Source organism: Polyodon spathula, chromosome 28 (assembly GCF_017654505.1).
Source record: "Polyodon spathula isolate WHYD16114869_AA chromosome 28, ASM1765450v1, whole genome shotgun sequence".
Classification (NCBI taxonomy): domain Eukaryota; kingdom Metazoa; phylum Chordata; class Actinopteri; order Acipenseriformes; family Polyodontidae; genus Polyodon; species Polyodon spathula.
The window spans coordinates 7,345,933-7,490,111 of record NC_054561.1 but is presented as its reverse complement, the minus strand read 5'-3'; the positions used below and the strand labels follow the sequence as shown (position 1 = coordinate 7,490,111).

The window sequence follows — 144,179 nt, the reverse complement described above, 5'->3', positions numbered from 1 at the left end:
AGCCCAGCACTCTAACCACTGAGCTACTCAAACCCACTACCTTCCACACTGCAGCCCAGCACTCTAACCACCGAGCTACTCAAACCCACTGCCTTCCACACTGCAGCCCAGCACTCTAACCACTGAGCTACTCAAACCCACTGCCTTCCACACTGCAACCCAGCACTCTAACCACTGAGCTACTCAAACCCACTGCCTTCCACACTGCAGCCCAGCACTCTAACCACTGAGCTACTCAAACCCACTGCCTTCCACACTGCAGCCCAGCACTCTAACCACTGAGCTACTCAAACCCACTACCTTCCACACTGCAACCCAGCACTCTAACCACTGAGCTACTCAAACCCACTACCTTCCACACTGCAACCCAGCACTCTAACCACTGAGCTAGTCAATCCAACTGCCATGCACACTGCAGCCCAGCACTCTAACCACTGAGCTACTCAAACCCACTGCCATGCACACTGCAGCCTAGCGCTTTCTATAACTCCTGAGCTACTCAAACCTACTGACTTCCACATTACAGCCCAGGGCTTTCTCTAGCAACTGTATGGCTAGTGCCAATTAGTTTGTGCTCCTAATAAATAATGATCGAAGCAGGAACAGCAAAAACACACACAGTGAATAAGATATTAAACAGGTAAGAAATGAAACATTTCAAACATGTGGTATAAAGTTCTCATATTTGATTCAAAGACATTGTGTGCGTCCAAATTTAACAGTGTATTATAATACGTTAATAGTTTATATTATTATAGGAAAAAATAGGGTTTTGGGAAAGTACAATTGTACTTTTTATATTGTGGAGAAGTGTACTACAGGTGTAATTTTCACTCTTGAAAACAATAAATCCACAAGGCTTTTGCAAGTAAAATTAAATCCATCAATCAATCAATCTTTATTTTATATAGCACCTTTCATAGAGGACCATCATCACAAAGCACTTTACAAGATAATGAGGAACAATGCATAATACATTAAATACAGTGAAAGTCCTTATCGGTGTTGATCAGCTAACACAAAATGGTCTCAATGCAACTCAGCTAATGTGACAGAAAACAGAGGGAATACAAATAAAAAAAACAATATGACAGAGTACTGGATCACTCACTAGCTCTCCTATCTCATCAATACCAAGCCTTGTGCTCTATCCGCTATTTAGCAAATGAGCTTAATATCAAATATTAGCTCTTAAAGGCTCAGGCTGTGCATTAGACAGAGGCTCATTACAATATGGATGCAGCATGGTGCTGAGTGAACCAGTTATCATTGCATACAGAACAAGCATCCAACTTCTTGAAACCAGATTCCCTGCAGCACTGCAATACACTGCAATACACTACATCTCCTTAGTCTAGAGTTGGGAGCAGCATTATATTCAATGAATATAAGAGCAACTGGATCTCAAATCCAGACAGTCCATGTTCCACAGGTGAAGCTGGATGTTGGCTGTCAGAATTGCCCTTCTGATGGAAGTGACTGACTCATGATGCCCTTAATTGATCCCTTATTGAGGTCAATTACTCCCAGGTGGCTGACATTGCCTGACTCCCCTCACTGTGAAGTGATCAGCACCACTGCAATCTGTAGGATGTGTGTCAAGACTCTTCAGAGAGGAACTGTTGGCTGCATCAGCCTTGCATTTTCTTTTTTCCTGGACAACCATTACAAAAGCTCTCCATATTAAAACAAGCCTAGAAAAGTGTAATAAAGCATAGTGAAAGCTATTTGATGTGGTGAGTGTACGCATACTCAAACACAAAATTGCATATAGGCATTATTTTACATTGTGTATATGCATACCCATACACAATCCAAATTCCATACACATACTCATACACATAATATGTTTTAATTGCATATAGATTGCACATTTGCTTAAGCAAGTTTTGGACAGAAGGTTTTATTGAGCAACCAGAATACACAGACAGAATAGAATGAAAATCCAAAGATAAATCTGATGTAATCTGAGGTAATAATCAACGAGATCTAAAGAACCAATAAGATAATGCCATGTAGTGGAGCTGGATTACTGAGAACTAGTATCTACTGTAGCACTGGGCACAAACATTTCTACAAGCCACTAGAGAGAAGACAAAGTAAATGATCGAATAGCAATGGGAGAAAATACTGAAGAAACTCGGAACAAGACTGTTGTTGGTGAGGAGGAAGGCCAAGAAGACGATGGACCACCTGAAAGTGATGTTTGGCAATTTTTTGGCTATGATGCCGTATCTGGTCATAGTGGATGCAATATCTGCAGGCATGTGGTAAAGTAAATCATTTTTTTATATTTCTGTAGATGGGTGAATTTGCACCCGACATTTCCAGAGGATCTGATTTAATTCCAAGCCCTAGAGGAGTTATTCTTACATGTGGTCCATTACTTTGTTTTCATAAATGCATGTATTTGCATGATTATTGGTATTAAATTTTGCAAAAGTGGTACAATTAGAAATGTCAAGCTATACACAAACACGTACTCTTAATCAATCATGAGTGTGACATTTTGAAATACACAAGCACGCAATCTGCATTTTCATAGTCACCGCATCTCTAGTGAAAGCATGGTAAAGCAGATAGAGGTCTGGGAAAGCATATTAAAAGACATGGCATGCCATGGTAAACTATAGTATATGGGAGAAGCATGGAAACTGCTAAATTACAGTTAGGAAACACAGGTAATGGAACTGAAGTACAAAAAAAAAAAGTCACATGACCCCAATATGGCAGCCCATAGGTCACAGGTCAAGGGTGTCATTAGATTTTACTCGAGGAGTTTTCATAACACTGACAAACACTGACAGAATTATATCTAGAAGGTTTGAAGGATTTTTCATCAAAGTGAATAATAATTCTGTAGTTTCAACGCATGAAAACACTTAAACTTTCATTTTGGGGTTTGAACGTAGTCTTGTATTATTATTATTATTATTATTATTTATTATTATTATTATTATTATTATTATTATTAGCTGTGTGGTTAAAGAAATGGGCTTGTAACGAGGAGGTCCCTGGTTCAAATCCTGGTTCAGTCACTGACTCACTGCATGACCCTGACCCAGTCACTTAACCTCCTTGTGCTCTGCCTTTTGTGTGAAACGTTGTTGTAAGTGACTCTGCAGCTGATGCATAATTCACACACCCTAGTCTTGTATCTTGTAAAGCACTTTGTGATGACGGTCCACTATGAAAGGCGCTATATAAAGATTATTATTATAGTATTCATCATAATCATAAATTGTAATTGGTGTTTTCTTACTTTTTAAAAATAAATAACAATTTGAAATAAAAAAGGCATAGGAATAATACTGTCTTATGTTGTTTGTTTCTCATTTTGTAACATTTCAGGTTGTTTTTCCTTTAAAAAAATAGGAGTGAATTTAAGATCTAGAATGTAGACGCAAAGGTTTTGGCTAATTGATGCCTTCATCATGGTTCTAAACCTGCAGTTTAGCAATGGGGACTTTTTTTAATGCAAGATTCATATTTGAGTTGCACTGTGATTAAAACACTTGACAGTTTGTTTTTCTCTACTGCTGGTTCTAAATATCCAGGATTAATAATATAATATACTCACATTTTCTTGCAGATCTATGTTTCTATCTCTTCCCTTGAATTTAGTTGGATGATTATATATCTTCTTCAAGCATTAAATGCTGTTCGAACCAAATTGAGGAAGAAGAGGAAATGCATCTCGTTTAAAAAAAAACCTAAAACAATTAAGCATGCATCTGTCTCCGTTCGAGTTGCTGTTTCAAGTGATTATTTCTGCCGGCCCCTTAGTAGTAAATAATGTGGTTTGAGACTTGCTTCCCCCCTCGATTACATTGAGTTTCATAGGCAGGCGGGGGATAATGCAGTATCTGGCTCCAAATTGATATTGTTTCTCTAATTTTAAGGAGGAAGGGTATCATCTAAGTATCAAAATCTGGCAAGTGTTGGATTCTGTCAGTTTTTCCTGCCTGTCCGAGCGTCAAACACACTTTTTACATTTGCTTCCAGAACTGAGAGCCACTAGGCTCGGCCTTGGACAGATCTGCTGTCCTGCCCTTGAGTTTGTGTGCCTGTCCCAGCAGCAGGGCTGAGTGTGAGGGGCTGAGGGGGTGTTTGTGTGCCTGTCCCAGCAGCAGGGCTGCAGTGTGTGAGGGGCTGAGGGGGTGTTTGTGTACCTGTCCTAGCAGCAGGGCTGAGTGTGAGAGGCTGAGGAGGTCTTTGTATCCCTTGTGGGTGATGAAGCATGGAGATTGTGAATGATACCTTGTTGCCAGCTCAGCTCAGACAGCAGTAATGCTTTTTGTTTCTTCCTGTGCTCTCATTCAATTGCTCACTCACTCACTCACTCACTCACTCACTCACTCACTCACTCACTCACTCACTCACTCACTCACTCACTCACTCACTCACTATCCTTTCAACTCAGATAAAGCTTCAGGAATATAAGCTGCTTGAATATACACCCTCACTCCCCACCCCCAAGCAAACTATTGGCCTTTTGTCCTGCAGCCAAAAAACTTAAAGATCGTTCCTTTAGCCTAACCAGATATAGTTCATCTTTGTTATAGATTGTGCTTCAAACTACACATTATATTCTCTGGAACCACCTTAAAACATTGTCATGGTGAATCCGGAGCCCTGAGCTCACATCACCCCAGTGTCTCCCCACTTCCACCATAGCAGATACCCCAGTTTATGGGATCACTATTGGGTTCAAGGGACTTTTTTTTTTTTACGGTGTCTCATTTTGGAATCTACTGTTTCTTGCGTTCAGTTCAATGCATGCTGTTAAGCAGATGCAGAGCTTGATGCATGAAAGTAATTCTCCAAAGTTAAGTGTTACATTAAGTGTCTCCAATTGATGTGCATTTACAATAGTAGTTACATAGTAAATGCATGTGTACTTGCACATAATTACAAAGTTATTATGCATAGTTACAGTGTACTTAATGTGTACATTTTATGCATGATATAATCCTAACCCCGCTAACCCTAACTCTAACCTTTTTCTGATGCAATTGTGTACTTATATCGTGCAAAAAGATTTACACATTAAGTACATTGTAGCTATGTATAATAACATGGCAATGCTGTGTAAGTGCACATGCATTTACACACATGTAACAACTATGTAAATGCTGAGTAATTAGAGACACTTCATGTAAATTGCTACCCCTCCTTCTATCTATATTTTCATTTTTTTTATCCTATTATATTTATTCTGTATAAGTCTCTGTTACTGTTTCTGCTGAGAAAATTATTTATCAGCTGTACTAACGCCCTTTTTAACCATCGGGCAGTTTCTGAAAAGACTCCTAAAAGATGAAGTTGGTTTTTGAAATGTCGCTTTGCAACTATAGCAACTGTATTAGTAAATGGAAACTCTCTGTACAAACTCATAGTTACAGAGGGAACTGATTCAGAAGCTCACTTAGTGCTCTGTTGAAGTAATGACTTATGCGGCTGCAGTCTATTGTCATTCTCCCAAAAATCACTTGTAAATGCTTATTATGGCGAATAAGGGGAAAAAGAATGTCAGATTTAAAATAAAAGGAAAGATAAATGTAACCCTATTTATATGGAAGCTGGCAGTGTGTTCCAGGAAGTTCTTAAATTGACTTGGTGTCTCAGGAAGAGAATAGGCTGTTAATATGTTTTTTGAAAAAGAAACAAGGAGCCTTGCCAAAAAAACAATTACAAATAAATATGAGTAATGCAAATCCTGTCTGCAGTGTGGTGATGCAACTTTGACAGATCGTGGATAGCTGGAATAATGGGCTAGCTGTCTGGGCCCAAGGCTAGTAAAAGACGTTTTGTCTCAATTAACAAAATAAATAAATAATCAATTATCAAATAAATAAATAAATACATTATATATACTTTGCCTTTATTAGTCTTTCTGATTGAAACTGACATTGCCCTGGTGTGGGGTGTGTTCTCCTGGTATACCCTGGTGTGGGGCGTGTTCTCCTGGTATGCCCTGGTGTGGGGTGTATTCTACTGGTCCCTTGATTACTCTGTCAGGCAGAACAAATACTGTATAAGCTGCATCTTCCACAAAATAAGGCTGCCCTTGTGTCCTGATAGTGACGGTATCTTTCAAGACGATAATGCACCCATCCAACAGAAGTTTTTGAGACGCACGACAGGCAACCACCATAATTCCTGGACCTCAATCCAATTGAGCAAGTTCAGGATGACCTTGAAGAACACATTAGTCTTAACAATTCCAATTCCAATTGCACTAATTCCTTAACATATTAAAGATCGAATGGACCGCTTCCAGACTCTTGTGGAGTCTATGCCACATCAAGGCTATGATCAGGGCAAACAGTGGCCATACCCGAAATTAGGTACAGGTCCTAATAAAGTAGCAGGACAGTGTTTGTACGTGTACATGAGCACTAACCAGATTACTCGCTAGAGCTGCACAAACCAATTATTCGAGTGCTTGGGTTGAGCTCTCCGTAGGTGAGGGTTATTAGTGTGGGTCAGGCTAATTTAATATTCAAAGTAAAGCGAATGGAGAAACAGCTGCTTTGGTTTGTGTGGAGCGCTGTTCTCCACAAATCTGAATAAAATCAACAATCATCTCAACTCAGCTGTTTCTTTACTCGTTTTACTTTGAAGAATAATGCATTAGTTAAAAGAGCTGTGTTAATTCAGATGTGTACCAAGTTCTTTTTAATCTACTCCTAATCAAGGTAACAAATGACCAGCGCACTGTAGCTGTGATCTTAATTAATCACACCTTAGCTTAATCAGAAGAATCCCACAGACCAGACTCTCGAACTAATTAAGCCAAAGTAAATCCTGAAATGGGATGCACTAAAGAGAAAACTACTAAAGGCTGGGTTTAAGAATATTCCTTTGCTACAAGTTAAGGAGATTTTAAGTGATGGGCTTGCTATCAGTGTGCACCATGCTGGGTATTTTATGCCGAAAAGAAAATCTGTCTGGCCAACTCTGTTAAACAAGTGAAAATAACAAAAGGACAATGATAAACCAGGTGGCTGCAAGAATGAAATACAATTAATGCAATTAAGATCAGCGATAAGCAATTAACAGAATTTGTCACGTCTGTTTGAAATAAAAACAAAGCAAAACAGAATCCGGCTCAGTCATGATATGAAGGTAAAAACAAGCAACATTATTTTGTAATTAACAGCTTTTTCTGAGTTTCATTTTTCGTACTGTGGATCCACAGCAAGGCTACCAGACCTATAGCGCAGGAGGACAACACAGATTGGGAGACTCTCTGCAGAACCACAGGTGCCCTATTGGCTGTGTGGTGAGCCCTGGATTCCCCTGATGACCTAAGCCCTCCCTACCCAGGCAGTGCTTGGCCAATTGAGTGATGTCCCCTAGGAACTCCCAATCATGGTTGGCTGTGACATAGCCTGGACTCGAACCTGTGATCCCCAGACTGTAGAGTACATCCTGCACTCCATGTGGAGCGCCTTTACTGGATTGGCCACTCAGGAGGCCCTGCTTTTTTTTAGTTTAATTAGGAATCAGAATCAGCTCAAAATAAGTTTAACGGGACGTCACGTGATACAAAATAAAACCTGAAAACTTATCTTCAAATGTCTGAAGAAATTGAAAAAGACTCCCAGTCAAAACATTTGTCACTGGATTTATTAGATTTCTTTTAGTAATTCTAAATGTAGTAAATGGTAAAGTCTCAGTTGAGCCCTTGCTCTCCCACCCTCTGATGGCAGTGTGAAATGGATGGGCAAATACAATTAGTCCCTGGTGTAAAGGCCTCGCTATTCCATCTGTGTTTTCCCAGCTCCCTGCTGATTTTCTAGAGTCGCTATTGATCAGAGGATTCAGTCAGGGCTGACTATTGCCCCTGCCAAGGGTTTAGCTAACACATTACAGGGGTCAGCTCACTGGGAATAGGTCACTGCGGCCTACAGGCACAGCATGCAAAATATCACATAGTAAACGTAATGTTGATAACACCGAAAAATGTCTGTCCAGTCAAAAATTCTTTATTATCAGCTATAAGTGTTACATAACTTCATGTTTTTTTTTTTTTTTTTTTTAAAACCCAGAATTCTTAAACATATTTGACATTGTAGGGTTGAGTTTTGGGGGTACACATGCTTCCTAATGCCTGCTAATCGATAGGAAGACATACATCAAATGGGTCACTCTACCACTGAACTCTCCAGTTGTGATTGAATAGTTTTAGTGCCGTAATGTTTGTAACAATGACTATTGTTAAGTGACTAACATTAACACCTTTTAAAAGAAGTTAAAGCACAGGCTATAGATTACTAGTACAGAAATGTACTGACAACCGTAAAAATACAATAGAACTTTACATTGTCTCTAATTACTGTGTATTTACATAGTAGTTACATAGTAAATACATGTGTACTTACACACAATTGCAATGTTATTATGCATAGTTAGAATGTACTTAATGTGTAAATCTTTTTGCACAATATATGTATATGTAAGTATCAGAAAAGTGTTAGGGTTAGGGATTGGGTTAGGCTTAGAGTTAGGATAAGGTTAGGGATTGGGTTAGGCTTAGAGTTAGGATAAGGCTGGGATTGGGTTAGGTTTACAGTTAGGATAAGGTTAGGGATTGGGTTAGGCTTAGAGTTAGGATAAGGCTGGGATTGGGTTAGGCTTACAGTTAGGGTTAAGGTTAGGGATTGTGTTAGGTTTAAGCCAAGGGTTATTTCATGCAAAAAGATTTACACGTTACACTACAGCTACAAGGGCTCGTGGTTGCTGTGAATCAGAGCACACATGGAGTGTGAAGTGTCCAGGAAAGCACGTTTTCTGTTCAATAAATCTTGATCAGGACTTTTCTCATTGCTGGGTTCAATGACAGTGTGTGCAACTCGATACATCGACCAGGCTGCTGAACTGATTTGGAGGCACAGTGTGAATCCCCTGCCTCTGAACCTGTCTCCCCTTGGCTGCACTCCTCTGACAATGAGTCCCCCCTCTGACAACTGTGACTGGAAAGATCCCGCCACGGAATTGAATCATCTGCCCAGGGCCGTGTCTAATGATTACGTTTGTTGGACTTCTTTTTCAACGCCCTTCTGGTGTGGAAACCTTCCTTTTCAGTATATTTTTTTATCAAAAAAAATGAGGATGTTATGGGATTGTGATTGTTGTCCACCTGTCCGTCTGTCTGTCATGCTCCTCATGATGAACATGAATTTACGTATTTAATATGTTACCAGATATCATTTTATAAAGCGTCTCCTTTACCACTGTACCTGTTAGAATACACAGCTGGTCAGATTTGTGGAATTACCTCATAATGTAAAACCCATTCAATATAACACAGACAGTAGCGACTGACTATGTAAACCCCCTATTCAGGGTTCAGACCACCTCTCTGTTTGTTGCACCAACGATCGATCTATCTTGTTCCTGCAGAAGAGTGTTCATTACACTAACACTGGCTCCAGGAGAGACTGCAGTAGGTCCAGACCCCCCCACCTCTAGTGGACGTCCTTATTAAAATCTATCAATAGTTCTGTGACAAATTGTGACAATGGGCTGTGTGACCACGATGACACTGGTGGTGACGTCAGACCCAGAAGAACACAAAAACCAAAACAAGCTTTTGCTGGCGGGTGAAAACTGAGCTGTGGCGCTCAGTATATTTATTAAATGATTAACAGAAAATAAAAGGTGTAAACAAAACCAAACACAAACAAAAAGACGCTTTGGCCGCACAAATAAACAAGTATCATGCTGGCTTTTCGCCAGCACATATAGCAATTGTTTACACTTACTACTTTTTTTTTTTCACAGACTTGCGTCTCTCCTCTAGCACCCACCCTCCCAATGAGCCTGGAGTGTGTCTTTTTACAATCTGTGGCTGGAGCCTTAATTACCTAATTTGATATAATAATTACCTTAAGGCTCCAGCCACATTCCCACTAGGGTATTAGGGAAGGGGTTTTAACCCAATCCCCATCAACTACACAATATAAAGAGCGGCTTCTTGCCGGTCTCAAAACAGTAAATAAGACGGACAGTGCTCGACCGCCCGCACATAAACTATATAATAATAACAAAACAATCAAAGGGGTGGGACACTTCGCGCCACGGGCTGTAATGCACAAATTTATATATATATATATATATATATATATATATATATTATATATATATATATATATATAGCCTGCTACTATGGTGACATCCTCCTCCATTGTTCCAAATGATACCAATTCCATATTCTAGAGCAATCACAATGGTGACTAACATTTTATTTGTAATAATGTGACACACTTACAGTGTACTATAACAACATCTGTGAGCAGTGTATCATTGCCTTTAATGACTCTTGTTTGGCACATAGGACGAGAATTGACTCTTAATTATGCTAAACAATTTACTGAGTGGGGACACATTGTGGCTCTTCTCTTACTCTTCTTGTTGAAAAAGCTGAATGGTAGATCTCTCAATGCTTGTTGTATAAAAATATACTAAGCAGTGGCTCCACTCTAACCCCTGGCTTACTGGCTTTTACAGAAGGCTCTACAAACACCGACAATATGACAACTGTCAATCGCACGTGTTTGAAGAAAAGAAATAAACACTGTCGCTGTTAAAATCATTTGTTCAACGGTTGACAGAAAATCCTAGCGCTGAATTGAAAGGAGCACTGGTAATTAGAATGTGTGTTACCACCGGTGATGGAGAGGCCAATGTAATAAGGGCAATCTTAAACACCTCATAAATTCTGAGATAAAACAAGCAGGCTAAATATTAAATATTTCGGCTAATGCCTTGAGTGTTTAATCATTGCTTTACTGGAGTGTTCTTGATGAGAGTTTACATTAATAAAGAGACCCAGCAGGGATGGGCTGACAGTGACACCCCACCAGATGGTACTGACCACACAGCCATGGACCATATGCTGCATATTGACCCAACGCTGGCCATCTAACAGATCATCTTTAACATCTCCAGTGAAAACTCAATGGGTAGAGTTACCAAGGGGGTCAAGGTTAAACCCCCAGCTCCAAGTTGAATCATATAGAACCATAACTCTGAGGATCCTACTCTGTCGTTCAAGAGCAGACACAAGGAGGTTCCACAAGTTAACAAGCTTAAACATATTTGACATTGTAGGCTTGATGGCATACATGCTCTTAAATGTCTGCTACCCATTCCCCCACACCCCGGAACCATGAAACTAGCATTGAATGACTGTATTACAGGTAAGAACAGCTCAGTACACCGAAGAAGGCACGACACTAACCAAAACGTCTATTTATTTAGTTTCCTTTAGTTTTAGTCCAGTGCATTTTACAGTTATGGAATATTTAATTTTTTTTAGTTGAAACATGTAAAAACAACGTGGCATACAAATGATCAGATGGCCAGACAAACCTTCATATAGTCCCTAAACCGTATTTCCCTTATAATACCAATTTTCATCATGATGTAATAAGCGGGTTTCCAGATATAAGACAGACTGACACCCCATATAACCCTGCATAATGTTAATACCAGGTTTCATCTCAACTGGATACATGTTTTACCAAATGCATTCAAAAATATAAAGTCTGATATATGTAAGTGTGACCAATTTCACTATATCCTTGTCTCGCAGGGTATCTCATGTTAGCATGAAGTCAGACTCAAGATCTATATACTGCTGCGAGGGGGGTGGCGGTGGGGGGTTGGGGCTTGGGTTTGGGGTTCCCCCTTCCTCGAGAACACTGAATTATTAAAATGACATTTTGAATCAATAAAAGAAAACAACGTTAGTTAATTTAAAATGATATAATTTGCAACTTGAATTAAGAAGCCATCAATGGATGCAATGTGGGCCTTGATACAATCACACATTGATCATGACAAACTTCAGTTTTTTACAGGGTCACTTGAGTGGTGTGTTTAATTACGTTAAACTGACTTCACCAGAAAATTGTGTAATATCAAGAATATACTTTCTTAAACAATGAGCAGGATCAAGTAAAACTAGAAAAGGGATTCCCTTTGTATATTAAATAGAGATATATGAAAATATGAAGCTTCTGATCTTTCATTTGTATGATAAGTAGGATAAGCTTATTAAGGCTGGGTTCTAGTTTTGAGTCCAGCAATGCATCCTTATTTATTCAGGGTGTGTCTATTTTATCCAGAAAATTGTTTAATTAGTTTACCATTGATGTGGTTATTCCTTGATGTTGTGGGATATAAATAAATGATTCCGTGCCGAATAAGTGAAAGGTGGAGGTAAAAGAGAACAAAAGACAGAATGCTTCATTTCACTTTCTGACACCTATTTGTTTTTAGAAAACCAAAACCAAACAACGTTGTGAATGAATTCAAAAGCGCTGAAGCACAGATGTTCTTCGTTTCTTTTCAAACATTCACATGAAATGTTCTGTTTTAAAAAAAAAAAAGAAAAAAGCCTGAATACTGAAGTAAACAGCAGTTTCTTCGTTTTGAAGAGTGTAAAAATCATGCATTGATTAAAATTATTATAATGTTTTGAAGTACATGTATTATAGATGAGGGGTCCTCATTCAAAAACGGGGACCCTTATGCGCTGATCGTGTCCATCCTTCTGTCTGTCAGTAATAAATGTGCTGTGTTGGATTGCATTGTTCTACATGTGTTTTATATCCAAGTCTAATTGAAGATGGATACATAGCTGATGTATCTCTTTTCATTTAGAATAATATTCTAAATTGGCTGAAGTAGAGGTTGACTATTTAATCTATATCATCTGAGGCACTTAAGCCGAATTTCACTAAAGCAAGGATACTGCCAGATGATTCTCCTTGAGCTTTCTAGTGAGTTAGTGTTTTATCATTTAACCTATAGCACCCCATCCAGTCAGTGAAGCTGTATGGAGTTTTAAATCATTAAGTAAGCACCCTGCATTAACTTTATTGTTTAAAGATCTAACTTGTTTTGTGAAATAAACATTCAAGTCCAGGCCAGGTTTTTTTTTTCTGTATGCTGAATCAAACCTGCTCTGCTGTGTGACATTGGGTTAGCATTAAGTGCACAAGCAATTCAATCGGTATTGTTTGGAGCTTCTCAATTGGAAGGGTAGTCACTTTCCTGATATAAACTGAGCAGGTCAGGTGTGATTGATGGTTGTCTTATGGTGACAGTCTGTCAGTCCCTGCAATATAGATCTGGAACCCTCTGTGAAAAGCACAGGTTTCTCCTCCCCACTGTCCGCCACTGTCTCCTCCCCACTGTCCGCCTCTGTCTCTTTGATTCATGGCTGGCTTTTTGTGGATGGCTTTTCAATAGCGGAGGTCCATTTAAGCCTTTTGTGAATTCTGCACTGTGTTCTAATCGAGCACTAACTACACAAAAATGATTACCTTACCTACTACCAGACAGCTAGGCTGTTTACCAGTTAAACAAAACACACACCAAGGTTCACACACAGTACCTTTTTGACGGTTGCACACACTCACTACCGGGCTCTTCACACTACAGCCTCAAGCACACTGGCTGCTTTCTTTAAATACCCTGCACCTGGCTCTAATCTACAATTAACACCAGGTGCAGGGGATAACTAATAATAAAACAATTAAACACCAAAATGTGCAGTCTTTTGGCAGGGAAAACTTATCCCCTTCCCTATCATATATACTGACTATATAGGATATATACGCTATATATATATATATATATATATATATATATATATATATATATATATATATATATATATATATATAGTGGCTCTCAAAAGTATTCACCCCCCCTTGGACTTTTCAACATTTTATTGTGTTACAGCATGGAATCAAAATGGATTTAATTAGGAGTTTTTGCCACTGATCAACACAAAAAAGTCCATAATGTCAAAGTGAAAAATAAAATCTACAAATTGTTATAAATTAATTACAAATACAAAACCAAAAATAATTGATTGCATAATATTTACCGCCTTGAATCAATATTTAGTAGAGGCACCTTTGTCAGCAATTACAGCAATGAGTCCTTTTGAATAAGTCTCTACCAACTTTGCACATCTGGGCACTGCAATTTTTGCCCATTCTTTGCAAAATTGCTCAAGCTCTGTCAAGTTGGATGGGGACCTTTGGAGAACAGCAATTTTCAAATCTTTCCACATATTCTCATTTGGTTTGAGGTTCGGGCTTTGACTGGGTCCCTCCAGCACATTGACCTTTTTGTTTTTAAGCCACTCCAGTGTGGCTTTGGCTGTATGTTTGGGGTCATTGTCCTGCTCGCAGAGAAGCATCCCCATAGCATGATGCTGCCACCACCATGCTTCATGGTATGGATGGTGTTCTCAGGATGATGTGCGGTGTTAGGCTTGCACCAAATATACTTTTGAGAGCCACTATATATATATATATATATATATATATATATATATATATATATATATATATATATATTAGTTAAAGGGCAGAAGGCACACTGGGTAAATGTCTGTTTTGTGGCAGAAAGGGGGTTAAATTCCTCCCTGCCAAGAATACATGTGTAAATGTGTGTTATTGTTAATTGTATTGCTTAATTGTTAATTGTTTGGCAGTTGGTGATTATTGTAAATCAGTGCCAGCTGTCTGTACCTGTTTCTGTGGGGAATAGAAACCCTCACAGCTAATTAATTCAGGGCTGCTGAGCTGAAGGAAGCAGGAAGCTGTGTGCCCTGCTGCCGAGTAGTCAAAGTGAGCACTCTGTGTGTGCCGATGTGTCTATAGTGCTTGCAGTCAGAGCCGTTCCTGTTTATGTGTAGTTATCGCTCCATAAGGAGTTAGGCTTTTGTTTGTTTTTGTTTATTTTGAAATTAAAATTGTGCGTCAAAGCCACACACATACATGCACACAAAAATAAGCTTTTGGAAGCTATTGCACCCGCCAAGTGAAATGACCAGAGAAGTGCAACACTATCTGAGATCATAGCTTGCAGGCTGAGATTACTTCACCTAGTCTAGAACCACATATCATTGTTCTGGAATAAAACAAATATATTTACTGTAACATGTGCTGTTTTCAAGACCTGCAGAACGAATGGAAGTGCACCCAGGCACAATTTAGAGAATGTTTCTATTAGCTACAAACACTGTGACGGAATTAGACAATTAGACAATTAGGAAATTATTTAAGACCTGGAAAACCAACAAGTGTACAGAAAAGGCACTAGCCAAAACCTTTGTCTTTGTATAGTTTTAGCTTAATATTTTTAATTAGGGATGTGCATATTTTTTACAATATACACAGACAAGTAAACGTATGAACTGCTGTATTTTTTAAATACATGTTTTTTAATTTATTTATTTTTTGCTGCAGATAACCATTAAGAAAGAATAACCTTTAATATAGTGCTTTCAGAAATACTATGAGAAATGTTGGAAATTCAATGACAAATTACAAAAATAAGTCTTAAGTCTTCAAATCAAAGGTCTTTTTAGTATCTCTAAATGTACCACTGTTAAATATTTTATAGTTATGAAGGGGATATCTAGTGCTGTGTTTGATTAATTTGGTGGCCAGAATATAAAGAGGCCAGAGCTAAAATATAGGTAAGAAAATGGATTGTAAAGCCTTAGTTAGCTTTCCTAAATATAAATCCATAACTTATAACACTGCGTAAAAAAAATAAAAAATGAAGAAATATATTAGTCTGGTTCTCAAACATTTCAACAACTCCTTTAAAAAAAAAATCCTCCTGCCTCCAGAAAGATAACATTTCTTGCTTCTGGTACTTCCATTTGATGTCTCTGCTTAGGAGCAGAAATGAGTGACACTAAACTATTCCGCATCTATGAATACAAAATGTATCTCCCCCTTGCCTGGATTTCCAGTGCATTTCATCCCAGCCATGTGTGCAAAGGGCCCTAGGCTGCCTCTTTGCAGTTCACTGGGCTTCTTTGATTGCTTTTATTGAGCAACTGAGGGATGAATAGACAGGCAGCAGGCAGGCCGTCAGCCCTTGATGATGCATCACTTGCATCCCACCCCCCTTCTTCACTAATTATCAGCAAAACAGTGACACTTTTGTATTGGGGGAGACCAGCAGGGGTATAACAGTTAAAAAGCAGCATTGGTTCCAGAGGGATGATGGTCTGAGGGTCAGAGGGACTGGGTGAGAGGTAGTGTGACTTAGTGGTTTGAGCTGAGGACTAAAAAGGCAAGCTGCTCCTGTCCAGGAAAGCTGGAATCAGAGACAGTCTGTCGTGTTCTGCAGAGGAGTCCGGTTTGATGGAACCCTTTTCCATCTCTCTGTTATCTCAAGTGTCATGACTGGACTTTGATGAGACCCATTTCCAGGCACGCTGCTCTAGTCAAGATTAATATATGTCTTTATTAAAGTCAGTTGGGAGGGGTGTTCTATCAGTACACATTTAGGGGAATCTGGAGAGTATGTACTGTCTTTGTCTCTGTCTCTGTCTCTCTTTTTCTCTCTTTCTTTTCTCTCCCTCTCTTGCTTTCTTTCTCTCTATCTCTCTCTCTCTCGCTCATTATAACCTTGTGAAATTCAGGAGGCTTGGTTATGGTTCCCTACCATCTAATAACCAGTCTCCCTTTCTCTGGCTCTGTCTCCCTTTTTAATACCAATGGCACTTATTTGTTTGTGTTTCTTCTGCAATCCTCTATCGCCACTAGACTATGTCCCTCCTAGTAAATATATGAAACTATTTCAATTACAAATTACAAATCAAAACTAAGGCAGATAACAATCAAGTAATGCATCTAGTTCTGTGAAATTCCTTGACCTGCTATATGACCCATTTCCTTTTAAATGTTATGTTATCAAGAAAGTATTTTCTGTTCCATCTTCGAGAGTCACGGTATATTGGAACATATAGCTGTGATGTCTTGTAATTGGAGCAAGCATGACCAGTCTATACAGGAGCAAACTCTATGAGAAAGCTAGGATCACCTCACCTATAACATTGCTTGCATACCATTCTGCTTATGACACTTTCAAAACAAAAGCTATAGATCTGTTCATAAATACGTAGATAAAAAGAGGAACAAAATATACTTTCTTCTTGTTCTTCCTGCTCTCCCCATCGAAGAGGCCAAATAGATCAATGCAGAGAGATCTTCATGAAACACAGGGTACTTGCAGGGATTGAGATGCTCCAGGGAGTTTAGTGTCTCTATTTACTGTGTATTTACATAGTAGTTACTTAGTAAATACATGTGCACTTACAAACAAATTACAATGCTATTGTGCATGGTTACAATGTATTTAATGTGTAAATCTTTTTGCATGATATATGTAGGTACACAATTGTATCAGAAAAGGATTCTGGTTAGAGTTATATCATGCAAAAAGATTTACACATTAAGTACATTGTAACTATGCATAATAACATTGTAATTATGTATAAGTACACATGTATTTACTATATAACCACTACAGTATGTAAATACACAGTCATTGAGACGATTAATGTAAAGTGTTTTTATATACTGTTTCCATGTTTTTTTTATAGTGTTTATGGGAGTTAATGGTGGCAGGGTCCACACTGTCACATAAGTTTTGAAATTTGGGAATTCAGCATGGCCTCATGGTCCAGATATTAGTCTGTCCTGGGTTAAACATTTCCCATAATAAATGCATGGAAAATTGCAATGAAGCATAGTGAAAGCAAGGTAATCCACAGGTAAGAATTGTAAAGCACAGATGGGTATGGAAAAGCACATAAAAAAAACCATGGCAAAACATGGTAAACTATTATATATGTACTGTATATAAAAAGAAAAGGAAAACTGCAAAATTACAATGCACCGTTTTATCCCAACTGTAACAAAGCAATGAATACAAAAAAGTGCTATCTTTCATATGTGCAAAAACGACAAGAAGAGAATAAAAAGGACCAATATTCATTTTGCTCCAGCAGTAGTTTCTATTGCAATGAAAATGGGGGGGGGTCAGATTACCCTCATTTTACAAGTTGTAGATATTGCATCTTTATATGGCTGTTTTTGTACATGTGAAATATCTCTGCTGAGTTTAGCATACACCTGACAGTAAGATCTCATTGACTTTTATATCATGCTGCTATTTTACCAAATCCTTTTATGAACACTTCTGTGAAATTGATGAGAAGCAGACCGGTATGCTTAAGAGAGGACAGTCCTGTCACTCAGAAGCAGACCGGTATGCTTGAGAGAGGACAGTCTGGGTGCTCAGAAGCAGACCGGTATGCTTGAGAGAGGACCGTCCCGTTGCTCAGAAGCAGACCGGAATGCTTGAGAGAGGACCGTCCCGTTGCTCAGAAGCAGACCGGTATACTTCAGAGAGGACAGTCCTGTCACTCAGAAGCAGACCGGAATGCTTGAGAGAGGACCGTCCTGTTGCTCAGAAGCAGACCGGTATGCTTCAGAGAGGACAGTCCTGTCACTCAGAAGCAGACCGGAATGCTTGAGAGAGGACCGTCCCGTTGCTCAGAAGCAGACCGGTATGCTTGAGAGAGGACAGTTCTGTCACTCAGAAGCAGACCGGTATGCTTGAGAGAGGACAGCCCGGGTGCTCAGAAGCAGACCGGTATGCTTGAGAGAGGACAGCCCGGGTGCTCAGAAGCAGACCGGTATGCTTGAGAGAGGATAGTCCCGTTGCTCAGAAACAGGTTAATATGCTTGAGAGAGGAAAGTCCTCTTCTCAGCGAGTTGTTTAGTAATCCGGGTCAGGGCAGGCCTGTCTCCTAGCAGGGGGTAGATGGTTCAGGATGCTCTTTCTTCCACGCAGGAATGCAGCGTTTCCGCCGGCCACCTGCTTCTCTCGTCATGCAGGCAGGAGGCCGGAGTTCTGGCTCACTACACCAGGACCACTGGATTAGTGTTCGTGAACACACTGGGGTAAAAGGAGCGTTTTATTTTTTAATCAGATAGCGCCAGTATATTTGGAAAGATAATAAGCGTTCAGGCATAGCAATTAGCAGATACTGTGTGTTTTTTTGTTTAGTTTTGTTTATACTGTATTAAGATTCTTTCACCTGACATCAGGATCAGCTTCACAATTCTACAGCTCTGGCCAAAGGTTTTGCATCATCCTATGAAACAGTTTGCGTCATAAAGTCGAATGAAACGTGCTGCATAACATTACGTTAACATAATGAATTACACAATGTTTTCTAGTTTTATATATACATAACAAAGAACTGACAAAAATTAAAAAATGTGACATTTTCAAAATCTAACTTTAAATACTGTGCTACTATTATTGCTTCTTGTAGATTTTTTTGTGGCCAGTCAGTGCAGGTTTCACTGTATATTTTTCATTGAATACAATGCAAGATAAAAAAAAGAGAAAGGTTTCACTCAGTACATATATAGCCTCCACCATGTTTACATGCATCTCTAGCTGAATCTGTACCATCCTGGCTGCACATGGTGGCCCAACACCCTATAGACAACACTGCTGTACAAATCCTGCGACTGCAGGTGAGACGGTGACCAGAGAGCAATGGGGATCACGTTTACTGGTCTCTTACTGGATTCCCAGCAGGTATACAAATCCCCAGCTTGGTTTACACCAATTCGATAAATCTATGGAGAGTAGAGAACAATCCTTTGAAATGTACAGTAAAGGGAATTCAATTGACTTCATTTTTTTTCCTTAGATCAGCATGGCCAGCTTGTCAACCTGCACTAATGTGATCTCATCTCATCTTTCCTGATATGTCATTCCTTACCCATTTAATATCCTATTAGGGAAAGTGAAATGGGCTTCAGCTATAGGTGGCAGTGCACAGTGCAACGCTAATATGCTTCCCCACCTCACCTCCCCACAACAAAGGAGTCTTTTCAGAAGCATCTGTTACTGGGATAGCATGCCTGGTAAATAATGATCTCAGAAGAAACAGCAATAGCGCTCCAAAAACAAAACAGAGTATATATATAATGTCCATTTAACATATGGTTAATTTCATTAAGGGCATTGATACCGCATGTTATCCCATTAAACAGCCCACAGCCATCTGGTACAGTGCAGGGCCTGTTTGACTGTGGGGTTCATTGAATGAAGATGTCCTGTGTTTGACTATGGGGTTCATTGAATGAAGAGGTCCTGTGTTTGGCTGTGCTGTTCATTGATCTGCTCTGGGTTCCTGTATTTGTCTGATGATGTGTGTGTTTTTATGGGGTTCGTCAGCGGGGGAATGCGAAGGCATCTCAACATGAGGCTGCCTTCCTCACATACAAATACAACAAGCTTTCAGCCCCCAGAACTGTGCCATATCATCTGGAACTCAATGAAACACACAATGACAGTGACTATATGAATATTGTTTGTCTGCCTTTCATTGACTATATGCAACAAATGTGCAGTTTTATATATTGCAAACATATATACTTTTTTATTTTAAAACATGACATCTGTTATTTCATAATGTTAAAGAAAGTTATCTGTTTGTTTGCTTCGTCTTCCAGGAAATCTCTTACACTTTTACTCCCTAGGCCATGTCAGCAGTTTTTTTTTCAAGGTCTAGCATCTTACTAGCTGCAAAGCATGCCAATCTTTACAGGAAGCAGCTGATTGGTTACTAACAGGAAAGGCCCTAAAGGGGTGGGGACAATCTCACTTTCTGATGGGAGTCTGCAATCAAGGCTTGCAAACAAAGATTTCTTTAACCTAGTGTAGTACCGGACATCAAGTTTTAAATGAAAATTCATGCTGGCTTCATTATTTAAAAAACTGCACATTTAGACCTAATTAATGAAAGATGTGCACGGCATGTTAAAATGTATGGCTGTAATCACCAAGTTTGAGATTTTAGTCGATTTTACACCTTCTCCTCTCAGGTCTGTTATTATCACGTTTCTCTAAATCTGCTCCATTTACATTCAGCTCATGTGGCAGTGTGACCTTTCAACTCGACCAGCCCACCTACTCTGCGTGTATATATACAGAGTTGAAAGGTCAGGTTGTTACATGATTTCAGTGGAAGAAGGAAAGCTGTTCAGACCCCAACACTTTCTCCAGACAAGTTCAAAGCCAGGTGAAAACAGAAAAATGATAATAACTCAACTTTAGAACAGCAGAGCCGAGCAACAACTTGCTAACGCAGAGCTACTAGGTGGGATAATCTTATCCCAACAAACGAGAACCATACATTATTCACTGTAAAGAAAGCAATGTTGCCTATGACCATCTTACCTAATGTAAACCATTGAATGGCTGTCCATAGTGGCCCTGCAGCCAGTGTTTTGGTGGGTGAACTGGACCATTGCTATTTAAGAGAGTTTGTAGTTCATGTAATAACATTATCACCCACCAGCCCTGTGAAAGCATCGTGTTTAGACAGGAATTAAAAGGGCAGGTATCCTGGTGAGAATTTTACAGAAAGAGAATGATATTCAGGTCACGTGCGTCTCATGGAATGTTGTCTTTGTCCCATTCCTTTATCAGACAGCGCAAGCACGCTCTCCTAGGCCGGGCTTTCAGCACACTAACAAACAGGTAGCCATGACAACCGGCCCTTCAGTTTCAAAGGCCTTGCTGTCCTGACAACGCTGCCAAGACCTGTGAGGAGAGATGCTGTTCCTAATTGTGCCTGTCTAATCGGGACTCAAATGCACATTCGTACCACAAGGAGGATACTTCCTTTTTTTAACCACATTTTGATTCCAATTAGCTAGCTTACAGCAGAGGTGCAAATTTGGCGCTATTGCACTAGATTCTAGCAGCAGGATACCTCTTATAGCACCAGCAACATTAAATTCTGGCGCCAGTAGACATGCTTCATTTTTTTTTTTTTACATATATTTTATTATTCATTAGCAACCATAGGTGATGATGATAGCTATTGTGTCTGGGACAGTCACATGACCCACCCACACTCTTCCACATGCACAGGAGAGAAGGTTCATGTTGTGTGTTGGAAGTTGTGAGGTGGTGTTGATTAGGGTGGGGTTTGATCATTTAGCACCAGTAGGATCTCTGGTGCTAAACTTTCAAAACAGTTTAGCACCAATTTTCAAAACAATTTGCACCCCTGTTTCACTTTGCAGTTAGGTTCTTTCAGACATTCCCTCTAAAATCTGTTTTTCTCCTGGTCAGAGCTGGAAGTTTGCTGGTTTTCAGTTTGTCATGCTGGTTAAAGAGAGGGCTAGGATGGTTCAGGAAAAATACAAACAATTCAAAATCCATTTACTGGAAAAATCTCAATCGATTTTTGTCTACACTCCTAAATTAATCTAATTGCTTTGAATCTTTGCCAGGGTCACACTGATAAACAAATTCCTTTGCCACTGAAATAAACATTGAAAATTAGTGCTATCAGTAGAAAGTTATTGAACATAACATATATAAACAGTATGGGTAACACGTTACATTGGGTTGCTAAGTAGTTACTTAGTAAACACGTGTTTGCTTACACATAATTACAGTGTTATTATGCATAGTTACAATGTATTTAATGTGTAAATCTTTTTGCACAATATATGCAAGTTCACGATTGTATATGAAAAGGGTTAGGTTAGGGTTAGGGTTGGTAGTTAGGGTTAGAGTTGGGTTTAGAGTTAGGGCTAGGTTTAGGGATAGGGTTAGGATTAGGGTTATACCATGCAAAAAGAATGTACACATTCAATACATTGCAACTATGCATAACAACATTGTAATTATGTGTAATACAGCCATGTTTATTCACAATATGAAAAGCGACATACATACATGTTCGACAGGAAGTGCAAGACAATCCAAAAGCACGGCTTGCAAACAGAGATATCTTTAACCTAGTGTAGTACCAGATATCTCGTTTTTAAATAAAAATACACGTTTGCTAAAGCATGTGTTTCTTTCAAATCTGCATTGGAGACCTATATAATGAATGGCTATGCATGGTGCAGAAAATGAATGGAACTATTTTGTCAGCTGCAATTACTGGAACAAAGGAAACTTTTTTAAGGAAAAGTAAGTTGGTCAGAAGCAATAAATGTTATGCAGTGTGCAAGGCCCAGAGAAATACTAGACAGAAATCCTCACTTAACTGGAAACTAATGAAGTCAGCAGTGAGATAGTGAGTGAAGGGGACTATAGTTAGAGAATGTGCAGTGGGTTTAAGCACTGACAATGCTAAAGCAGCTCATAGTGGAGTGTGTTTCTTTCATTTAAACGTTTTCAGCACTAATCTCCTTCTATTCATTTCTTCCTAGTTAGCGCTTTGCCCATTGACAGAAAAAAGGAAAATGCTGGAAGATGTTTTAGTTTGAAAGCGGGGTCAGGTGAAGTCCCTTGGTTTATGTTTTCATTTAGCTTGGGTTTGTATTTTTATATAAAGCTTTTTTTTTTTCTTTTTTTTTTTAGGTAGGATAGCTAGGTCTGAGGTATTAGGTACGATATTTATCTAATTTGTCTCATCTTTCCTTATAAAAGTTTACCACTGTATTTTTGCAGTTTTACCATACTTTTCCCATGGTTATGCTGTGCATTTACCATCGTTTATCCTGGTTTGCCATGTTTATTAATAAGCTTTACTATACCTCACTGTTCTTTACTATGCTTTCACTATGCTTTCTTATACTTTGCTCTGTTTTTACTATGGTAAACTTTTACAAGGAATACCGTATGGGATTTGCTGGAATAATATCTTGGTATTAGCTATCCTGTACGTACCTTCACCACTAAGAGAAGGCCATGCCTTTATTCAGGATATGTTTTATAGCGCTCCTGACTGGCCTTAATAACGGTTTGTGTATGACTATCAGATTACCACTGTTTTTTTTTCTAAACATTTCTCTAGCCATTGAAAATCCTTCAATAGCCAGATGAATAATAAAGCAGATATTGTGGAGACATTTCTCTCTCTCTTTTTTTTTTTTAATTAATAAAAAATGTGTTCCTGTTTCCGTGCTATTTAAATGAGACACGTATTAAATTTATGAAGAGATGTCCAGAAAGACACTAGAGTTTAGTACCCTGGCCTGCTCCTCAGTGAGGACGCAGTAGATAACTGTATGATTTCAAGATGAACTGAGTTTCAAATGACATTTTGCACTGGTGTTTATTTTGCTCTGAGCACAGATGCCTTTGTTCTGTCATTGTCAGTCTGTTAATAAATACGCTTAAGCAATCAAACAATGAATAAGGACCAGATTTGTTTTCTTCTTTTAATGCCCATTCAGACTTTTATAAAATAAGAAAATATGCATTTTTATCAATATTGAAAAGATTTATTTTAAATGTGTAATTTGTGAAAATAGGAAATATGATGGCATATATACAGAGAGAGTTACCTGATTGTCCAATTGTGGCGAAACTTGTTTAATGAAGTCGACATTATAATTTCAGAAAACTAACAAAAATGTGTGCCTGTGATATTGGAACCAGACCAGCACAGCATCTGAAAACCATTCCTTGAGCTGATGGATTGGATGAAGAGAAAATCAGCAGAACTCAGGGCTGATGACTCATTGGATAACTGTAACATTTAAAGATAATCCCCTTTAAATGACATTTTGAGAACTGGTTGTGCACCAGCGGCGAGGAGTTTCTAAGGACCTCCTTTTCGCTTCTCTTTTGTTACTGCTATTGGACCAAAAATGTTTCCTAAAACCAGCTAGAATAAAGGGATCAGCCACAAAAAGGTGTGATAGCTACAAAAGCAGTCATGTTATAAAAATATTGCAGCTACCTTTAGGGTTACCAGGCATCCCTGGAAAACTTGGATTGTCGCAGTTTACAGCCTTCATTTTTTTGTCCCAGTCAGAAACAGTAAAATTGTTATTGCACCCCAATTTTGTATTCTCATTTTTTATAAGTACTGTAACAGTGTGCTCATCATGTTGGCAGCACACCACAATGTAATATACTAAATAAAATAAAGCATACGGCACTGCATGTATCTAGAGAACCTCTGGTTAGAAAACTTATTTAGCATAAGGTAATAAGTGTAATCTGTGAGTACATGGTGGCTTTCTGATTGTCATACTTTTACTTATACAGAGATAATATATAAAGTGATACCTGCTTGTCTAATTCTGATGAAACTTGTAATTAACCTGCTTTAGTTAATGAGTCTATAACAATATGTGGTGAATGGGGTCTGTCTGTCAGACTTTTACATATATATATATATATATAGAGAGAGAGAGAGAGAGAGAGAGAGAGAGAGAGAGAGAGAGAGAGAGAGAGAGAGAGAGAGAGAGAGAGAGAGAGAGAGAGAGAGAGAGAGAGAGAGAGAGAGAGAGAGAGAGAGATATCTGCATGTCTAATTCTGATGAAAAGTGTAATCTTCCACACATGGTATTAAGAATTAATGCATGCATCTGTCAGACGTTAACATTTGTGCATACAGTGGACGATGGCTATGCACCAATTTTCTTCTATGGTGGTGGTGACACTAATCGTTGTTAGAAGCGCTGTGTGAGGCTCCGATCTGCAGCACTATACTCTTGTGTGTTTTTGGATGTAGTACATTTACTGACACTTACCGCAAGCCTATTAGGTGGGGGTTGGAATGTCAGGGGAGTACGGTACCAGCGAATCAGGAGTATGTAGTGGTCGTTAAGAGGCGGGACAATGCTGGTGTCGCAGTTCAGTCCAAAAATGTGACGTAGATGTTTTTCTGCACCAAAAATTACCTCAGAATATCAGTTTGATTTCTGTAAAAACCAAAATATATCCTACTCGGTTGTTTTTTTTCCCCTCACTGTAACTTGCTTGTTTGAAATTTCTCTGCAAGAAAACTTGAAACTTAATCTTCTCATAGATAGTAAGCACTTTTTTTTTATTTGAAGGGGATCGAGTAATTAAAATTCAACTGAAAACAAAACAACACAACCACCTGTAGAAGGACTGCTGTTCTGTACGGAGTTTATCTTGCATGTTTTTTTCAAAACAGTACCGTAAAATAAAATGTGCTTACTATGTGTGTGTACGTTAGTTTGTAATTTATTTGCCAGATTGAGGCTCCCGTCTCTTCGGGGGCGTTACATGTAGATTGTCAGTGTTGCGCGTTTATTTGTTTACTGTGTGTTTTTTTAGCAGGGAAAAATAATCCCTTAATGTTTCTTTATTGATAGTGGCTTTTATTCGAGTCGGCCTCTATTATAAAGCTGATATATGGCTGGTGTCAATACCAGGGCGGCGCCAAATTGAAGTGATACGATATATATATATATATATATATATATATATATATATATATATATATATATATATATATATATATATATATATATATATGATCATAGATGACCAAAAACAGACAGCAGTAATTTCACATCTCTAAAAACAACATTATACATCCAATCTGTGATCAGAAACATTTACAGTTCGATAATTCTATAATGACTATATACTATGACAATAAAATAGTATTACAATAAAAAATAAAAACATTATTAACTTAAATGAAACTAACATTCACGTCCACACACTGCTACTATCATAGCCAGCTTGATGATATAAGAAGGAAAAATAAGGATATAGAGAGAACTGACAAATGAAAAGAAACATATAAAAGCAAATGAAGAATTAGAAACATTTAAAATACACAACTAACTAGCTAATAAAATAAGAACACATAAAACATCCCAAAAATAGCCAGTGTCCTTTCCCGATGTTCACAACTGCTACACACGCTGCCGCTCACACTGGCAGGGAAGAGGAATCTGTAGCAATCCTTTATTTGGAGGCAGCAGAAACAGGTGTGTGATCGATGCAGGTGAAAACAACAAAGCCCACTGATGCGCTATGATGCGCAGAAACACTTGCAATGATGTTGTTATTGTTTAAATGAAAATTGAAACAAAATAAAACAAACATAAACTAAATAATAATAAAACAAAACACTATTTTGCCGAGAGCTCCTTATCCCACAGCACTGCAGTATGCTGATAGTTCCTGAACTGTTTCAGTGTGCTGTCTGTAGTCTGCTCATCCATACATTCATGAATGATGGCCTTTCTATATGGGGAGCTGCCAATGGTTTTCATGAATGGTGCCCATTATACATTGTGTTTTGGAAATGAACCAGGAAACAATCCAGGATGGGAAACGATCTGATAGCACCGAAATCCCACAGGAAAAGGGAGGATCCTAATATCCCAGTGATAAGCCTTCAGACAGCTGGCCCATTGCGACAAAGTCTGCTCGACCGGGTCTTAAGGGTAAGAGTGCTCTAAGATCAAGACCTGAGGAATTGTTACTCATGATCTTTTGGCTTGCTTTTTTCATATGCAGATTTTTCAAGTACAAGACTCTACTGGAGCTGCTTCTTTTTTGGCTTTGTTAGTTTCTGCACTTCTTGTCAATCTAACTTCAACAGTTTAGTGGTATGAGGTCAGGATCATTCAAATAATGTTGCCAGACCATGGGAGTGAAGATCTGTAGGGTAGATAAATGATGTAATAATGTCTCACTTTAGCCCTCAGTAGACATAAGCGTACAAATCTCAAAGCAAACCCCTCAAGGTCCCTAAAAGTCTCACCTGGTAAAGGCATGACCCCTTAGTGTAAAGGGTGAGTCGTATAGTCAGGGGAAGTGTAGGTTTGCAACCTGACTGTTGACGATCTTCGCTGGAGATTCCACAGGGATCTTTTCTCCTCACTGGCCAGGCGCCAATTGAACTCAATGCAGACACCTGCAGGGCTAGCCTTTGTGCTCCAGGAAGCTGCAGCATCCATTGTGTGTAAAGAGCAATTGGCTTGGGGGTCAGAGGATGCCCACTGACATTCTCTTGCATTGCCGTGGGGAATTGCTGCAGTGAGGGGACATAATTGGACAATTTAAATTGGGGAGAAAAACATAAAATAATTGGGCACACTGAAAAACAAACACCATATAATTTGGCCCAATTCAACATGATTGGCAGCGCTTGCGAGAGAGCACAATAATAGACGGTGAGAAGCTCACTCACTAACCTGTGCTGTTGTCCCTCATTCTTCACAAGCACTGCAAAAAGGGTGCATGCATGTCCTGTATAAGTTGCTCACAGAGGTTTCGAAATCGCAAAGGGTTGTAGTTTTTACATCCCCTACTGCACACATTTGTGCTTAAAGTGTAGCATGCAGGCAGGGATAATGAGATTAGGGATGCTGCTGCAGTTGACTCATCAGGACGTGTGCACATCTGCTGAGCCCAAATTGATCTAAGAAACCTGTACTCCCTCTGCAGAGTTAAAAGCCTCTCTCAGAAATACTGGAATTATAAATGTGTCACTAGAATTATACTCAGAGAGGGGTGGGGTGGGGAGCAAGGGAATCTGGATGAAGAGACCTAGAGCAAGTAGAAATGTTATTACAGCAGGCTCTGCAGAAAATCAGTGTACAGATAATAACAGGAGTGCTATCATATATAGCAAATCATGCATGGCAATAGCAATGTTAATCAAATAAGAGAACAGATTAACCTATACTCAAATTACGCTGTAGTGTATGCATATATATATATATATATATATATATATATATATATATATATATATATATATATATATATATATATATATATAGACTGCGTGTAAATTGGGAAATTAGCCCAATACTGCGATAATTTCAATATTCTTAATAAGTAAAAATAAATTATTTCATAATCGTTAATTGTATTTCATACAAAAAAAAAACCACATTAACGAAACTGTACAGCTCTGCTGTGTGCCTGCGTGTACTATTCACAATGCATATAGTGCTGTGCAGTGATTATATCATGGGACTATATGCAATCTAGGGGGGAAATTAAAAGACTATGCACTAAACAAGAAAATGGATGTCTAAAAGTCTAAAAATGTGTCTGCAGCAGATCGTTAAAGCAGGGAAGCCTAAATAGTAGACATGCACCTGACGTACTAGAACTGAAAGCTGTCCTTACAGATACTCTTTACCTACAGGCTGTTAATTGCAACATTGTTTCACAAGCTATTGTAAAGTGCTTGATTAACTTTGATGTTGATTTTAATTATGTTAATGTATTTATCTCTTTATTTGCTGTTTTAAAAAAATAATAATCTGCGATTTTTACAGGGCCTTAATAATAGTTGCAAGATTTTCTGGTAAACTAACAAAACCACTAACCTCAGTGGATGTTATATTATGCACTTGCTAATGCTTTGTTCTTTACTGCCTGGGACTGAAGCTTTTTTATGTCTGTGATCCATATTGCATCATTTTGTGTTCTACGTTACATGGATGTTTGAATGTCAATTAAAATGATCATTAACAACATTGAGATTTAATTATTATCACTTGCATATGATTTCTGTCATATCTAAAATATGGCTTGGTATAGCTCCTAACGCAGGTCAGATTAACCAATCTGTCAATAACACCATTCAATGTAATATGTATGTCCTTTAATCTGGCCCTGCAAGAGAAGATAGCCTTATGCTGTAAAACCAGTCCAATCCAGTGTTGTTTAGTACCAGAAAATTGTGCCGGATTAGACAGAGTTCAATTTAATACAAGGTTGCCAACTTGCCTATTTCAAACTGTCCGATTACATAGGTATTGCTTGACCACCTTAAATCAACCATTCTTCATTCAACAGCGCTTTGCTGCACTTACTAAACACAATCCGAGGCTTCATAGATAACCTGCAGCTGCAAGCAAAGTGAATATCATGGTCTTTCTGGGCCATAAGGGTGCTCATGTTTAATATTGAATCAGAGAATACAAGCTCACTGCATGATTTTTCTTATCTAGGTCTTTGTTGGAGAATTGTGTCGAATGGGCACAGACGATATGATTGACATCCAACTTGAACAGAAAAGTTTAGTAATATAAAATGCAACCCTTTCTAAAAGCTGTTGACGTCTGTTAACTTTAGTTGCACCTACTGGCCACTACAGACCCAGAAAGCCTGCATAGACCTTTTTAAAGGGTCAGTGCTTATTGAATTCAAACCAAACTGCTGTTGCAATATTCAATCCAAATATGAATTAGTATCCAAGCTCAACTCTTATCAAGTTTTGAATTTATATAGCTCCCCTCTTTTATTCTAACTTGTCTGTTTTGTACTTGTTAATTGCTCTCGTCATTTCAGAAATATAGGGAAATACATTAAAATTAGTGGCAGTTCATATAAATAGGAGGTCAGTTCCCAATCACAAGAATAAGTGGGCTTTCTCATGAATATCTGATTGCTTTACTGGAATCCGGTATGAAATCATATTTAAACAGTGTTTGAATTCCTGCTGCTAATTGTAAAGTGTTTCCAAATATGGCTATGAACGGCGAGCATCGTCAATTATTGTCATTATTTTAAATGCGTTTCCCTCTGGGAGGGGAGTCCTGACTGCAGTACAAACACAGCTGGAGATCATAGCTGTCTGGCTTTAAACCATCTGCACAGGTCCTGCAGGATCTTTCAGATACCCAGTTATCAATCACATAACGGCTTCTTCATTTTTCGGTATTTTCTTTTGAGGAACGCACAAAATATTGTAATAAATCTCTCACATGGAGTGTTTGTTTTGAGCTGATTCAGATTCTTCTCTGAAACATCATGAGACCTTTTAATTGTCGGTTTTAATGCGATGACAGGAAAATATTTGCAGGGCAACAATAGAAAAGAGAATGAGATGGGCAGAAAGCATCTCTGCAGACTTTCAAATGTAACCTTTGCATATTCATTTAGTTTTGGTAACTTCACTACAAAAAACACATCACTGCGCCCGAGAAGGTACAAAGAAGGGCAGCTAGGTTGATCCTAGGACTGAATGAGCTAGGAAGATAGACTAAAATAATTAAATCTCTTCAGCCAAGAAAAAAAAGAAAGGAAAGAGGGGACTTGACTGAAGTCTTTAAAATCATAAATGGTCTAAAAGGTTTGAATCCAGGCTATATCACTGCCGATCTTGACCGGCGGTTACTAAGGGGTGGTGCACAACTGGCTGAGCGCCACCCCAGTAAGGAGGGCTTGGGTCAGCAGGGGAATCCATGATTCACTGTGCACCAGCGACCCCTATGGTCGATAGGGCGCCTGTGGTTCTGCAGTGGAGCAATCAGATCTGTGTTGTTCTCTGGCACTATAGGTTTGGTGGTCTTGCTGTGGATCCACAGCACGAAAAATTATGGATCGTCAGGATTGCTGTCATGCACTGAAGGGAGAAAGGCAGCTCTCGAGAGAAGGACATACACAACCTGCTGAAATTAAAGGAATACTTCATCACCTACGCACCTAATAAGAGTAACTAATTTCGAATGTATTATTATTTTATGATGTATAAAACCAAGCGGATCTGGGTTCCGATGCCCCAATACTGAGTTATTCTCATTCTCCCCTGTATCTCTACTTGGCTTGTCTGGAGAATCCTGAGTGCCAGAATTGTAGTCCATAAGTGATGCATTGTGAACTGATGCCAACGCTGATATGCTTCTCCACCTCTGCTTTGAGGAGTCTTTTCAGAAGCAGTTTGTGTTTAATGGTGATCTTAGCACAGAAAACAACAGAGAAAAACTTACAGATCTACGTTGCTCACACAAGAAGAAAGATTTCTCAAGATGTTCAAAGTTAAAAGAAATCATTTCAAGTAGCGTCGGCCTACCTCCCAGAATGAAAGATTACTCCAGACTTTCATGGTGCCTCGTACATAGCCTGCCACTACTGAGGGCTCTGTATTGCTTTTGTTGTATGAGTTCTATTGAACAGCCCATGCTGATGCTTTTATATTAACTGTAGTCACTCATATGCCAGTACTGACATCTTTGCTAAATTTTCTGTCTCTCTCAGAAAGCACAGAAAAATAATGCTTTACTATGATGAGCACCGACTAAGAAAATCAATTTCTCAGCATCCCTTTTTAACATTATTACCATATTCGTTGTTCAGCCTTTTTGATCTGGTTATGTGCTCCTTTTGTAAACTTCTGCTCCAGGTCAATTTTGCTTTGATCAGTAAAAAAGCAACACAAATGTCAGAGCCCTACTTTAAGATGATCAAGTTGATTGAACATTAAAATAATTTTACATGTGTTTAAGGCACTTAAAAAATACTCTAGTAATGTTTAGCAAATCATATCAGGAAGTTAAAGAAGATTAAACAAACCCTGAGGCGTCCCAGTCAAATCAAAGTTAACTTCTCGTGCTTGTTTTCTTTTTAGTATTCACTGAGAATAAATAACTATAAAGCAAGCTGGTAACACTGCACATTAAGTGTCTCTAATCACTGTGTATTTTTACAGAAGCTACTTAGTAAATACATTTGTACTTTATTACAATGTTATTATGCAGTTACAATGGGTTACAATACAACAATACAATACTGCCTTGGCTGGAGTCTGCTTTGATCCTGACCACTGGTTAACTTGTGCATTAAGGTGGCAGAGTGAAAGCCCTGCCAGTGAACAGGGGTGTGTGTGCGTGGGGAAGATTGGGCTGGCAGGGAGGGGGTTAAACTCCTCCCTGCAGAAACGTGTGGGAATGTGGCAGGGGCCATAAATTGAATAAGTGATGATTAATATATCACATCTATGAAGGGTGTTAATGGTGTTGGGTAGTGTTAAAGTCAGTGTTAATGTTGGAGAATTGTGTGTTTGTATCAGTGGTGTTTAGGGGATTCTTGTGTCGTGTTTTACTGGAACAGCTCAGCTCAGGTTGTAAAGTGTTTGTATTGTTTTTGTTCAACAGTTTCTTTTGGCCATTGTGATTTGGTTATTTTGTTGTTTGTTGTTTTATTATTTATTATTGAAAGAGCACTTTAGCGCCTGAACTTGTAGCTTTGGTCTCTGGGTCTACTTGCTGATTTGCACCATCCTGGGCTGTGACTCTGTCCTGTTCACAATCACCTGTTACATTATTATAGGGCACAATGACTTTTAAAACTCAGTTAACCTGAAGTTTCAGCACATTAAAGAGATAACCACTTCACAGTGTTTTAATAAGTTCAACAATTACTTTTAACACCTGTTGATCTAAAAGAGTTTCAATTCGTTTCAGTGACAGTTATCATTTTGTCCAAAGCTTTTGGAAAAATAAAGAAGACAAACTTAGACAGAGTGCCTCTACCAGTGGGTTAAAGGGGGAGGGTCCACCACTCTGTCACCATAATCAGAAACTCTACGATTCTTCAGTCAGTTCCTCATGTATTTCCAGTTTAAAGCATGACAAGGTTCAGCTGTGTAATTAATACACTTCAGACTGGGCTGCCTGGACTCAGCTGCAGAACCTGCTAGTCTCTTTCTGCTGTTGGCGTCTCTCTACTCTGCAGTGTAATTTCAATGCGCTTGTGGTTTCCCGTTGAAGGCAGAGATGCTCAGTAAGCACTTTATAGCTCAACAATACAGTACAACTACACTACAGGAATGTGAAAATGTGTCTTAAACTTTCATGTGTGTTCAATTTTATGAGGCCAAGTGAGGTAGTTAACAAGCATTTTTTCACCTTTGAAGCCCTGGGTTCATCCACTCGAACAGCCTTTAGAGGAGTAAGAGCCATTTATAATATAAAACAGTTTGGCTTATCTAGCCTGTGTCACGCATGTCTATGGCAGCGTTCTGTAACGTAAGAGCAGCTCCTGAACTCATCGGCACAAAATAAATAAAATGACTGATTGCAAGCATAATAAAATAGGGGACAACGAGACACAATTCTGAGAACATGTCAATTGAAAATGATCGTAATTACGCAGCAAATCCTGACACAGGTGGAATTGCATTCAACCATGGACCAATTTAGTAATTACAGGTTCCAATGTGGTGGGTATTATTGCAATTATAATGAATATATAGAATGTGGAGAAATATGTTTGTGTTATGTTTTCAAGATCAGCCCTTGTCATTACCCCAGGGGCCTTAAATGGTCAGCTTCCCATATTGAACACCCTCAGCCTGCCTGCCATTCAGTCCTGGGCCTCTCCAGTAAATCAACCATTACTGCCCATGCATTATTCTATATATAATGTGCATTATCTAATATATTTTACAATATATGTGCAATATATAGTATGGTAATATTACAATGTTGCAAAATATTCTGAAATATATTGCTAAACATATGTGAAAAGTAGCAATTATCTGTGAATGTATTTATAGTTCATCTAATTACAAAAAATGCAGATGCATCCACATTAAAATAATCAATAGAATACTACAGAATTGCTACAGTATTGCATAGAACACCACAGTGTGTTCTGTAGTATCTTGTTATATGCTATAGTATAAACTACTGTACCCTGTGTACTAGTGTATGTCCTGTATTATTGTGATGTATGTCTATAGCATTTACTGTAAGGGACTACAGTATAAAATGATAGCTGTTTTGTAAGTATTGATAAAAACTCTTCTTGAGCTGGAAATCAAGTCTATTCTGTACCTGCCAGTATTCCATTTTAAATGATCTTCTTTAGGACTAGAATAATCATTAAAAAAATAACAATGAAACATAAGTGGCCATTATTTTATTAACGACCTCCCCCAGTGGTGCAAACATGCTTCAAAAACTAAATTGTTTGCTTAGATGTAAGAGTTAAGATAAATTTAGAAAGTTATTATCCTGGTACGCTTGATTTTAAATTGTTAGTTTAATATGTTTTTGTAACAAACCTGGGTTTATCAACAATACCATATCCTTATTTTATTCCCTGAGAAAACTCCTTGAGCAAAAACATGTACTTAAAGTTGAAGCAAACACAGATATGTAATAAGATAAAATCTGCTGTGATGTATTGTCAAAGATAATTACAAAATGTAATAGCTACACATGAAACCAATCAAAGGACTCATTAAAAAATACTTTAATAACAATAAAAGATGGTATTTCATAAAAACAGCAGACCAGAAAGAATACAACACTGCCAACTTCTGTTTGAATCTTTCCAAGTTGAGTTTAATGTAACAGGATATTTTAAAAGCCTCGTCTCTGCTAAAGTAATATTGCAATGATCTAGGAAGCGATCTGAGGCAATAGGATGATTCCCAATTCTCTCATGCCTTTTACCAGATTCTCAACAGAGACCTCAGTGGGGACCAGTGTAATCTTCATCACAAAACAAACATCACACAGCTTGACACAATTAGCAGCCTCTGTTTGAGAGAGACTCAGGACTGACTGTTGAGGAGTGTTCAGGTCAGATTGAGGTGCCTCAATCGCTGATGTCACAATGGAAGTCCTCTTGGGGCCCCTTACTTTCTCAAGCAAGAACATGTACAAATTATTTTAAAAATCAGCAACATTAAGCAACAAAAAAGTGGAGGTATTTCCATTTTTACAGCTCTGGGCGGATCTCTTTTTCTCTTTTCATTAGTGCTGTTTTAATGAATGTTATAAGCTGAAACTAAAAACAAAAAGGTTACAAATTCCATAATTTTAAATTAACCAATGTTGTTGTTTTCGTGTATTGATTTGAAATATCATTTTAATAATTTAGGTCAAATTAATCATCGTCCAAAACATTCTCGAGGAAGGGGGGGTACCCTAAACCCCCTCACATATAGTCCGGACCAGAATTTCAGTTTATGAAACTTGGCATCCATGCTCTACCCTGCCACGATAAGTCACAGCTGGATTTTATTAGAGCATTTTACAGCACTGGGTTCCCCAATAAAGCGCTCTCATAAAATACAGCGTGGGGTATATCAAATTTACAGTTCAGATTATGCTGAAGAAGGCATTGGCTGAAACATTTATCTACTGGTCGAAGTTCTCAGTTGTCTAACATCTACCCACTTGATGAAACTGGCATTTGGCATCAGCCAAAGATTTTGTCTGCTTGACTTACAAAACCATGCTACTGCAGTTTCACTAATCCGTGATCGGAGGAGAGTTCATTAGCTCCCAGTCTTAGTGTTGCTCTCCACTGAGCATGACATTCCAGAAGGAATGAAACCCCATTACTGACGGGTTTGCCAGCAGAGAAATTCATAAAGTGAGAATTTAAAAATGACTGTGGTATCTCCATATTGATTTAAATCTGTGAGCTTACTGTAAAGAGCTTCCCAGATCCATTATTAAAGAGCTCACAGAGTGACATTTGTTGGCCTTTTAATATTGTACACATGTTTATTTATTTTTTATTTTTTTTTAGGATGTTTTAATGTTCTGGGTCGTTTGCCAACAGTTTGTTGAGTTTCATGATGGCTTTGGAAGCGATTGTCAATGTCAATGCATTGACACAATGATGACAGTGTTATAGTTCAGCACTTACGGCAGTGAAGCAGGACAGATGGTATATTCTCTATAGAAGAGGCCTGTTCACACATCTGTTGCCTAGCAACACAAAATGGAGGTTTTGACTGTGACGTACAGATGCCATAGAATCATATTCCATGATTGTACTGTTGTTACCTAGGGCACTAAAAAGTAGTTCTTAGGAACCAGGGATATCTTAGTAGTTGCGTCCAATAAATAGTTCTGTTAATTAGCACTGCAAATGTGTATATAGTTTGGCAATTTAATAAACTAATTGATTCAGATTATTTCAATCTCATGTAACTTTATTAAGCTTCTTGTAGTGCTTGAAGTATATATTTTATGGAATAATAGTACAAATGTGTATTTATAATCTTGTTTTATGTCATCCACGATAATTCTGCACAGTCATTTTGTAGTTTTCCTGTGCTTTTCGCATATTTATACTATGAATTTACTACAGCTGGTTTGCCATGTTTTTAAATATTCTTTACAGTAAATCTCTGTGCTTTGCAATGCTATGCTCTAGCATGCTTTCACTATGCTTTATCATGCTTTGCTGTGCTTTTACTACAGGGAACCTTATTTTACAGATTTTTACCAAGAACAGAATAATCTAGATATTCATGTGGGCCTAAAATGGTTCAAACATCAAACATATTAAATTTATCCTGAGTTTGGATTTTCGCACCCTTAGAATCCCAAGCTATTTTAAGTTTCTCTCATAAAAATTCCTTGAACTTGACACCCAGTTTAGTTTAAGTATATAAAAAAAAAAAGTCTGCCTGATTTCTCTTATGCCAGAAACCTGTTTGCAATCAGGCTCAGTGGGGCTTGGAAACACATACAACACTCTTAATAGCATGGAGACACCAACTGGCTCAAGTCAATGGCTTATCCCAAGTCCTGCTTATCTAGCAGAGCTCAAGTTTTTTGCTATTAAAAAAAAAAAAAAAAAAAAAAAAAAAAACATAAATACTATTACATTTGTAAGTGATATTTAAATGGTTAAGCAAAGAGTAGAAGTTAAAATAATTAGAAATAACATTTATTGATAACAACTGAACATTTAAACTAAGTACAAGGTTTAAAATTAAAGCACTAAGCGTGTCTGCATGTGTTCTTTAGAAACTAGCAGGAACATTTGAACGTACTTTAAATGGAATCAACACAAGAGTTTGAGGCTTGTTTTCTGTGCTCACGTTTATATAACGACCGAACAGCCGGTGAGTTAATGTTGAGCTAGCGAATAAAGTCTGCGCACCGGCAGCGAAGCGAGCGACACGAACACTGCATGAGCACATAAAAAATACAAGCGTAGATCGTCACGAAAAGCAAATGCTGTTTCCTTTTGTGGAGACGAAATAAAATAAAACAAAGAAATAGGATCTGGGTACATAACACACTAAAAAAAAAAAAAATTAACAATAACTGCTTATGTGATCTGGTTTAACATGTAAATTATTCAAAAGAATCTACACATATTTATTTGGAAATACTGAAGAAATTTGTTTACTATAATATACTTTTATTGATTTTCAATTAAGAACATCCCAGTTATTGTGTGAATGTAATTGTTATTATTGGTCAATATTATTAAAACAAAGAAACATAATTTTACAGAAATACGAAACCAGTCTGTGGCGCTAAACAAATGTATTTCTAAATCCGCTCGCTAGGCTGCGGTGTGCATCGCTCCATTTAAATCAATATGTTTAATTATTTTGTATTCGCTGGTTCGCTTCGTTCGCGTTTTGTGTGCATAGCCCTTTACTATAGAATTACAGTTAGTTCTCTGCATATTCGAAACGCATCACCATCTGTCTCCCTGATTCCCTATTTGGAGACAAGCAAGTGCTAGTTAATATAAAATATGATATAGTATAGTAATATGTAATACAGTATGTATGGGTGGCTTATACTATATAATAGAACTAGCACATGCATGTCTATATTTGTTTAACGATAGTTATTTCGTGTATAATGATAATGCATGTTTTAATAGTATTTGTATATTAAGTTGTTCTCAATGCATACTGTTGATTATTATTGCTATTCCATTAGGGATCGCACCTCTATCTTAAATCAGCTGACTCTTTTATAATCTTCAGGTATGAACAATACCAGTGGCGGGCCGACTAATCTCATGAACAGGAGCTGCAAGTGTTATATTCTGTGACGTTTCACCGTTTGTGTTATTAAAAAAACAAGTCATTTTCAAAGATGTCACATTCTAAAACATGTCGTTACAGAACACTTCTGTCATTCAGTTCAAGGAATCTATCTATCTATCTATCTATCTATATATCTATCTATATATATATATATATATATATATATATATATATATATATATATATATATATATATATATATATATATATATATATATATATATATATATATCATTTTGTTTCCTCATTTGCAAATGTATGGTGTCAGTCAAAAAAGGTACCGGATCTTGGATCCGGCACAAATTAATTAGTCTCAGGTTGTTTGTTTGTAGTTTAAGAATTGTAAATATATCTGAGAATCCAGACCCATACATTTTAAAGAAGAAAGTCCATTTCTATCACCACTGGGCAAGCAGTTCTCTAGATATATGTAAAAATGCAAGTGTGACAGACAGACAGCTTGCGTCAGGCACTGTTACAGTCAAGCCAACACTTGGTCCGGTCGAAGACAACTATTAGCCAGCTAATGAAACCTCATTAATTAAGAGAACCCATCAATATCCTGTAGGATGCGGGCTTATCGGCAGACATGGGAATCAATATGGGATAAGGGTTAGGAAATCCTGGCCACTCGGCTCTGCAACTTGATACTTTTTAAAAGAGGCTGTGATGGTTTTGTTGAGCTGCATCATTAGACATGTTTTAATCATTTCCATCAGGCAAAAAAAAAAAAAGTGCTGCTTATCTGAAGTCGTCAGATCGAGTAAAAATAAGAGCTTTGCAATAAGATATTACTGTGTTACTCAGATCACCTAACCCTAGCCTCAGTCCCAACCCCAGCCCAGTCATTCTTTAAACAATAGAACCCTACTCGGATGGCATTACACTGGTAGTTAATTGTGTCTTTTGTACAGGCTTGGTGCCTTTTGATTTGATTGATAACCTCTCCTTCTTTGGTTATACAAAGATCGTATTTGGGAATTGCTTAGAACCTCCTGCCAATGCTTGTCCCTCGGTCGGCATTAACAAGATAGATATGACTTATTTATTCTATTCTTAGATCTCTGTGTGCTGCTGATTAAGTTTGAACCGCGCATGTTTTTTATTATGTTGCTTGTACACTGCAATTGGCTTTTTATACATTGCAATTGTCTTTTTTTATTGTTTTCCAGGACCCCCTTGTAAACGATGCCTCGGCCTCAATGGGTAAATCTCCTGGATAAATAAATAAATACATAAATAAAATGTGTCAGGGTGGTGAGAGTAGAGACACCATAAAGACACGGTCAACTACGAAGGTAGTGCCCAGTAATCAGGGTTTTATTCAGGGTTGGAAACTTGTAAACAGTCCTTTAAGGATAGGGGTTTCTTTACCTTTTCAATGTTTTACTTTATTTCCATTTCACTTTTTAAATGCTAGACATTCTATCTGAAAGTTCCCCCGGTAATGTCTTGCAGCCTCATTAATTGCCCTCTCGTCCTACTCTGTTTTGGGTTAACTTTATACCGTTTAAAGTTTTATGATCAATTAAGTCCCCCAATTCCCTTCTTTTATTTTCTAGAGGAAGAGATTTGTTATTGCCCTGTAACTGAATGTTACAATAGCTGCAGGGAGTGTCTGAGGGAGCTGAGAATGAGTATCTGGAGTGTAAGAGCTGGCTGTCAGTACATTACAATGACGACTGGGAGTACCACACTGTGAAGTGAAACCATCTGCCCAGTGTCTGCCCCCCATCAAACCCAAAGATTGTTGCCTGAAAAAAAGGGTGGGATTTATAGACCAGTGCGACTTATACAGAGTTTTTTACGGTAACTGCATACATATGAACAAGAAGTAGAATGCAAGAGTAATAATGAATAAAAAGGTAATTAGAGAATGCAATGAGTTTTAAGGAAGTCCATGTACTAGCTACTGCATCTGCATGGCCACTATGTCTAATGCTGGTGTAAACCACAATGATCTGCTTTCTTAAGAGATGAAGATTCAAAGCAAGCAGAATGTGGAAGATAAGTAGATGTTAAGTGTTATGAAACTTGAAAATGACTGGAACAGAACAATGAAACCAAGTATAAATGAAGCTTGGCTAGAGTCTGCAGGGTCAAGCAGACAAGGATGAGATGAAGACTGCTGGGATCAGTCTCTCTGGAATAGGTAATATACCTGTTCTGTATTGCTTGCTGTTTTATTAAATAAAGTTAGTTAACTAATGGGTCTAATCAACGAATAAACACTCACATGGTCAGCACTCCAGATAAACTGTGTAGTGATTATTCTATGAATTGAAAAATATGGATTATATATGATTTAATATGTAAAGAATATGCATAGCAATTTTGCTGCACAACTAATTCTGAATAGGCCTATACTGCATATCGTAGCTACAGAATGGATCTGGGAACTGTTAGAAACACATGACCAATAAGTTCGGGTTTTCATTAAAAAATAGGATGGTTGCATCCACTCACTTGCAATGCGTGTTTGTGACCACTGAACAAGCGACTGGATTCTTCAGCCCCGTCTTAGAATCGGGGGGTGAGGGGGGGCCACCCCCCCTCAACCTAACCTACCAGTTTATCGATCTGTCAACTACATTTTTGGAAGGCAAATCGATATTATAAACACAATATTCTGTTTCTGGAGAGAGTCGGGATGCTTTATATTGCTATAAGGAATACAATATTTCTTTATTTGCATTAATGCAGTATCGGTACTGTTTTTATTTTATAAAGAAGTATATACATGCAGGCCTATTCTTAAGTATATTCCATCTGCAGCGTTGGAATTAAAAAATAAATGTTCTGTTTCTGTGTTTATTTGCTTCACAGCTATATTGTTTTTTGGTCAGTAAAGCAAATAGGAATAATTACTTTTGTTTTTATTGTAAGACGTGTTTTTGTACAGTAGTTTGAAGTAACATTACAGTTAAACTGCAAGGCCGTAGTTAATACATACCCCATAAGTTAACATTAAAGTATGTACTGTATTTATTGAAAGTACTCACGACTTGACTGTAATGTTGCATTTTATTCATTCAAAGCACAGATGAAATCGCTTTGTATAATGATTGCGGTGCAGGTTTCACGTTTGCCTATGACAGCATATTACGAGTACAAAAAAAAAAAAAAGAAAGAAAACTAACAGTGAATTAAATAGCAGTGTTTTTAATACTGTACATTTAGTCGTTCGTTACATTTTTTAAAAAATGCATTTCCTACAGGACAAATACATTTTGTATTATTAACTGGAACGAAACAGTTTGTGTCATTATCTAAGAAAGGCGGGGGGCGGTCAATAAGACCTGACTATTATAAAGACAAATACAGATTTGGTGACGTCGATGTGTGTAAGTGAACTGTAGGCTATCCCGTTAAGACCGCCCATTTGACAGGCTACACAAAACGTGACAATAAGCGGGTTTGTGAGATGATATTAAGAGAGGTCATTTCTCAAAGAGCCTGTGGTGCAAGGCGAGTGATTTTTAAAAAATCGTGACAATAAACGGTCATGATATTAAGCGAGGTGATATAAAACGGGCTCATCCTCACATTTTACTCACACAGGTGAGTTTTACTCACACCCTATTCATAAAAGAACTTTCCGACTGCACTAATAGACTAACAATACCCTACTACCGAAACCGAGTCTGCAGCTGCCAGTCACGGGCAGTTTGCAAAACCTAATTCTGATGCCTCTATCACATCTGCCAAAAATTCAGGACATGTCATAATTTAGCAAAAAATATGCTTTAAATAAATACTTTGTATTTTCGTTTTGTTTGGCAACGCCGCTGGTAAAAACATTTCCATACGCACACATAAGATTTATATTCTTAACTGCAGGACCTAAAAATAAATAATAATTAAAAAAAAAAAAAAAAAAAAAAAAAACTGTAGGAGGACATTTGAATAAATCTGTAATAATAATAATAATAATAATAATAATAATAATAATAATAATAATAATGAAAACTTTAAATGTTAATCTTACAAATTCTCAATTATTATTATTATTATTATTATTATTATTATTATTATTATTATTATTATTAATAATACCCTAATAATAAGCGGGGTTATTTTCGCCAATAGTTGGTCCTCAAAGGGACGTTTATGTGCGTTGCACACTGTACACAAAATGGATCTTGTGGGGCGCAGAAAAAAAACACTCCCTTTCGAACACCGATGGAGCCTCACACTGTGGCTGATACTGTATAACAGAGCAAGCGTAGTAAAATAATATGTCTTTTAAAAAAAAGTCTGCCAAGGCTGTCGGTAGTTTAAACTTGACTGCAGACAGCTTTCAATAACTCCTAGTTATCAACAGCATTTTGCTGTCATTCACGGCTCAGAACTGATGAAAACTTTAAGGTAATGAGGGCATCATTAACCTTTCTCTCAATTTATTAAAAACATGCCTTCATAGACGAAAATCGTTGGGGCTTAACGACGCATCTGAACGATCTCTTATGAACAGCAACTGCCTTTAAATAGGTGGCTATCGAAACCCGATCATATACTCCTGTTTTCTCATTTCAGCAGGTGTTAGCCCTTTATGAAAAGACCCCATAGAGTCTAAATTGGAGAGAAAATTACTCAGTGACCCAAAACTTTATCTGGGACACTGCACATAGGGGAGGCAGTTAACAGAGGGATGGTAAAGCATATTACAAAAATGGCAAACTGTGGTACAGTATAAGCTACAAGTTGGGAAAACATTCAATAGTAACAGCTTCATCTAATCTTGCTCTGCTGTACTGTAATGAAAAGCAGCTGAGTGTGGGCCTTTGAAACTAATACAAGTCACTGGAATATAGAGGCAAGGAAAGAAGGCTCACATCCTTCAAACCCCACTTTGGCAACAAAACAAGAAAAGATCTGCGCTCCAGTGTCAGCGTGTCTGGGCATCCTGGACTCTGGGGAGGTGTGTGCGTGTGTGAATTGCAAAGTGTCTGTCTTTCCACGAGGCCTTTTATATCCGGTTTCTAAATCAAAAATGACCTAAAGGATTTCTCAGCTAGCCCTGCAGGAGGGCTCACTAATATCGAACAGGAAGAGACACCAACGCAGCACACAAACTAATGCATGTCCAACACTGTGAAGGTCTCATTACGATACCATCTCTTTAATCCTGTTGGGTGATTTATTGACCCATGTATAAGCATCATCAATGACAATGAAGATGCAGCTCTGTGGACGATCAGGGAAGCAGCCCTATGATCTGTCATTGCTCAGCTCAAAACCTGACATATCTTCAGAGATCCCAGGATCGTGTGGCTACAGGTTGCGAGCAGCTTTGTTAATCTCTTCTGTGTAAAATACAAACTGAGTTTCACCCCAAGTCGTGAACAGAGGAGCAGAGCCTCCATAAAGCTTGCATATTACAGCACCCTCTAAAGTATTTTATATATGTATTGCAGATGTGACAGGACACAGACCTCCTGCGTGGCCTACATCACAGAACCCTTCAACACTACTCAACACACGTGTGTTTCTGTACTTATACGTACTGTGACTCCTGTATACAAAAATGTGTCTCCTGGTTTGTGGTGCTTCGCTGTGGGACAATTGCCTGATTTACCCCAATCAGATCCTTACTAAATGCCTTGGTAATATTTGCACAGAACATTTGCCTTGTTTCAATGTGTGTGTAAAGCACACGGGCAGCTTAACTCTACAGTTTGCTTTCTACAGCTGGCTTGCTAGGTGTTTATGTCGCCCCCGTGTGGCATATTGTATATATTGTTAGGGACACACGCTGCATCATTCTCATCCAGGTTGCAGTTCAAATAGTATTGTTTTATAAGGAAAGATGAAAAGTCCCAGTTAGAGAGTCATATTTAATTCATACAACACGTTGCAATAATAGGATTTTTTTTAAAAAATATTATTAATATAGTATCCTGAAGTCTTTTACTTTCAACTTCCATTGGAATACTTCATTTGCTACCCAGTCCACACGAACACACTGACCTCTGATATGATAAACGGTTAGCATTTGCTGTTCAGTGCTTCCGTTTCTCATTTGTATTCTTCTTATTCGTTATGTATTTGTATTAATTATTAATCCTTTTGCATTTTCACGTCAGCTAATACTATCATGTGAAGGTAAACCCTAAATTAATAAATGAATAGATAATAGTACCGCCTCAAACTATCCAGCTGGCCCATTCCCTTATTGAGATAACACATATATAGGTTATTATCGGATTTTGCTAAATATTCTTGCTATAAATATTTTCATACACTAGTATTGAGAATTTAATAATGACTAAATCAAATTCCGATTTTTTAAAAATCCGTTTAGAATGATATGGGACACTTATAAGACCAGCGGTAGTTAACATAATGTACAGCATATTGGAAAGATACTGACAGCACAAAGGGGCGTGGCATCAGCGGGGTGAGGGGCGGGGGGGGGTGCTCGCACCCAACTGGTGAGAGGCGCCTCATTGCTATGAAAGCACAAGCTTCACTGCGTCCCAACTCAAAAGAACTGGCCGCTCTGCTGCTGTAGCCAGACGCACACTATTCAAACCTCTCTCTGCTTCTCTGCGAGCAACGCACCCACCTGACACAACCTGCAGCCTGCAAATCTCAAGGAGACCTCACTCAGAGTGTGCATTGGAAACAAGATTATCAGACAACTCGGGGGAAAGAACATACACATATTGTTATTATTATTAATAATAATAATAATAATAATAATAATAATATAAAACGTTCTAAGTTTATTATTATTATTAATAATTATTATTATAATAATATCAATAATACTCATTATTATTATTACACATTAATACTGTTTGAAGAAGTGACTTTAGTAAAAATGGAATTCGTGATCTACCTATTTGTTTTGCTGCTCGGAGCGGTAAGTGTCAGTCTTGTTCTGTATTACCGGTTTTCTTGCCGTGCATGTTCTAGTAGCCTATAGCATACTAGTATACTGTAATTGCGTCTGTTTTTGCATGGCAGTGGTTTTGCATGACTGTGAGTTGCCTGTGTGGGTATCTGTATCTGTCTCTGTATCTGGTGGCAGGACAGTGCAGCAGGCAAAGAGCGAAGAGGTGATGTTTATTATTGCTGAGCAAAACTCAGCACTGACTCGATACTGGCAATATTTTGCAATAATTTTTTCACGACGTTTATGCAAAATGTTTGAGGAATAATTACACCGAGGGACAAACAAGAGTGTTTCTCGTTTTGTTTGGGTTTGTTCTGCAGGACAAGTCTCTTTTATATAACGAGAAACATTCAAAGCGAGAAGAACTCGCCACAAGCCAAATACCTCACAGTCTGAAAAGTGCGGTCAGGCAGATTGAACGATATTCCCGTTCATGCCAGTGCAACCCATTACAGCCTATTGTTAATCAAATTAGCATGATATATATTGTTGTTGTTTAAAATTGTTTTCAGTGATATAAGACAGATTATTAAAGCGTATTTATGAGTGGAACGGAAACATACATTTATGAATTAATACAAGGCATGAAACAAAATAAACAAAAGTCAAAACTGTTCGGAGCAGTTCCGGTTATCAAAAGAGAGAATATATGACTGAGGGGGGTATGGAGCGTGCAAATATCTCATAGTCATAAGTGATTAACCCAGTTGGTTGGTTAGTATTAAAGACAATTAATCTGCTTGATTGTCTTATTAGGTTTTAATTACCGTGCTTGGAAAGCAGCACTGTGCTTGGCACTTAGTAGGTAAGAGGGGGCAATGCACATTGCTACTTACTTTATCTCTTTGAAAGCGCAGTTTTATCAAACATGGGTAGATTTCATATGTTAAGAACCACATAAGCAAATTGCACAGCTGGGTCCACGGGACACCTGTCCCGCTGTCGGTTGCCTGGTTTGGAAACGTATGTATGAATATGTTTTTTAAAATGTATTTATTTATTTGCAAACTAACTCCTTGGATTTACTTGCAAGTCAGCAGAAACTGAAGAGCACGCGAAACACGCCCTCACCTTTTCACCACAGGCCTTCGGTAATCCTCGCGCATTAAAGGGCAGGCACGGGTTAAGCGCCGCCGCACGGGTGCTGTTTGGTCCTGCTGATCGCTGTCAAGGGATGGGTTTTGATGTGTTGGTGCTAGGCTACACAGATTACATGTGGATTTTATTTATTTTTTATGTTTTGTCAGGCAGCTGACTTTTTACCATGACAAGGAAAGAAGGTCAAAAAGGTACTTTTAAGACATATGTATTCATCAGCAAATACATAATAGAATATATTTGGCACGTATTAATCACGAACGATGCAGACTCGGTAATGCTCGGTATAACTATATGCACTGTATAACACTAACCACATGACTACATGTTATCGATGTCACGATTAATCACCTGATGCATCTTTTACAATTAATAAAGAATTCAGAATGCCTTCCTTTGGTGGTCCACTCGACACGCGTCGTTCCATCAAGGACTCTAGTTACTGTCGCTTACGTAATGTAAGTGTCACCTGGTTAAGCACACACTTGTGTAGACGGGTGCGATTGTGTATGTTTATAGGTTTATGTCACAGTAAGTCATGTTAATATAGATCTATAGTAAATTCAAAAAACGAATGGACACTTATTGCTAGTAAAAGCAAACTATTTTTTTAAATGGCTTTGTTTTTAAATTCGGTTTCTAATGTATGTTTTTAATGCGATGGGATTCTGTTTATTTATTTATTTAAATGTAATTTTAATGTAACGCTATGTACAGCGCTTTGAGACGTTTTTCAGGAAATGTGCTGTATAAAAATAAAATTGATTGATTGCTTTTGTTTACATTGCCCAGTGGGATACTTGTTTGTTTTCCCCCTACCTCTGTATTGCTACTACTTGCAGCTGTGGGAGGTTATGGAATACAGATATTTCCAGTTAAAAAAAGAGCTTATTATATTTCCAGTGGACTAGCCTGAAGAATCCCCAGCAGATCCATTACTAGCAGACCACAGCATTCCCAGCAATGGAAAGACAATGGGTTTGGAATAAATATCCTGTTGTCAGGTACTGATATAGTATATTAGTGCAGCACACTAATGCCAGCAGAGTGTTTGGTTAATGCCATTGTGATACAATTGATCTGGCAAAATCTTGCAATTTGTGCGCTATGGTACCATTCCATCTATGGCAGCCTCACTTCACAGCTGGCGTTGTTATCCCATTGCCGTATCCCTTTCAAGATTCCTAATAGGTTTGAAAATCGATATAGCATTGCCATTGAAGTGCCACTGTCTGCATTGCCTTTAAAGATAACTATCAGGAGTAGGGTGTTATAATTACTTACCTGCAGTAAATAAACTAAGACAATACAATTGTGGTTGACACGAAAGGACTATCTTTGCAGAAATAAACTATTGCCACATTTAATAAACTATTGCCCCAATATAATGCTAAACAATGCACTGAAGTCCTGTAAAGATGACGATCACATAAAAAAAACAAAAAAAAACAGATACAAAGTAGAAAAAAAAGAACATAAGAAAGTTTACAAACGAGAGGAGGCCATTCGGCCCATCTTGCTCGTTTGGTTGTTAGTAGCTTATTGATCCCAGAATCTCATCAAGCAGCTTCTTGAAAGATCCCAGGGTGTTAGCTTCAACAGCGTTACTGGGGAGTTGGTTCTAGACTCCCACAATTCTCTGTGTAAAAAAAGTGCCTCCTATTTTCTGTTCCGAATGTCCCCTTTATCTAATCTCCATTTGTGACCTCTGGTCTTTTTTTCTTTTTTCAGGTCGAAAAAGTCCCTTAGGTTGACATTGTCCTTTACCTTTTAGAAACTGGAATGTTTGAATCAGAACGCCGCATAGGCTTCTTTGTTCAAGACTGAATAGATTCAGTTCTTTTAGCCTGTCTGCATGTGACATGCCTTTTAAACCCAGAATAATACACAACATTCTAGATGAGGTCTTATTAATGCATTGTAAAGTTTTAACATTACTTTCCTTGATTTAAATTCAACACTTTTCACTATATATTCAAGCAGTCCCATCTGAAAGACCTTGACGTTTATAAGGTGAAATGTGGGATGTTATCCAGTCAAAGCCAATTTATTTTTCCAGCTTTAATGTATTTGGGAGGAGAAAGATAATTTGAGAAGAAAAAAGTAGTGATAAAGAAGTGCCTTTAGACATTTCCTGTGCCAGGGGGCCAAGGTGCTATCTGTCGATTCTAAATACTTTGTAGTTTGAGAGACCCTGAGAGAGAGGGAGGAGTGGATTATAGCACTGTAATATTCTATCTATGTGACGAGTGCGGTCTTTCATTGCCATTCCAGATCCTGCTTTCCGGTGATCACAGGACACGGTACAATATCAACAAGCAAATGTCAGAAACACCTTCTCGTTTTTCATTGAGTGTTTTTGAAGTTGTGGAGCAATTATTGCCGACATCGCAAGAGCTGCTCATAATGAGAAGTAACGGGTGCTCATAATTAAAATCGGTACAATGTGTTTCAAACTTAAAATTATATATTGGTACTAAAATATAGAAAGTAAAACACCCCTTGTAGTGGGTTAAGTCTAAAATAAACGTCAAAACGGTTTCTGCAGACTTACGCCATATGGCTCTCTGGAGCTATTTCTGACAGAGCCGTACAATTGTTGTAGAATTATATTAAGGTGTTCTATCATGACAGTTTTCAAGTCTACAGGTGTGTTTTTGTCATAAAAAAACTAGTTGGTTTGTCGTTTCGTAGGTGATCTTCTTGTCTAGTCCCTCAGAGTTGATCTCCAGGTGTATTTTTAAAATTATTATTATTATTTTTTTCTCTCATTGAGACATGCTTTCTGGTCTCCTGGCTGTTCTGTGTTTGAAGGCTCTTTGCCAAATGAGGTTTCCACAGTTCCCATGTTGTTAAAGGTAAAATTCGCTTCAGGAATTGTGTAATTTATTCTGTGTTATTGACAGTTGTGGCGGATTGATATGTCTGTCTAGGTTTTCAGCGAGGAGGTTGCCGGTACTAGATCCATGATGTTATACTTGGGTAACATCACGGGTCGAGTGCAAAGCTGACCAATCAGAGCTCAGGAATTTTTCTTGCCATTATATTATATTATATTATATTATATTATAATATATTAAAGAGCCTGACAATGAAGGTAAAAGAGTGGATTAAAAAAGCAGCTTTCTATAATATTTTATCAGCTCCCAGAGAAGACAGTTTTACAATAACCATACAGACCATAGATGAAAGAAGCACTAACTTTCCCCTGAACTAATCAGGAATCTACCTGCTACTGTCTTTAGCAGCTGGGGATTAAAGCACGGGATTAAAACTGTTTGAAAACATCTGTTAGTGCCACTGCATTTTAAACACTGAAAACACAGCACACCCAAATACACTGGAATACACTTAGATTCGCCTTAAGCAAAGGTGATAACTTCCTTACCCATAGACACGCACAGTGTACTTGCACTAAATCAGTCCTGTCAGTGTCAGGGTAAGTATTGATGTTCTTTTCAAAAGCTAAGGGTTTATTGACATTGATTGTCAGAGCTGTTAACAGCAGTTGACAGCTGGAATCACAGGTTCAACCACATTGCCACTCTTGATCATCCAAACACAGCTTTCCCCAACACCACAGAGGTATGTGCTGCTGTCAGACCTCAATGCACACGTTGCAGGTGAATTGCTAGTGTTCCAGACACCTTTCTGATGGAGCTGTTTAAGGGAGTGCTGATAAGGCTTTTAACCCCTTCTCTTACTTCTTCTAGAGTAAGTAGAGTCTACGTGTGATGTTTTGCACCTTGAGAAAATCACAAATTGTAAAAAGCATGTTGGTTTTGTTGCATTTTGACCATGCTTTCAGACGATTTGTTTCCGTTGTATTCTTTTCAAAACATGTTTAAATGTTAATGTATGGGGAATGTTTGAAACCAATCAGAAAAGCCTTCTTGAGAATCTCTCCAACGCGTTTTTTGAATTACTGCAACATGCATCTGTGCGTCAGGCTTTATGTGCACTGCTGTTAATTGTATAATGAGATATTAGGAATTTGAGTTCTAGATTTCAGTTCAAAAACATTCTTAACCCATTCATTACTGTAATAAATGTATCTTTGAAAAAAATCAAAGAAGCTGTAATTATGTAATTTGATACATTCCTTTTGTGCTTGACACAATGCAAGTTATCATAGCAATATAATTCAAGAGAACTTTAAATAACAGCTAGGTGCCCGTTCAAAACAAAAAAAACTAAAAAGTTCAAAAAAATTACAAAGTAGCCTGTCTGAAAATGAGGACAAAGGCATTTAATGGGTTAAGTTTGATTAAGGCTTGCAGGATGAATAGCGCAAGCCTGGGTAAAGCCAAGGGCACTGCATGCGTATCGTGTACATTTACCATGATGACTGTTTGTAAAACACAGTGCATGTTTTTGGAATTGAAGCTGTGAGTCAGTGTTGCTGTCAAAACACTCTTAGCTGACAGGACACAGAGGAGGGGGGGGGGGCTCTTTAGACCCTGGGGGGTTAGTACAAAGGTGTGGTACAACACCTGTCTTGAAGTCATCTCACCTGCCCCAGCTAGCGTCCCTTAGAAAAAAAAATACTAGAGTCTGCAACTACCCCCTTATTTCAATATTGTAATTTTAAATCCACTGCTTTTTTACATTTTTAAATGAGTAATTAATAAGCAAGAATGTCAGTAACAAGTCTCTAGCAACAGCTGCGAATTTAAAATCAGAGCTACCGATATGACGTAAAACTTAGACCATGACAGTGTGTAGAGGGTAAGAAATAGCAGTGAGTAGTGTTTTGAAAATGGGATAATGGGCATTAAAGACATTGATGTCACATGATGGATGTACAGACAGAGAGACATCTCCATATAGCCTCACAATCAAATAACATATATTACATATAGTGAATACCAAGTTTCATCTCACTTTAAGAATTATTTTTCCAAATCTAAGCAAAAATGTGTGACAATACAGATCTCACATCTCTACAGTTGAACACTACAGACTGTTGCTATCAAGTTTCATCACAGTTTGATGAGGTAGGTCTGTAGCGTTTCTCTTAAAAGGGACAGTGTAGGATTTGCAGGCGTGACTCCTTGTTGAGCTCCTATCATGTCTCTTCCTCTGTAAGAAATGTCATCGGCTGGTCTTGGTCACGTGTCGTCTAATTCAGTCTTATCACTTCCCCATTCCCTCCAATCTGCTTTACTCAAATGAGCTTGTCAACCACACCGGGAATCCCCTCAAATCCCTATCTTTAAAAGGGATTTGAAAGAACAAACAATAGTTTGTCAGAACTTTATCCCTTCAAATCCCTATTTAGTAAATATGTTAGGACGCCAAGAAGGAATATATGGATTAATAGTGGACCATTAACCCTTAACCTTTAACTCTGAGCTGATAGCTAATGAGCAGAAGAACACAAGAGAAGTTCTGAACAAGTGGAGACCATTCAGCCCATTAATGGTCGTCTGGTTCCTAGTAGCTGATTAATATCAGAATTTTGTGTAGTTAGCTCTTTATAACCCAATGATTTGGCATTGTTAATGTGGCTAGGTAAACCCTTTCCATACCCTCACCATCTCTTTGCATTGTTTTGAATTTTTTAATTGTGTACTTAACAGATTGATTTGGTGTTCAGTGGCCACTGTCCACGGTGGGTCAGAGTTGCACTTGTCAAATGGCACTTATTGGAACTGACCCAGACACAGAGCTCAAACACCAGTGAACAAAGCTTTTGAAAAAGTACAATTATTCCAGTCTGTACTTATCTACCTACAGTAGAGCCCCTGTATAATTGTGGTTAAATAAAAAAAGAATAATTCTACACTAAACACACGCACAGACACACACGCTGAAAATAGAGGTCCTTGTAGTATAGTAAGTCAGCTGACAGCCTTCCGGTAATGGCTGAGCAACCTCATCTAAAATACAGAGTGAGTGGGGGGGGGGGGAGCACAACATCTTTGCTGACACTACAGCTCCCTCTGAGAAGATTGAATTGCACGGAGCCAGGAGATTTCCTCTGTCTTTCAATGGCATCCAGCAGAAAAGTATGGGAGATTCAAGGCATAGCAAACAAGGCTTGAAAAAGCATGTCCCCAGTGGCTCATGGTAAAGGCACTACCACAGAGAGTTCACAATGAGTCATGCACACAGGAGCTAAATGTTGTTCTTGACAAGTTGGTGATCTTGGCTGGGGGCCCACAGGGAGTGCTGCACTGACCTTTGTGCTTGTTCTACAGGTTAGGGAGGCAAATTCACCTCAAGACACAACCCGGACTCCTACCATCCTCTATAATGTTTAGTTGACTATATTTTCACTTTGACTCGGTGTTACTGATTTATAGGCACCCTCAAGGACAACAGTCCCTTTTTTTCTGGGCCCAAAAAGAAATCTAAACTACCATCAGCCCAAAGTGTGCCAGTCGCTCAATCCTGAGCCTCTCTCTTAAGTAGAGACTAACAGTTGTGCTCTGCTATCCTCGGAGGGTTAGATTGAGTTCATTAAACTAATTTCATGTAGGAACTGAGCCTGATATGACTGGTGTTTCTGACGACTGTACAGGCTGTTTAGCACAATCGCATATCTCTTTGTATAGTTCAAACACCTGGCAAACTTCTCATGTGAAATCAGTGCAGTGCTAAATGCCCAGGCTGGTGTCAGGACAGTGTTTCTGCAGTGTTTCTTAATATTCTAGGAGATGCTAAAGCTGTATTTTTAGTGTGTGTGTATATATAAATATTGTATGTTCCTATCAGAATGTGTCCTGAGAAAGACAGATCCATACAACATGGTTTTCAAACTAGGCCTAGTGCGCAGCGTTAGAACCAAACGGTTAACAGTGAATTGTAAGTATACAAGGCCTTCATCTTTACCAGACGCTGCATGTTGTTGTTGTTGTTCTTTTAAGTTTTCTGCTGTTGTCACAATTGATTATCTAAGCCAGAGGTGGCCAAACCACAGTTCACGTGCCACATGCGGCTCCGCGGCAGTTCCAGTGCGGCTCCTAGTGAAAAGCCAGGGGGATGGAGTGAATAAATTAAAAGGAAAGAGAAAAAAGTTTTATTATTCTACTATTTTACTATTTATTATAGTTCTCTGTATTCATTCATGCTTATTATTCTTCCTTCTATCACCTTCTCTTCTGTTTCTTTGAGCCTGCATGTTCACTGCAAGAACATTTCGTCACTTGATGACCTTTGACACGGTACGCTGACACGTGGGTACTCCGATCACCTCGAGTGAAAGCCGGGGGTGCAGTTGAAAGTGAATTTCATAATTTTAAATTAAGTGCTCGTTCGTTTCGTGGAGACAGTAGCATTGAGTAAACCATCCACGGGTAACAAATGAAAGTATGAGGCTTCAAGCCAGAATGGGGAGAAGAATTTGCTTTTACTGAAAACAGTGGTAGTGGTGTCTGATCTGCAACAAATCGCTTCTTCTTCTGAATATCCTCTTGGAGGAGATACCCTCTGGCCTCTTTAAAAGCACTCCTCAGCAGTCAGTAGATGCTGCTTTTGGCGTTCAGTAAAGAAGCTGATGTAACAACTCAAGCGAGTTTTGTATGGCACGGATAGGGCTCTTCGTTTTTGGTTTTTATTTTTGGTCATGTGATGTCCCTTTAAAGTACTGAGTTTAAACTAAAGTTTTTTCTCCCATAACTTGAATGAGACTACAATTCTGTCTCATTGATACAGTGCCATGAAAAAGTATTTGCCCCCTGTCTGAATCTGTTCTTCAAAAAAAATCTAATATTAGATAAAAAGGGACCCTGAGTGAACAAATAACACAACATTTTGATACTTATTTCATTTATTTATTAAGGAAAGTTATGCAACACCCAATGTCCCCGCCCCCTTAGACTCAATAACTGGTTATGCCACCTTTAGCAGCAATAACTGCAACCAAACGCTTCCTGTAGTTATTGATCAGTCTCCCACAGCACCGTGGAGGAATTTTGGCCCACTTCTTCATACAGAACTGCTTTAACTGTGACATTTGTGAGTTTTCGAGCATAAACTGCTTGTTTCAGGTCCTGCCATAACATTTCAATGGGGTTTAAGTCTGGACTTTGACTAGTCCATTCCAAAACTTTAAATTTCTTGTTCTTAAACCATTCTGATGTAGACTTGCTTGTGTGTTTCGGATCATTGTCTTGCTGCATGACCTAGCTGTGTTTCAGCTTCAGCTCACGGACAGGTGGCCTGACATTCTCCTGTAGAATTCTCTGATAGAGAGCAGAATTCATGGTTCCTTCAATGATGGCAAGTCGTCCAGCTTGCCCGTTGGTATGAGATTCTTACTGTGGAATGCAGTGTTTGGTTTTTGCCAAACATAACAGCCCATGTTGGCCAAAAAGTTCCACTTTTGACTCATCTGTCCATAGAACATTGTCCCAGAACTCTTGAGGATCATCCAGGTGCTTTTTGGCAAACTTGAGACGAGCATTCATGTTCTTCTTAGTGAGCAGTGGTTTCCGCCTTGCTACTCTGCCATGAATCCCATTTTTGCCCAGAGTCTTTCTGATGGTGGAGTCATGAACACTGACCTTAACCGAGGCGAGAGAGGCCTGCAGATCCCTGGATGTTGTTCTAGGGTTCATTGTGACTTCCTAGACGATTTTACGCCTTGCTCTTGGAGATGTTTTGGCAGGATGGCCACTCCTGGGAAGATTCACTACTGTCCCAAACTTTCTCCATTTGGACAGTATGGCTCTGACTGTGGTTTGGTGGAGCCCTAGAGCCTTAGAAACTGCTTTGTAACCCTTTCCAGACTGATGGGCATCAACACCTTTTTTCTTCAGGAATTTCTTTTGATGCTATGATGTGCATCTAGAACCTGTGTGCTGACAACTTCACTCTGATGTTAACGGCCAAAGTTAGTCAGATTTATATTGGGCAGGGCTGGCCCAAGTCAGGCCTGATTGTTAAACAAAGTATTCAAACAGCTGAACCTAACTATCCCTTTAATTGGGTTGAGTTAACTGGGGGGGTGGGGGGGTGGGGGGGGGGGGGGGTGCACACCAAACAAATGAAAGAAGCACCAAACTTTGGTGTCATTTTTTTCTCTCAGACTATATATATATATATATATATATATATATATATATATATATATATATATATATATATATATATATATATATATATATAATATACATCAGATGATTATGGATCGTCGTACCAAACGTCCTTATTCAGATGAATGGATCGTTTTATAAAATTGTAGTGTTGGTGCTAGACTAGAGAATGTATGTTTAAATGTTATATCGCAGGTCTACAATGAATATTATATGTAACGTCTCGTCATGAGCAGGGACTGTAATCCCTTTCAATAAACACAGTGCATGTGTCATCCACAAAGCTCAGAAATGTGTTTCATACATGCAGCAGTCGTACAAACTGAGCATTCAGAGCTTCAAGGGAAGAGCTTGTCAGAAAGAATCCTTACAGAAATGTATCTTTTATGTGTTGTTTTTGGTGAAATCAGTTCAGTTATCATATTTTGCTTCATAATAACTGAATATATATATATTTTTAAAGTGCGTAATACATACAGTATAAACATTGAAAAAAACAGCATAGTATTACATTTAAAGTTTAATACACTGTAGAGCTGCAGTAAAATCAAAAGTACACAGAAGCTACAAGGCTCTACAATGCTTTCCCTTCTTGTGTATTTTGCTGCCATTAAGAGATAATGACTACTGTACTGCACAGAGTAAGTGCAAGATTCCATTATAATGTTCGAGAGAATTAAAAAAAAAAAAAAAAAGTTTAAAAATGCTATATTTAATGCATATTTAATATGTCTTGCTGGCAAACATTTCATGTTTTACAGTGCGTCTTGCTGCTCTCTGTCATATGATAATGCTGGTATGTGGCACTTAATGTCAGGAAGTTTGGCCACCCCTGACCTAAACTGTGCTGCATTGTGTTATCACTGGATAACTTGATTGAGAATCCCAAAGTGAATGGCTGAGATTCCACCTGTCATATCATTCTGTATAACACAATGTTGTATTATTGATCAGTAAAGGCATTTGAAGACTAAATACCTTTTTAAATATCAATTACATTGCTTTCTTACTTCTCTGCGCCCATTATATGGTTGTGTAGAGTTATTGTTTTGAGCGGTTCTGGGTTCTAGCATTGTAGCCGATATGGCTTCATAATCCAGGCAGATTTATAGAAAAGTGATAGAAATTCAGTATTGTGCCAACCGAACCCAGAACCACTCAAACAGATTGCAAACTCTGTAGCATAAGAACAGAAATGTTATTAAAATCACTGAGAAATAATAAACAGAAAAAATACTTATTTTGAGGCTCACATTGGTTAATTTCTATCTTTTTTTTTTTTTTCACAGTGCAGTATGTAATTCATTATGTTAACATAACATTATTCAGCAGGTTTCATTCGATTTTATGAAGCAAAATGAGTTCATTCTATAGGGTGATGCAAAACCTTTGGCCATAGCTGTACAATGAATGGAATATAGATAGATAGGAGAGGGCACTCTAACATGCCCTGTTTACATTTCCAGTGAGCAGCCCTGGGTAAAGCTGATCATACACTACACTGTAAGGATACTCTTGTTTGTTCACAAGATGTGTCTGCGGCTCTTCTGCTAATGGTTTTTCTGTTTCACATATTTTCTGCATTTGCGTCATCATGCATTTTTAAGCTGGCTGAGAGATTTCTGGACCACCTCATGCATAAAGGATGCATCTGCTTCCATCACCAGACTAACTTGCTGTCTCCTCTCTCCCTTAAAAAGGACATCCAGCCTGAACATCAGTGACTGACAATTCAAAAGCCACACACCTCAAAGCTCCACCCTACCCATGCAGAGAATTTGGAAAACATGGTAGAAATGTTAGGTGCTTTTACATTTCTTAAACAGTTTATAATTAGGAGACAGACCCTGATTAGCACCAATCTTGGACTATCTTAACATATGGGGAGTTTTTGTAACATGGACAGTCCTAGTAACAGTACAGCAGACCTCCATATTTGACTATGTTTGACGATGGGTGAGAAACGTTTAAACATTTAAACTATGAACATGCCTGCTCCATGGAGAAACATGGAAAGAAACACGTTAAAAGTATATTGAGCCAACCAGAGACTGCAGAACATTAATTTTCCTATTTAAATATACGTGGATTTCATGGAGTCGTCTCTGTGTGAGATTTATAAAAATGTTCTTGAGTGTTCGAAGAAACAAACAACTTCGAATTGCTTTAATGCAGGAAAAAAAAAAAAAACAGGCGCTGATAACCCTTTTCTGCCCTGCAAGTTTAAAACCTGTGGTGGTTGCTTACACATCCAGCCTCTGATTCGATGGAATTTACATGGAATACTACAGAGGCTTTAGGCTCTAGAACAGTTATTCCTTATCTTTCACAAACTCTGAATTTAGACAGACAGACAGGGGGCTCAGGCCCTGACTGCAGATAGTAAAAACAATATTGATAAAAAGTCCAGTAGTTTTTAACTCTATTGCTGGTACATCCCAGCCTGTAGCAATGACACTCCCTGCAGTACCGTGCACAATACAATACTGCTTCAGGGGAAGGCTCGTTCGAGAGAGAGGAGAGATAAGGGTTAGGGTGAAAACATTAGATAATAGTCTCAGTTATTTCAGTGTAGAAGGAAGGCAGTAACTCATGGCATGCTGGTGACTCCCTACGTTTTTTACAAGCCATTGAAGTTTTGACCTTACCCCTAGGTTCCTGAAGAGAATTACATCTTGTATGTAATGATTTTTTTTAATTGAATTAGGAGGCAGTCATGTCTAGTAGTTAGAACTGAGGGACTGGGAGAGAAGCAGTGTGTCCTCGTGGTTAGAGCTGAGGGAGTGGGAAGTAGATGGTCCAGCTTTGTGTTCAGAGCTGAATGATAGGGGGCAGTGGGAGATAAGGGAGAGGGTAAGTAGGAGGGAGAGAGGGGGAGGTGGAGGGTCACTCAATGTCCTTGTGCTACCAGCTGAAAAACACTTTTCATATGGTCTGAAATAATGTTATGTATAAGCACAGAGTGAAAAGGTGTTTTTGATAATAAAAGATCAGCACATCAGCACTTGTTTCTCAGTTATCAGGGCTGACACTTGTCTGCCTCTTGCTTGAGGCTACTATCTCCAGCACTAATCAGACTGGTAACTTTGAAGCAGCGTGTATATCTGGGCAGCAGCATACTGGAAGCAGGCACTTTCTGAGTCTTTCGGATTGCTTTCGTAGGAGTAAGGCGCTTCAGTTACATTTTATTCTTTTTCTGTCTCCTTACGTTTTTTGAAATCCTTCTGAATGCTTTTTTTCTGCAGCAATTACTCAAATATTATTTTAGTTTTACCATAGAATACTGATTGAAATTGTGGAAAATAATTATAAGTTTCTTCGTGAATCAAAATGAGTTCCCCCTAGCAGGGCAGAAAGGTGTGCTAACCAGGGACAAGCCCTGATGGGCTGAGTGGCTTTTCCTCATTCACAGACTTTTCTTCTGTTCTCATGTTGTAAGACAGTGCTGCTTGTTTGTGTGGAGCCGTGTTTAATCCCGTGTCTCTCTCTCTGTCCCTGGCCAGGTGGGGGTGCTGACTGCTCAGGAGCCCTGTGATTCCCAGCAGTACACTGCCAGCGGGCAGTGCTGTGAGGTGTGCCAGCCTGGGGAGGGCATGGTGAAGAAGTGCGGGGAGCAGCAGACCGTGTGTGCCCCCTGCATAGACAGTGAGTACCATTCAGGACTGTTAAACACCAGAGTGCTGGGTACAGAAATACTGAAAGAAACTTCAATTCAATGACAAGCATTTTGACTAGAATATCTTCCATGTAATGCCTTCCATTTAAGTTTGTCATTGAATTGAAGTTTCTTTTGGTATTTCTATAGACACCTTGACACTGAATTCAGAAATACTAAAAGTCTATTTTAGTCAATTAAAACAAACTCAGATTTTCTACAAATTTTCTACATGGTCCCAGTCAAATTTAGCAGTCACTTATTGTAAATGACTTCTTATAATACAAATTCACTTTACACAAATTTCTTGTTTGTGCAAATTATTAAAAACCTGATAATATGAATTATTGATAAGACTGTGTACATACACACACACACACACACACACACACACACACACACACACACACACATACTGTATGGCTCTATAAAACTCCCATGGCAATTGGTATGGCTCTTGTACCCAAAAGGTTGGAAAGAGTTGGTCTATTGCCGTTTATATATTATTTACTGAAATTGTTTTGTTAGGTAGGTATATTTACAAAAGTGAAATTATGATCTGAAATCTTCAGATGTGCAATCTAATAGTATGACTGACAGTGTGGAATTATTTTCCAAGTCAGACCTGAAAGGAACCAAAATGAGTTTTCCTTTTAACATTCTGGCATGCCCTTTAATTACCAGGCATCAGTATCCATTAGTTCTGTATGCAAGCTTGGATTGTTTATCACCAGTCATTAGCCACAAGGAAAGGCTACTAGCCCTGAGTCACATATCAATGAGTCAAGCTGAATCCCAAAGATCAAGGGAGATGTTGAGATAGAATGAAGAGCACAATCCAAAAAACACACAGCATTGATTCCTAATGCCCCACCTCAAGGCACACGACCATACACTAGTAAGCAAGATCCAGTACAATGCATTCTGCAGCTCCCTTTGCTAACTGACACCCCAGTATAATCGTGCAGTGCCGAGGTCAGATTAAGGTCAGCACTGCCTTGCTGGGGGTCCCCCTGCTTTGACAGCACAGCAGTGTTACATCAGCTCAGCCCCCAGGATCAAAGTACATGGGGTGGGATTACACAAGATCTACACAGAGCAGCAATTGCAGCCAGGGCCCTTTAGAGACAAGCACTTTGCCAAGGAATTATGACTCTTTAAAGCCACGATGGGTTGGGCTGTAGCAGATTTCAATGCTGCTATAGATGCAGCAGATGCTCAAAGAGTGGCTGCCATCAATTATTAACAGGGGGTCTGCTCTCTGAGTGAGGGGACAGAAAGACAACAGCTTGATTCACCTACTCACCTCTCAAATACAGAGCTTGCTCTTTGGTTAAATAGCTAGTCGTTTCTCTTCAAACCGTATAGTTTGCAGTTCACATACAGTCCTTGCCTTCCCATTCAGTTCAGTGGGCTGAAAATTCATTACAGTGCGCCCTATGGGACCCCTGTGGTTGAAACAGGAAATTCAATATCCGTGTTGTTCGCATTATTATAGCTATAGCATGCATGCTGGCTCTGAATCCTGTGGGCCAGTGAGGGGTCATGGTTACGAGCCCCATGTTGAAATTCCCTCCCTGAGTCCAGGTGGAAGCTCACTTGTGTTTACACTCGAGGACAAGCTTTGATTAAGCGGGTGGAGAATGGAATGAATCTCCTCCAGGCAGCTGATGAGTCAATAATACTGACGTCCGAATAAGACCAGTACTTACCTCTCTACTAGAGATTTTGCTGTTTAGCTGAAAGGCATGACATTCATCTTTGAACTGTATGGTTTGCGCTTCGCATCCAGCTCTAGCTTTTCCATTCAATTCAATTCAATGGGCTGAGATGCCAGATCTTAATAACTTGGATCATCTTCCAGTTCAATTAGTATTAAGAGTAATTACACCTACTTATTAAACCATAATATTGTACGAGTGGATCACCCCCCAAACTGCTGTCTGACTTCGGTGTCTTGTGATATAGTTTGGAAACAGTTTTCTTCCATTTTCTAGTTCTATTGTCATTGATATAGTGGTTTAAGGATGTGGCACAGCCCCTCAATTGCCTCTATACTACGACCCCCTGAATAGAATGACTGTTTTCTGTATAACCTGCAAAGTTTCTGAAACGGGAAACCTGCTGGTACATTTTTTTTGTTCCTATTTGGAACCCAAGCTCTTATTGCCACCAGTGCACCTTAACCAGAAAACAAATACATATTAAACCAATTAATGGAACGTCAGACTAGAAAGCAGCTAGACCTAAATATAGCCTATTGATGGATGCTGCGCTCTATGACCTTGAAGTGGCATAGAGTTACCCAGCTCTAAAATGAAAACACTCCCTCAGCAGAGATACATTGAAACATCGCTCCCAGTCCCTCAGCTCTGACCACTAAGCTTCACTGCTTCCCTCCCAGTCCCTCAGCTCTGACCAATAAGCCTCACAGCTTCCTTCCCAGTCCCTCATGTCTGACCATTAGAGCCCCACTGCTTCCCTTCCAGTCCCTCAGTTCTCATGATTAAGGTGCAGGGTAATAACAATGCTGGAGAGCTGAGGAAGAAGTGTTTTAATGGTCGCATATGTAGGTTCATATTTCTTTAAAATGATATAGCGTAGGCAGCCTTTGTTTTGTGTAACCATCTTAAAAGGCAGCATTTCTGGATTGATTCCATTACCTTTGCTACTGTATGGCATAGCCTTTGGGAAATTGTCGATTTAGAACCACCTAGAAGAGATCCTATCCCTGCTAACTGCATTACTGCTTGTGCTACAGCTCAGACTGTGGGAGAGATTCCTCATGTAACAATATACTGCTGAAGTATAATCCACCCCCTATTCAAAATGCCACGCATATGAAAAACAAACGGAAATGGAAGAGAATTCAATTTGGACACCTCCGAGGTAAAATCACGCCAGATATAATTGCATGGCAATGTACAGTACCTGCAGTTTAGAGCTGCAGTGCTCACACAGTGTTCAGTTTTACACAAATGAATCTGTTTACATTTAAGCCTTCGTTTTGTGATACAGTATTTACATTATTTTTTCCCCCTGTCAACAAATAGTTTAATTAAAGGCTGGAGTGAAACTCTTTGAAAATATCACCCACCATGGTCTATGAACTAAATGGTGGAGCATCTAAACACTTCCACTCTTTAAACCAACAAAAGAACAGGCCTTTGAGAAACCCAGTATCTCTTGAGTGTACTTTTGTCTTTGAAAGTAAGTGACATGACAGTAATTTAATTTTGAAACGGCACCCACTACTTTAGATCGATTGAATAGACACTGCAAGCCTCCTCCCTCATTGAAACGAGTTTGTCAGTATCTCGCTCTGTGTGTCGAATATGCTTCAGCCGCTACTATAGGATGCGTACATTACATACCGTATAGCAGGGACTTTATTTTTGACATATTAATTTCAACAGATAAACATAAACAGCAGACTTAAAAAAAATTGTCAAGGACCATGACAAAACAGTAAGGACTGTGTTTATAATATTATATAAGTGAATACATCATGTGTAGGGCATCTTTTATAAGAGATGTCATCTCTTGCAATTTGAGCAAAATGACTACTCTTATATAATAACTGATGCCCTATACACAACATATTAACTCATTATAGGTCACATGAATGAAGATTGTACTCAGGAATAGCTTTATTATATAGCTAAAGAAACATATTTAGATTTTTGTAAAACAAAACTTTTAAATCCAGAATCTATTGCCACAGTTAATGCGTTTAGGCCTAAAGGTGCTGTGCCTTGGTGAGAATATTTATTAAAATCAAAGCTGTTGGAGAAAATTGCGCCAGTAGCATTAAAAGATAAAAGGTCTTTTACCTTGTTCATGGCCTAACACTTTAATTTCTTGCTTTAACAAATGGTACCAGGTATGTGTGTGGTTTTTATTATAATTATAATTTTTTTTTTTTTTTTTAACATTGGAATTAGGTGTGGTATTTGTACTAAGGCCCTGTAAAAATCACAGGAATTGTCTTTAAAATTCCCGCCAGTGTCACAGGTAAAGTATCATATTTCGCAGAATGTGCCCACAACTGTTGAATAAATTCAAAGTTATTCAAGCACTTTACAATAGCTTGTGAAACGGTGTTGTAATTAACAGCCTGTAGGTAAAGTGTATCAGTTCTAGTATGTCAGGTGCATGTTCACCATTTAGGTCTTGCAAACAAATACAAATGTGTAACATACACTGATCTTGGGCATCAGTAGACTCATTAGTGACCACTGACAAGCAACCAGAGTGTTTTACCAATTCCATAATCTCTTTAACTTTAGTTAAGCATTCTTGTCTCGGCTGGGCTGATGAAGGAATCGCTCCGCCATTTGCTACACTCAGGCTGAAGAATTTACTTAACTTGTGGTTGTCCAATTTTCCAAGAGGAATATTAGCACAAAAAAACTGCTCTGCCAGGTCAAAATTTGTTTCGTGCTTCATGGTTTTCAGTGGACTTTTGGAATACAGAAGTCACCGTTTTTGGTTTCTTTGCAAGTAAAGCAGTCGCAGTACTGCTGAGGATATCCGCCTCTCTTTCGGTGAATCTAAATGCCTGTCAACAGACTAGATTCGGTAGTGATCTACAGTAACGTTGCAGAACGTACAAAAGAGCTTCCCTCCATCGTTATGTAAACTTCTGCTGGATGCTGCTTTACGTGATTTGCTGAAGACACATTTTTAGCTTTTTTAGATACCATTTTCTTGTTTACAGCGTGTAGTATTTTAATTTCCCGCCTTGATTGCATGTAGTCACATGACATTATCACTGCACAGCACTATATGCATTGTGAATAGTACACGCAGGCACACAGCAGAGCTGTACAGTTTCGTTAATGTGATTTTTTTGTGTGTGTATGAAATACAAATAAGTTATGAAAAAAAGTATTTATTTTTCTTAAGAATATTGTAAAAATTGCGATATTGGGCTAATCTCACGATTTCCTCTCAGCCAGTGAAACCACAATTTACACAGGGCCTTAATCTGTACACAGGTTAAGATGTTCTGGAATTTTGGCAAATACTTCACTGTGATTGGTTGATTTCTCATATAAAAATTGTTCTTATCATAACATTCCTTAGAACAACCCTGGTCCGTCTGAAATAAAGAAACTAAAATCAGATACTGTATAACAAACTGTATGTACTGCTAACAAGCTAACAAAATGGGCTTAGTTATGTAAACTAACACACTTAAATACAGTTTGTTAATCTGATTTTTGTAATGGCTTTAATCTGTGAACAAGTAGTTTCACCTTTAAGGAATGTAAACAGGCAAACTGATGAAGAGGCCTGCTTTCTTTCAGAAGCCTGGTGTAAACATATTGCAGTGTGGCTGGAGGGGGGTATTGTAGACCTTTGGGTTCACTTTGGGCGGTATATTTATACACAAAGACCTTTCCAACAATGGTTGTGTTAATAACTGGATAAAGTGACACAATTCTTACACAAAATTTTGTGATCCAGATTCCTAATTACTTGTGACAAAAGATCCCTGAACCAAAACACATTGCGCACCTAACCCCATTATAACGTGCACACCTTATGTGACCCCCAAGCTCAAACAATACAGACGTTAACTGTCGCCATGCTGTGAGCTTTTCAAACCCCCTGCGGCACTGCGGCTGTTTGTGATTGTTCACTCTGAGGTGGTGCCATACAGCAGTAAAACCAGGCAGATAGTGTCTTTAAACCACAGTGTGCTATTGATGGAGTGTTGCTGTTATAAAGGTTGACAGCAGCGCCTGTGAAACAATGGGCCAGATCAAGGTCTTTAGAAAATGCAATCTGCACACATTTTGTTGTAAAACTTTGGGGGCAATAGGTCCTATTAAGGCTTGGCTTATTTAATTTAGACCACAGAAATGTGCTATAGTTACATTTGCAGTAAATACATCAGTTAAACCAGATTTCAAATGATATTTACTTAAATTTTGCACATCCATTACATTAGATATTAAACTGAAATGAAGGAGCATTTTCAGCATGAAGTGGAAAGTCCTGACCAATGCCACTAGCAGGCACCACCAATGCTTCCTGTCCTTTCTGCAAACAAGAGAGCACACCATTGAGTTCTGGGTCTCACACAAACACCAGCAGTTGATTTGTTTGTTTTTGTACAGTGGCTCATTAAGGAAATTCTCAGAAGCTCGAAGTTTCGTCAAGATCACCAGACAAAATATCTTGATCGCTCAATAACATTTTGAAGTGTCGATGAACAAAAAATCTCAAGATCTCGTCACAGCGGTTTGACATGTCGAGATCCTGATAGTTTATGGGCTGAGAGCATCATTGCATTTTTATGTTAGACCAAGCATTCAGGCCCCCAAAGGTCAAACTCACAAGAAGCAAATGAATAAGCTGCGGATTTTGCATTTACTTTATATCTTTTAGTGTAGACCACAGAACAATAAAGCACACGAGAAAGATGCTGATGCACCAACTGTCAAATCTTTTTCATATACCCCTTATATAGTTAGAGCCAAGTTTCCAAGGGTGCAATAACTTGGCTGTGTCTCTTGTACCCAGTGGTTATGTCTTTTTGAATACCATGGTTTTGTAAAGCCACTATAACTCACAGTAACTCAGCTAGTTCACATGCTCTGGTATGCCTCTCTAGTGATTGTTGGTGATACGCTTGGTACACAGAGAAGTGTCCTTCTTTGTGGATTCACTTTCTCAACCCTTTCTATCATGAACTGTCTGCTTCTGATTTAATACTTGTAAACCATTCCTAGTTTATAAAGTGCATGTTGCTTCTGAGACCCACATCCTCTTCTGTTTATTGACGGAGAGCCAGATTGCAAACAGCTCGTTTAAAAAATACTGTTAAGGTGGATTTTCTTTTTATTATTATTTTATTATCATTCCCTCTCATAATCCTGGCACATTCAAAAAGGTTTTAGCTTCTCAGGCAAAGCTTTTATGAAGTGACCTTCAACGGCAGAGTTTCGGCTCAGTAAACTGTGATCTGCGCCGCACTACAGTACAAGACACTGAGGTGCAACGGCAGTCCAAGTTAGGAAGTGTTTCTCCCTCCCTGTGTGAGCAGCACCCATCATTGTAATCACTCTGTTAATGGTAGGTGAGCAGCAGGGGGTAGAGGTGTAAAAAGTGAGAAAGTTGAGGATGGCTGGAAAAGGTGGATGAAAATACCATGACATAGAGTTCTTTATTAGTACACTGAAGAAAGCACAAACCAAAATGTATTTCTACTCGACTTTTTACCTTGTGGAAGAAGGACAGCATGGGGGGGTGGGGGTCCCTTTTGTGTGCTGGAAGGGGCAAAACCCAGGCGTGGGAGGTGTATGGGGGGGGCATGCATCCCATTCAAAACAACACAATCAACTGTATGAACATGTTACCCCATGAACTATTACTTTGGTCAACCCTAATTTACCATGGGTACCCATTGCAGGATCACAAGTTTACCATGGTTTAGCCAATGTCTGAACAGTACCACGCAGAGGTCCTCTGTATCGGGAACACTGAACAGTATTTGTTTTAGATCTATTGTGTTGCGATTGCTGGTAATGCTAAGGTCTGTACAGAGTTATACCTGTATAGGTAATACCCTGGGATTATGCTTTTCTCCTAATGGGCATTTCCAAACTGTTCTATAAGGGAAGTTGATCATTTCATTTGTATTATGAATGTATTTCATTAGGATCTGGGACAACGAATAGAAACAGTTACTGTACTGCATTGATTCCAATATCAGTTAGAGGCTGACAGGATGGGATTAGAAAACACAAGAAAAGACAATCATCCTCTTAAGCAGTATCCTGTAATATGCTGATCATAAAAGCTAGTATAATGTCGGGAGTGGACTTCATTAATGTATTGACATGAATTATTGATGGAAGCATTATGGTAATGGAAACAGGAAAGGCACATTGTGAATGGCACATTTCCATTGCAGCCAGATACATCAACTAAATCTCATACCCTGCAGCCTTGCTCACCCCCCCCCCCCCCCCCCCCCCCCCCCCCCCCCCCCCCCCCCCCCCCCCCCCCCCCCCCCCCCCCCCCCCCCCCCCCCCCCCCCCCCCCCCCCCCCCCCCCCCCACCCCCCCCCCCCCCCCCCCCCCCCCCCGAGAGAGAGGGAGAGGAAGAGAGGAAGGGGGAGGGGCTCGGGGGTGTCAGATAGATTAGTACTTTCAATTAGTCATGAAGTGGGCCTGAGGGCCGGGCCTGTATCTGGGGACCAATTGGGGCGAGCAGACAGAACTAGGGAGGAAGTGCACAGAACAAGGGACAGGGAAGGAGGGAGCATTGTGAATAGAGTTGAGGAACAGTGAGGAAGGGAAGCAATGTGCCTTGTGGTTACAGCTAAGGGACTGAGAGGGAACATATGTGGCCTAGTTAATAAAGCTGATAGACAGGAAAGCATGGGGCTTTGTGATTTAGAGGTGATGGACTGGGAGGGAGGAAGTGTGGCCTTGTGACTAGAGGAGGGACTGGGAAGGAGAGAAGAAATGTGGCCTTATAGTTAGAGCTGAGAGACCGGGAGGGAGGGAGGGAGGCAGTGTGGCCTAGTGTATAGAGATGAGAGACTGGGATGCAGTGTGTGGTGGAAGTTTATACTTTAAACTTCTGTAAGACAGAGACTCAGTAGAACAGACAGGATTGAGTAAATAAGTTTAATAGTTTGCAAACCCGAGAACAATCTCAACACACGCAGGTGTTAGGAAACTGAGCAATGTTCTGAGCTACGCAGATCCAGTAAGCATAATATATACTTTATAACCTACAGTTATTACGAGCCAATCACAGAAGCTTAACTCAATATTAGCGGATAGCAACAACTTGGAAGATTAAAATGAGACCAATCATAACAGCTTATTTAAATTTCAAGCCCCCTAAAATAAAAGCAGGTCAGTGACATTTCTATGAAATACCACAGAAGCACCTTGTGGTTGCTAAAGAAATAGAACCTCCTCTTTCTAGCTAAATGTCAGTACTTTTTCAATTCCTTATAAGAGTCACCTCTCTTTCAGAAAGAAAGAGGATGTATCTTCACAAACAACTACCGATAATAACACATTATTATTATTATATTATACCTAACTCTTATAACCCGTAATAGCATTTAAACCTGAGCATGGAAACCCTAAACAATCATAGCAGTAGCAACATTAAAGTGGCCTATCAAATTATACAATAACAACACATCACATAACAAATATCATAACTACTTATAATTAACTTCTTATGGCTTTAGCGAGCAGGTCTTGTTCCTCCTGGCATCTTGACAATCTCTGTCTTGTCACGTAGGCTTTCTTGCAGTCACTTTAAAGCATAGCTATATATAACCCCCCTTCACTTAGCAATAACAAGATGTGTGGTGAAGGCTGAAAGAGGAAGAGAAATGTCTAGACTAAAAAAGTTTATTTTTTAATTCTAAACATTATAAAAAAATAAACTTCAAACTTCTTATTACATTGGTAGGATCCCTTTTTAAGTCACACAGGCTAAGCAAACACATGAACAAACAGCTCAGAAGTTAGTACAGAAATTGCATGAGATGTAATTTTGCCATCACAAGTGTGACCGAATATATTGTATGGGAGCTGCTTTCAAGTTTACTCTCCAACTTCCTTGGCCATACTTGGCAAAGCGATACCTCTCTAGTATGTCTTGCTTTGAAGTGGGGCCCCAGAACTGAATCCTAGCAGCACCTAATAATAATTTTTGCTTCCATTGTGCTCTGTGCTGTACCTCTGACAACTGCAGTGTTGCTGTTTCGTTTCCATTGATTTTAGTTAGAATGTCTTAGGTCCGGTGCACACCTAACACAACAAAATAAAAAGGCAGTGTGCATCTGTCAAGACTGTAGCTGGGATTTGCCTTTGTAAATCTGTTTGCTGGGTTTACCAAATTGGAATAAAAGTGCTGTCTAAAACGAGACTTCACAAAGCCGATGGCTTCAGCTTTTAATTATATTTACAAGGAATCATTTGTAGGGATCATATTAGCACCACAGCCCGTGAATCTGAACTTGACAAGCTAGATACGTTCTCATCAGCGTGCCACTTTCTGAAATGTGCATGCTGCATAATTTAGTGCGTTTCCTATTATATCCAAACATAATTCCATAAGCGCATGCAGTATTGATAGCTGGATTTGTACCGCTTAGATCTGAATCCCACAAAGTCCTAAGCCTGTATTATTTACCACCCCTTTGCTCCCTGCTTCCAGAGCCCTATGATTATCTTATAAATGACCAGCAGGCTAAGGGGATGTTCCTAATGCAGAGGTTTGTTTGAATAACACCATAAAACAGGAAAGTAACTTGGGTCATAAAGCAGTGCTGTATTTTATGAATGAATCTGTACCCCTTGGTAGGAGAATGCTTAAATGCTTAAATACTTTTGTTTCAATTGGTTAACATAAATGTTCTGACTTTGATGTGGTTTATATTGACAAATACATTCCACACGATGAAGGTTTAAACTGAAGCGTCTGTCTGCTTGATCCAGCCCCAGGTCCTTGTGTTCCATTACCTTAGGGAGTTAAGACCTGAACCAACTCAGATGAAGGCATTAACTGAAATGTTTGTTTACTGTGCTACTTGACTATTTCCTTATAGTTTTACCTTAGATCAGGATTGGTTAAACTTAATTTAAAAACTATGACTGCATGTGTACTGTAATTTATACTATATAAGACTCTTACATATTTCTCTCTGTTATATAACTTCTACACAATATGTATCTATTACACACTATCACAATATGCACCATTATATATAAATTATATATATAAATTAAGTTTTTTTTTTTATTTAACATCATGCAATCAAAGAAACTACAAAATGATATTGCAAAAGTCTACCAGAAGCCATAATAGTAGTACAGTATTTCTTGTCAGTTTTTCATTAAATATATGGAAAACTACAAAGCGGTACTGTATGTAATTCAATATGTTATTGTAACATAATTCAGCAGGTTTCATTCAACTAATTTTAATGTGACTTCACTTCCTTCTGATAAACTATCTAATACAAAGACATTTGGATGGCTGTATCGCATCAATATCAGGTTCTACTATATATTACTTATCTAAAAATAACAGACCCTGACACTGATGTGCTACTGCCATCTGAAAATCCTGTGGAGTGGAATCTGATCCACATGCGAAATGACCTTGCATTTGCATTTTTGTGCTGTACTGCTGACGCTGCCTGCCTGTCATTTTTATTGACTAGAGGTTTTGATAAATCAAGCTGCTAATTGTTTTTGGTGTCAACACTGTAGTGATTGGCAGTGCTGTTGAATGCTTTGCATGCCTGCAGTCAGAATGCTAAATGTGTTGTAAGAAATTGTTGTCCCAAGGTGTCTTCCTGAAATTGCAAAGCATTCTGGTAGACATGGCATTTAGTTGAGATAAAATCAACAGCTGGTGCATTGTGTTAGGAACCAATGGGAAAGCATGCCAGGATCCTTTAAGAACACCCATAACTACCAAGCACTACATAATGCTTCATTTCACACAGTCGAGGCGCTTGTCATTGGATTCATTAAGTTTGAAGCTGTGAGGGAGGGGACAAGGAATGGTTACACTCTGGTGTACCAGCCAGCTGCTCTTAGAGGGAATACGTGTTTGAAAGCTGGATAGAGGTGCAGCAAACTTAGAAAAATTACCAGGGTGTGACGACAGATATACAAAGTCAATCCATACAAGAAGGAGCAGACACTGGTGATATTTAGGACTCTGTGATACAGTACGGAATGTAACTATCAAAGTCGCATCTAAATAACTGCAGTCAAAATGTCAGAATCCCTACCCTAGCAGAAACCGTTAGCAGACCACTCGCAAATACACACAACTCAGAACTGATTAGGTGGGAATATTAGAGGGGTGACCGTTTCAATTTTTGCGTAATATTACCATGAAAAATAGTTTTCTGGAATATTTCAAAATGGCGGAATAATATTTCAGTTTTCAATGTTGTATTCTGTAACAGGACACACAGGGAGAGGTTATCTAGTGGGAATAGAATCGTGGGTTCTCTTTTTTTTTTTTTTTTTTAGTACATCTTCAATTCAAAATCCATTTGCCATATAATGACCTAAAGAGTTTTTAATTGGATCACCATTGTTATTTAGGATACTTTGCAAGAAAATACTCTTAGGTGCATTTGGCCTGTAAAACACTAGATTTAAATGGTATCATTATCTGTTATTGAGATCAATTGCACAGACCTCATTTTCAATTAGTATCTCAATCATTCCTAGGTAATGACTTGGGTAGCTGCATGGGTGTCTTGCCAATCCTCTGGTCATTAAATATTTATTTTTGCCATAAGAATGAATGATTACATGCATATCTTGTACACAAGTATGTCACACTTCAGAGTTTGACATACATGTCTATCTAGAAACGGCTTATCCATTATGAAGAAACATTCTAATTAATCACGCTCAAAGCACCCACACTGAAATACCGTTTCATGTCTAGTCTGGCTTAAAATGTACAAACACTATTAAAATAGTCCAGTTACAGTTGCTAGCAGTGCAATGGACAATTGGACTCAATACGATAGTATCCCATCATGCACTGTATTGTATATTTACAACCACGCAAATATGGAGCCCATGGAAGACATAGTTTCCACGATCCACCATTTTACAACATAAGTCTCGAAGCTTGTACAGCAAAGCTGTCCATGCACCAAGCATATCAAAGAGCGTTTAGGATATTGGAGGGTACACAAAAAATGTAGTTTGGTATCGCAGCGTCCGCACTTCTGATAAACCACACTACCTGATGCAATCTAATTTAGAGCCGGACTTGAGACCACCCCCTGAGTCCTGTATTAAAGCTAAATGTGTTTAGTTGGTTAAAAGAGTAAGTAGCAGGGCTCTAAAAAATATAGCGTTATATGTCCCCCACGTGTTGCCACACTGTTAAAATAAGGTGCAGGTGATTTTTATTTTCATTGTTAACATCGTGACAACTTTTTACACCTATAACTTTAAAGTTTGTTTCAAACCTCTTTTCAAAATGTCTGCTCTAGTGCACTGGGGTTCAGGATTTGTCCTCTAAAAAAAAATTATAATAAATAAAAAATAAAAACAAGTGCTCTGGCTTTCCTGTTCCGTACCACATCATGGATCGTTATTGCTGTGTTACCTGTTTGACAACGTGGCCATTAATCACTATCTGTGCACTAGAGCGGACATTTTGAAAAGAGCTTTGAAACAGACTTTAAAGTGTAAAAAGCTGTCAGGATGTGAACAACGAAGAGAGGAATGTTTGTATTTTTCCTTGCCAGCTGCAGTGATGTTGATATTATAAAAGGGGTTGAACTTTGGATTTGAGAAGGGCAGCTGGAAAACTACAAGCTGAATGTATTTCCGAGCTATTTCCGAACTCTGTAAACGTTCTGTGCACACAGCGGGCTGCTGTAATTGATGTGCTGCATATCACTGAATGTGAGGTATGGAATGGAGGCCTCTTCAGAAAAAACAAAACATGTTTGGACTCCTTATTCAGTGAAATATTATATGGTGTATGACTAGAAAGTAACGTCGCTGCATGATCAGGACTGTATTTCCTGCTGAGTTTGTGTTGCTGCATGGTCAGGACTGTATTTCCTGCTGAGTTTGTGTTGCTGCATGGTCAGGACTGTATTTCCTGCTGAGTTTGTGTTGTGTTTAGCTTCCGATTGTGAGGTCAGGCTACAAAGCATCACTCTTACAGTAACGTTTGAAGATTCCCATTGGGATCCCTTTTAAATCCTAGTTTATTACCCTGAAGAAACCCAGAGCAGAACCATTAGCAGATGGCAACACACTGAAACTGTGGCACGCTCTTGGATATGAATATGTATGCTATTTTGAACCAACATTTTTAAAACTGCATAGCTGTTTAATACCAAGTCTTTCTATAAAAGACAAAAATGACTGCCTTTACATTGAGCTTCTAAATGCCAGGCACTAGACATACTTCCTAATTGAAATAATGTGACCTTTAAGCTCCACTTGCTCTACATTTCTATAAATTGTTAATTGGAAGAGTTGAAAGTTCATAGTCTTGACATAACTTTCCTAGATGTATATTCCACACTTTGTGTAATGCAACATTCTACTGTAATTTACTTTTTAAATTCTCTCACTAAATTGGCAATACTTTAAAAATTGTATTCACTTTTTTTGTTTTTGCGAAAATGATCCAATCATTGTGCGTGCTGGTATCTACAGAGGTTACAAACCAGGCTAGCTTTACAACCTTGTTACGTGGCGTTAGCAGGGGAAAAAAGGTACATATTTGTATTGGGGAAAAAATATATATTTATAGAGTTGAACTTTAAAGATGTTAACGATTGTACTTTGAATCAAGTCTTTCCAGTACACAGAACAGTAGCTCACAGCCGGATGTGTGGAAACGTCAATGTGGTGTGGCTCCAAAGACTGCATTGTAGGCGTCAATGCAAACACCGGTAATCCTTACCTCAGGCAACTCTGGAACGCGATAGTACCCCGCAGCTGCATTCACAGTGCATACCATACAGGGACAGTCCTTGGACTGAAACTTGTATACTGGGACGTCTCTGCTTCATCCAGAGACAATCGAAGAGAGGGGGTTGTGGATAAAAAATGAGAACCCCATGCTAAGAGCATCAAACAGTTGCTGACATCTTAGATTCCTGCTTCTGCTGCTGCTGTTGCTCAATGTTTTTTTTTTTTTTTTTTTTTTGTAAGTGTGTCTTGTGCACGGATGTTTTTTTTTGCAAAGTGTTTGATGTATCTGGGACACTCTTGGAGTTGTTAAAAAAACAAACATATTTAGCTTATGGTTATCCACTACTCCAGGAGTGTCTACACTCAGCTTTAGGTTAAGGCATGAACCTCATCCATTTCGGTTCGGTAATTTCAACATTCATTGTCATGATTTTTGCTTTGAAAATAATTGGTTATTTTATTTTTTTAGCAGACGTTTTTTATGTTTCAGCTTCTCGAGGTCCTTCAACTCTCTGATTGGTTAAATGTAGTGCCAAAACTTAACACAGCAGTCTAGTGGTTCGAAGATTTTTTTTTTCACCCAGCGCATGCAAGTGATCTAGTCTGGTAGTAGTGCAATCAATCCTTATCGTTAAAGGCACAGTAGCATCTGGGGGGGGTTTCAGTTGGGTGACGACAACCGCTTAGTCGTGTGGTATGCCCAGCTAAAACAAGCCTGGGGAGAACCATGTGTGTGTGTGTGTGTGTTTTTTTTTTTTTTTTTTTTTTTATCATGCTTTACCATACAATGCTGGCCTGTTCTTTATCCTTTACTATTGTGAAGCTTTTTTAAGGGTTGACTTTCCTGTGCAGAACATATTTAGGTTTTGCTTTTTAATATTTGATATTCAATTCGAGCAAACAATTAAAATAACTAACATCTAGAATGGCTAAACTACTCGACTGTAAATAAAGACGCTAAACTCCTTAAAGAATCACAACTATGTTGCAATAAAAATTCTTCCCTTTAGTAGTAAGGCCACCCCCCTCTTATTAAGTCCATAATTTGTTGGTCCTTCGACTGGCCTTTCACTGTGTAACGACTCTAATTGATTACCATTATTTGTGTCATGCAGGTGAGTCCTTCTCAGAGAACTACAGTCCCACAGAGACCTGCAGGCCTTGCACTCAGTGTAAAGGCCTCCTGCGCATGAAAGCACCATGCACTGAAAGCGCCGATGCAATCTGTGTGTGTGACTACGGCTACTACATGGACAAAGCGACTGGGGTCTGCCAGGCCTGTACACTGTGCCCACTTGGACACGGGGTCTGGAGGGAGTGCACCGAGGAGATGGACACTGTGTGTGAGCTCTGCCCAGAGGGGACCTACTCCGACCAGGAGAGCAGCATGGACCCCTGCCTGCCCTGCACCATCTGTGAGGACGAGGAGTACGAGATGGAGAGCTGCACGCTGACCTCCGATTCCCTCTGCAAAGGTAGGACAGCTCCACAGACAGCCTGGGCGGGCTGCTTCTTTTGGCCTTTTGTAGGGGTTGTGTGTCATCAACCCAAACACATTCATTCAGAAGGAAAATTTATCAATAGTAGATTTCTAAAGAGTGTTTTTTCAATTTTTGATTGTAATATACAAATGTAGTTTATATATTTATATATATATATATATATATATATATATATATATATTATATATATATATATATATATATATATATATATATATAATATATATATTTATGATAACCCATTACCAGTAAAAAAAAAAAAAAAAAAAAAAAAAAGCTGATACCGTTCAAATTATCTCAAAGAGACAAGCTATGCAGCAGAAGGTGTCTTGCTTATTTCAGAACTCAGTCCTGCGTTGGTTTCCCTTCTGTGATGGCTTTAAAATCAGCAAATTGAACGTGAATATTTTGCAGTTACGTGGTGTTTCAAATAATTAGTGTTGGGAGAAGGAGAAATGGAAGGAGAGAGAGAAGGAATGAGAGAAAGGAGGGGGGACAGACAGTGAGATTGATCTGGAGTTTCAGGACAGCGTCTACAGGACGGGGTCATAAACTCGTCTGGGTCTAAAAGCAGAGGACGGCTCTTTGTATGGAGAGGAGGGGTCGTTACCATGACAGGGTACAGAAGCTTTCATGTAAACAGGGAATACAATCAGATTAAGAAATGTATTTGCCATGTAATCACTAAATCTGGATTTTCCTGATCTGATTGTGAAGGATCTCATTACACAGTAGTCAGCTTACTTGATGCCATGTAAACATGTTCTGATTGACTGATCACTGGACTGAGGGCCTCTCTCTTGCAAAGCTGTGAAGCGAAGCACTGTGTTGCAATTAGAACCTTGTCGAATTTTAACTTGAGGACTCTGCAATTCATCTGAGTGTTCTATGATGCTATGTAAGCAGACATAATAGGTATAAGATGACACATTCATGCAAAGTTAAGTTAATTGAAAACACATAACGTTACTTTCCCAGATCACAGGAAAGGGTGAAGACAGACTCTGGGGAAGAGGCTAGTATTATTTTTTATTATTTTTTTTTTTTTACATTTTACAGACAGATACTTATTCTTTAATGTCCGTTTCTAAATATTTCAACATTTGTAATTTTTCAATTTCCATTCTCAGCCCGTACCTTGTATGATCTTGGGCTAGGCATGTTGAGTTCCAAGACGTTTCGGCTTTAGTATTAAACACATTTAAAGTGACAGTAGCTAATGAAATAGTTCCATACATTTTCTCAGCCATGAACGGTCATTCTATAGGTCTAAAATGTGGAGTTTTGAAAGAAACACTTGAAACAGCAAACACTAGCAAATATATATATATATATATATATATATATATATATATATATATATATATATATATATATATATATATATATATATATATAAATATAACATAAGTACATCCAATATCTGTTGAAACCAACGTTCGGGGTAATTAATTTCATGGGTAACCAGTAATTGAATTCACTTAAATCCGGAAATCTGCAGTATTATTTCCTTAACTGCAATTACCATGTAGGGGACAGTTTGTAACCAATCAGAAAAGCCCTCAATTTATAAATGCAGCTGTATTTGTGCATAAGATTGTATGTGAACAGCATTTCATTGTATATTGAAAAAGACTTTGAAGAAATAGGCGTAGACTGTACACTTACTACTATGTAAACACTAAGACTAAAACCTATATTTGTCCTGCATATTTTTGACAACGGTTAAATGTTTAGGAATAACACTTGTTAAAACTCTTGTTAAAACTGTAAAGATCCCTATCTGAAACATCCTGTAGACTGGCTGCTTGAAATGTACTAGTTCTCTGGTCAAGTTATCCTGAGCTGATATCGTGGGGAAACCCAGAAACTCGACTAAACCTCAAATCTCATTACACACAATTTACAAAGCGACATTTTTTGATTGTTTAGTAATGGGATTTAAGCAGGATTTTATGTGCCTTGTAAACATGCTGACTGCAGAGATCCAGTGACTAGGGTCTGAAGCGGCTTTGACACAGAAGAGGAAGCAATTAAAAGATCATTACTTAGAGAAGAACACAGTGTCTGACTGGCCTTGCATGGGAGGTATTTGCCACTGAACGATGGGGTATCCATCCAAACCCTGTTTCAATTCCATGGGTGTCATCGCATGGATCATACATGCAATTTCTTTCGTCCCAACAAGACGTTCTAATCCTTATGTGAGCTACCAGCTGTTAAAAGACTAATGCTCTTTTGCATGAGTGTCAAAGATCAGCACCAGGGTGAACATTTATCACACTGGACGAGTTTCATCAAGGCTGGGGTGGGACAGCAACACCCAAGGAGGATAAATGATTTGCTCCTGGAGGTCACACAGTGAGTGCGAGGGAGCTTAGTGGATTTTTTTTTTTTTTTTTTAATCTAATCCTGAACAAAATGAACTTAAAGATACTTCATGTGTTTATTATTAGCACTTAGAAAGTACTATTGCAGAACAGACAAATTCAAAGTCTTTTAAAATACTTCATTTGTAATAATCAAATGCAGTAATTTATAGAGTGTAATTAAGGAGGTTTATGGGATTATTAGTAATGATTGTTCACTTCTTTACTAAGTTTGTTCGGCGTGTCTTACTTTTCTAAGAGATTGTGTAGTTTTAGATAAGAGGACCGCAAAGCAAAGCCCTACAAAACAAATTATAAACCACAAGAACAAATATTGTTTTATGATTGACTATTAAACATCAAAATGTGTAATCCTAGCAGGTTGATTTCTTAGAGCGATTTAGAACTGATAGTGTTAACAACAAAAAAGTTTAGGAATTCAAGCAAATAAAAAATCCAGTAATGTCATGAAATAATCAGTCATTTCCAAGTAATTGTTTTCATTTGTATAATAATAAAATAAATAAATACATCTGAAATAAGTTTGTCATTGCTCTGTAGACATTCTGAAAACAATGGCAGACCACTTCCCAGTTCTAATTTAAACTTTTGTCTAGTTCAATAGTTAACTAGCTAATTTTCTTCCAGATTTTTTTTTTTTTTTTAAATAAATTCCAATGGGCATGTATCTCTAACAATACTTTAACGCTATTTAACTAAGTGTCACCAATTTCTGCAGGGTGCATGTGTGTGCTTTATTTCATTCAGTGTAGCTAAACTTGGCGCCGTTCCTGTATCAATTATCAATAATACAAGTGCCTTGGCGATATCCACTCTAAAATGTAATTAACCATTGTCAGGGGTCAAGGGATCAACTGACAACAAGCACGTTGCTGTCTGTTAGAAATAATAGGCTGATGTAGATACAGTGAACTTAGAAAAGGGTCTGGCAGAACAGAATCTGAGAAGTGAAAGGTTGGGTCAGCGAGGAGTCCCAGTGCGGGTATAGAGTGAAAGGCTGCACTGTCCTTGAATCAAGACAAATGGAGCAACAGCAAGCTCATGGGCTAAGGCCAGAGGTCATCACCGGGGTCAATTTACAGAGCCCTGACCGGGCTTCAGCTGTGGCCAGTCACTGGAGAGCAGTACATTATAAGAACATGAGAAACTGTCGGGTTGAATCTTAAAGGATCTCGGTGATTCTGCATCAATAATATGGATATTCCATAGCTTCACCACTCTCTGTGTGAATAAGTGGCCCAACATAGGTTGACACACATGAATAAAACGAGAAAGTGATCATATGTATTTGTGTTTGAGAATGTATGTCTACAGCATTTACAGTCACTGCATATGGGAAAGGCTATGAAGAAATATTGACTATGAAACAGGTGTAGGCTCATTTATAATACCTATATTTGGCCCACCTATTTTTAGGTAAAATTCAAAACATTTTATACTTGTTTAAACTCTAGAACATAGTTTTTTCTTTGTATCCAGGTGCTATTATGGACGCTAGTAAAAAAAAAAAAAAAAAAAAAAACTACTTAGGTGGTCTTAGTGTAACTTCCTAAGTTATCAGCTTATTTATCAAAAAGGGTGCAAATTAGTTGATGTAACCCTTGACCTCCTCCTTCAAACCAGCAATCTCAATAATAACAGTCTGATAGCACCCCAGGCTAGCTCTGTTGCATCTTACTTTTGCTGGACTGTGCCATTTCTGAAGCTGGGCAGAGATGAAATATTCATTCAGCTACTCTTTCCTCATTTCAGTCAGATTTTCCGGTAGTAAATTCCTGGGATTTCTCTGGGGTGTTTAAACTGGCACAGGTTTTGTGCTCTCAGCTGATCAATGGCAGTCCAGTGCCCACTGCCTGAATGTTTGAGGGTCAATGTAGGGATACATAGCCAGCAGCCAAGGAATGTGCAGGACTGGCTGCCACAGACAGAGCCAGGCAGCAGGTGACTGCTTCAGGCTCCCTGCTTCTAGAGCTGATTTCCTATTGTAAGTGTGTCTGGAGAGACTTGCAGAAAGACTTTACAAATCATCCATTACAAATAGACAGCTGTACTTGCACACAGCAACCCCTCAGATGTTGTATAGCTGTCACTGTAAAGTCATAGCAATGTATCAATTAAAAGGATGAAGCCACACAAGCACAAGAGTTGAATGGTAAAGGAAGACACATTTTAATGAACACATTCCTAACTTGGTTGTGTCCGGGAGCGGTGTGACTCATTGCCCCATACTGGCACAGAATGCAGAGTCCTCGACAGACACCCTGCAGTGCTCTGATCAATACACTGAGATCAGCTGTCCTGCTCCTGCTGTATCTGGTTTCTTCCCTTCCATGACTCCCACCCTCGCCCTAACAGCTGTTTTAAGTGTTTTTTCTCAGTTTATGAAATCGGAGCCAGTGGGCTTTATTTTAATGATCTAAACAGTGACAGGTCTAAATACTGCCACTGTTTTCTTCTTGTGATGCTTTGCCTTGGTCCCGAATCATTTTTAGCTGCGTTTTGTGATTCCTGAATATGATGAGCAGATTGCAAGTTCTGCGTTGATAAAGATCCCATCTACAGAATCCGATTGAAAAAAAATACTGTGTCTTACCTCTCGCTTTCACGGTTTTCCCTGGACTTCATTTCCACTGTCTTTGACTCGGTTTTAGCCCATGTATCTTGCCTCAACATAATGTTTTTCTCTGAAGTAGAGGAGACACAGCGGATTGAGTTCGCAAAAAAATATTAGTTCTGCAGTCCGGGAGTTTGTTTCTCTTTTTATAGAATGATCTGACATGTACCTCCATTCTCTCTCTGCATTGTGGACAAAGATGATGATAGTTCACATCAGAATCTTTGGAATGTTCTGGTGAATAAATTATAAATTGATTTTACTCTAATGGCCAAAATAACTTAATAATAATAATAATAACTTCTTATTAGGCTTCCTAGCCAAAGGCTGGGAACCCTATTGTTATTGTTAAAGTTTATTTATTTATTTTTCTTCCCAAAACTTTAAACTGCTGCTGCTTCAGAGCTGTGTGACTGATCAGGTTCTGACTTGGCAGCTTATAAGCTGGATACATTGGCTGTCAGATGCTGCAAAAATTTTTGCTGCTGTGTCCTTGCAGTTGGCGCTGTGACTCATTTTTCGATAATACCTTTCGAAATCTTCTTCTTGGGAACCAGTGAAGCGATTTATCTGAAACTTGGCATATATCATCAGCATCCAAACCCGCATCAAGTTTGATAAATTTGATAAGTTTGATAAATGCTGTGATAAATTTTCATGTCCAAATGGCTACATCGAAACGCACCCCTAACAACAAACTGCTGCTGTTTGAAAACTGTTTGTCCAGCAAGCTCCAAACTTGGTAGTTATCATCCCAGTAACAATGGGATACAAACAAATGAAAATGTTGTTTTATAAAACAAGATGTCCGCCAGTAATACGTTTACATTTGAAATTTAAACCTGCGTCAGTTGACAAATGATTTACTTGACTAACTCCAAACCCACAAACATCTTTCCTGATACTGTATCAATAAAACTGAATTTTTTAAAAATTGTGTTGACCAGAAACAAAAATGGCCGTTTTGAAGCTTTTTTTTAGAAACATTTCGAAATCTGCTTCCTGGGAACCGATGAAACCATTGATCTGATACTTGGCATATATCATCAGCATCCAAACCCGCATCAAGTTTGCAAAGCAGAAGTTTCATCAATGAAATTTTAATGTCAAAATGGCTGCCACAAACGTTAACGAAACGCACCCTTAACAGCAAACTGCTGCTATTTGACTACACCATTTGACCAACAAGCTCCAAACTTGGTAGTTATTGTCCCAGTAATAATGGAATACAAATATGTAAAAATGGTTATGTTTTATAAAACAAGATGGCGGCCAGGTGTACGTTTGCATCAGAAATTTAAAACTGCCTCAGTTGACAAACAATTTACTTGATTAACTCGAAACTTCACAAGCATCACCCTTGACACTGTAGCAATACAACTGACTTTTAAGAAACATGTGTTAAAGCGAAATGGCCATGTGACGCATTTCATCTTGAAACCTCCTGAAATGTTCTTCTTTGGCATCGTTGAAGTGATTGATCTGACACTTGGCAGATATTATCAGCATCCAAACCTGCTTTCAAAGCAGAAGCTGCTGTGATACAATTCAATAGTAAAATGACTGCAGCAAATTTCACAGAAACGTGCCCTTAACAGCAGACTGCTTTTACTTGAAAGTCTGACCAACAGACTCCAAACTTGGTAGGCATCGTTCTGGCGACAGCAGAATACAAATATGTTAAAATGGTTATGTTTCGTGAAACAATATGGCTGCCACTCCTACATTTTCTTCTTATATTTAAAACTGCTTCAGTTTAAAAATGGTTCACTTGATTAACAGCAAACTTGAAAACCATCGTGCTTGTGTTGGTAAAACTTACATTTTCAAAAATGGCATTTGTGTGTTAAACAAGATGGCCGCCTGATGCATTTGTGTGGAACTGTTGAAGTTGCTGATTTTAAACTTGGCATATTGAGATCTAAACATTAGACGGGTTCTGATACTGGGGCTTGGGAGCCGTAAAACTGCCTGGCAGTTCTATTATTATTATTATTATTATTATTATTATTATTATTATTATTATTATTATTATTATTATTGTAAAAACAAAAACCATTGTGAAGGTAAATGTAGATTATGATTTTTTATTCAGAAGTATTTAATTTACAATAGTTCACCCTGTTTTTATTTATTTTTTATAATATGCTTTACCATACCTGTCTATGCTTTACCATACCTATCTGTGCTGTACCATGCCTCTGCCTATTACACTTTGCTCTGCATTTACTATGGGAAATGTTTATAAGGGAATGCCCACTTCCCTACACTGAATTGAATGGGAGGACCAGAATCAGCTGGTATTTGATGGAATCCTTCAAGTGTTTAGTAGATAGTTTTGAGCTTCTGGGATCCCTGAACCAGTCTAGCAAGCACAGACACACACACACACACACACACACACACACACACAGGTTCAAAGCTGCAACCACGACCATTCAAAACATCTGAAAGTTTTGATTCACTTGACAGCTGATAAATTCCAGCTTGTCTCAGCAGACTGTGGGAACCCTGGCTGCCGTTAGACACCCTCAAGGCCTGGGTGGAATAAGAAGCTTTTCCATTCTATTAATATTCACACCACCATCTGTCATGATATTTTATGAAGTTTCTCCACTCCACTGCTGTCTTTCTTGCTCTAACCACTGCCTTCCACACTGCAGCCCAGCACTCTAACCACTGAGCTACTCAAACCCACTGCCTTCCACACTGCAGCCCAGCACTCTAACCACTGAGTTACTCAAACCCACTGCCTTCTACGCCGCAGCCCAGCACTCTAACCACTGAGCTATTCAAACCCACTGCCTTCCACGCTGCAGCCCAGCACACTAACCACTGAGCTACTCAAACATTCTCAATTTGAAACAATTATAAGGCATGTATCATATCAGCAGGTGTATTATAAAGTAAAATAAAGATGAATGTACCTGAATGTCAACTGCCTTGCTGGTATCTCTGGGTTGGCTTAGGCTTGGTTCTGGTCATGCAGCTTAAACATATTAAAACAAAATGTACAAGCAAGAGCAGCTCCATTCACTGTTGTTCAGTCTTGCCTAAAGCCTGCGGCACACCTTTTATTTGTCCAGATCAACCGCTACAGTGTTAACGTTTGGCTGACTCTACAATGAGCAGATTCAAACCTGCCTTTAAACTAGTTGAGGCATTTTGCAGAGACAGTTTAGCTCCGGGTTAGTGAACAGGTAGCAGAGCCTCAATAGAGGTGTCATCGTTCCCAAGGTTACCAGCTGATGCTGCACCATTATTTTATTAAATGCACGCTTTGAATTTTACAGTTTACGGTTTCTTCTGTCTGTGCCTTTTTAGAAAGGACAGAAGTTTTGAGCTTAGGTTCATGGCCTGTGGCGATGGCTATAAAACTTCTGTAATGAAATAGAGACATGCTGTGTTTGAACTGCACCAATGGACATGAATTGTATCTAATTATCTAATTCAATTGTGATGCAAGTGTCTTTGTGGGCTGTAGTATAACTATGACTATACTTACACATTTTGCTGTATAACTGTATGGTTACAGGTATATTTACATTGTTTCAGTTGGATTTGTATAATAAATTAATGGCAATCTGGCTAAAATGACCCTGAATGTTGTATAAACTGTCTTATAACACTGTTAATAGTGTGGGTGTGAGGTGCTATGGGCAGCAAGGACAGTACAGATTTGATGTGATCCTTTTTTATGACTTCTTTGTAAAGCCTGCTACATAATGTATCAACCTTGGTCATTGGAAAACAACACAATGTCACTGTTACTGCAAATTTGAGTTCTTCATATTTTTAACTCTGATATATTTAGTCAATTGATTGAGCCTTGCTACCAGTGCAGCAGTAATGAAAGGTTCGGGGTTCTCAGCGCTGTGCAGCTCTGCACAGCCTAAGTGCTAATCAGTGCACTTTTGATTTTTGCTTCTGTTTGCTATCTCGCCGGAACAAATCCCCCTCCCCCCCTCCCCCCATCAGGCCTCAAATCAAAGCCAGTCGCTTGATAGAAGAAGACGAGCACTCAATATACAGCAACAAAGAGCCCTCTGAATCCTGCTCCACCAGGGTTATTATGGTTATTAGGACATTTCATAAAAACAGAGCCTTTTGACTTACAGAACTGTGAATTCTGTGTTAGAAAGGCACCCAGAGAGAGAGAGAGAGAGAGAGAGAGATCTGGGATTGCTGTAGGCAAGATGCATAAACTGAGACTGCGGTTTGTTTTACAACCATGTTTAGCCGGGGATCAAAGCATCAGTGTGAATACATAAAATTAACTCTAAAACAAAAAAGAACTCCCTCTTTTTAACACGTTTTCGTAGCTCTAGAAGCCATTGCGAAATCAGTGGCGTATTGTTGTTGAAATGGGCTTTGAAAACAGTCTGAGGTCAGGGGTGAGGTATGTGTTTGTGCTCATCAAGAGACGCAGAGCAACAGCACTTTAGACCTGGCAGTGAAGAGGTTTAGTGTGCTAGAGCTCTGAAAATAAACAGCAGAGGATATGTCCTAGTGGCAAGAGCTGTCCAAAGCATTAGAGCTGAGGGCCTGGGGGAGGGGATGTGGCCTAGTGGTTATAGCTGAGGGACGAGGAGTGAGGGAGGCAGCGAGGCCTTGTGGTTAGTGCTGAGGGACTTGGAAGGAGGCTTTGTGGCCTTGTAGAGCTGAAGACTGTCTGTGACCAATACTGCAGTAGTTAGAGCTGTGTGCTCCCTCACAGAAAACAGGGATGCTGTTCCCAGGACCCTTTGGAACACTCTCCCAGCTCACCGGGATGCTGTTCCCGGGACCCCCTGGAACACTGTCTCCCATCTCACCGGGATGTTATTCCTGGTTCAGTGGCTCCAATTCTTTGCTCACCACAGGGGCTGTGTCAGACTGAATGGAAGCGATTGAGCTTGAACTGGGGGGCAGTGGAATGCAACTAACCAAAGAGCTCACAAGACCTCCCTCCTTACCACACAGCTTGCTTGTAAATTGTTTTGAATTCTGTTAATAAATTACTGAGTTCATTTGAACTGCGTCAAGGTTCAACAGATTAAAAACTCTAAAATGGTTAAAAAAAAGATTCCTTACATTTTCATGAATGGGGCTGAACTCGTTTACAGGTTTTTTAGAGAAATGTGAGAATCTGGGTCATGATTACCTACTTTTAATAGCTTTGGAACTGCTTTCCCATAGCTGATGAAACTAAGTAGTGACATTTCTAATAAGAATGTATTACAGTGGCTCTCAAAAGTATTCACCCCCCTTGGACTTTTCCACATTTTATTGTGTTACAACATGGAATCAAAATTGATTTAATTAGGAGTTTTTGCCCCTGATCAACACAAAAAAAGTCCATAATGTCAAAGTGAAAAATAAAATCTACAAATTGTACTAAATTAATTACAAATACAAAACAGAAAATAATTGATTGCATAAATATTCACCACCTTTGCTATGACACACCTAAATAAGCTCTGGTGCAAACAATTGTCTTTAGAAGTCACATAACTAGTTGAATGCAAAGCAAATCCGGCATAAGGTTCTTCAAAAGCACCAATCAGGGGTAGGCTATAAGAACATTTCCAAGGCACTGAATATCCCCCAGAGCACAGTAAAGTCCATTATTAAGAAATGGAGAGAATATGGCACAACTGTGAATCTGTCTAGAACAGGCCATCCTCAAAAACTGAGTATCCGGGCAAGAAGGGCACTAGTCAGAGAGGCCACCAAGAGGCCTATGGCAACTCTAAAGGAGTTACAGTCTTCCATGGCTGAGCTGGGAGACGCTGTGCATATGGCAACAATAGTCTGAGTGCTTCACAAAACTGGCCTTTATGGGAGAGTGACAAAAAGAAAGCCATTTGTTGAAAAAAAACTCACATCAGATCTTGAATGGAGTTTGCCAGAAGGCATATGGAAGACTCTGAGACCAAGTGGAAGAAGATTCTATAGTCTGATGAGACCAAAATAGAGCTTTTTGGCCTCAACGCTAAGCGCTATGTTTGGCGCAAGCCTAACACCGCACATCATCCTGAGAACACCATCCCTACCGTGAAGCATGGTGGTGGCAGCGTCATGCTATGGGGATGGTTCTCTGCGTCAGGGCCTGGAAAGCTTGTGAAGATAGAGGGCAAAATGGATGCAGCAAAGTACAGAGAAATCCTGGAGGAATTGTTTTATTATTAGTTATCCCCTGCACCTGGTGTTAGTTGTAAATTAGAGCCAGGTGCAGGGTATTTAAAGAAAGCAGCCAGTGTGCTCGAGGCTGTTTTCGAAGCTGAGAAAAGCTTTCAATGGCCGAGAGAGGCTGGAAAAATAAAAGGAGGTTGATCTGAGCAGTATGCATAGTCCCTTCACCACAGACACAACACGGACACGAACAAACAAGACAGCTGCTTCCGCATCCAGCACTCTAAGAAAATAACTTTCCAAGCTTTTTGAGATGTTATAGTAATAAATTAATGACTTGTATCACATTATTAAGGAATTTGGTGATAAATTGAGTGATCAGGAGATGATTTATCAGTATGCACAACTATGAAGAGATATGTGATAAATACAGCGAACAAGGGGTGGGGCAGAGCTGGAGATGAGTGCCCTGTTGATATGCAGTGCCTTTTAAACCTGTTTTACTTTGAATAAAATTACTTTTAACCCTTTGCAGTCCATTGCAGGCGCATCAGTTCCAATTTATTTTCACACATGCTGTTTATTTTATTTATTTCGTGCATACTGATATATCCTCTCCTGATCACTCGTTTCATCACCAAACTCCTCAATAATGCGATCCAAGTCATTATGTTATTACTATAACATCTCCAAAAAACTGAGATATGCCTTTTTTTTTGTTTCATTCGGCTCCTGTCGGTCTCACTCGGCCATTGAAAGGTTTTCTCAGCTTTTTCTGGAGAAAAAACGACTAGAGACTTGGGCTTTACATCTTTTTGACGATGTCGGACAAGGTCCAACATTGGACAGGAAAGGGAAAATTGTAATGTTGACCTGGTCCGACATAGGACTGCAAAGGGCTAAAAAGTGTGTGTAAAATAAATAGCTTGTGTGAAAATAAATTAGACATGAGGCACGAGGGCCAAAACAAATGTTCAAATAAAACAAAACAGTACAGGCTGGGCATTCACCTTCACTATAATGCTTTTCCAAACAGTACAACCCCCCCCAAACTCCTCTAGCAAACAAAGGATTTCTGGCTCCTTTTATACATGTGGCCACTCCCCAATTAGTACCAATTACCTAATTAGGTAATGATCTCACCTGTGATTGCTGACAGGGATAGATTTAACCCCATCCCTGCCAACCTTACATTCCCCCACACACACTATTTACAGCAACAAGGCTTCTGCCCTGACACAGCTATGTAGCCATGTTATTGATGCTGAATCATTGTGATTAAGACCCAACCTGAAATCTTGAGGTCAACCTATTGGGAACTGGACGGGCACTAATGGGCAGGATGGTCTGCTGTTGTTTGTAATTTGTTTTTATGATCTTATGCTGAGAGAACACAGAGCCACTTTGTGGCTTGGAACTTGGTTTCAAGATGCTAGGTTTCAGGCCACAGCACGTCACACCCGGGGATACAGTTGCCTCAAACTAGGTCTCCCTCTCTCCTGCAACCAGGTTTCAAGCCACTGTTCCTGAAAAAGTGTTTCGTATTCCATCAGTTTTATGTTTCTTATCTAAACAGCCATGGATCTACTGTAATAATAATATGTAAAAACCCAAATCTGTGCTTTTTGAAGGATTTACATTTGGTAGAATTTAGGTCAATGTGATCTGATTCTGATTAGTTTCCAATGAAATATTTTTCCATCCTGAATAGTGAAGTATGAGCTTCTGTGTTCTGGTACAGAATCTGACGCAGAGAGAATAATACACAGAGAGAATAAATAATAATAATAATAATAATAATAATAATAATAATAATAATAATAATAATAATAATGTTCCAATAATCAGATTAAAACAAAACAATGAAACAAATTGTTTAGCATCCTTAGTCATAACCTGCAGAGTTGGGGAATGTTCTAAAATTAAATTCTAAAAGTCATCTTTTCTTTGGTTGAATTCCAGCTTATTTCTGCTACCACTGTAGAGGAAGGTTTATCTGACGTGCAGTTTTTGAGGATACGCTGCAAACGATGCCATAATAGAGACAGTAATATGTTTATTATCGCTATTATTTTGTATCTCAACAACTGTGTGACTAGATTCTTAACCCTGTAATGCCCAATCATTTTTTAAATGAGAAAAGCTGTTTTGTTTATGTATCTAGATTCCATTTCTTTTGCAAGACATAATTTTTCGTTCCTGTCTGGCAACACCTAATATACTGCATATGAAAAATCCTGGCTTGTGAGGCTGGATTTTAAAAATAATAATATAGAGGGGTGGCTCAGCATTGTATCACATGTGACACAGAAATGGGCATTACAGCATGAATTCATATTGTCTTTATCCTGCTGAATATATAACTTATTATAGAGTCCCAAAGAGAAGACCATGTCAGAGCAGCTGCATCCAGGCCCCAGTCACTCTTACATGGACACAGTTCCTAGAGATGCTCTGAACTGTTTTATTCTCATAGGCGTCATATGGAAATATTTGCAAAGTCCCTAGAAACCCTACCCTAGCCATTAGCAGACCACTGCATTCCCAACAATTATAGGAGCCCCATGGGTATGGAGTAATGATTGTACAATGGTCCTGGTTCAGCAGAAATGCTGTATTTTTATAGACACTTGTTCAAATAACCAATTATTCGATTGTTCAGAAAACAGGTGCTGACAATCAGGTGAGGGTTGTTGGTGTTGATCGGGCTGATTTACCATTGAAGGTAACAGCTGCTTGGAATAGCAATCCACACAAACCCAAGTGGCTTCAGTTGTTTCACTTGGAATGGTAGAGAATTTGATCTGAGTAATTGGTTTGTGCACCTCTATTGCATGTGCACAATCTACTGCATGTGTCATCAATCTATTGCATGTGTCATCAGTACTGTGTTACTGCCATAACTTGACAAGAGAACTTCTAGAGAAAGTAAGGCATACAAAATATCTCAGTAGATCACGCTTAGAAATGATTGCTGAGTGTACGATTAGCGATAATCTTTTTTGAGAACATCAAACAACCAACCAATGAGATTCTGTGTAATATCATGCTAATTGATTACAATCCCAACTCTATCAGTAACAAGTGTCCTTCTTTGCTCTAGAACTGAACCCCAGGTTTTTCACCTCCACCCCCACGATGGACATGACAGACAGCACCTTGGGAGGAGGGATCCCCAAAATCACTCCCCCCACGGACACTGTGACCACCACAAACCCCAGCTCAACGCGCATGGGCGGTGTTGGAATGGACCAGAACCTCATCCCCATCTACTGCTCCATCCTAGCAGCCGTGGTGCTGGGACTCGTGGCCTTCATCGTGTTTAAGAAGTAAGAGCCACACTGGAGCCGGGGCAGTATTGAGGGGGCAGGGAGTAGTGTTGAGGGGACAGGGGGTAGTGTTGAGGGGGGCAAGGGGAGTTAGTGAGCATTTACTGGTGTTTAACTGACTCTGGGTTTTTTTGTAAGGAGATAAAGTTGCAAATGAGAAACAAGCAACTTTAGGATGTGTAAAGGGTTACTTTATTTCCTTATTTGTGTATGGGACATTTTTCAAGTCACAGCTTGCTCAGTGATGAAAAAGTTTCCTATCGTAAAAGCCCAGCAATGTGCAATGAAGCATAGTGAAAGCATGGTAAAGGATAGGTAAGAATTGTGAAGATCAGGGAGGTAGAGTAGGGTAAAAAAAAAAAAAAAAAAAGGCAAATCATCATTTGTAACCTTACGTTTCATATAGGTGTTGACGTTTTAATGGTACTTATTTGTTGAAATAAACAACTCGGAAATATAATTTGAGAAAAAAAAAAAAACATCATATATATATATAATAGATATATTATATATATATCTATATATATTTATATATTAATATATATATATATATATATATATATATTGACCCCGGAATTACTGTATATGACAGCTGTAAGGTTTTTTGTAAAGTTTAAAGACTCTTTTCAACAGACTGGTGTCAGTACATTTGTGCCTTATGGTGCATATTTATACAGTACAATAGCACAAAAACAAATCAGGTCAATTTTACTATAGTTAGGTAAATTGCATAAAAACTGAAGCCTGGAAGTTACCTTAAAGGCTTAAATGTACTTATTGCTAGCTGTTTTAGTCTTTGTATATGTGCAGCTGTAATAAAGCTCCTCTTCATGCACAGAGCTTTAATCTCATAACGAGCATCAGTCCTCATTCCTACACTGAATTATCTGTCTCTCAGAGACCCTAGTTCCAAACTGACCCCCCACCTCCTCCTACAGGTGGAACAGCTGCAAGCAGAACAAACAGGGAGCCAATAACAGGACAGTGAACCAGACCCCATCTCCGGAGGGAGAGAAACTGCATAGCGACAGCGGAATCTCTGTCGACAGCCAGAGTCTGCAGGAACAGCAACAACAGCAGCAGCAGCAGAGCCTGTCCCAGCCACCAGGTACGGACCAGATACAGAGTACAGCATAGGGGCACAGTATAGCAGAAGAACAGTACAGCACAGCACAGGGACACAGTACAGTACAGGGGCACGGGGTACAGCACAGGGGTACAGTACAGCACAGGGACACAGAGTACAGCATAGGGGCACAGTATAGCAGAAGAACAGTACAGCACAGCACAGGGACACAGTACAGCACAGGGGCACGGGGTGTAGCACAGGGGCACAGTATAGCAGAAGAACAGTACAGTACAGCACAGGGGCACGGGGTACAGCACAGGGGCACAGTACAGCACAGGGACACAGAGTACAGCATAGGGGCACAGTATAGCAGAAGAACAGTACGGCACAGCACAGGGACACAGTACAGCACAGGGGCACGGGGTACAGCACAGGGGCACAGTACAGCACAGGGACACAGAGTACAGCATAGGGGCACAGTATAGCAGAAGAACAGTACAGCACAGCACAGGGACACAGTACAGCACAGGGGCACGGGGTACAGCACAGGGGCACAGTACAGCACAGGGACACAGGGTGTAGCACAGGGGCACAGTATAGTATAGACTAGGTGCCACAAGATAAAGCACTAGAAGCAGAGGACTAAGGTTTCAAGTACAGTTGCCAAGCTCTAACCTCTAGGTCACATTACCTCCCAGTCAATAGAAACAATGCTGTTAAGCGTTTTCATTTACTCTATGAAGGATCTACCCGCTGCTGTCCAGTTTTAAACCATGAGGCCACATTCATAAAAACAGTCAAATAAAAAATAAAAAAATAAAAAAATGATACCATTTCATTATTGTTTGATCGTGATGCCAATATCTTTCCCACAATCTATTTTTAATGTAATTAGACGCCTCCTGAGTTTCTTTGTGGCGTGTTAATGGGAATGTGATATGGGGACTGTGACCCCAAATTTAAAACCATGAACCCCACTGTTTCCTCAGAGACACCTATAAAACCAGGACAGCTGTAAGAGATCAATTTCACCCAAGCGGGACAGCTGTAACCCAGATTCAACCTCACTAGTAAACCAGTTTTTATTGCGTGGCTTTCATTTTCCACAGATACACCTGAGTAATGTGCACAGTCCAGTAGCTGACATATCCCGCCCCTGACTTCAAACACTCAATCATTGATTCTAAAGCACGACTGTAAGAAACAGAGTCAAGCAGATCCAGGTGCTGTATTAGCAAGTGCCTTCATTGAATTCACAAACCCAAGCAGACAAGCATTTTGATCAGTGCCTTTATTATTATATTCGAATACAGAACCAGGAGGGGGGGATTCATTTTTCATTTTACCCCAAATAATTATCTTTCTGTAATGGTAACTGGTACACAATTCAATACATTCAAACTGGACTGTAAAGGCTTATTTGTAAGAACCCCAGTTCAGCACTGAGTTCTCTGCACTGGACTACCTAATTAACTGGCTCTCAGATCCCCAGTACTGCACTGCATTCTTTATATTAGAATTAGCAGGCTCTCAGATCTCTAGTACAACACTGAGTTCTCTATACTACTGTATTGAATTAGCAGGCTCTCAGATCTCTAGTACAGCACTAAGTTCTCTATACTGCTATATTGAATTAGCTGGCTCTCAGATGCCCAGTACTGAGTTTTCTATACCAGACTGTATTGAATTTGAAAGACTTGTGCACTATTCCATGCACTGGAGCTAAAAGCGATTGGCAGGGAGCGAGGGGCAGAGGGAAAGGGGTAGGGAGTATGCCGGAGGGTTTATTTGAAAGTTCATTAGCAGGTGTCTGTGACACAGCTCAGACCAGGAAAGCACACCAAGCTATCTCGCATCATCATATACTGTAGGCGCTAATGAACAGACCACTCCCAGCACAGAGACTGAGAGACAGTTAACATCGTGGGCTACAGTACAGACCTTCATGTCTGTCTTAGGTGCAATCCTATTGTACCCATCACATCTACTGACTCTGTTCAATCTCCTTGGCAACATTCATTCTATTATATATATGAAACGTGATCAATTACACAAAACAGACACTAAAATAGGAGTTTAGAAATCTCCCTTGGGGTGATTCGTTAGTAATGTGTCATGGTTTTTACTTAAGATTCCAGCTGTTCATTAAACATCTTCAAGCCAACAAGTCAATAAACAGTTGTGATAACCTTTAAAAAAACGTTTCATTTTCAAGAGCCTGTGATTATTTTGCTGTGGATCAGACAGATGTGTGTTCGCATCCTTACTAACTACAGGGGGCATGGGACAATGGGCACGTGCATCAGCAAGTGAGGTACCAAATACTGATAATCAGACAGTTAAACTCAAGAGTTTATAGGAAAAGCACAGTTTACCACATATTATTAATAATAATAATAATAATAATAATAATAATAATAATAATAATAATAATAATAATAATAATAATAATAACAAAATGGCTCATCAAACAGGTTGGAAACCAGATTACAAAATAGGTCTGAAAATTAATCTGGTTCTGAAGAAGTTCTGCACAAGTACAGTATGATGACAGGAGGAGCCCGCAACTAAATTATCCAAATGTCATCACTACTGTTACCTGAGGGCGCAGTTTGGGGAGCAGAAACGAGTTAGTGATATTAAAAGATGAACAGGAAACAACTCAGACTTATGGAAGAGCTTTTCAATAGAACAGGCAGTAATTGCAGGTATTGTAACATTACAATTGTTAAATCATTGAAAATAGTTGGCACTCTGGTACAGTAGAGCTCTCACGACACAAACATGTAATTACTTCAGTATTTATCAAACCTGGTCTTTAAGTTTCCCCCTCGCTCCACCTAACCTACATACATGTTGCAAATAACAAGAAGTAGATCACACATTTTCAATAACAGATGTAGTTTTCGTGTTTTCGGGTAGCCAAAATAATGTTGCGCTTGCCGTTAAAGAAACACAGATCATGTAGAGAACTAGACAGGAAGGAATATAAAAAAATAGTGCCGGTGTCACAGGAAATTGGTCGACTGGGAAATAGCTTGACATCGCCAATACTGAGCATGAATTTCTGAATTTAAAGGGGGGGGTTCACGGCAGATGGCATTTTCCTGCTGTGATCCTAAATTATTGGAACAGCCTGTGTTATTGGTCTGCGGCTGTATGATCTCCGTCTTTGTTTTAAATTTGTTACCATAAAAGATTACAACTGTCACATTTTTAAACAAAAAATAAATTCTGTTGACATTTCCATCTCTAAGCCCAGCTAAAGTCCAGTAACTGGCCAAGCTGTCTTATTTCCTTCCCCTGAAGACAGTGTAGGATGCTAAATCATTAAACTAGAGTCTGGACAGTGTACTAAAACTCACTTTTGACTTCCATGTTGCATAGGACAGGTGTAACAAGACTGAGGCTGGGAGCAAACCTGCAGCCATGCACACGCAAGCCTCCAAATCATTATGCAAAAGAGACAGGCTTATTTGTATTTGCAGTATTAGAGCTTTTAACATCTCATCTCACCGACAGGGACAGAACCCATAATGGCAGCGCATCGAATCTTTTGACTGATTGTTTATTTGTTGTAAGTCAGTCCTTCTTGTAGATACTTTTTTTTTTTTTTTGGTAATCTTAAAAAGATACATTTTTAATTCTTGGGAGCTACCTAATTGAATTTGGCAACTAGAAAGAGATTAAAAATGGATTAAAAGTGACAGGACGTATTCACAGAGCACTTACCACTGTTAAATGAAGAAAAAACATTACCAAGCTTCAGAGAAGTCATTTAAGAGCTTCTTCATGAACTTCTGTGGTTTCCTGCTGGTTCTATCACAGTTTGATTTTCATTTGACAAAAAAAAGGTGCTTAGCACATCGGTAAATGCTTTATAGATATGACCCTGTGTATCTTAGTTGTTGGCTGTTTGTTTGTGTTTGACATACCCCTCCCCCCTTCTGTCTCTGTCCCCCACAGTGGTGAAGGTAGACGGCAACCTCTTTACCATCCTTCCCCCTCACAAGCAAGAAGAAGTGGAGAACCTGCTCGCAGAGAAGAGCGCTGAAGAGGATATGGACTGGTGCAGCCTGGCCGGGCTACTGGGCTACCAGGAAGAGCACATAGACACCTTCCGTCAAGAAGAGCACCCAGTGAAGGCCCTGCTCTCTGACTGGGGCTCCAAGGACTGTGCCACCCTGGATGCCCTGTGCACCGCCCTACGCAAGATAAAGAGAGACGACATCGCTGAGAGCCTGAGTCCTGAGCCCACAGCGACCTCTGCGGTCTGAGGCTGGGACTGCGCTCCCCAGGACACACGGAGGAAGGAAGACAAGAAAGGGAGGGAGTGCTGTCTGAAGAATTTCAGTTCAGACTTTTTTTTCCCCCCCCCCGTAGTGAGGGATCTAAAAAAAAAAAAAAGAAGTGACGCGTTAAACGAAGAACTCATGAAGAATTTACGGAGGGAATGTAGCCGGCCAACCCCCACTAACTCTTTAAGACTTTACTCATGTGCACTGAGGCATCTATTTTCAGTATTGTCCCACCTCCCCTTCCTCTTCCCCTACCAACATTTTAGCCCCTCCTCCCTACGCGCACTCGTTATGATTACATTATGTATGGATTGGCTGTGCAATGCAAACACAGTCAAAAGAAGAGGCACATACCAAACACTTACACTGTGACGGTATCCAACATCGAGACATACCATCGATTGACTGTGTGTGACCACTGGGGACATTGTAATCCCCCTATTATGTGCAAGATTCCTGCAAAATTATGAAAATCTGTGTAAACTGCATAGCTATTCTCTCTTCCTCAATCCGGCTCCACACTTCTAAGCCGAGGTTTGGTTTAGGACTAGGTGGTGCTGGGTTTGATTCTCAGCTTTGCTACTGGTTGATTCACAGTGACCTCTGACTTGGCTACCTTATTGCATCTAGTGACAAATTAAGATCATGGCTAGATATATGACCATGGCTAAGTATACATTGTATATCCTGTAAAATAAAAGTATGCCATTGTATGTAAAGTAATCATTTAGGAGTGGTCCTCAAGAGAAAATGTCAGCGAATGGCTGTTGATGAGTGTGGTATAAACCCTTGCTTATCGCTGGGATTTGTCCCCTATTAGAAATATTCTTTGCAGAGCTCTATAAACTGGTGTGATCAGTTTTGTCCCAGTATGGCAACTTTGTGCCAAACAGTCTGCGACTGCTTCTTTAGATGGCTTTGTAATGAAACTATAAGCAGGTTGTATGAATAAGCAATGTGTTCTAGTATACAGTAGACAAGTTTCCCTACACAAGCAGGGTAGCATTTACAAACTTGGCAATTCTCGACAGTATGGATCCCATTCATGAATGCATTTCTTATGGGATGCTTGAAAACTCAATGAACATAATTGAGGCTTTAAAAAAAAAAATCTTCCAAGCCCCTATTGCCATGCTGTTGACTTTCCCTGACTCTGATAAAGCACAATTTCCTGCCCAACACTGAAAGCTGATTTAAAAGCTTCCTCTGTGTTGCAGGTAATAGGACCCCACCTCTTGACCCCAAGTCCTATTCAGTGTAGCACAGGCAGTGAAGTGGTTGTGCCATTGCTGGATACATGGGAGTGAAATACAGTGAAATTAAAGTAAAACAAAACGATACACAGCAAAATAATCCCATGCTTGAGATACGAAAGGTATTGTTAAATATATATTTTTAGTTTTTATAAGGCAGTGGGTAGCGCGGCTAATGTATGTAAGTTAGACTCACCCATGACAATCTGCAATATAAGACGCACGCTGCCAAATTGGCAGGCGCTTCAGTGAAATAATTTGCTAATTTAGACAATACTTGTATTAAAGGGACACTGCTGTATATAGATTTGAGAGGAATAAGCTGTTAGTTTGAGTGAAAAGTGGGGATTGCAGCCAACTCCTCCCCCTTCAGAAAAAAAAAAAAAAAAAAAACATATACTATAAATAAAAAAATACTTGAAATGGCTAATTTACTTGAATGTATACTTTGACATTAAAAATATTAATTGAAGAAATGAACATCACTAAGAAGTACTTATCATTGTTGAAATGTTCTGAGGTGTAAACAATAGAAACGCTAAGTGATTTGTTTTACTTGTATCCAAAAACTACTAATATTTACTCTCTGTTATTCATTCTTTTAAGCTGCTTTAAGCGTTCGTTTTCTTTCCTTTGAGCAGATAGGGCCTGTGTTTGCAACAATGTGTGGTACAGAGCAGACAGTACCAGTAAATTATAAGTGGAAGGATGTTCTACATCAGGGATGGAAATTAAGACTCCTGCTGAACAGCAGTTTGATCCAATCTTGTTTTTACCATGAGTTTAATAAGACACACCTGACCTTGCTACTCATACACTGTGGCTAATCAAGCTCGTAGTAAAACCTGGAATGGTTATAACAATAATAATAACAATAACCATATCTTTATATAGCGCCTTTCATAGCGGACCACCATCACAAAGCGCTTTACAGAGGTAGGCTGTGAACTGTGCATTATATGCAGAGTCACTTACAATACGATGTTGATTTAACATCTCATCTGCAGGATGGAGCACAAGGAGGTGAAGTGACTTACTCAGGGTCAGACAGTGAGTCAGTCAGTGGGAGAGGTGGGATTTGAACCAGTGATCTTCTGGTTACAAGCCCTGGACTTTAACTGCTTAGGGTATATGAATACAAAAATAAATTGCATTGATAGTAACTATTGCATCAAGACCCGTGCAAAAAATATATATATGCTTTTAATCCAGGGTCCTGGGTTCGATTCCGGCTCTGGGGTATGTCTTTATGGAGTTTGCATGTTCTCCCCGTGTTCGCATGGGTTTTCTTCTGGTGCTCCTGCTTCCTTCCACAGTTCAAAGACATGCTGGCTAGGTGGATTGGCCTCTCTAAATTGTCCCTTAGTTGCCCTTCGATGGGCTGGCGTCTCAGCCAGGGTGTAGTCCTGCCTTGTGCCCTGTGTCTGCCTGGTTATGCTCTGGCTCATTGCGATCCTATTATCAGTAGATAATGGATGCATGGATGGATGGATGGATTATATGCTTTTAAACCCAAGGATGTATATTACTTTTTGGGCAAGATGATTGTAAGTGAACACACCAGTTTCAGATCTGTTTAGTATATTCCAATGGTGGTCGTTACAAATCTAGCAAAGCTCATGTTTAAAACATAACATAGGAAACCTTAGCTGAACCAAACCAATTTTGTTTCAGACCTACCACCATTGTATGTATATGTAACCAAGCAGTCAATGCCAGTATTACAATAGATATAAACTGTCTGTTTTCTCTCCTGGTGGAAAAAAAAAACAGAAAAAATGAAATACATGAAATGGAGACTTCCCATCGCTGTAAGAAACTTTTAATTTTTGTATTTTTATTAATTTTTTATGTTTCGATATTATTTTATAGCACTTATTTACTAGAAATTAATACTGTATTAAACTGAATTCCAAGCACCTGTTTCTCCATCAAGACTAATTTTTCTTTGGTTGTTGCCAAAAATCTGACACCTCCTCGCCTCTCAGATCACATTCTGAAACGTCACACAAATCCGAAGCCTTGTCAAGTTCACAGCTTTCAGTGGTTCACCCGTCCATCAATTTTTAGTAATCCTTCAGTCATCATTGCTTTGCACAGATGCATTGAAGCCCTTAATGTATAAAACTGGACTGTAGACATAACATAAAAGCATAGGGATGTGATTTAATGTGGAGTAAAGCAGATGCATATTTTAATGTGGAATACCCAGGAGCAGTAAATTCATGTTGCTGCGGTCATAGGACTCTTTAAGAGTCAATTAGACAAAGTTCAGTGAGCTAAAAGGAGCTGGGCGAGCATTACTGGGAGGTCACTTGTTCGTATCTCTTCTGTTCTTATGGTGCTTACTGAGTGATCTGCTGGACATGTGTAAAGCAATGATGAATTTGAAGAATTCCTCAACGTTTAGCAGACAAAGGAACCACACTAGTTACTGTGAACCTGGAATTTGGCCTGGCCGACATTCAGAAGTCATCTCAATTAGAAATTCAACATGTTCATTGTGAGTGTCCAATTTTGACTGTTTTGCGAAAAAGAAAGAAGAAATCCTCAGCGATGATAAACTGAGATGCATCTTAGTGCTCTGTTTAATTGTTGCTAAAAAAAAAAAAAAATTGAAATATGAATTCATGCAATAAGCATGGGGGAATTTTAATTTTGCTGAAAACAAAAAAAAAATGAACCACACCCATTGCAATTATTCCATGCATTTGTATTTTCCCTAAAAAAAAAAAACCCTGTTCCAGTCTGCTCCGAGCCAAGAATGTGAAGCTGTTTGAGGGAGAGAAGCCATACATGGCTAAAATGATAAAGTGAGATGAATGCCTTAGCGAGATGTGAGATTCTCTGCCACTATGTTATGTCTAGAAGCTGGTGGCACAGGTGGCTGCACTGTGAAAGCCAAAACTAGATCTGGAGCAGCAGAACAGTAGTAGTATTTACATTGACTCTTTCACTACTGCAGACTGGTACACACGCCCAGGAAAGATAACTCCACTCAAACTGTCTTGGGTATGCCTTTTAAAATGCCTATTTGATTAGTTATCTCAGGGTTATCTTTCTGTAAAGTTATTTTGTGTTGAAAGGGTTCAACGCAGAGGTAAGCATGGATCAGGAAGGAGGACCTACTCGTAATGAACACCTGGGTATCTTTGACTGAAACAGACGAAGGCTATTCTGGGATGTTACTTTTGTAGAAATAGGTAACTCACTCTATTGGTGGTAGAATGCAATGTCAATATTAAATAGGTTTGAAGACATCCAGCAAGGCAGACTGTCAGACTGAAAGAGGTATTAGCTGAGGTCCAAATGACTTCTATAGTAGTTTTACCTAAAAAGTTAGCAATTGATAGCAGGGTTTCATGTATCCATGCTCACCTCTAGTTGGAAAAATAAATGTGAGCACTCTGTATATTACACACTCCATTCTATACCATACTGTCATATTTTATATTCTCTGTTTGTTTTTATTTACTGTCCTAGATTGGAGAGAGTAGCTCGTTTGGAACTGTGGGCAAAAAAAAAAAAAAAGATATATATATCTAATAAATAATAATAATAAAATAGTAACTCAAAGACCACATGTGTTACATTTTTTCCATTGACTTAGTAAATGCTTTTTGTGATTTCAATTGTAGTTCTTTATGATTCTTTAAAGAAGCAAGAAGGTGTAGTGGCTGGTGAGTTAACGATACTGACATCTCGATAAGAGCGCTTGTTCTTAATAGAATGGTTAGACAATCATCATCATCTCAGCCAATTGAATTTGAATGGAGAGGTGAACGTTTAACCTTCCTATTCAAAGATGAATGTCTTATCTTTCAACCGAAGAGCAAGCTCTCTAGTCGAGAGGTAAGCACTGGTCTTATTCATATGTCAGTATTATTGACTCATCAGCCACTAGGAGGAGGTTCATTCCATTCTCCACCCGCTTAATCAAAGCTTGTCCTCGAGTGTAAGCACAAGTGAGCTTCCACCTGGACTCAGGGAGGGAATTTCAACATGGGGCTCGTAACCATGACCCCTCACTGGCCCACAGGATTCAGAGCCAGCATGCATGCTATAGCTATAACAATGCAAACAACACGGGTATTGAATTTCCTGATGTCACAATTATTAACTCCTCAACCTCCAGGAGGAAATCAAATATCAAATTAAAGTTATTATTATTATTATTATTATTATTATTATAAAGGTACGTTCACATGCTCTGATTAATCAGTTTTAATAAATACACACTCCCAATTTCAAGAAAAATAAAAATAAACATCCCTGCAAGCAAGTTGCATTCAACTCTTAGTAAAGCACACTTTTATTCCTGAGTGATCTGCTGCAGCATGAAATATTACATTAACATTATTACATTACGTCAGAGAGTTTATCAAAAACACCAAGCACAAAGGCAGATGGTTTTATATACAACTCCACGCAACCCGTTACACAGCCTGCTCTAGACCTTCTTAAGATGGCTGCCACAAGCAGAGCACCCGGTTATCGAATCACAAGACCTTCCCAGGACCTTCTGAACATGGCTGGCTGCTCCATGCGAATCCTAATATACCAGGAAAAAAAACAGAATGTGCAAATGAAAATAGACTAAAGGCATTGAAAAAGACATCTACTCATGACATCTGTAATTGAATTTAAGTTGCTTTTTTAGTACAGTCAAACACGTCTTATATCACTCTGGTTAATATTACACTCTGCTTACTGTCATCAAATTGAAATGTCCCGACCGCAATATAATGGAAGTGGATGGAAACAACTCCTGATAATGTCACTTAGGTTAATGTCACACTGTGCTTAATATGAAGGAAATGTAACAGACATGCAATTGATTTCCACCCCTCTTCCATAATGAAACGTAATATAATTTGGCCTACAGCCTTGTCCATTGGAGATCGATAGCCGCCCCTATACGTTGGCCAAACTAGATGTAATGTGTATTGATTGAATGATAACTACTGCCGGCAGGCACGACAAGTGGCATTCTGGGCCACCTTCCCCCTAGACAAGGCGCGCTGCAAGGTGGAGGCAGGGGAGGAGGAGGAGGAGGAGGACCAAACAAAGAAACAGCAAGGAGGTGCAGACAAGAGGTCTTTTTAAAGGAACAGTTTGATTATGTGTTTGATCAGTGGGGACATTGCCCTTTCAGAAACACAACATAGTTTTCAATTAATATCACTTCAAAATGCCCGCTGTCCTGTATTTTGACACATTCTGTATAGACTGTACTCGACACACACAATCACCCAGCTTGACTCATGGAGCTCTGCGGTCAGTGTTTTTTTTTTTACCGTGATTTAAACATAGCCTCGAAGGCTGAAATAATTGCTCTGTCCGAGAAAGGAGAGAAAAAAACTCTCAAGTTGCTTCTCCTACTTAAAGAATGTGCACAGGAAAGTACGAGGACTTAGAAGAGAACTCATTTCAAAGTGCATGAGGTCGTTTGGTTTGTAGGCTTTTGATGAACCCTGATAGTGTCACTCTGCTTAGTGTCACAATGCATATATAGTCCCGTTGAGGAGGTATTAAATGGGCTGGACTATATTTCAAAATCTGAATTTGAATATTAGCCAATCAGAACACTGCATTTCATTTACAAGAGGATCTTTATCCTTCTGTATGCTATTCACAAAAACACAGTTTAAACACCAAATAAAAAAAAAAGATTACTTAAATAAACTTTTAATCTCATAAAAGCGACACTTACAGCTGGGTTCCCCAACCCTGATTAGTACTAATCTACTAACCCCCAGGAAGTCTAAGGTTTGTGCTAATCTAGCTATAAAGCTAGCCATTTAAGTATCTACTCATAGCTAACCCACACACTCCCGTTGACCACAACTGGATTACAGAAGTAAAACTGTGGCTGTGAAAGCAAACATGCTGTGATTTGCTGTTTGTTTAGACAGGGTTTAATAGTAATCTGTTCGTTTACCCACGTCAAGGCTGAGAAGGGAATCGTTTCAGATTTGGTGTTCAGGGCTGATCTCCTTGGTTCAGTTAGGAAACTCATTCCTTGGCCCTTGGCCTCACCTTTCGAGGTACCCCTGCCCATAAATTAGCTTGCAGATAAGTGGAGAGGCTACCCATAGGGAAGTATAGCTGTCCTCCCCCGTTAGACTAAGCCAAAAAGCAGTGGGGGCTGGGGAGGAGGAGACGAACTCTGGCGCACAGCGGGGATGTAATGGATTGAGGTAAAATATCAATACTTTTACTGAAAATATTGGTTATTGAAGGGTAAATAAGATACTGGCTATTTGACTGACAGTTTGATCTGGTATTGGAAGTGCCTTTAGTATGTTTGATCCTTATGTGATTTGATCTAAGGTTAAAGTGAGTTTCCTGCCAGAAGTGCCACTTTGCTTAATTCAACATACTGAAAGATCTCTAATAAACTGCCTGGGGCTCACGGTGAAGCCTGTACTAATTGATTTAAAGCCTAATCCACTGACCTCTGCAGCTCCTCAGGCACTGGCTAGACAGTGAAAGGTCACCACTTTAGATTCCTGTTCGAAAACCCGGTGCTGCAAAAGTGTATTGACGTGTGAAAGTCATTAGATGCACAGTGGTGCAAAATACAGACTCACCATGTTGGCTACATACCTATTAAATGGGATTTTATTAAGAGTTATATTTAATTAAATCCAGCTTTCAAATTATATTTCTTACCTTTTGAGCACTAGCAACATAAACTTGGTTATAAGATATTGGGAGTATCAGATTGCGAGGATGTGGAGATGTCTCCCTACCTGCATGCCACTCTTGAAAACACAAGAAGGGTTTCACATACTGTAAATCGGTCATTTTAATGTCAGAGCCATGACTCTAACCTAATTTGCTTAATTAATTAAATCTGTATAACACATTACTATTATCCACCATGTGATGTTTTCAATCATTCATGGTTCTGTTGCTCCAATGTTGAGCTATTACAATTTTTTGGAAATAGCTTTAAGAAAATAACGTGAACATAGAATCAGCCTTTTAACTTTGCCAAACCTGGCTACTCTACATCAGACAAAGAGTGTGAGGGGCTGATACAGGATGATTACAGACACCATACAACAGTACTCTATTTAAACATAATCGGATGACAAGGAGGGTGTGAGAAGCTGTAAAAGGCTGCTGCGGTTTGGCTGAACAATGTGTAACTGATGTTTGTTTCACAGCTGAACAAGCACCTAATGGAGCATCTGACACTTCATTCATAGGCTCCAGGGCAGGAGAGTGCAGTGCTGAGTGTGTTGACTGAGCCCTGTCTGCAAAGGGCATGGATCCACAGGAAATAAAGCACAGCTGCAAAACCAACACCAAGCAAGGATCTTCTTTTAGCGTTCATATAAATGCATCTTTACTGAGCTCTTTGTCATTTCTTATAATCTGCAAAATAATTTACTTAGCAAAATTATTTTCAGCACTGTAGATGAAGTTGTGGTAACACTTTAAAATAACGTCTGTAAATCCATAAAGCTTTCTGGCTCAATCCCACAGGAATAACTCTGTCTAATGTCTTTTGCACTTCCTCTGAGTTCTGGCTATGCATGTTGAATTCAGCCCTGCTAATTCATGTGAAGTTAATTAAATGTATTCATCCTATGTTCCTTTGTAACAAATGGTGTTGATCACTTGTATAAGCATGAATAAGTTGCCCACCAGGGGCTTGTGAGAAGTGTTAATGATAGTGACTGATAGCTCCAATTTACAGCCGTGGGGGTGGTATGTATGTTTTTAAATTTACAATTCCTCTTTAAAATTCAATTAAATAATAGAGGTGCCTGCAGGCATTCTAGGATTAAAACAGTTAAGAAAAGTACAGAGTAAAACTTTCCAAGCTCTTGGATTCACAAGTCTGGAAGAGCAGGAAAACCCAGAGATGCTAACAGCATGGTTTAACATATTACAGCTTGCACCGTCTGTTTCCAGGACAGAGAGAAAAGGAGGTCGTTCAGGCACACAGCCCACTGATCCAAAGTTGCAGATCCTAAAATACAATCTGGCTGCATCTTGAAACATTTTCTTGGCTCCTAGCCACTCATGAAGGAGAATATAACCCTGCTGCTCCCCTGGGCCAGAGGACTCAAAGCATATTAGTCTCCAGAGTACATTAGCTTACCATTACAGAAAAACATGCATGCTTTAGATTTAAAAGCAGAATCTCTGCGTGCTAAATTGGGTTGTGTGTCATATAAGAGTCATATATAGTACTTAAAATGTATTTCAATTTTGTATTGTATACTGGGTGTTTTTGCCAGGGTAGCTGTGTACAAGAGACATGTTTCATACGAGAGGTGCATGCACAGTTATGCTTGTTTTTTACGCTGTATAGATTATGGTGTGAAAATAACAATAGTAGCCCAAATATGGAATAGTAAATTGGTAGATGTAAGGATAGAAACCCCCTTACTGCAGCCGCAAATCATGTTTAACAGCAGTAAAGTCTGATTTTACCGGTCGGTGTATGTAAAGAATGGTGTTCACATGGTGTTCTGCACCCGCTGAAATAAATTGCACTTTGCCATCATTAATCCATTGCAGTTATACTGAAATGCAATTAAATGAAGACAAGAGCACGGAGTTTGGCTGGATCTGGATACTAGGCAGGCAGAAACATTATAATGTGATGGAAGGATTTTGCCTTGCACTTAGGCAATTGCTGGTGGCTGCTAAGGTACACTTCCTGATGCAGCGACACTTGGCTCTCGTTGAGGAGAGACAGGATGACGTTCGGAGGAGAAGGGCAAAACGAAGAAGACCACACATATTCAATCCCAAATTTCTGGATGTCATGCTGAAAGGGCAATACATATAATTTCCTAAGTATACTAGCATAACTGATGTTGGCTGAGGCTTTTCCAAACAACTCTGTTTCATGCTGAGTGACCTCAGCTGTAAGGACCAAGAGGACTTTGCTACATTTACTCCAACATATTTTTTTGCTACTGCTCTCTGTATGTCTAACTCTGCATGTGCGGCCGCTAAATAGACTGATGCACTCATTGAGATCCTCCTTATCATAATTGCAGATCATTATTTGTACGTGTTGAGTAATTTGCATTGCTCTTAAGCTTACATAGTGCACAGTGCAAAATAATTGACTGGCTGCAATGCAATTAGAATTTTGCATCTGCAGTTCTTTGCACTGCACCGATACTTACCTACCCCAATATATTTTATCACTGGCTCCAGGCACTCATTTGTTCATGGAGTTTTTGCTATAAATATCCTGGTATGTAAAATGTTAATGAATGCATTTTAGAACCAGTGTACAACTTTACACAGCCAGCCGTATGCTTATTACAGGGTTATGATGGACCTGTCTACTGTCCTGATGCAGTATGGAGTGCCATCATTCTGTAGGTCTTCCATTTTCCTGTATGAAACCCACACAACTATAACTGGAGAAAAGTATTGATCGTCCTTGCAGGTATTTTAACACTTAATTAGAAATCTGTCATTGTATATATACTTCGTGTACAGAAAAATGAAACATACACAAATATTTTAGTTGTGTGTGTGTGTGTGTGTGTGTGTGTATATATATATATATATATATATATATATATATATATATATATATATATATATATAGAGAGAGAGAGAGAGAGAGAGAGAGAGAGAGAGAGAGAGAGAGAGAGAGAGATATTAATGTTTTGTTTTCCTTTTATGTGAGTCCTTCACTTTTTTTTTTTAATATATCATATATAATATATCTATATCTATATTATATATATATATATATATATATATTTAAACGAAATATTCAGAATTTTTTTCTCCCAGAAGGAAATTACATATTTTATTTTATGCTGCCTACTTTTCGAAGTGACTGAAATGCAACATTAAGAAGAGTACGCAAAACATTTGTCATCTTTTTGTTCACTAATAGTACAACGGGAGAAAAGAATCCATTAAAAATACACATTCACCATAGTTAAGGATGTGTTTTTATCACGGATGAAATGTACTTATTGCTGTGTAATATGTAGTTCTTATGAACAATTCCAAGTATAATATACATATTTTCGTATCACTTAACAATAAATACAGCAAATGTTTGCCTTAGTGATGCGCTACCTGTTACACTGCATTTAGGAACCTGGCAGCCGGTTTAGTATGCTTCTGGTAAATGATTGAACCCAGACTGCATAGAGCTGCATGATTTCTTTAAAATGTAGCTGCATCAAACATCAGAAATAAAAGATCTCTCTGTACAGTACAAGAAGTGGACAGCTCATGTGACTGTTCTTATTTTTACATCTATTTATGTTTTTGTTTTATTTGATAATTCACTGGTGGTGAAAATAAATGTCTATAAAGGGGGACATAAAACAAAATTAAATACTGGTATTCCACAATTTAGCATTTAGTATTTTTCAGGTAAGCGTTTAAATATTTAGGACCATTGTTGTATAATAACTGACAACAGTATTTTTTTCTTTTTTTAATAAACATTATGTTTAATCGTGAAATACAGTACCTACTTTTAGACAGTAAAATAAACCAGTTTTTACCGTGAATGAAATCCAGCCCTAATGTCTTTCATATAGGAACTTCTAAATGTTGAAATACACCTTAGTTAAGATTGTACTTCATTAAAGTTCATTAAGAATAATATGTACACAGCACCAAGTATACAAATCAAGAACATCTAGAAGAAAGAAGATTGTCTAGCTCAGGTCCTTCGTTGTTTTTAGCACACACTTATTATAATCATCCCCTCTGAAAGTCTTGACCAGTCTTGGCAGTCACTATTCACTTGGATAAAATGAAGAACATATGTCTCACCCAGTCGTACCTTATTGGTGGCAAATTAAAACAACTGGGGGGTACTGGTACCACTGCATTTATGTTAATATCACACACACACACACACACAGGTGAGACTATCATCTTTTAGGGATACCACAATGTTTAGGGAACATGCTTTTGTATTTAACACAGCTCACGTGATAAGGAGCAAATATTGTAAGTCATGTGCAAAAGCATCTTTCGACTGTGTCTGATTTTAACATCTGGGCGCCTCGGGATCATGCCTTCCTCTGCAGTTCACTCAATTAATATTGGCTGCTGCTCATACCAGCCTGTTACCAGTTTAAAAGTTTCTCATTGCTACTTTCAAAACTGACCTTCTTGGGCAAATACTTCCTGATGCCACATTAAACAGCAGGGCACACAAATTTTAAAACCGTTTTTTTTTTTTTTTTTTGTCCTTGCTTTTTCCAAATGTATTATTCCAAGTGCTGGACAGAATATGATCCTTGGCATTCAATAGACAAACTCACAATTATTACTATTAAAATAACAGATTGCTAAATAAAATAGAAGTGTCTGGTATGAAATTGTTGCCTTTGGTAAAGAAGCACTTAGAGACAACAGGTGTCATTCTGTTACAGTTTTCTTATAGTACATTAGACATCTAAAATATTTTAGCTTCCAAAATGCATAGATGCACCCCAAGCATCGGCTGCCAGCATCAGAAACTGGTTTTAATTCATTCACTTTGATCCATTCACTAGGTCTGAAGTCACGCTCATATCCAGAACCCCATGCCCTGTTGAACTAAAAATGTACTGTAGCCAGGAGTCTGCTCGCCACATGCTAGCTGAAGCCCCCATTAATGTGTGTGCTATCTGAGCTGATGCAATGGAGCTCCGCTCAGCAGGCTTGTTAACTATCTCCCGAGCTCTCCAACAGGCTCTCTGTCATCCATCTCACTCGACAACCTCCACTGACAGCTCTCTAATAGGGACAGGCAGGCACACTATTGGGGAGAATGAGTGCTGGGAATGATGCTGTAATTTAGGACTATTATTTTAGTTGTGGGTCGCAATGCCCCATGTGTGAGAAGGGATTAAATCGCTGTCTTAGGGGAGGCTTTATTAAGAGTGAAAACAGTCACTTTTAAGAAGAAGATAACCCAGATGACAGGCAGCTTGTTGCTTTAAAGTAGTGACTTTCAGTTTCTATTCCTTAGAGTGTGGTGGGGGTAAAAGATTCCTTTTATTTTACATTTACATCACCTTGAAGAACAGCGACCACACCGTCAGACAAATATTTGCAGGCAATACTGTACATGTCACCATTTTTTTTAACCTTTTCTCTGCCGAGCTGAATAGTCTGTGATCTGTGCTTCATCACATTGCTCTATTAATATATTTGTTAAGAGCAAGTAGCTTTACATTTTGTTGTCCCCCTTACCATTTTAAGTTTCTTACATTCAAAACTGTCCATATATTTTTAATTTCACTGAAGTGTATTCTTATATATATTATGTTTTTGTTTTATTTGATTAATTGTGTACTTACATATATTGTACAAAAAGACTTACACGGTAAGGACATTGTAGCTATGCATAATAACATTGTAATGATGTGTAAGTACACATGAATTTACTAACTACTGTGTAAATATAGAACCAGGGAGAAAAACAGGGGCATAAAAAAAAGATTGCAAGAATATGTACAACACTGGAGTTCAGTTACAGTAAGCAAAGACTTTGTTCTGTAAACACTACAGCCTGTTCATTAACTCTTTAAACTATTCTTTCACCTTTGTATATTCCACAGATAAGACAGTGTGGTTATTAAAATACATGGCAGAATTGTAATTAAGGCGAGCCCACACACAGTTAATCTCACACCCTCTCTCTGGAGGGAGCTCAGCCACAGCTGAACATGATGTTCTACACTGTAATTAAACCCCAAACATCTATTAATACAACCTTTACAAACATGCTTGCTCCAGTTTATGACTTCATTATTTGTTGAAAACATCAAAGCTAGCGAGGGGAAGGCAGCTAAAGGAAAGCATGGGAGGGTGAGTGGTTTTGATCAGGAGGCTCTCTCAGTGTGTTCAGCAAACAGACTGCTTTAATTAAGGAGCTCACTGGGCTATATTCAAACCAGGTTTACATAGCAAAGACAAGTCACTCATTAACCAAAACAGGGCATTTCCTTACTGAAAAAAGGAATCAAAACAAAATAGGGTTATATTGCAATATACCGTATACTGTAGTAAATTACACAGCAGTGGAACTGACTGTCTCACTTAGTTCTATAGGGATCTGCCACTTCATTATAGAATCCGTAAATCCTACAATAAACCCAATGCCATAAAGGATCAGCTCAGCTCCAGCCTTCACTGAACTGACACCACTTTGAAAGTAGTTGTCTGTAACATTTAGAAACAATAACACTAACAGAGTTAGTAGTTTATCTGTACTTTGATAAAAATAAAAAATAAAAACTTTTAAATATTTCAAACCGTCAGAAATGCCCGTATTGTGTTGAAACCGTGTTTTCATGCTTAATTTACTGCTCTAGCCTTTTTTTTATCAAAACCACAGCATTTTGCTTCCTGTGTCAATAAACTTGAGTCTGATTGTAAAATTATTAATTAAAACAAAGCTAAATGCAACCCTAATGTTGGACAGACCCAATTTCCAATGTCCTGTGTCCTGATGCATAGGAAGAAAATGTTTCCAAGTATGCTGGCTGTATTTGTTTCACAATTGTTATTGATTTCACGATTGCCGTGACATGTATCCACTGCTGTGTAGGTATGTAGTTCCGTGTGAAATTTCCCCTTTCTGAAAGAATAGTGTAAATATAAAGATTTTTTTTTTTATCCCTTAAAAATAAATACAGCAAACGTTTGCCTTATTGAACCTGGCAGCTGGTATCGTTTGCTTCTGGTAAATGACTGAATACACGGCATACAGCTACATTATTTCCTTGGAATGCCTTCAATGAAAAAGACACCAGCTGCATTAAAGATTATCCTGTCCAGCACAACAAGGGACATTTCACGTGTCTGATGTTATTTTTACTTTTATTATGTTTTGATTTTGTTTGATAATTCACTGGTGGCGAAAATAGTCTAATATAAATATAAATATTCAACACTTTAGCATTTACTGTTTTTCAAGTAAACACTTAAATATTTAGGAACATTTGTTGTAAAATAACTAGAGAAAATTATCAATTTTGAAAGTGACAATGGTATATATCTTTTTACTTTTATGTTTAATCGTGATATGCCAATTTTTAGACCGTGAAATGCTATGAAAGCGAGGAAAAAAATTACAGCCCACCTCATGACCTCAAATGTTGGGTCTGTCAGCTTTATCCTGCTTCATGAAACTGGTAATTAGGCAGGAGCTGTTATTTCACCAGGCCCATGTGTATTAGCATTGGAGGCTGTGAACCCTTTAATTTAATGAAATCTTTCCAAGAGTGTGAATAACAGCCGCAGGGTTGAGAGCTGCCCCAGCACTCACAGATCGCATGGCCATGGTTGTTAGAGGACGCACTGCTGCAGTTGAAGGCAAGGTCTCTGGTGCACAACAGGTGGCCCTGAATGTCCTTTACCATTTTTCAAAAGTCACATTTATTAAAATTCAGATAGCATTTAGACAGTAGCACCAAAATAGTGAAGACAGTTACAGTAGGTTTTAAGTTTAATTTGTATATAAAAAAAAATACTGCTGCATGTCCTTACAGGACAGGAGTGGGTTAGGCTTAGGGTAAGGGTCAGGGTTAGGTTTAGGGTTAGGGTTAGGGTTAGGGTTAGGGTAAGGGTCAGGGTTGCACCTGTTTCTACTGCCTCTGACTAAAGATCATTATGGATTCAAGTTCCCTTCCAGGTTGTGAGCTGTAACGTGTGTGGTAATCATGTAAGGACAACAGAAAAGGACACTGGCTGTTCTAGGGTGTTTCTGTGTTATGTGTTATGTTATTTAATTAGTTAGTTAGTTGTGCATTTTAAATATTTATAATTCTTCATTTGCATTTATTAGTCTGCTATGTCTTTCCCACTGCCATTGCATCATTTCATTCTGAATTATTCATTCAACTAAAGTAAAAAATGACACATTAATAGAATAATACATTTATTGGAAGCACCACTAACAGATTATCAAACGAAAAGCTGCACAAAATACGGTTCAATTCAAACACAGTTTTAATATAAGTGAAGTGTAAAATACAAGTACTCTACAATTTTAAGGGTTTTAGAAGACATTCAGACTACAACTCTGCCAACACAATTTCCCAAACTATGTATCATATCCACAATAACAGGATTTATTTGAATATCTTTAAATCATGTTCTGGATTTTTGACCGTCAGAAAAAAAAGAATGCAGTTGAAAAAAAAAAAAGCCCATTCTGCTTATTTCAGAGTTTTTTAAGATCCTTTTTCTCGGTAAATATTTGAAATGGGGATGGGGAGTTTGTTGCTAGATTTCTTTACTCTGGTGACCATATCATTACATATATTGGTATCACTGAACAAAAATGATCTCCTGTTAAAAATATACAAAAGATTTTAATGAACAGCATCACATAAGTGCTGTGGTACCCCAAAAATGATCCACTGACTCCCAAAGCAGACTGTCTGGGTATGACATTTGCTCTTCACTTTACACTCAGAAAAAGGTTACAGGCTAAGGGCTGCCAAGGACAACAATAAATTGAATATTGTACCAGTCTTGGCAGTCATACCTCTGGGAAAATCATTTTTGGGGTAAATTACAGAACACATGTTCCACCCAGTCACTCAGCATTATTAGTAAATGTATCATATTTAGGGTAACACTGAACTTGTCAGATAGATTGCTCATTAAAATCTGGCATAGCCAGAATTTTTTTGCCACTGGGGCAAAAATATTAATACTGTCAAAAAAACTTTTTTTGTTTCTACAGTGCTACGTGTAAGTGCCATTTTCTTGAGGATGTTCAATGCATGTGTTACTATTTTGAACAAATGCATTGCCATGTGCACAACATATTTGTACTTTATTTATACAGTCTTTTTTTTCTTGTTGTGTTTCAGTTGTACACATACTTTCCTATTTAATTGTATTAAACATTTCCTTTACTATATTGTTTAGATATTTAATTAGCGATTACTGCATCTCAAAAGACACAATCTTATAACAGTTCTCAGTTCAGGTCTTTAATAATGTAAACATTATTTCTGGGCAAGCTTTTATGTGGTGCCTAGATGTCAATTCTTAGAGTTTAAACGTTTATAAAACAAAATGCATGTACCATCTCTAGTTAGTTATGAATATAGATTATTATTTAACTAAACTGTAGCTGTATCCTTTACTTTTTTCTCAAAACATCGACATTGGAAATAATAATCATGGGTTTAAATAATGCTTAATAGTTTTATTTATTAGACTAGAGGCACGTGGCGATGTTGAACAACGTAAGTAAGAATAAAAACACTGGTTGCAAAAACAGCTGCTAAAAATATTGCTAATTCACAAAGGGATGCCTAAGGAATTTTTAAAACTGTACGTAGCCTATACAGGTAAATGGCAAGTTTAATGGCAGATAAAACAATAAAATCACTCTCTATCAATAATTTCAGTGAGTGTTTTCAGTTAAGTTGGGGTGCTGTGGTTCATGTTCTTTACACTCAATTGTAAAATATATATATATGAAGCCTGCTCATTCTGTTACCAGTATTTTCTTATTTTACGGTAACTGTTTGGCGGGTTGGTAGCCTATATCCAGCCAATAAGAATAGCCACCTGGCAAAAACAAAAATGAAACAAATGATGACCCAATCCTGACTGGGCGACTGGGGCAACTGCCACACCCAGCCACACCTTGGCTACTCTATTGATAGTGAGCAAGTAGTCTTAGTGAAGTTATCCAGCAACAGACTTCTCTGCTCTATTTGTACTGCTTTCATGTTTTGCAAATCTTTAGTTGCATAATACCGGAAGTATGGTCATTAATGGCATTGGAACACCTCTGAGAGAAGTCAAGAAGCTTCTTTTCTTTTGGCTTGAATTCGTCAAGGGCATCAAATGTTTCTGGTGCAGCGATCTTCGATTGGTGCTGTAGCAATCATAGTGTTACAATCCACACCAAGGATGTGAAAAGCCTGAGAGAATACTTTTTTGTGCAGGCTAAAAGCACTTTTTTGTATCTCTTTGAAAGTTGTCCTGGATTTTTCACTGTTAAAAAAACAAACAAATACGCAATTGACTAAAAAATCAGGTCACATAATTCTTGTCCAACTGTAACAGTTATTAGATTGAGATGTTTTAATTCCACAAGCAGTACAGCTGCAGTAATGCCCTGCTGCAGATATGAAGGGGTAAATAATATAAGTAACACTTCCATAGTTTGCTCATAGTGTATTAATGTATATTAAAATGTTGTTTGTTGATGGTACCTTGGAAGAATGACTGCAGTAATGCATATTTCATAGGATATTTTAGCAAATATTTTGTATAAAAGTTTAAGTGTGCTGTGTCACATTCACTAATTGTGAGTAACATGTGAGTAACAAGTTTAACATAAAATATGATTTTTCGTTTTAGCTGCTAAAATCTACAGAACAGAGCATAACGCAGACAAGTGTGGATAAACAGTGTAATGCTTGTTGCGATATCAAGACAATAGTCTGCTGTTTCCATATCTATAACTTCAAATCCCCACCTCTGTGCCTTGTTCCTTCCTTTGCAGTCTTCTTGTTTTTCTTGACTCGTCTCTGTTTCTTTCTTTGTTTCCGTTTCTCATCACTAGAGGTATCACTTTCATCTTCACTTAAACTGGATTCTGAGGAACTTGAGCTGCTTTCTGTAAAACACCTTCTTTTCTTCACGCTCCCAGGTCCTGTAAACACACATCAAATACACATTCTACATAAATGTGGATGAAAATTAAATACATTCAGGTAAGCTGTAGCAAGGTAACAACTGTTACATAATAATTGTGAGGGTCTGGAATCAACTCCCCAGTAATGTTGTTGAAGCTGACACCCTGGGATTCTTCAAGAAGCTGCTTGATGAGATTTTGGGATCAATAAGCTACTAACAACCAAACGAGCAAGATAGGCCGAATGGCCTCCTCTCGTTTGTAAACTTTCTTATGTTCTTATGTTCTTATAATCTGTCCACATTATTCGTGATCAGACCTAAGGTCAACTATAACTTTAATTACAATTATGGCAATTATGTTAGCTGAAATTAGAATTTCAATTCCAATTATGCAACAGTTATTACAGATGTAATTACAATTACACTCAAATGCTTAACAACCGGTAAATAAATCAAAATGTGTTTCACTTTATTTTAAGGACATTTTTTCATTTCTAAACTCTTTATAAACATGCTTACAAATCTTTTAAGAAAAATATGAATCAGTAGTTTAGATATGTGCTAATGAATGAGTAATAAATAAGTAAGAAATACAAGTCTTACTCAAACTCTATGGATAGGGACACCTGGTGGGACAGGCATGCATTTCAGTGTATTTTCTTGTAGTTCTTTACGTTCCCTACCCTACATGGTAGAGCATAAATGGATACAGCTTCCTTTCACCATATGTGCAGCCATTAATAGGCGGCTGTATTTGAAAACAAAAACATTGGATCAAATCTGTTATGCTGGTATGCACTTGTATAACATGCTGTTAAAATAAGACACAGTATTTACTTTTGATGGCTATGTTAACATGGTTTGTGTTTTTTTAGAAACCTTTAAACACTCTATAAATATGCTTCTAAATGATTCATGAACAGCCTTTTGTTTATCAATAATGGAAAGCTGTGTTAATAAACAGTTTATAAATATGAACTGCAAACAGACCCATTCAAGTAAAGTTATGACGTTCATAGTATGGGACCAGTCTTGGGTTTGTTGGTTTGTCTATAATAATCGACCCCATTATCCATCTCAGTCAATATTTGTACTAATGTTCTTATTTTATCCTTAAATAGTTTTAAAACAGTTACTAGAGATCTATAATAAATAACTAAAAAATACTTTATTATGAAGCTTTGTGGGGTGTGGTTATGTATGTCCATCTGAGTTCATGTGCATGACTTAATAATACAGTAATGAGTATCTATTAACAAGCATAATAGTAATGAAGGGTATCAATAATAAAACATTGTTTTATTAATGATTAATAAACAGCCTTTATCATTAATAAACAGCCTGCTATCTACTAACAATTAAAAGAAACATTTATTGACATGATAGCTCGTTGTTAAAAATCAATAAACATATTAACTAATACGTAACAGAGAAAGAAATAAAGTTTATTAACATGTTTATTAGCTCGTTGTTAATAGTTAATAGGCGTCCTTTAAAATAAACCATGACCAGTTTCCCATAGTAAAAGTATCAAAAAATGTAATAAATAGATTGAAACAAGACTCGTGTTGCACAGCAGTTTGATCCAATCCTGGTTTTGCTGTGAGTTTAATAGGACACCCCTGACCTTGCTACTCACACACTGTGGCTAACCAAGCTCGTAGTAAAACTTGGAATAGGTGAAATTGCAACTTAGTATTTTTTCCATCTGTACTAAATGACAGTGAAAGCATGGTAAAGCCTGAGTAAGCATTCTAAAGTTTGGTAAAGCTTATTAAAATACAAGATAAACCACAATGAGCTATTTAAATGCATAGTTTAACCATGAGAAACGCATGAGAAAACTATAAAATTACCATGCCATTGACAACTATGCAAGGCTAATGTCTAATGCATATATAATTAGCACACAAACGCACACAACAAAAAATGATAAATTGGTGTGGCAAAGTGGTTTGCAGTGTGCAGGTGTAGAGGTGATGCAGTGCTCAAGAATGATTTGAAACAACACAGTTCACAGTCAAACAGCTCTTCATTTGTGCAGGGTTGCTTGTCTGGCAACCTTAAATAATAATACTTGGCTCTAAACAATGATGTGTATAGCACAGGTAAACTACAGGGTTCAGTCCCAAAATAATAATACTAATGATAACACACACTTCATACACACACGATCACAAGTCCAATAGTGTATTGCAAGTGGTGATTTATACAGCAACAGTGAAACAGTAGTGCAGTATAGTCCAGGTTTGATGCTGGCTGATTAGCAACAGCTCCCAGATTTAGTCTTCTATGAATTACAAAGATGACAATTAACAGACAGACAGATACAACACAAAAAACACTCACGGTTACGTTTTCCTGGTACCGTCCTTTACAGGTCCTTTCACTACCATAACAAAGAAACAGACTACTTCACCACAGCCCCCGATATACCTTCAGTCAAGCCCCCTTCGGTAGCGAGTGCAATCACGTCTCCTCCAGTCCATGACTGACACATTGCCTACCGAATTAAGGTGATGGCTTCTGGTATTGTGACTCCGCCCCCTTTCAGGATGGCTGACCCTGGAATGAACTGCCAAACCATCCAGTCCGGGGCACACCTTTTCTGTTGTACTGCACCCTCACAAGTCGGGAGGGAGATTGTTGACAATGACAGAAAGACTGCAGTGAGGAAATCTGTATAGATGTAAACAAACCGGACATCCAACGTGTCTAGCATCTAATAAAGTCCAGTGAACTTGCACAAGGCTGGAAATTTGACAGTTATTGTAAGCAATATTAAGATGGCATCTGTGTACAGAAAACATGTTTCACCAGCTGTTATAATGACTGGAATAATTTTGAAAAGACGTCAACGTTGAAAAACTTGGAGTGTGGAGCAAAGATTGTGGCTGTGTGGCGGAAACAGCCAAAAATATTGAGTTTGGAGGTTCTTCAGATTGTCTTTGAGCTGTGCTGGCGATTTCCCAAAAATATTTACTAATTCCTTATATTACAGTCTTTATACATTTAGCATCCCATAAACATTTTCTATCGTGCAAAAAATCGATCCATTGCAAAGTTTGTCTGCATGTTTGTAGCCATACTTCCTATTTAGAAAAATTGAGAGTGAAGTCAGGTGATTAAAAATGCAATATCATTTTAACTACTACTGCTGAAATAAAGCCGCTAGACCTCAGACAGACACCACGCTTCCTTGCGTATTCAGTCACCATCAGTATCAGATATGGGATACCCAGACTTTCCAGCCATGATCTCTCTGAATGATTCCTACAAGCTGTGCTCTCTCAAATACTCCTGGCCAAGCCTGTTTTAAGGCGTATTGGATTTTCAATAGGAAATGCCAGGATAAGTACACCAAATGAAAGCCAGAGGAAAGCTCATTCATGAAAAACTGATGGTTTAAAGTTGTCTGTGTTTAAAATGCATTGCATTGAAGAATGCCTTAGAACTGATTCATCTTGAAAAAAGTTTCTATAAAAAACTTAAAACAGGACATACATCCCCAGCCACGGCTGTAAATTCAAAATTAGAGCCATCACTAGAACAGAAAAGAGGGTGAAAATGACTTATATGAACAGCGTGTACTGTATGTAATTAGTTAAGCAAATTAGGTGTTTGTAACTTTCAGAGTCCACATGTCTGGAGAAATGTAAAGCATACAATGGCAAGGACTGTTCTCCTATTCTTTACATAAGAAGAACATAAGAATGTTTACAAACGAGAGGAGGCCATTCAGCCCATCTTGTTCGTTTGGTTGTTAGTAGCTTATTGATCCCAGAATCTCATCAATCAGCTTTTTGAAGGATCCCAGGAACATTATCCGGGAGTTGGTTCCACAATTCTCTGTGTAAAAAATCACCTCCTATTTTCTGTTCTGAATTCCCCTTCATCTACTCCATTTGTGATGGATGGTCCTTATTTCTTTTTTTGAAGTTGGCATTGTCAATAACGTTTAGAAATCTGAATGCTTGAATCAGATCGTCGCATAGTCTTCTTTGTTGGAGACTGAATAGATCCAATTATTGTAGCCTGTCTGCATATGACATGCCTTTTAAAGCAGGAATAATTCTGGTCGCTCTTCTTTGCACTCTTTTTAGAGCAGAAATATCCTTTAAGTAGCGAGGTGATCAGAACTATGCACACATCATAGACATGGCGATAATTCAGGACAGTGCATCTCTTTAAACTGATTTTTTGTGAATTGCTTGTAATTTCTGATTATCTCATAGGCATGCTATAATCTCAATACAGTATGACAGCCTCCACTATATCCCCATCACCATCACTGTTGTAGTTGTTTCCTAAAATATACAGTATGTTACTCACCTCATACCAAATTCCCATATAAAACTTCAATGTTGAGAAAAGTTGGAATTATAAAATGAGGAAAAAATACCATTGCATAACTGAAATGAATAATGCAAAGCATCATCGGAAGTTTAATGCAAAACGTTTGTTAAAGACACACCACAATAAAGACTTCACTGCAAGTAAACCAAACCACACTGACTTTGAACTTTCTTAGGGTTGAAAAAAGAAACCAAATTCCCCCCCCCCCCCAAAAAAAAAAATCACAAATGATTAAAAGCACATTGCCCCCTGTTTGATGTCAAGATTTACCTAAATTAAACTGACAAGAAAATGTCAAAGTAAGAAAAAGCAAAGCATGCAATCTTTTATATAAATCTAGATTTTACCAGCTGTAGTTCAATTTAAAATGTCACATACTGCTTAACTAAAGCTTGCATATCTTATAGGCTCAGTAGCTACAGAAAGCACTGGGCTGCAGTGTGGAAGGTAGTGAGTTTGAGTAGTTCAGTGGTTAGAGTGCTGGACTGCAGTGTGGGAGTGCGACAGAGACAGAATGATTCTTGATGATAAATCTCCCTCCCGACCTGTGAGGTACAATGTAATGGCATAACAGAACAGAGTGGCCTGACAATTCATTCCCAGGGTTAGGTGGAAGTTGGCCATCTAGAAAGGGGGCTCAGCTGTGACACACTAAGTCTTCGCTCCAGAGGGAAAGCAATGTGGCAACCGCGGATTGGAGGAGAAACGACTGCATTCGCTAACCAGGGGGGCGTGACTGAAGGTACAAATAGGGGCTTGGCTAGGTGATTTGTCCATTTGTTTATGGTTTTAGAATGCTAAAGGAAAAGTGAACTATTACTGTTAGTATTTAGTGTTTGTTTTGTCAGTTCTAATTGTTCGTTATGCAGTTCTGGTCACCTCGCTATAAAAAAGATATTGCTGCTCTAGAAAGAGTGCAAAGAAGAGCGACCAGAATTATTCCGGGCTTAAAAGGCATGTCATATGCAGACAGGCTAAAAGAATTGAATCTGTTCAGTCTTGAACAAAGAAGACTACGTGGCGACCTAATTCAAGCATTCAAAATTCTAAAAGGTATTGACAGTGTCGACGCAAGGGACTTTTTCAGCCTGAAAAAAGAAACAAGGACAAGGGGTCACAAATGGAGTTTAGAAAAAGGGGCATTCAGAACAGAAAATAGGAGACACTTTTTTACACAGAGAATTGTGAGGGTCTGGAATCAACTCCCCAGTAATGTTGTTGAAGCTGACACCCTGGGATCCTTCAAGAAGCTGCTTGATGAGATTTTGGGATCAATAAGCTACTAACAACCAAACGAGCAAGATGGGCCGAATGGCCTCCTCTCGTTTGTAAACTTTCTTATGTTCTTATGTTCTTATGTTATTTATTAGAGGGCTAACATGATCCGGAGCTGTCACTTAAGGCCAGCACAAACCCGGACAAAACTACACCATTGTTCACAGATAAATTCTATTTGCATCACTAATAGCACTCACCCTGGGCTTGGACTTGTGTTTGTGTGTTTAAATACTGTGCTTATTATTTTGGGACTGATCCTTGTGTTTATTTAGCTGAGCAATACACATTGTTGTGCACTGCCAGTCCTCCATTTATTGTTTACTGTTATCATCAGACTGTTGGATTACAAATTAAAACCACCATTTCACCAGTACTTTGTTGTCTGTTGTTATCTTGAACACTGCAACACACCTTACCACAGGGAGGTAGTGGGTTTGAGTAGCTCAGTGGTTAGAGTGCTGGGCTGCAGTGTGGAATGACTTTAAATGGTAGACATAAAAAAAAATACTCTATAATTTAGCATTTACTGTTTTTGAGGTAAGCATTTAAATATTTAAGAACATTTGTTGCATAATAACTAGAGAAATGATCAATTATGAATGTGACAATGCTATTCTTTTTTACTTTAATGCATATTATGCTGAATCATGAAATATCTTGAAATACCTATTTTTAGACCACGAAATGCTTGGAAATAAGTCATCTGCTGTGCCACTATATAAATTATTCTAGGGATTCTAAGGTCATGTTCTATCTTTTTCTATCTGTCCCTGTTTCTTTAACTGTCCATATTGTTTCCATTGAAATTTTTTTGACGAAATACAACACACAAGACACACAATACTACCAATGAACTGCACAAACATAACCAGGACACTTCGGTTTCTCCTCAGTTACAAAAGGTCAAAGTGAATGGCTTGTTTCCTTGTGCAAATGAACGGAGTTCCCATGTTGTTCACACTGAAGTTTAGAAAACAAACCAAATTTGTGAGTTCACTCTCCTGAGTTCATTGTTGAGTTTAGTTTCTTTATCAGGTTCACACCACACCCCAGAGGGTCACACTTTTTAAACCTCAGCTCAGCACAGACCACCACCGTGAACTTTCAAAGGGCTTGTTTATATACAGTCTGTACAGTAGGGTGCATTTTATTTGTTATGATTACTGTGATGAATGAACAGAGTTTTTCTCCCTCTTCAGAACTCAAAATCTGAAATGTGGTGGTCATTGAGATATTTTGCCATTTGGTTTGTACAGCTGTTCCAAGTCCTGTCGACTTATGATCTTACGGCTATTAACAGTAAGACTATAAACTCCTGAAGTTGATACAGATGAAAACATTTACTACTAATAATATACTGCATATAATCTATGGATTGGAAAATTGATGATAACTGTCTAAATAATTGAAACAGTACGGGGTGCAGCACCGTATAATGGGAGGGTAATATATCTATACTTTAAATCTATATTTGTTTGTACACTCCTACAAAGAATCGGGCCAATCTGGAAGTGAATGTGTCCTCTGCACTGGCTGTGGCCTCCTGGAGCGGTGGTAGAACAGGGAGATTGGATGTATTGAAACCACAACATGCTTAACCTTTCCAACCTCTTAGGTTTCTCGCAGCTTATCTTGATTATTAAAGTGTTCGTCAGCAGCCTGCTCTTTCTTCTCTCCCTCATTGCTTTCACTCTGCTCCCCAATGGGATGCTCTGTGCAGAATCCACAGTGTAGAACAATGAAGCACAGGGGCTTGCAAATAGGAAACAGATTCACTGTAATGGGGGCAGCCAGTCCATTTGATCTGCAGCAAACTGCCCTGGGGGAATTCACTGAGATTGTGGGGGGTGGGGCTTAAAGAATTTCAGAATTTCAGAATCTCAGAGGCCACCAGGTAATCAGTGATGTCTCTGTACAGCTGACACAGCACTCGGCTGCATTTCTATTCAATTCAAAAGACGGTCATTTTGCAGTTTTTCCCAATGGTTATAATATGCACTCATTACAGTTTACAATGGCTTTCCATGTTTTTTTAATATGCTTTACCATACCTCGCTAGGCTTTGCAAAGCCTATCTATGCTTTCACTGTGCTATATTACACTTTGCTATGCTTTTACTATGGGTATCCTTCATAAGGGTTGTGCTGTGGTCATTAATGTTTTTATAAGCAAGAACATTATTTATTCAGGAGCTTTTAGAACACTTTCATGAATATCAAACTGTACTGAATTCAAGCTCTGTTTTATTAATAAAATATCATGAATATGAATTAAGTTACCTCAAAGGCACTTGATAGAATAGGAAATTTGCTCATCATTATACTTTCTGAAACTGACACCACTGAGTGAACAAACTCAAAATCCACTTATCAAGTAACGTAATAAATTCATTGACAAATGTTTACACTAGAAGTCTTTCCCAGTGGCTTCAGGTTTTGTGAATTAGTTGGTACATTTTAAGTTTCAGCCATTGCCTAATCCAGGTGAACATTTTATTTTAGTTAAGAGCTAAATACAAATACATAGACACAAGTATTGCCAGTTTGAATTAATGTGAAATAATTGAAAGCTTAGAGCTTTAATTAGGGATACTTAAAAGAAACATGTGAAATCACCACTTTCACTTGTTTCACTGAATGGCGAATCAACCCATTCAACACCAATGACCCTCGTATGACTGACAGCACCTGATTTCTATGAATTATTGGTTCCTGCAGCACTAGTAGGTAAAAACAAAATTGCAAAGTTACAGGGGCTTTAATTAAGCAACAGAACCCTGATTAAGGGCACATCAGTAAGGTAAAAGATTATGTGCAGACAACTACCAACTACCAAGGTAACACCTGATAATTAAGGCTTCATAGAAATAAGAAACGGTGCCTGTATTGGTATTTGAATCATGTGTAGTATTGCCCTGCGATGGAGCTTCCTGATTGGTCGATAAAAGGTCTGCGGATTCCAATAGAAGTTTGACCACACTGCTCTGTCATTTACCAAACTGCAAAACAGACTTCATACTATTCACAAGGCTTCTTTCAAGCCCAAGGAACTTTGGGCATGTCTAAGGTCAGGTCAGGGGGTGAATTGCTCCAGACCGGCAAAGCTGTCAATGTAAATAAACACTGATCTCAATGTGTTATCATTTTGGGAAGCACTGCAGATTCTTTCGCTTGTGTCTGTATTGGAAGCAGCACAGTCATGTAAGCAGATCGCTTATGAACTTGTCAAACAATATCAACAGACTTTGACAGACTGGAAACTCAACACAACCCTGTCGGCCATCAACGAAAGGAACGAATGGGTCTGACACCTCCCGCTGCTTGTAATACACTCTCTCTGTCTGTCTGCTGATGGAGGTATTTAACACAGTAGACAGATAGACAGAACACCAATATCTGCAGCACTGGGGTTTCATCTTAGTCACTATCTTAATATTAAAGAGTTTAACCAAGTTTTTAAAACCTACGTTCCCATACGATCAACTGAATAAACCGTGATATGACCTACAGCCATGGCCAAAAGAACGTAGAATTTTAGGACTGAGGCATTATATTTCTATATATATATATATATATAGAATATATATTATATATATATATATATATATATATATATATATATATATGTGTGTGTGTGTGTGTGTATATATATATATATATATATATATATATATATATATATAACTTGGCCGATTGAACCCCAGGAGTTGTGAAATGGTGTGAAAGATGACGAGGGGTGGTAGAGGTGAAACATTTTTATTGCAAAATAACCCATGTTGATTCTATAACAAATTCAGAAATAACAACTTTACAAAAACTAGAAAAATAATGCATATTGAATAAAATGTACTGCTACATAATATTCGTGGTCTTGTACCATATAATATTTAATGCAAAAAGGCCCAAGCTATCCAAGATCCTAGGCTATTATGTACAATATTTGTCTGTAAGTGACGTCAGCGCAAATACCCAATGAAAAATATCAGCGATAAAGGAACAAATGGGAAAAGCATGGAATCAGCTATCCTATACTTACCACTGATATGTTCTTAATGGTGGGATGACAGCAGGGAAAGAAGAGGCAAGTGCTAAAAACCCCCATCACATCAAAGTTTATATTGGTGTTGCTTTTTAATGTAAATGGAAAATACATATCTATAAAAAAAAGCCAGTCGGTGTTATAGGCTCTTTCTCTTTTATTGGTAGATTTTTAGCTGTACTTAAGCAACACAACTGGGATAATATTCTTTGGGAAATATTTTCAAAGCATTTAATGAACTGCTGTTTTTTGACAGAGATGAAATTCATATTAATGATACCAAATGAGAACCAAACACGGCGAGGGTACTTGGGAGATCTATTGCATTACCTAGCTGTTTGGTTACAGTGTTTATAACATTCTTTATAATTACTATTGCTAATCCTTTAATTATTGGTAATTAAAGGAAATTGCAAACAAAACAGGGCTTCCCAGTTTTTAATCCACCTCTAGCAGTTATTATCACAAGACATGTTCAATCAACCAGAAACAAGCTTGCGTGCCATTAAGTTAATTATTTAATAGTAATAAATGCAATCGTGTTTTTTTTTCATTCTTTACGTCAATTTAAAATAAGGGCCTGTTTTTTAAAGCACATCTTGAGCACTAATTGAATTCTAAAACAAATGATCTTAATTTTGTTCTGTTTAAATGTCCTTCCATAACTATTAAAGACTCAACCGTGCAAAATTTAAAAATATAGTACTAAAATAATCTTAAAATCAATAAGAAACGTTTCATCTTCACTGAGAAAGACCTCCAATCAAAGGAAACTAAGCAGGTAACTCCCACATTCATGTCAACCTCCAATCAAAGCCAGCCACCATAGCTTTCAAGACAGGTGTATTTAAACCCCCTCTCTTCACAGCCTGTTTCAATAGCTTTTGAAGATAATTGAATTTAAACCTCCCTCTCCTTGCAGTCTGTATCAATTGTAATATGATCTGTAACGTATAGCAGTGTTTTAATCTATCAGTGTTTGAGTTTAATTATTGTTTAATTACACTATGGATTAACGATGGATTCAAAAACCATGAAAACTATCATCTGTAACTAATACCTATGACTATTACCCAAAACTATTGGATTGATATGTCCTTTATATATGACTAGCTGAAGTACCCGGTGTTGCCCAGGGAAATTCAATATTTCAATATTTCATGCATGACAATGGAAGCCTTTAAGTTCCTATAAGTTACCTATCTTAGGTGCTGCACAATGCGCATGGACACCAAGCTTTTTTTAACTTTATCTAATTTTGGTTCTTGTCATTTTTTTTTTTTTTTTATATTTTTGTTCTTTTTATTTATTTGTTGGTTTTGTGGGTTTCTTTAATTTGAGACACATGGCTACTGTAGTGATCCAGCAATGGGTTTGCTAAATAAAGTAACCCGGAGGACAACATTTTGGATCCACACACAGCCCTCGACCTTCCCCTGGATGAAAGAGGAGGCCGTGCAAAGTTTGGTTTCACTGGAGTCTGCAGGGTCTGTGTGGATAAAGGAACCGACAGACAGACAAACTTTCTTCTTTATACATTGCGATAAAGCTGCGCTTGCACCTGAGTAAGACACATTATGTGTCGAAGCGTGTTGTGTTTGTTTTATCTTTTGTTTTAAAAAATAATAAAAGGTTTTGTAAAACACACTGTAAGATGAATCCGCATATAATTGCAGGCGATCAATTCTGAAAAGAGGAAGAGATGTGTGCGACCAACCTTGTCTCTACGATCATCATCAAGCAAAATATACATGGTATGTCATTGCTGTTAACAATTTCAGCAGAACTCGGCATATATATATATATATATATATATATATATATATATATATATATATATATATATACACACATATATACATACCAATGATATTCCAGGTTTAATTAAAAACAATTTGTTATCATTTAATAATTAATTTAAGGTATACAAAACTTAAAAATAATTTCTTGTATTAATTAAATTATATATGTCCAGTTTGACGTTGTAGGTACAGATGTTCACTCAAAGCTGAGGTTCTCAGAAGCAGTTCACCACCAGTGATAATAACATTTAAACCTTACATCAATTCATTAAATTAACTAGAGTTATAAGAAGTTACTGCACTGCCATTTGTCATTGTTGTTTCCTGGTTGCCATGGACCCGGCGCGTGTAATCTGAGGAGCTGAAGAGCTGTGTGTGTGTGTGTGTGGAGAAATCCGTGCTGCATAAAGATTTGAGAAGGAAAAAGTGTCTCTCCTGTTTTTTGACTGCTCCCGCTGAAATGCTACAGCATTATGATGTGTATACTGTTACTGAAATGGTCTGACTGTGGTAGTTCTATGTGTGACATGCTGTACAAGTGTATTGTTGTTTGTTCTTTTTTCTGCTATGTACTGTACAGTGCTTTGCGCTATATAAATGTAATAAATAAATAAATATATAAATAAAGACATTTTTGTTTATTTTTTCCTTGTCCTCAATGAGCCACCATTGTTTTATCATGGAACTCTGCATACTGTACTGGGTACAGTTATTGAATTGGTTGCAATAGTCACTGAAGCATGTGTCCATGACTAAAATAGTTGCAATGTGGAGGATCTTATTGCTCACAAGCTGATTTACAATTTCACTGTCAATTAAGGAGGTGGCAACACAAATGCTTTCACTGTAATTCATTAGAAACTGCTAAAGCTGTACAGTCCCCTATTGGGTGTTTGATTTACTGCAAGTGCTTGGCGGGACAGGAGGAGGGGGGGGGGAGCGTGGAGCAAAGCAAGGAGCTCCAGACTTGGTTAGAGTGGTGTGTGAACGATCGCAGAGTGATCATTTTCAATAAATATGCCAACATGATCTCACCTTGTTATTGTAGGCACTTCCATTTTAACTAACACCTCTGCAGGGAGCCCAGGATTTACTGGGTATTTTTTTTTTCTTTCGAATTGGTAAAGTCACGCTTGGTTCCCAGGCTGTGGTCTGGTGGGCTAATGAACTTCTCTGGGTTTGACAGCACTGAGGGTATAGTTCAGTGAAACCTGTGAGGCAGTCATTTATATATAGGCTTGCTCCTTAATACATCTCTCCACTTTTCAGATTATTAATATATCTGAGGGTCTTCATTGGAACCTATTCATTATACAGCAGGTTTCACCACTTTCAGTTTGCAAGTCATTTCTGCCAAGCTGAGCAGCAAAGATACTATTATCCATTCAACAATAGTAAAGCATCAGGTATGACTGACATTTGCTGTAATTTTCCTTAGTTTGGATATCTCTGCTCTGGCTGCATTTGGTCAGCTGCTGGTCAAAAAAAAAAAAAAAAAAAAAATACACTGAAAATTATCAAATAAATGTGTCCTTCTTTATGCATGATATAACCCTAACCCTAACCCTAACACCTAACCCTAACCCTTACCCTAATCCTTTTCTGATACAATTGTCCACTTACATTTATTGTGCAAAGAGACGTACATGTTAAGTACATTGTAACTATGCATACTAACATTGTAACAATGTGTAAGTATACATGCATTCACTAACTACCATGTAAATACACAGTAATTAGAGACACTTCATGTAGTTTATGTGTCACCAATTCTGGGAGTCTTTACTCCATGGATAAATGAATTGTTATCTCTGACAATTGAGACAAACTTGACATGATTAATAATAATAATAATAATAATAAGAAGAAGAAGAAGAAGAAGAAGAAGAAGAAGAAGAAGAAGAAGAAGAAGAAGAAGAAGTAGCAACATGGGATATGCAATTAACAAGAATCAACTGTAATATGACTCAACATGATGCGCTTCAGGAAATGTTTAAAGATAGATTTCAGTGTCTCTTAATAAATTCAGTAGATATTGAACATTTCACCAACCTAATCGTTTGTGTTTACAATTAGAAAACCAGGAACTTGAGCCCTCATACTAATTTTTTTTTTTTTTTACTAGAGGTATTCGGGGTATTCTAAAGGTTTTCTTGCATTCATCTGGAGTTTTTTTTTTTTTTTAATCTGGCAACACTGGACAGCAGCGCTACAGATGGGAGGATTCATTTATTCATTCATTTATTCTTCTGTCTTTGTAATAAATTGAACTGCATACATATCCAGCAAACGCTCATTTAGTTTACATTACTGGTTTCTGTATTTTAATAAATAATAATTTTTATTTTATATAGTGCCTTTCATAGTGGATCACCATCACAAAGCACTTTACAAGATACAAGACTAGGGTGAATGAACTATGCATCAGCTGCAGAGTCACTCACAACAACATCTCACCCAAAAGATGGAGCACAAGGAGGTTAAGTGACTTGCTCAGAGTCACACAATGAGTCAATGGCTGAGCTGGGATTTGAACCCGGGACCTCCTGGTTATAAGCCTGTTTCTTTAACCACCATTCATGCATTCGAGTCACGCAATGACACTTCATTTATCCACGGATTTCATACATCCGTGATCCTTTATCTCCACAAATGGAGTTCCACTGTACTTATAATTATTAACATTAGTCTAGTGTTTAAATTCAGTAACCTCTATTTATCGTTTTATGCTGAAATACACACACACACACACACACACACACACATATATAGTAAGGGACTGGTTGATTAGAAAATGGACAATGTAAACTAACTGGTTGGTAAACAAAGTAATTAATGTGAAGTGTTTGGGATGAAAAACTAAAGGTGGGGTAATGAATACACCGGTAAATGGTAATGGTGTGTTAAATAAGGGAGAATTAAAAGTAATTAAATCGAGTTTAAAATAAATACTTATTGTGCAGAGACAAAACTTGGGGGCATTAGGGCCATGTGGCAGCTACTGGAGTTAGGGGTTGGCTCCAGTTCATTATTCAATTGTCTTTAACAATGTAATGGTTTAGCGTTTAAAAACTCTGTGTTTGTGGGTGTTGAACGAGGGAGAGCGTATGGAGTTTGGTTGGTGACTGTGAGGGTGAATGGAGGAAATTATTTGGAATTGATTTACTGGTAAACGAATACTGAAACAGGCATTTGGTTAACGGCTTTGGATTGTGAATTGGTTTTGGTGACGAGGGAACAGGCCTAGCCTGCCTCGTTATTAGTTAAAGAAAGAACTGTTTAGGTAGGGCCCGAGATCGGGTTAGGTTTTGTTTTGTTTATTTTCTTTTGTTTGTAAATAACAAACACACGCTAAGGCGTTTTCTCGCATCCTGTGTCATAAAGTGTTTATTTGGAGAAGGAAAAAACGGAGAGAGGGCAAGCCGTCTGATGGATCTGGTCTGGATTTATCCCTAAACGTTAACACAGCACCAGCCACACACACTGGAGCTGGTTCAGTGCCCAGTAACTCATTCCTCATTCTGCGGATTCACATTCTTCATAATGAGGCCACCAGGTATCCATAAAACCCTGAACTGTATGCCTGTGCAGAATCAAGGGCACCTGCACAGGAAATACAGGGTGGGCAGGGGTCACTCAAATAGAATAAGATGAATAACAATTGAACTGAAAGATTACAATATAGGCAATTTGGAGGAATATCTGGTGATTAATTAAAAAAACAATTCATCTGCTTCTATTTAATTTCAATGCACACAGATGAGTAGCAGATAGATGCTGGTAGATGCTTCGGACTAACACAGATGTGTTTGGTAATAAAATGCATTTATCAAGGCTTCAGGTTTCATATGGACTATTTACAGCCAAAGGTAAAGACACAGCTTTTTCATTAAAACCCAGCATGTTTTGTTTTGGCTATAAACATCTCAACATGTTCATCTTTAATAGAATGCTGTGGGGATTTCAGCATTAAATATGTGATCAGGATAATTTTAAGACTGCAGAGTTAAATCTGAATACATTCATAATAATTACATATTGAAATTCATTAATAAAGTTGATACCAAGTGATTGATGTTCAAATTATTCACAATCGCAAGCATTTCTTAACGCAAAGACTTTGTTGAAATGTTTGTCAACAATTTGTATACGTTTCTTTTAGTGTTATATTTTAGCATGGCCAGTTCAAATCTGACAGTATAGAACAAAACTTCAACATATAGGGAACGTGGGGGAAAATATGAACAAACTGGATAATAAATAAAGGAATTATGGCTATTATACAAAAGGGACCAAAAAAATAAAAAAAACGTATTTATTGAAAATGTGCAAAAAAAAGAAACAAAAACGCATTGAAATTATTCGTCCCAGGCACCCTGATCATGTGACACAAGATGAGGCTGTTTACTGTGGCTTGAATGGCCAGCAAGGTGGCAACCAGGGCTACATAACCCTAAACAGCTCTGGTCTCCTACGTCTGGTCCACAAACACAAACCAATATACAGTACATATTCATCGGAAAAAAAGGTTCTTGTGCCTTCATTGTTGCCGTTTCTCTTATTTTGTAAAGATTTTGTGTGAAAAGGTTTGTTTACTGCACCGAGGTAGGTCTGTCTTCAGCGCAGCAGTAACATTGCAAAACACTCGCGTTCAAGACTATCTCCTAATATAATCACCTAGGTCATTTGAATCTGAAGGAGCATTTCTCCCCCTACATGCAAACTATATGTAAACTCAAATTGCCCAAAAGGTACCACCAAAATGGCAAAAAGGCAAGAATTATTGTTATATTTGCATGTAAACCAAGCCATTGAGTCCTTTAACCCTTTGTAGTCCTGTGATGGACCAGGTCCGACATTTCAATTTTCCCTTTCCAGTCCGATGTCAGACAGGGTCCGACATCATCATAAAGATGTAAAGCACAGATCTAGTCGTTTTTCTCCGGAAAAAGCAGAGAAAACCTTTCAAATGCCGAGTGAGACCTATAGGAGCCGAATGAAGCCGAAAAAAGGGCATATCTGATAGCCCCATGCACCACAGAGATAACACGGAAACTAACAAACGAGATAGCTGCTTATTCACTCAGAGAATATCACGCACATTTACAGAGCTTGTTGAGATCTTATAGTAATAGAATAATGACTTGGATAGCATTATTGAGGAACTTGGTGATAAAACGAGTGATCAGGAGAGGATTTATCAGTATGCACGTCTATAAAGTGGTATGTGAAAAACACAGAGAACAAGGGGTGGGGCTTGACTGGAGCTGCAGTACTGAGTGTCCTTTTGCAATGCAGTGCCTTAAACCTGTCTTACTCAGAAAAAATATTTTAAACAGAGTGTGTAAAATAAACAGTGAATGTGAAAATAAAATGGACCTGACAAGCACTGAATAAAAGGACCGCTAAGGGTTAATAGTGATATACAACAGATAGTGTGCACAAGGTTCTGTCATTATACAAACTCCCAACAACAGCTAAGGAGACTGAAGGTCGATGGTTGTCTTCCCATTCCCAAGCCAATCGCCTCTTTACATCCAAGAGCTCTGCAATGGAAATCAACAAGCTGCCAACCTTTGGAGGACAAGACCAGCCCTGCAAGCAACTGCTTGAGCTCACCAGGCTCCTGGGCCAGTGCACTGTGACACGGTGAGGAGAAACAGTGTCAGAGCCAACACCATGCTCCCTGTGGAATCCCCATTGAAGATAGACAACTTTGCACAGCCAGAAACCAGCGCTTCAGTGATTGTATGACTCGCCCTGCACACCGTGCTGTCACAACTTTATCAGGTGAACCTCTCTAGAATCCTTTTAACTGGTAAATTAGACCATGTGAATGCTCAATTAAACCATTAATCACGTATCCAGTAGATCCTGAATGATGTGTTAGTAAAAGGACCAGGACTGTAGCACTGAGCAATGAAAAGGTTAAGCATTAGTGGAGACTATTTCAAAGTGGACGGGACTCGGAGTGAAACCTCATCCAATCCTTGTGGTTTCAGTGTGTTTCTTCTTGTATTGCTAATGTAACAGCTGCAAGCAGTCGCCCTCTCCCACTCCCTTCTGTAAATGAGTTGGAACTCTTAATGGCCAGTATACTGTTAAAGGAATTCAATACATTATATTAATGCCCCCTCTCTCAGGATTTTTGATAGCCTGAACCCATTTATTAATGCTATTAAAAAAACATCAAAGATACTTCATCCAGATGTTGACTGCAGCAATCCACTAATGATCTGAGTGAAATGGCTTAATAGCAGGATATATTGTTAACCTTTCTCTTTCATTATTATTATTATTATTATCATTATTATTATTATTATTATTGAGACCAAAATTGCTAATAACCCTTATAATAATGGATGTCTATATTTATTACCTGCGACAGCCATTTACCCTATTCAGGCCCCTTGCTTTTTGAATATTTTGGTTCCCCAGTATGGAAAATCCTCTACAAGAGAAGTGGTACCCCAAACACTGCCCATCTACTTCTAATGCTTGAATGATGATGGTAGGGTGATTAGTTGACTACCAGTTTCCGAGGTCAATTCCCACTTTACAATTTGACTGGTCGACTATTTGGTGAGACTTCTAGTACTAGGTAGGATATTTGTTCTTCATTTCATCCCCTAAAAATGTTGTCTCTGCTCATGTGAACTACTAGAAAATGGATAACATTTTGGGGTACCACAGCACTTGTGAGACAGCTTACATATTAAAACAGTGTATTTGAACAGGAGACTAATATCTGGAGATATGATCTGAGATATTTAGGGGTTTATTCATCATCAAAAGTTGTGTTGTGAGCATCGTTAGAGCTGTTCAACACATTGGCCAGAATGTCTGTCATCTTGACTTCAGTATAATTTTTATGTCAAATGTATGAACAATAAAAGCATATCAAAGTGTTGCAAAGGACAGAGAAAATTATAAAAACCATTGACAAATATAGTAAAAACCAGAACAGCTTTTTGATATGCATTGTGGCAAAGTGGTGTATTCTTTGCAATGCTTCAGGGACTTTTTCACCACACAGACCTGTTTAAATTCCTGCCTGTCTAATTACAGGCAGGTGTCCCTAATTAAATTAGTGCCAGGTGATTTCCATCCTGGCTAATACCAAAACCAGGGCATTCTGGGGGATATAGTCCCATTATTCTCCAGGACTATAGCTTTCCTCCCCCTACTCTGCCACAGTATGCTAATGTACCACAACATACTACAGGGCTTCCCAACCCTGGTCCGGGGGGCCCCTTGTGTATTCTGGTTTTCATTCCAACTGAGCTCTTAATTACTTAACTAAACTCTTAATTGAACTAATAATTTGCTTAAACAGACATTTTTTACTTGTTTTCAGCTCTTAAACAGTTGCAGATTTCAAGTTAGGTATAACATTTAATAAATAGGTTTAACTCTGCAACTTTTTAGGAGCTGAGAACAAACAAAACGGTCTAAGCATATTATTAGTTCAATGAAGGGTCTAGTTAAGTAATTGAGAGCTCAGTTGGAATGGAAACCAGAAGACACAGGGGGTCCCCGGACCAGGGTCGGGAAGCCCTGACATACTATCATGGTGGCCCCACTCAATGCAATAACAATGTTTTGTATCCATTTTCAGAGTATATAGCAGGAAAGATCACAGGTTACTTGAAACTGTTTAATGAAAAGTCTATGAATGGATCAGCATGGCTTTTATTTAGTCAGCCTCAATAAACATCCAGGATTAATCACCCAAGTGCCCTATATTGAGACTAACGTAACTGGCTTACTATTTTCTTATTATTTATTTATTAGCAGACTCCTTTGTCCTGAGCGACTTCAGCTGTTACAAAATACCACAATACAAAATACAATAAAATCAGTATAAGTAAGATCAAATTCAAATGAGAGAATAAAAACAAAACAGTAAATAATTATGTTTTAGAGTGATTGCGGCTAAAAGCAGTTAAAATTTAAACATGTTTGGTTATAAATTACATTAAGAGCAAGTAGTAAATACTTCTAAGTACAGTAAATGAATAATAATGATTTCAAATAAGATCACAAATAAAAAAGGAAAGAGGGGACTTGATCGAGTCTTTAAAATCATAAATCTAAAACACTGGAAACATTAATAAAAAGATGAGATCCTGTGAATTTAAATGAGCTCCCCCCAGTAGAAAGAATGGTGTGCCTTGACTGGACGAATGGCATTTTCTCATTTCCAAACTGTTCTTACTTGTGAATGAAGTGGCCAGATGTCAAAAGGGGGCGATTGTCTTGTTGACCTCTGTCACTCCAGGTGAACGCAGTGATCATCTGCCTCCTGTGAAGCTTCCACCAGGACACTCACAGCAAACAAAGATGAGTAATTGAGATGGAGTTTTACTGGTTGAAACATTTAAAACTTGAATAAATAACACACCGCACCATAAATAACACAATGTTCGATTTCTACACTGCTTTTCATATTGAGACACATTTTTTTATAACATGTTTAAGAAAATCTAACAATTGAAAAGAGCAGAACTATAAAATAATAAAAACCGAGAAGGCACAAGGAGCAGGATTTAGAGGCTTGTTTGAATAATAAGGTCATACACGTCTTATTAGCTTCCAGGCATTTAGCAACAACAACCCACCTAGTTCATCAATGACATGTATCACCATAATATGTAGCTAGCTATAATAAAAGGCTGCTCTATATAACCCACATGCCCGCTGTGTAGGTTGAGTCTCCTACACTGTGAGGCCCAGGGTATTTGACATTGCTTTTTAATCTCTCCTGTATAGAGTGCGTTGGCACAATTAAGTGCTGAGTGATGAAATTAGACCTCAAAGTGCTCTGCCTGTGACTCGTGGGGTGGGGTTGTGAGAAAGAGGCTGGAGAGGGAGGGTCCATTCCTTCTCCCAGGGGGTAAATCAAATTCTGCTAGGCCGGGACCAGCTCATGATAAACAAGTTTTCAGTTGAATGCCCTATTATTAAAGGCAGTGCTTTTGAATGCTGAATGTCTATTCACCAGTGATGTGCAGTTAGAACAGTATATATTTTGGAAAGCACATGTATAAAGACACACATGTTTGGGTTATATATACTTTGCATGCAAATGTAAAATTAGAAACATAGGGAAGTTGTGGATAGAAATGTACAGGGTTGTACTTTTGCAGAATAGCCAATATATATACGAGTCATCACTTTGGACTGATTCTTATCATGCATCTGTATTTTGTGCTTTTTTGCATGGGAAGCACTTTGTAACCAAGCAGAAACTCAGTGCAGAAGGCAAATGAAACCCAACCTCACCCAGTCATTGGGCATTGGTAGTAATGGATGATGCTTTTTGACATGGAATCTCGCTATTGAGGCTAGTCAAGGGACCAAGAAAATACCGTTGACACTCGGGTGAAGTGGTGACCTTACTATAGTCTTTTTACTGAGGTTTTACTTCAAACATTTAACACACAAGCAAGGTGCCTCAGTGAGGGAAAACAAGCAATTACTCTTTAAATATACTACAGTTATCTTGTCCCCAAAACTGTTCTGTTATGATAGCTGGTGTTTCTGGCTGAAGAGGGTTTTCAGTGTACCTTTGTTTACATTTTATAGGTTTTAGCTAACAGAGCATTGCAATGAAGTTGTTAATCACCATGCCTTTAACACGCTTTCACTGTGCTTCCCTGTGTGTATTGTAGCTATGATCTGAGCATGCTTTATCTTGCTTTACCAATCTTTACTTTGCTGTTACAATAACCGAACGTCACTTGCAATACTTAAAGATAAAGTAAGAGTTTCTCTTAGGTTGTCAACCTTTTCAACTAGGTAGAGCAGTTGCTGGACAGGAATAATATTAACCCCACATACTCTGAAGAAGTCCATTCAATTCCAAATCCTAAAATAAAGAAACCTGAACAGATAATAATTGTGAAAAATCTGGAGGTAAACTAACAACCGTTGGAACCAGAATCCTGTTAACCTCACAGCTACAGGGCCCAACTTCCCATCGGCTGACAATGAGGAAAGACTTGGGTGAAGGTAGGATGTGAGAGATGGGAGGCTGGCTTAACCCTCTTATCATTTTCAGAATTTAGGTACATCTGTTATGTTTTGGGTCATATAGACCTGATGCAATTTCAAAGTAATTTAAACAGACTTAAATTGATTAACTGTTTTGATTTGCAAAGGTTTTACTCTTTTATGCTCTTTTAGTCCAGGAACTGTGATTAAACTTCTTTGACTGGCAACCTGGGAGCTCCTCATTTTGGAGTGTCTTTATCAGTGAGATGCTGTTGCAATACTGACAGTGAAAATTAGGCTCTGCCTTGTAGATTTATATATTCTTTGTTTTTTAGTTTATAAATATCTCCAGACAGGTGCAGTCATTTCCAGAGATAATAACACAAATATAGTAATAATAATAATAATAATAATAATAATAATAATAATAATAATAATAAATAATAATAATAATAAATTGAAGAAGTTTGTTTTATTCCTGCAAACAAATCTACATAGATAAATATCATATCATAAAATATTATACATAAAATGAAAAGAAAAATAGCATTTAAGCTAATTGGAAACTAGAGTCGGGTCAAATAGACCCGAAACCTAATAGGAGGGTTAAAAGACTTGCTCAGTTGTCTTTATTTCATTTAGAAATAGTGGCATGTGGATTTTTCTAAACAACATAAGGCTGTATAGTTCATCATCAGTGTGGCAACAGGGGATTCATATATCCATCAGTGGAGTTCAATTCAAACGCAGATTTCTTCTAACAAAAGGCAGTGTCTTGAGCTATTGTATGAAGCAGTCTTTGGTCTGCAGTGCCAGATGCAGTCTCAAATCACAGAAGTGGCTTTAACCTTTTCACTACCAAACTAGCACAATACCCCCTAGTGTGCCACGGTAAAACACATCATATTAAACTTTCAGCATTTTACAACCAATTAAATGAAACTATTGATATAAACTGAAAGAAAAGACTTTGATACAGCAGTGAATTTTGAACAGAATATCAGAAACTTCCAAATAGACTTTTGCCTGCTTGAATCCTAAGTTTCAGTAACAGTGCTAATGGAACACAACCTATGTAGTAGACTCCATTCTTTCAGTGTTTATACAGTAAGATAAACAGTGGTCTCATTGTATTGGTTTATAAGTTAATGCACAGTTGACCCAGTCTTTTGTTATGGGCAAGAGGACTTAGAGGCAAACCTGAATGTGAAAACAAACAGCATTCTTATACCAAATGAGACAGGATGGACTGTACGTATTTACTTATTATAAATCATGTTTTAATTTTTTTTTTAAATGTGCATTTCATGCCGCTATCCATGTCTTTAGAATGTTTCTGTCAATTGGTCATCTACTGTGCATGAGGGCACTTAAAATAAGAACAGCTGGACTGTTCTGAAATCTGGCATTCATGGTTTACAATACGGGTTACAACCTGAAATGAGAAACCCTCTTAGTAATGAATGTTTAGGACCACACTTGACCTTTTCTTAGGCTTTGAATGAAGAAGCTGTGAAATGATCTGGTCCATCCGGGCTGGACTGTGTTTGATGTGAGGAACGCAGGCTTGCTCTAGCATTGTATCATGAGCTAAAAGATCAGCTTGTACTGCTGGACAATGAATGCTGGCCACCCCACCCTGCACTGCTGGCTTTACATTGTACCTCAGTCCCTGAGCAGCTGCTTCAGAAGGCTATTCAGTTTCCCTATAGAGATCTGAGATGAGTCCAGCAGCCCGCACCTTTTATGTGCCATAGTAAGAGATACTCTGATCCTGGGGTGTGTATCACAGTCCCAAAGAGTTTGGAAGAAACATATTAAATTCAATGATAAACTAAAAGTCTTCAATGTTGCAATGAGTTTTGGGTAACACTTTATATTCGGTGTCTCTAATAACGATGCATTTACATAATAGTTACTTAGTAAATGCATGTGTATTTACACATAATTAAATGTTACTATGCAGTTACTATGTATTTAATGTGTATTTTTTTTTTTTTTGCACAATATAACCTTATTCCTAATCCTTGCAACTATGTACAATAACAGTGTAAGTATGTGTAAGTACACAGGTATTTACTAGATAACCACTATGTAGATAAACAGTAATTAGAGACACTTAATGGTGAGTGTTACCCAGTTTTGGTTCACACACTTATAACAGGATGACGTGGTATCCACCTGCAGTCAATAACTGTGGTTTTGTATAGAGATTTTCCATTTGCTTACTACCAAAGGAAGAAATACATCTGAGCACCTGCAGTGAGTGGTCATTTCTAAAACACTTCACTTCCGAAATTCGGCTTTCAGCCTGAGAAATAATGATGTAAACAGAAACAGCCATAAAACAATATGATAACTACAAAAGAGGCCAAGTTAAACAAGACACAACTGGGCCAAACTGGGGCAATACCCTAGATTTTCCATTAAATTGAGTCCTGCACAGGTAGTCATAGTCGTTTTACTCCATTCTTGACTGCAGTAACTATGATTTGCAACTCCTTACATTTCTTAGCAACTGAAATATGGAGGTATTCTTGAAGAAAGATGGTCTTGCTGTCTTTTCTCAGTTAGTGTGCATATCATATATCTGAAGTCTAATGTGCTTATTACTCAGAATGACACAGAGTGATGAATTATTCTGCTGATCACTTTAACCATTGACTTTTGGCAACCCAGCTGGAGAAATTCAAACCAGCAGGCCCTTTAAAAGGAAAATAAACAGCATAATGCTTTAATGGTAATGTCTGAACATTACCATTAATGTTCTACCATTAACGTTCTGCCATCCTTCAGAGACAACATGCTTCATTCCATTAATTATTACAGGGCAATATCAAGTAACACTTTAATTGGTAACACTTTAGTTTAGGGATCAGTTATAAGTGGTTATAAACAATAGCAAAAACAAAAAAACGGCACAAGTGCAAAGATGTATGGGCTATGCTCGAACTTGGTATGATTGAGCCTTCCAGGAGCGAGTGGTGCAGTCCAATTGTGATAGGGTCCATAAAGGACGTCACTAACTGCACTGCGTTGATTTATGTAAGGTAAATGCTACTGCCAAGTTCAATGCCTACCCCATGCCTCGGCTCGACAAGCTTCTCGATAGACTGGACTCGACTCTGGACCTTACGAAGGGATACTGGCAGATCCCTTAACCCACAGTTCTAGAGAGAAAACCGCATTTTCAATTCCTGAAGGGCTGTTCCATTTCACAACCATGCTGTTTTGGCTACATAGTGTGCCTGTTGCCTTTCAGAGACTGATGGACCAGGTCTTACACCCACATCGTGAATATACGGCATCAGACCATTGGAATACAAATAAAATAAAATTGCACCTGGAGTATCATTGTCTGTCTGTTTATTGACCACCGCTGCATTCCTGCACACTGTTAACTACTTTGTCACAAAAGGATGTGTAACAGGGCAGGGAGGGGGTTAAAATTATCCCTGAAAAACACATGTGAAATTAGTTAATTGTTAATTATCACCTGCACTTGGCAAATCATTGTAAATTTGAGCCAGGTGCAGAGTATAAAAGGAGAGCAGTTAGTCTCTCTAAGGTCTCTGCTATGTGAAGAGTCCTAACTGTGTGTCGAAGGAAGAAAAGGTACTGTGTGTTCTTTTTTAAACAAAAAAGTGTTTAATTGTAAACGTGTGTGGTTTTGATTGTTTTCAACAGGTGAACAGCTTAGCTGTCCTGTTTAATAGTTAGGGTGTTACTGACAATGTTTAGCAAGTGCTTGTGCCAAGGTGTGTTGCAGTGCGCAGGTGTAGAGGTGAGGCAGTGTTCAAGATAACAACAGACAACAAAGTACTGGTGAAATGGTGGTTTTAATTTGTAATCCAATAGTCTGATGATAACAGTAAACAATAAATGGAGGACTGGCAGTGCACAACAATGTGTACTGCTCAGCTAAATAAACACAAGGATCAGTCCCAAAATAATAAGCACAGTATTTAAACACACAAACACAAGTCCAAGCCCAGGGTGAGTGCTATTAGTGATGCAAATAGAATTTATCTGTGAACAATGGTGTAGTTTTGTCTGGGTTTGTGCTGGCCTTAAGTGACAGCTCCGGATCATGTTAGCCCTCTAATAAATAACAAACAATTAGAACTGACAAAACAAACACTAAAGACTCACAGTAATATTTTGCTTGTCCTTTAGTGTTCTCTTAACCATAAGCAAATCACCTAGCCACACCCCTATTTGTACCTTCAGTCATGCCCCCTTGGTTAGCAAGTGCAGTAATTTCTCCTCCAATCCGCAGTTGCCACATCACTTTCCTTCTGGGGCGATGACTTAATGTACTGCAGCTGTGCCCCCTTTCTAGATGGGCGAATTCCACCTAACCCTGTGAATGAATTGTCAGGGCTTCCAGTCCAGGGCACTCTGTTCTAGTTACACTGCGTCCTCACAGGTCAAGAGGAAAATTTATCACCAAGAATCATTCTGTTTCTGTCACAGTGCTCCGAAAATACAAAAATACAGAGCAAATGTACTATGGGAAATTTTTATAAGGGCTGTCATACAAATAGTTTCAAATTTCATTTTCATAGTTTGTTTTTTACCAGCATCGTTTCAGTGAAAATGACACAGACCTGAACTTTCAAAAGAGCAGTTTATATAATTAAAGTAGTGTCCATCTTTCCAGTAGAAGCTAGAAAACATGTTGAACAGTAATGCTATTGAACGTTAAAATAGAAAGATCAAAACTGATTAGAAAACAAGAATTACAAAACCACAACAGACAGCAACAACAAGGAAGCAGCCGATCAGAAACCAAGCGCTGTGTTCTGTTGTTATTTAGATAATGTTGCTAAGCAGCTGTCACACAGTCCTGATGCAATCTGTTAAACAATGTATAAAAGAGTCTTGACACATAACTCAGTTAATACCCCATTACTTTGCCCCACCTCTGGGCGTAGGTGTTATCTGTAACAGGAGAGCACCATTCTACGCAGTATGACCCAGCACAGGTTGTATGTTGATTCAGTTCATTTCTACGCTGCAAGACCTGTGCCTAGTATCCATCAGTACCCTGTGGTGATCATGCCTCAAACCTGCCCTGACATTATCCTTTCTTTCAGCTCTTAGGGACTTTTATAGCAGTTGATTAGATTGATGGCTGTGTTACAAATACCTTGTTTGACTTTTGACCAAAGCCGGATTAAGACACTGTTAGACAATAAAGATGAACGTTGTTGCATTAGACCTTAACAACGACAGTATTACGTATGAAAAAACAAAAAAACAAAACAACTAGGTTCAGATTTTAAAGTCAGTTCTAGAAATATTCAAGAAAACAACAGCACAGTAATTGCAGACATCAGTGTGTCTACAAATGCAGTCAGCTGTTTTGTTTGTGTTGATTACGAGTGACACCCAGCAAGCAAGCAATGCTTGTCCCATTATGATAGAAATTCCTAAGGGCCTTCTTTAGCACAATATATACAATTTCTCATAATCACCGCTCTTAAAGGAGCTGTGTGTCTGTCTTTCTGTACGTCATTTCAGAATTGTGCATCTAAAGAAAGAACTGCTTGTACAATAGTGATAGAACTAAGGACCTTCTTCAGCTCAAATTATTGAGTGGATCATAATTTCAGCACTTCCTATCTTGTTGTAATGACTCTAATCTTGAGCTTAGTGCTGAGGTGGGGAAGAGGAAGTCATTGACATACTTGTTTTGTTGGTGAGATAAGCTTGGGGCCCTTATTTGCATGAACCGGCCTGGATCGTTGCCAATCTGTGAGTCACTGAACTCCTCTTCCAAACCTGCAGATACAAAGCCTTGAATACGCATACAGCCTCACAAGGTCGCATTGAATATGTATTTCACTGTAAGTCTGCAGCCACTTTCTTCAGCAATTTATTTTATACATCCTATTTCTGATGCTTTTCATCATTTCTTTCTTTTTGGCTTTTGCCTCCACCGCACTATTAATTCCCATCCTGTGCAACAGGTATTAGGGCCCCATGAGCTAAGCCTGAAGATCCTAGTCTGGCTCCTTGTGCCTTCAGGATGTGGGGGTCTAATACCTGCTACACAGAAAGAGAGTACATTTATATTGTTGTTGACATGGTAAATGGACTGTAACTGAGAAAGTTTCACATGTTAAGAAATCTAAAACAAAATGAGAAACATTTTCGCCTTGGATGTATGCTTCACCCTGGTGTGTAACAATTGCAAGTTGCCCAATTAAAAAGCAAGCATGTTGACAACTATAATCTCAAAAAAATATATAGATCTTATAAAGGATATTAGAAATGGTAGCTTCTGAAGAGTGTAAACTGTTGTTTGTGTTGCATCCTCAGTTACAAAAACAGCACTGTTAAAACCAAGAACTGAAATGTGCGGTTTTGGAAGAAACATGTGTTATAGCAAATATGTATTATTACCATCTGGTTTTACACTGGGCTACGTAAAGCTCTCAGTTTGCATGCCTTGCTGTCAGGAAGTTTGTTACACTTGCACTTTCTGGGTTATTTCACCTCCAGTGTGAAAGCATGGCACTGGCTACATAGTGTGTCAGTCAAAAGGAAAGAAGGCGCTGGAGGGGGGGGGGGTTGGGGGGGGGCAATTTCATCCTCCAGGTGACTAAGGAGGTGCAACTCAATCTGAAAGCAAGGCTTGCAAACAGTGTCAGATGTTGTACAATACAAATACACGTTTGTAAATCAAGGTTTCTAAATCACAAAGTGTGTGCTGGGTGGCAGGGCTGAGAGGTTAGACCTCCCTGCCTGCATTATTGATGTGCAGCAGGTGCCCAGGTGTCAACTGAAGAAGTAATAATCAGTTAACCCTGGTCGCCTGCATTTAAAAAGAGGCTGACAAGCCTGTTTCTTTGTTCTGCTTTTGTTTGTTCCTGTCCTTGTGTACCAGTGTGAAGAGTCATGCCAGGGTGGATAATCAAAGAGAGCAGACTAGTGAACCAAACCACTGCGAGTTTCGCCGGGAGCCTTCGGATTTTAGGGTAGGGATTAATTTAGGGGATATTAATCCTGCCCCAGTTTATTTAGTCTGTGAAGGGAGAAGGTTTCTGGAACAGGACCTCCCTTTTAGTGGGAGGAGAGCGTGGCCCGTGTTTGGCCACCTTTTGTTTTATTAGCTGTTTTACCCATTGTGTTTTGCTTTGCATTTTTGTAATTATTTACATGTGAGTATTTGCTTCTGCACTAGGGCTACCATTGCTGATACCCTAGTGGCGGTCACCAGCCACTGCACCTGACTGTGATTTCATAAAACCTGGCAGCCTGAGTGGCATTCCAACTTCAACCCCTCTGTGTCCCTCTCGTCTCTCAGAGGATGCCCACACAGATACAGAACGCCCCTGTTATAGAACTATATTACAAACACCAGAGAGAATCAAAACAGACACAAGTGCATACAATATCCAGGAAAGTGTATCGGGCAGTACCAGCATAAAACATTACAGCCTAATTCAGAGAGACAGCGGTCTGTGTTGCATCCATCACTTCAAGACATTCTGTAACCTGGAGACTGATGTGACTCAATGCTGTTTAGCTAATGAGAAGAACGTGTATAGGAACACTTAGAAAATAGGATCAATAGGTGATACATTTTACAGAACTGAAGCGCTTACCAGATTAATTTACCATATAAAACACAATTAGGAGAAAGCTAGGATGACTACACTCTGTCACAAATCTTGCTGACTTTAAGATACGAGATGCTAAGCCGTTTCATCCTTGGGTGGTATTATAAACTACATCTGTCATAAAATCATTCCATTCTATTACAAGAACAGCATGTTTTCTTGAGTCTGGGGAGTAGGATGCTTGGAAAATGATGATGTACTTTCAAAGGACAGCCCCAAACATAGATTTTAGCTGTAGGTTAGTATGTCGAATTGACCCTGTCACTTATTGTAAAAGTCTATATTCTGAAATGTAAGTAAAGTCCAATCAGCTATACATAAAATGAGTATCAATCATCTTCTTTTAAAAGAAATAGGTGGATAGGTATTATTTCATAAACATTTTTACTGTGATCTCTCATGAAACCAGAGATTACATATCATAGTCTGAAATTGTTCTCCTAAACCGATTCTGTAGATTATAAAATTGATTTTTTTCGTGCTAATAAGGGCTCTTTCAACATTCAGTCCTGGGCCTCTCTGAAGCAGAGACTTTAAAATCATCTTCTTTTAATAGGGCCGAGTAATGGGTATAAACAGGTATCTCTAGCGAGTATATGCCAGTTTTTCTGAGTACAGGTAATACATGAGTACAAAGCTGATTATGGTTTTAGCAATTTCTTTCAGATTTCAAGACCAGCAATATTTGTGTCCTAATTGTTCAAGCATCTGGTCACATTCAGTGCACCAGAAATGTGTTTTTAAGCAGTAGAAATTATCATTTGGACTTCAAGATGGTCGTAATCATTGCCAAACTATGCACTTAAATTTGCACAATTCATTTGATTGCAGGAAATACTAAATATAGCACTCCCTGTATTTAGTCACGCTCTCTTCTGAGTACAACTGGGGCATGAGCATGAGTAAAAGAGTAAAAGGTAATTTGCAGTTATAGTTGCATCTTAAAAAGTTAAATTAAGCTTTATCAGCAGGGCAGACACTGGCTGATCTCACTGCCCAAGAAAGCCAGGGGTCTGGAATCAACAATCAAACCCATTTATGTGTTGAGCAAAGTGATTGATTCAATGACCGATGAGTAAAGGAAGGGAGAACATAGTGTATGAGGTTTCTAGCAATAGGTGAGAATTGACTTGACTCTTTGATACAAACTTGAGTCAACATGATTGGCTTCAACCCTTTAAGCGATGCACAGTTATTGATAATACATCTATAGAGACTTTAGACATATCTTAACAAATAGACATCACTCATTGTTGGCATGCATTAGTTTAAAAAAAACCAAAAACAACATGACCATACCCTGAGGACATAATTACCAGCTATCTGAATCAGCTTTGCTAAATTTGAAGGGTGAACAAACAGAAGTAACCTTAAAAGTGTGCCTATCTTCAGCGAGACTTTTATATATAAGACCTGTAGTGCCTGTACTCAAAATTTGCAGAATCCGCACACCTGTAATTCAGTCCTATAGCTCAGTGTCCTAATATCAGCTCCAATCGTCTCCTTGTGAATTCTCTGAAATAGGTC

At 38.5% G+C, this 144,179-nt stretch overlaps 1 protein-coding gene across 1 annotated transcript; it reads left to right on the top strand.

Annotated features, from left to right (window-relative positions):
* Positions 1-44,958: 44,958 nt before the first annotated feature.
* LOC121301783 (tumor necrosis factor receptor superfamily member 16-like) lies at positions 44,959-96,714 on the top strand. The gene is made up of 6 exons (XM_041231387.1): positions 44,959-45,053; positions 58,729-58,870; positions 74,470-74,829; positions 89,078-89,303; positions 90,242-90,411; positions 94,339-96,714. The coding sequence occupies exons 1-6, from the start codon at positions 45,012-45,014 to the stop codon at positions 94,647-94,649; spliced, it is 1,251 nt and encodes a 416-aa protein (XP_041087321.1). The 5' UTR covers positions 44,959-45,011; the 3' UTR covers positions 94,650-96,714.
* Positions 96,715-144,179: the final 47,465 nt, after the last annotated feature.

Excerpts from the sequence above, each read along its gene's own strand:
- LOC121301783 (XM_041231387.1), top strand. The coding sequence starts at position 45,012 with ATGGAATTCGTGATCTACCTATTTGTTTTGCTGCTCGGAGCG. Across the intron at positions 74,830-89,077 it reads CTCCGATTCCCTCTGCAAAG|AACTGAACCCCAGGTTTTTC; the intron begins GTAGGACAGCTC and ends TCTTTGCTCTAG. Across the intron at positions 90,412-94,338 it reads GAGCCTGTCCCAGCCACCAG|TGGTGAAGGTAGACGGCAAC; the intron begins GTACGGACCAGA and ends TGTCCCCCACAG.